The 144179-nt window shown below is 40.7% G+C and overlaps 2 protein-coding genes across 10 annotated transcripts in view; both read left to right on the plus strand.

The window, feature by feature from the left end:
- Nucleotides 1-8104: 8104 nt before the first annotated feature.
- ZNF638 (zinc finger protein 638) lies at nucleotides 8105-118447 on the plus strand (the record flags this gene model as incomplete). 3 transcript variants are annotated; one of them, XM_080712047.1, is made up of 28 exons in its annotated part: nucleotides 8105-8223; nucleotides 56836-58339; nucleotides 62819-62880; nucleotides 65307-65345; nucleotides 67173-67471; nucleotides 68802-69067; nucleotides 71415-71561; nucleotides 73259-73381; nucleotides 79441-79499; nucleotides 80433-80488; nucleotides 82883-82933; nucleotides 86821-86886; nucleotides 88060-88149; nucleotides 88401-88469; nucleotides 88728-88765; nucleotides 90803-90934; nucleotides 93315-93443; nucleotides 95774-95815; nucleotides 96652-96786; nucleotides 99004-99129; nucleotides 102024-102061; nucleotides 107013-108228; nucleotides 108852-108917; nucleotides 110592-111534; nucleotides 112780-112884; nucleotides 115849-115950; nucleotides 117418-117473; nucleotides 118382-118447. In XM_080712047.1, 28 exons carry the CDS (start codon nucleotides 8105-8107, stop codon nucleotides 118445-118447), a joined length of 6144 nt encoding a protein of 2047 aa, XP_080568173.1. The 3 variants fall into 3 exon arrangements, with proteins under 3 accessions (XP_080568173.1, XP_080568172.1, XP_080568174.1); XM_080712046.1 differs by lacking the exon at nucleotides 8105-8223 and having other exon boundaries at nucleotides 57023-58339; nucleotides 117355-117473; XM_080712048.1 differs by lacking the exons at nucleotides 8105-8223; nucleotides 112780-112884 and having other exon boundaries at nucleotides 57023-58339; nucleotides 117355-117473.
- Nucleotides 118448-133110: 14663 nt separating this feature from the next.
- DYSF (dysferlin) overlaps nucleotides 133111-144179 on the plus strand; it is a gene marked incomplete at both ends in the record, with an annotated part of 231285 nt that continues 220216 nt past the window's right edge. For all 7 annotated transcript variants that reach the window (XM_080711955.1, XM_080711953.1, XM_080711959.1 and 4 more), the window contains one exon: nucleotides 133111-133198. In XM_080711955.1, coding sequence (XP_080568081.1) covers nucleotides 133111-133198 — 88 coding nt within the window. The remainder of the gene's footprint in view (nucleotides 133199-144179) is intronic.

Here is a 144179-nt window from a genome sequence, read left to right on the forward strand (position 1 = left end):
CTGAGGCTGTCTTTGAACCTGCACAATCCTGTCTCAGCTTGCCAAATGCTGGTATTACAAGCATGCGCCACCATGCCTGGCTTTATTTCCTGGTTTTTATGGGACTTCTGTAAGATGATTTCAGATACCATGTTATACTGTGGAAAAGGGATTAGCATCTACCATTTTTACTGGTTAAATAAGAGCTCACTGAGAAATAGTTGCCAGACTCATTGCTTTCTTTTCCTTCCTTCCTTCCTTCCTTCCTTCCTTCCTTCCTTCCTTCCTTCCTTTCTCCTTCTCCTTCTCCTTCTCCTCCTCCTCTTCTTTCTTCTTTTTTTCTCTGGTACTGGGGATGGAACCCAGGGTCATTTTACCTCCAATCTACATCCTCTGCCTATTTTTTTTTATTATTTATTTTGAAATAAAGTCTCACTAAGTTGCAGAGGGCCTCACTAAGTAGTTGAGGCTGGCCATGAACCTGTGATCCTGTCTCAGTTTCCCAAGTACTGGGATTACAAGTGTGTGCCACCAAGCCTTACCCATCACTTTCTTTTTTCTACTATACATTGATGTTTTGTTTTTCTGGCTAGGATCTTGTAGAAACTGTGACTCTTAAGAACTGAGCAGAAGTAGTAATCATGCAGCCACTTAGGTAAAGGGGAGGAAGCTAGCAGTCAAGAAGTCCATAGTTTGAGCTGAGTTCAGTGACACCACCAGTAATCCCAGTATTTACTTGGGAGGCTGAGATAGGAGAATTGCAGGCTAGAGGCCAGTCTGGACAATTTAGCAGAAACTCTTAGTAACTTAGTCAGACCTTGTTTCCAAATAAAAACTAAAAAGAAAAAAAAACAAAACAAAACAACCCGGGTCTGGTGGCATAATGTCGGTACTTGGGATGCTGAGACAGGAGGATCACAGGTTCATGGCCAGCCTCAGCTACTTAGTGAGGCCCTCCACAACTTAGTGAGACCCTGTTTCCAAATAAAACATAAAATAGGTCTGGGAATGTAGCCTGGAGGTAGAAGGTCCCTGGGTTTCATTCCCAGTACCACAAAAAAAAAAAAAAAAAAAAAAAAAAAAAAAGGGCTGGGAGGTCCAGGTTCATGGACAGCCTCAGCTACTTAGTGAGGCCCTTAGCAATTCAGTGAAACCCTGTTTCAAATAAAGAATAGAAAATAGAGCTGGGAGCCGGGCGTGGTGGTGCATGCTTGTAATCCCAGTACTTTGGAGGCTAAAACAGGAGGATTACACAGGTTCGAAGCTAACCTTAGCTTCTTAGTGAGGCTCTCAGCAATTTAGTGAGACCCTGTTTCCAAATAAAATATAAAATAGGTCTGGGAATGTAGCCTGGAGGTAGAAGGCCCCTGGGTTTCACCCCCAGTACCACACACACACAAAAAGAATCTTCTGCTGGGCATGGTGGCACACACTTGTAATCCCAGCACTTGGGAGGCTGAGACCTAAGGATTACGGTTCATGGACAGCCTCAGCTACTTAGTGAGGCCCTTTGCAACTCAGTGAGACCCTGTTTTCAAAAATAAAAGAATAAGATGGGTGTGGTGTCGCACGCTTGTAATCCCTGTGCTTGGGAGGTTGAGACAGGAGGATCGCACAGGTTCAAAGCCAGCCTCAGGTACTAGTGAGGCTTTCAGCAACTTAGTGAGACCCTGTTACCAAATAAAATATAAAATAAGTCTGGGAATGTAGCCTGGAGGTAGAAGGCCTCTGGGTTTCACCTCCAGTAACAACAACAAAAAAAGAATCTTATGCTGGGCATGGTGGCACACACTTGTAACCCCAGCATTTGGGAGGCTGAGACTTAAGAATCACGGTTCATGGACAGCCTCAGCTAATTAGTGAGGCCCTTTGCAACTCAGTGTGACCCTGTTTCCAAATAAAATATAAAATAGGTCTGGAAGTATAGCCTGGAGGTAGAAAGCCCCTGGGTTTCACCCCCAGTACCACCAAAATAAAATAAAATAAAATAATAAAAGAACAAATATAGGGTTCAGGGTGTAGCTTGGAGGTAGATACCCCTTAGTAAACTCCTGAAAACATGTATTTGTAAACTTTAGTCACCTAACAGCAGTCTTATGTTTGGTTGTTTTCCTAGGCTATCCCTAGGTGTAAGCACAGTGGTTAGCTGAATGACCCCTCTACATCCTGTGTGCCCAGAGACATAAATTTAGTGGCTGGGCTGTGAGCCTAAACTTTCAGATTATCTTTCTATTTTCAGTTCAGTTAATTCAGTAAGAAAGATTACAGAAAGTTATCAATGGGGGCCCAAGTGTCCAGAAAATCCTGCACTTAAGAAAACATTTAGATACATCTCCAAGATTCTGTAAGCCAGTTGTTATTACAGTGTCCATGAGTTGTGATTTTGTTGTTGGGGTTTGTTTTGTTTTTGCAGTGCTGGGATCAAACCCAGGGCCTCCTGCATGCCTAGCAAGTGCTCTGCCACTGAGCTACATTCCCATCCCGTAAGTTGCTATTTGGAAGTTTAGTCTTCAAATGGGGAAAGTCAAGGGTGACTATTTCTGGGAGTTAAGGCATCACACAGATAATGGCTTCACGACAGTGGAGCTGTGTATTGAAAGAATCTTTTAGTTGTCAAAGAGGAATTTTGTTTTTCTGAAAACTTTGCTTCCATGCCCAGGATGTTACTGTTTATAGGCTTAGATAGGTCACTTGCTGTTGTCAAGTAGCATCTGAAATTGTTGAGCAAGATGCCCTCAGCCATAAAACTATGTTAACCTCTGGAGGACATTCATTCCTCAACCTTTGCTGACAGTACACAAGTTATCGTATAGCCTGCATGGGCTGTGAGATACAGCTCTATTTTCAGCTCACCCTCTGGCTTGCTCTATAACCTTGGGAAAATCACTCCTAGGCCCTGTGCCACAGACATGCTGTCTGTAAATTAGGGCTGGTTAGTGACCATCCTCTGGCCAAGCCAGTGAAAGGCATGAATTAGGGAGTTGGGCAGTTCAGGATGTCAAAATGCTCCTCAAACGTGCCGCTTACACATGCAGGCTTTTCAGCTCTTCTCACAGACCAGGCTTCTTGAACATTTGAGCATACATTTTGCTCTAATATCTCTTCGACATTAAAGTTTGCTCTAATAACACTCCGACACTGGAATGATTCTTCTACTTTTGGACAGCTTAAGCAATCTCCTTCCAACTACACCGCTAAGAGAGATGGGAATAAAGTTTTTTCATGTTACCCATTCCTTTCCATTACTCCTAGGTACGATCCACGGTACACTTTGAGTATCACTTTCACTGGATTTCATTGTGGTGGGCGCTTCACTAGGACCTATTCATTCTGCTTTAACCAGTGGATGGGGATCAATATTGTTAGAACAAACGGGAATTTTTTTTGGGTGTGTGGTACTGGGGATGGAACTCAGGGGCATTCTACCTCCAAGCTACACCCCCAGCCCTATATTTTTATTCTTTACTTTGAAACAGGGTCTCGCTGAGTTGCAGAGGACCTCACTAAGTAGCTGAGGCTGTTCTTGAACCACGATCCTCCTGTCTCAGCCTCCCGAATGCTGAGATTACAAGCGTGCACCACTATGCCTGGCTCAAATGGGAATGTTTTAAAAATTATAATTTTAAGCTATTCATAAACTTAAAATACCTACATCTTAATCATGTTATCTTCCTATCCTTACATAAAGTAAATGTCAGCTAAACGTCCCTTCCTTTTGCTGTCTGGATGAGTCTATCCCAAACCTTCAATTGGGTGGTCACAGTCCTTCTCAAGATTACCAATAATTTCTAGCTCAGGATTGTTGGTTTGAGTCCAGCTTTAGCAATTTAGCACAGACTCTCAGCAACTTAGTGAGACTGCATTTCAAAATAAAAAGGGCAAGCTGGGCGTGGTGGCGCATGCTTGTAATCCCCGTGCTTAGGAGGCTGAGACAGGAGGATCGCACAGGTTCGAAGCCAGCCTCAGCTACTTAGTGAGGCTCTCAGCAACTTAGTGAGACCCTGTTTCCAAATAAAGTATAAAATAGGTCTGGGAGTGTAGCCCGGAGGTAGAAAAGCCCCTGGGTTCCACCTCCTAGTACCATCAAGAAATAAAAAAATAAAAAATAAAAAGGGCTGGGAATGTAATTTAGAGGTAGTATGCCCTTAGATTTAATTCCCAGCCTCCCCCCCCACCCCCCCAAAAAAAAAAGGAGGAAGAAAGGAAGAAAGGAATAAAAACAAGCCGGGCATGGTTGCGCACGCTTGGAATTCCATTTACTTGGGAGCCTGAGACAGGAGGATCGCACAGGTTCGAAGCCAGCCTCAGGTACTGAATGAGGCTCTCAGCAACTTAGTGAGACCCTGTTTCCAAATAAAGTATAAAAAATTATAAAAACATTACTAGTGTCTCTGTGGGGTATGTGTATGGGGTAATGGGGCCTGAATTCAGAGGCATTCTACCTCTGAGCTACACCCCAGCTCCATTTTATTTTACTCTTTTATTTTTAAACAGGGTCTCACTAAGTTGCAGAGGGTCTCGGCTTGGCGTGGTGGCGCATGCCTGTAATCCTAGTGCTTGGGAGGCTGAGACAGGAGGATGGAGGCCAGCGAAGACCTTCAGCAACTTAGTGAGACCCTTAAAAAAAAAAGTTGCAGAGGGTTTCATTAAGTTGTTGAGGCTGGCTATAAACCCTGATCCTCCTGTCTCAGTCTCCCAAGTAACTGGGACTGCAAACATGTGCCACCATGCCTGCTGTTTGTTTGGAAACAGTGTCTCTTTGGCAGGTTGCTGAGAGGCTTGCTACTCTGCAGAGGCAGTTTTCAAACCTGAGCCACTCCTATTTCAGCTGCCAAGTACTGGGATTACAGGCAGGTCTGTGCGACCATGCCCAGCCTCCCTTACCCTCTTGACTTGTCTCTTCTATCGCCTCTATAGCGGTCCAACTCTTCTTAACGCTTTTTATCTCTTAGGAACAAATACAAATTTCTTTCATGTGCTCATCTGAAGCAGTTTTTCTTCTGTTTCTAGGGCTCTTGCTCTTACCCATATATATACAATTTTTTTTTCTTTTTGGTGGTACTGGGGGTGGAACCCAGAGGCTTTCTACCTCCGGGCTATACTCCCAGACCTTTTTTTTATATTTTATTTGGAAACAGGGTCTCACTAAGTAGCTGAGGCTGGCTTCGAACCCGTGCGATCCTCCTGTCTCAGCCTCCCGAGCGCCGGGATTACAAGCGTGCGCCACCACGCCCGGCTGCTCTTCCCCATATTTTAAAGTCTTATTTAATTAATTATTTATTTCGCAGTACTAGGGATGGAATTTAGGGACATTCTACCTCCGAGCTAAGCCTCCAGCCCTATTTTTTTTTTTTTTTTTTTTTTTTTTTTACGTACTGGGGATGGAACCCAGGGGCTTTTTTTTTTTTTTTCCACCGAGCTACACCCCAGCCCTATTTTTAAATAGGGTCTCACTGAGTTGCCAAAGGCCTCACTAAATAGCTGAAGCTATTCATGAACCTCAATCCTCCTCAGCCTCTGGAATGCTGCGATTACAAGTGTGTATTTTATTTTTTGTGGCACTGGGGGGTTGAACCCAGTGACATCCCACCTCTGAGCTACACCTTCAAGTCCTATTTTACTTATTTATTTTTTACTTTGAAGCAGGGTCTTGCTGAGTTAACGTGAGCTAACCTTGAACCTGCTTGATTCTCTGATCTCAGCCTCCTAAGTACTGGGATCATAGGCATGTGCCACCTCCCCTGTTTTATAGTCTCATTTTATACCCCAGATGGCTTATCAGTTTATTTCCCACTCCCCCTAGTTTTTTCCCTTGAGAAGAGTGCTGCTTCTACTTAGCATGATATTCTCAAAGTTCATTCACATTGTAGTATATCACTAATTTTTTATTATTTTATTTGTTGAATAAAACTATTAGGTGGACATATCCCTCTGCTTCATCTATTCATCAGTGGATGGTCATATGGCTTGTTATCCTTTTTTGCTTATTGGTATTTGTATATCTTCCTAGGAAAAATATCTGCTATTTATTTTTGTCCTAACATATAGTATTCATATTATGAATTATCTGTATTGTTAACTATTTAGATACAATATATACCAAAAACAACCAGGGGAGAATTTTTCTAAATCTTGGGAGTAGGCGACAGCCTTTCTAAGAAAAATTAAAAACATAAAAAGCTAAAAAACATTAAAAAATTAATTAGTGTGACTCTATGAAAATAAAAAATATTTTACTGCAGAAAATACAGCAAACAAAGCCAAAAAACCAGAGAGGGTAGAACTATACAATTTGTTTACAACAGACGAATTTATGTATGGACATATAAATATTCTACAATTTTGAGAAAAAAGACCAACTGAATAGAATAATGGGCAAAGAACATAAGAGAGTTCACAGTTCATAAAATTTAAAATTCTTGAAATTTAAAAATTAAGTTTGCCCGGCCAGGTGCGGTGACCCTCTCCCGTAATCCCAGTACTTTGGAGGTTGGGACGGGAAGATCTCAAGTTGTAGGCCAGCCCACCATAACTTAGTGAGACCCAGGGGCATTCTGCCTTTGAGCTGGCTCCCTGGCTCTATTTTATATTTTATTTTGAAAGAGGATCTCATTAAGTTGCTGATGACCTTGCTATATTGCTGAGGCTGGATTTGAAACAGGCTTTTCACCTGGCTTCCCGCGCTCCTCTCCCATTGTATAAAATTTTAACACATAGTATGCCTTTGAAAAGATATGCAAGAAATTGTTTAAGACTAGTAGCCTAAAAAGGTGTACATCCCGGTACTTTTTTCTTTGTTGTTGATACTGGGGATGGAACCCAGGGGCATTCTACATTCGAGCTACACCCCCAGCCCTATTTTTTATTCTTTATTTTGAAACAGGGTCTCACTGAGTTGCAAGGGGCCTCACTAAGTAGCTGAGGCTGCTCACAAACCACGATCCTCCCGTCTCAGCCTCCTGAATGCTGGGATTACAAGTGTGCGCCACCATTCCCTGGTCCCAGACCTTTTTTAAAAATTATTATTTTGAAACAGTGCCTCACTAAACTGCAGAAGGCATTGCTAAATTGCTGAGGCTCACTTTGAACCTGCAACCCTTCTGTCTCAGCCTCCCAAGTGCTGGAATTACAGGCATGTCCCACCACGTCTGGCTCGTTGACTATACTTTTCACTGAAATGTCTAGCCATGTCACACACTGCCTAGTTGTGTATTAGAAAAGAAGACGACGACGATGACGACTTGATGACGACTTGTGGGTTGTTCTCCACCGAGGACAAGGCCACAAGAATTCCAGGGTGACAAGCCTTTCAGTTCCGGCTGAAATCTCCCTTCTTCCCCACATCACAACAGGACCTCTGATTGTGGAATTCACTCTCTGGGCTTTCCCAGGCCGGCACACCCATCTAAAAGTAGGGCCCCCGAGCTGGGCTTGGTGGCGCACGCGTGTAATCCCAGCATTCGGGAGGCTGAGACCGGAGGACCGCGGTTCGCGGACAGCCTCAGCTACTTAGTGAGGCCCTCTGCAACTCAGTGAGACCCGGTTTCAAAATAAAGAATAAATAATAGGGCAGGGGCTGTAGCTCGGAGGTAGAATGCCCCTGGGTTCCATCCCCAGACCCGCAAATAAGTAAATAAGTAAATAAATAAATAAATAAAAAGGAATTAAAAAATAGGCCTGGGCTTGCAGCTCAGAGGTAAAATGCCTGGGGGTTCCATCCTCAGTATTGCCAAAAAAAAAAAAAAAATGTAGGCTTCCAATAGGTGCTTTGTAAACAGCGCACAAAGAAATATTTGCCTAAGAAAGGAAAGAAGCTCCAAAATCAGAAATTGATCTTTTATTTGGGAAATGTGCTACCCAATGCTTGGACGGTTCTGGGCCAGCCGGCTCTTGAACATAGCAAAGCTAGGAATGTCGCCCTGCTGAGGGCAGGCACCGGAGCCGCACTCGCCTGCACGGTCGGCCCCGCCCCGCCCCGCCCCGCCCCGGCTTCCCGCGCTCCTCTCCCATTGGCTGTCTCGGCAGTGGGCGGGCCCCGCCGCGCGGAGTCCTGCGCCCCGGGACGCTGCGGCAGCGTGCGAGGCGCGCGGGGAGCTGCGCGGGTTCTGCGCGCGCGCCGCCGGCGATGTCCCCGGACCGTGTTTCTACCGGGAATACTGCGGCCCGGCCGGCAGCCGGAGCCGCGGCGCCCAGCCCGGTGTCCGCCACCGCCGCTGCGCCGGGGGACGCGGACACGCTGAAGCGGTGAGCGCCGCCTTTGCGCCCCGGGCTCCGGGCTGCCGCTGGGCCGGCGCTAGGGGGCGGGCCAGCGGGTGCCGCGCCGGCGTCCCCAGACCCGGTCCAGTCCCCTCCCCCCGCGCCCACGGCCCCGACGCGGCCCCGCTTTAGCGTTGGCAAGTTGCGGGTGCAGAGGTGCCCGTGGGTCCACGAGCCCCGCGGTCCCGTGCCCTCGGCCTCGCGTCCCGGCAACTCTTCCTGCGAACGCGCTTGGGCTCGTGCACCGGCGCGGCCCGGGGAGACCGGGGTCCGGGGAGGCCGGGCTGAGAAGGGGCGCCGCGTGCAGGTAGCTTCGGTGGCGGTGAGAACGCCCCGGCGAGCTCCAGCTCCTCTTTAAAAGATTGCTTTCTAAAGGAACATGACATTGTAGAATTGCATAATTTGCTTGGTCTCATCCCAAAATAGTTATCTATGTCGGGGTAGTTGTTCGAATGATGCGAAATGGACTCTCTTCCCCCTACATAATAAGTTTTGAGCGTTCTGATTTGACCCTAATAGATTTCTTTCATTAAAGAAATTCTCGGAGGACAGAAAAAGAAAAGGAGCCATACGTAGTGTTTTGAGTGATCAATCCTGAAGGGTTATTTTTGTGTTTCCCCTTTGCTTAGGCGTGCTTTCACCCACAGAGACAGAGGCAGGTTCCAGATTTTGGGACTGTACGTAGCCTCCCTCCTCCGGCCCCATCCCACTTAGCTGGAGGACAAGTCGGCCACTCCTCCTGGCCGGGCTCGGACTCTGGGATGACCCGCGGCGCAGGAGAGGCTGTCCTGCGGGCTGGCTGTTTATTGCTGCCATCTGGATGTTCCGAGGGTCACCAGGGACACTCCTCACGTCGCCGCCTGCGGGGTGCGTTCTAGCAGCATCAGCTCTTTCTCTTCACCCTGGCCTGAGTCTCCTCTAGTCGTCTAGATGGGGCAGGCTGAACAGCCGGTGGAGTGATTAAGTGAATTGCTCTTAAAGATATCAGATTTGTACTGCCCTCTCCCAATCTTTGAGGATGTGAAGGGAGCCAGGAGTGGAGAGAATGACAGACATCTTGGAGAAAGGGAAAGCTCTGGTGTTATGTCATCCTTGGCATAACATTCTGGTGACATTGTTTTAGCCTGTTTTGCCCTTTCCCGGGCCCCTGGTTTGATTTGAGTAGAAAAGGCACGCCTATTTATTATCCCATAAGGATAAGAAGAAGAGATTGCTGGCTTGATAAAAAAAAAAATGCTGTAATTGAATCTGCTGCCTTCAGAGTATCAGAAAATTATAAATATTTTTAAAATGAGAGAATATTGAAGATTGTGAAATACTGTAATTATTGTTTTTACCAGAGGTTGGAAAGTACAAATGCTGCTCTGTTCTGTTTAGTAATGAGGGAAAGCTTAAGCACTTTGAATGCAGCCTTTAAAAATTGCCAGTCCTGCTAGTTTACTTGTAAAATATGAAAGCATCCCTGAGTGTGGCATTTCTATAAATCTCTTTTGCATAAGTTTAAAGTATTTAGGTGTTATTTTGCTGTCCCTAGTTGTAAGGATTCTTTTTCTGGGTGTGTGGTACTGGGGAGGATTCTTATCTTTTTAAATTTTTGAGTGTAAGCTGGTCTTGGTGGCATACATTTGTAATCTCAGCATTAAGGAGGCTGAGATGGGAGCATCGAGGTTGGTGGACAGCCTCGATTACTTAGTGAGGTCCTCTGCAACTTATTTTGTTTATTTGCGATACTGAGGATGAAACCCAGAAACATTTTACCTCTGAGCTACACCCCTAGCCCTATTTTTAATTCTTTATTTGGAAACAGGGTCTCACTGAGTTGCAAAGTAGTAGCTTAGACTGTCCTCGAACCTCTGTCCTCCTGTCTCAGCTTCCCAAATGTTGGGATTACAAGCATGCACCACCATGCTGGGCTCCTCTGGAACGTACTGAGACTCTGTTTCAAAATAAAGAATGAAAAATAAAGAAAGAAAAATAGGTGTGGAGATGTAGTTCGGAGGTAGAATGCCCCTGGGTTCCATCCCCAGTACCGCAAGAAATAAAATTTTAAGTATACCATAGGAAGGGAAGTTATAAAAAAATAGTATTTTCCTATCTGACAGCTTAAAATGGCAAGGGGAACTTAGTAATGATTTAATAGAATGATTTGAAGAATATGTTGAAGATTGCTCTTTTTTTTTTTTTTGCCGGTCTGGGGATGGAACCCAGGGGCATTTGACCTCCAAGCTACACCCCCTGCCCTATTTTTTATTTTTTATTTTGAAATAGGGTCTCACTGAGTTGCAGAGGGCCTCACTAAGTAGATGAGGCTAGCCATGAACCGCGATCCTCTGGTCTCAGCCTCCCGAATGCTGGGATTGCAAGCGTGCCACCACGCTCAGTTTGAAGATTGCTCTGAAAGAAAAAAAAAAAAAAAAAAAAAACAGGCGTGGTAATCCCAACACTTGAGAGGCTGAGACAGTAGGATCACACAGGTTCGACACCAGCCTCAGCAGTTTAGGGAGGCTCTCCACAAATCAGTGAGACCCTGTTTCCAAATATAAAATAGGTCTAGGAGTGTAGACCAGAGGTAGAGGTAGAAAGCCCCTGGGTTCCATTCCCAGCACCACAAAAAAAAAAAAAAAAAAAAAAAAAGCCGGGTGTGCTGGCGCATGCTTGTAATCCCAGCATTTGTTTGTAATCCTAGCATTCCCGAGGCTGAGACTGGAGGATGCGGTTTGCGGACAGCCTCAGCTATTTAGTGAGGCCCTTCGCAACTTAGTGAGACCCTCTTTCAAATTAAAGAATAAAAAATAGGGATGGGGCTGTAGCTCAGAGCTCAGATGCTCCCAGGTTCCATCCTCTCAGACCTGCAAAAAAAAAAAAAAAAAAAAAAAAGTTTTGTGGCCAGTCATGGTGGCGCATGCTTATTAATCTCAGTACATAGGAAATTTAGGAAGGAGCATCACAGGTTCAAGGCCAGCCTCAGCAAGACTTTAGCAAGACCTTTCTTTTTTGTTTTTAACCTCCGGGCTACACTCCCAAACCTATTTTTTTATACTTTATTTGGAAACAGGGCTTCACTAAGTTGCTGACAGCTTCACTAAGTAGCTGAGGCTGGCTTCCAACCTGTGCGATATTCCTGTCTCAGTCTCCCAAGTGCTGGGATTACAAGTTTGTGCCTTCATGCCTGACCCTAACAAGACCTTATTTCAATGTAAAAAATTAAGAAAAGGTCTGGGTACATAGGTCAGAGTAGAATGCCTAGAGTTCAATTGCCAGTAACACAAACACATATGCGCGCGCGCACACACACACACACACACACACACACACACACACAGAGTGTTGAGTTCTGTAGAATTTTATAGTATCTCATCCAAAATATTTTTTTCTCTTGTGGTACTGGGGATTGAACACAGAGGGATTCTACCTCTGAGGTATACCCCATTCCTATTTTATTTTTATTTTGAAACAGGGTCTTGCTAGGTTGATGAGAGTCTTACTGTTTGCTGAGGCTGGTCTTGAACCTGCTATTCTCCTGTTTTAGCCTTCCAAGTACTGGGATTATAGGCATGTGTTATTGTACCCAGCTCCAAAATAATCTTTAATGTCAGAATAATCACTTGAATGTAACACTGACACTTTTGTTTGCTAAATAGTAAGTTTTGAGCGCTCTCATGGTTATACACCATCTGCCATTAAAGAAATTTAGCAAAATACAGAAAAACAATAAAAAACCCACATACCTAGTGTTTTCAAGTCATCAGATTTAAAGGATTATTTTTTCCAGTTCGCTTAGGCTTCTTTTCACCCAGTTCGCTTAGGCTTCTTTTCACCCATGACTGTATGCCCAGGTTCCAAATTTGGAATGGCATCAATAGTGTTGAATATGTAATTTTTTGAGTGAAGGCCATTAAAAAAGCAAAACATTAAAAAAAAAAGTGTAAAAACTAGTGGGCATGGTGGCACATGCTTGTAATCCCAGTACTTGAGAGACAGAGACAGGAGAATGGTGGGTTCCTGGCCAGCCTCAGCTACTTAGTGAGGCACTCTGCAACTTAGAGAGACCCTGTTTCAAAAGAAAAAATAGGGGTAAGGCTGTAGCTTGGAGGTAGAATGCTCCTCCTGGGTTTAATTCCCAGTACTGAAAAAAAAACAACAACCCCCAAACCAGAAACAAACAAACAAAAAACCGCAACTTTTTAGAGGCAACTGGATGTTCTTGGCAGTTAACCAAGGCTTGGTAGAAGGCTGTTAAACCTCAGTTAGAGAGAAGGGCTTTATTTTTCTTTTCTTTTTTTTTTTTTTTTCGGGTCTGAGGATGGATTTTTGTGTGAAAAGACCACTGTTAGTTTTCCAAGGATATACATGATTTTTTTTTTGTGTGTGATACTGGGGATGGAACTCAGGGGCATCCTACCTCCGAGCTATGCCCCCGGCCCTGGGTTTTTATTCTTTATTTTGAAACAGGGTCTCACTGAGTTGCAAAGGGCCTCACTAAGTAGTAGCTGAGGCTGTCCATGAACCATGATTCTTCTGTGTCAGCTTCCCAAATGCTGGGATTACAAGTGTGAGCCACCACGCCCGATTTATACATGAATATTGGTAGAACTTATATCTCATGATAGATGTTGAGAGGAAAGAGGGGAAGATGTCCCAAATTGATGGGCTATGGATCATTTGTTTGACCCTCACAGTGCTTATTTGTGGGGTTTTTTTTTTGTGTGTGGGGGGGATTGAACCCAAGGACCTTCTACCTCAGAGCTTTACCCCCAGCCTGATTTTTCTCCTCCTCCTCCTCCTCCTCCTCCTCCTCCTCCTCCTCCTCCTCCTCCTCCTCCTCCTCCTTCTTCTTCTTCCCCTTCCCCTTCCCCTTCCCCTTCCCCTTCCCCTTCCCCTTCCCCTCCCCCCTCCCCCCCCCTCCCCCTCCCCCCCTCCCCCCCCCCCTCCTCCTCCTCCTCCTCCTCCTCCTCCTCCTCCTCCTCCTCCTTCTTCTTCTTCTTCTTCTTCTTCTTCTTCTTCTTCTTCTTCTTCTTTTGGTGGTACTGGGGGTTCCTGGAAACCCTTCTACCTCCAGGCTACACTCCCAGACCTGTTTTTGTACTTTTACTTGGAAACAGGGTCTCTTAAGCCAGTGAAGCTGGCTTTGACACCTGCGCGATCCTCCTGTCTCCACCTCCCAAGCGTTTATTCTTCATTTTTAAACAAGGTCTCACTAAGTTGCAGAGGGCCTCAGGAAATTGCTGAGGCTGGCTGCGAACCTGCCACCCTTCTGTTTTAGTCTTCCAACTACTGGGATTATAAGCATGGGCCATCCTGCCCAGCCAAGTACTGGGATTATAAATGTACGCCACTATGCCTGAATCCTCAGTGTTTTATACTTTTCTTTTTTTTTTTTTTGTGGGTCTGGGGATGGAACCTAGGGGCATTCGACCTCTGAACTACACCCCCTGATCTATTTTTATTCTTTATTTTGAAACAGGGTCTCACTAAGTTACAGAGGGCCTCAGTAAGTAGCTGAGGCTGTCCACAAACTGGGATCCGCAGGTCTCAGCCTCCCAAATGCTTGGATTACAAGCGTGCGCCACCATGCCTGGTTGTTTCATACATTTTGAAATTAGCTGCCAGTACTTTAAAATAAAGTGTGCATGTACACGCACATGCTCAAACACACACACACACACACACACACACACACACACACACACACAAATTTGCATTTCCAGTGGGAGTTCTGGGAAAGCTGAGACTGCATTAGCACAATGCTAAAATAGGCTGGACCTGGAGGCACCTACCTCCCCGCCCCCAGTGCTGGGGATGGAACTTCAGCCCTCTTACACACTATGCAACCCTTCTACCATTGAGATACGCCCCTAGCCCTCACCTGTCCCTTTTAGAGAGGATATATTGCAGCCCCCTTCCCTCACACCACCAATATGTAGGCTAAGGGTCAGTGATCATTTATCTTTTATAGTTGTGCTGTTTTTCCACTCCTGTTCTAAAAAAGGAAGGACAGGATATTTGGGGTTCATTTTTCTCTCAAATATAGGGAAGGAAAAAGGCTTTTTCATTCTTAAAAAATAAGGGTGGGGGAGGAAAGTATTTGATTGTGTATGAGATGAAGTTAAAAATATATCCATATTTTAATACTCTTACAAAGTGTATCTATGTATGAAAAGGTGTCATTTTGAAATCCCCCATACATAGTAAGCATCATACCTACTACTGTGGTCCCTTCTTATCTGGAAACATGTTCTAAGTCCCCAGTGGAGACCTAAAACTGTGTAAAGCTCCAAACTCCACATACTACCATTGAATACCACCAGTTAAGATCTGATAACCAAGATGGGTACTAATTTACTAATGGGTAGGTGGTAAATACCATGTGGATTCATTGGACAAAGGGTTATCATTGATTGTGTCCTGGGTGAGAGAGCAGGAAAGTATAAGATTTCTTTATGCTACTCAGATCAGCTTACAATTTAAAAGTTATCAATTGTTTACTTCTAGATTTTTTTTTTTTTTGTGTGTGTGTGTGTGTGTTTGTGAGTATGAAAGTGCTGGTGATTGAACCCAGGGGTATTCTATAGAGCGACATCCCCAGCCCTATTTTATTTTATTTTATTTTATTTATTTGCAGTAATGGGGATGGAACCCATGGGCATTCTACCTCTGAGCTACACCCCTGGCCCTATTTTTTATTCTTTTATTTGGAACAGGGTCTCACTGAGTTTCAAAGGGCCTCACTAAGTAGCTGAGGCTGTCTGCAAACTATGGTTCTTCTGTCTCACTCTCCCAAATGCTGGGATTACAAGTGTGTGCCACCATGCCTGGCTTCCTATTTTATTTTATTTTATTTTTATTTTTATTTTTGAAGCAGAGTCTCTGTTGTAGAGATCCTTGATAAGTTGCTGAGGCTAGCTGCAGATCTGTGATCCTCCTGTCTAGTCCTCCCACATACTGAAATTGCATGAATGTACCAACATGCCCTGTTTATTTCTGGAATTTTTCATTTAGCATTTTTGGACCATGGTTGGCTACTGGTAGCTGGAATCATGGAAAAAAAAACCATAGACAAAGGGGGAAACCATTGTAAACAGAAAAGATATAAAGGGCTTGTTTTTGAATGGAAATTAAATAAGGGAGAAAGCACTGTGATACATAGTTATTTACTGGGGGAAAAAAAGGTTCTGAGCATCAATACCTTATGTATATGGTTAATTACTAAAGCAGTGCTTTGCTTTGGAGCAGAAATTAGAGTCGGGCGTGGTGACACACTCTTGTAATCCCAGCATTCTGGAGGCTGAGACAGGAGGATGGGTTCACGCACAGCCTCAGCTACTTAGTGAGGCCCTTTGCAACTCAGTGAGACCTTGTTTCAAAAAAAGAAAAAAAAAAGGGCTGGGGAGGTAGCTCTGAGGTAGAAAGCCCCTGGGTTCCATCCCAGGTAACACACACACACACACACACACACACACACACACACCAGAAATTGTTTCACAAAGAAACATATATAAGTGAATATAATTGGAAATACCACTTAATAGCATATTGAAGATATAGCTGGAGTTTAAAAGGCAAATTGTATTACAAAATTAAGTTATGGTATTTTCAATTTAAGCTCATGGAGTCATATTTAGAAAATACCCCACAGATAGCAATATTTCTGGTATCTGAAAATTTTGAAGAATTGAAGAAGAGCCGGGCGTGATGGCACAGGCCTGAAGTCCTAGTATCTGGGAGGCTAAGACAGGAGGATTGCAGGTTCAAGGGCAGCCCCAGCAAGTAGTGAGACTCTCATCAATTAATAAGATCCAGTTTAAAAAAAAATAGGGATGGGGTATAACTCAGAGGTAGAATGCCCTTGGGTCTAATCCCCGGTACTACCAAAAAAAAAAAAAAAAAAAAAAAAAAAAGAGTTAAAGAACTTTTGGATTTATTGCCTACAAAATGGCCAGTGTTAGAGAACTCATATACGTATTTGTCAAAATTTAAAGAAAACGTGTAAAGGTTTATTAGCTTAATTTAATTTAATATTTTTTTTGTGTGTGGGGTAATGGGGATGGAATGAATCCAGGGGCCTTCTACCCCCAGGCGACCTTCCCAGCCCTATTTTATATTTTTTTGGAAACAGGGTCTCACTAAGTTGCTGAGAGCCTCACTAAGTAGCGGAGGCTGGCTTCGAACCTGCGTGATCCTCCTGTTTCAGCCTCCCAAGTACTGGGAATACAAGCGTGCGCCACCGCGCCCGGCATTATTAGCTTAATTTTAAATAGTGCTATATGGGAAATGTTGATGACAACATGCTGAAAAGAAATAGACATGAACTTAATTTGTCTAATTAAGATATTATAGGATTAAGTTTAGACCAGAAGCTTACGGCTTGTGTGGTTGACATTACAGCCTGTGTAAATATTTCTTTATAGGAGTATTCACAAGGAGTGTCGTAGTTATTATGATCCATTTTTCTCATTTCTACTTAATAATTTTTGTGTGTGTCATAACTGGGGGTTGGTGAACTCAGGGGGGTGGTTCTATCTCTGAACTACTTCCCCAGCTCTATTTTATTTTTATTTTGTAACAGGTTCACAATAAATTGCTGAGGGCCTTGCTAAGTTGCTAAAGCTGGTCTCAAACCTGCGATCCTCCTGTCTCAGCCTCCCAAATACTAGGATTGTAAGCATGCTCCTCTACACCCGACTAGTTAATAAATATTTTTGTCAATTTTTTTTAGTAAGGAATGGTCTGAATTACTTTCATATATACTGAAATTGGTTTTTAGAAATGAAAATTGTGACCTTAGTTTCATTCTCAAAATTACAGAATATAAGTGTGAATTGTAAGATAGGCTTTGATTTTATACTTTATGAAAATGAACTAGCATTTCCCAATAACAACATGTGAATGAATAGTTACAAGTGAAAGTAACAAAAAGTAAATGTAACTTCAGAGCAGCAGAATTCTTTTTTTTTCTGCCTTTGAGCTACACCCCCAGCCCTATTTTTTATTCTTTATTTTGAAACAGGGTCTCACTGAGTTGCAAAGGGACTCACTAACCAGCTGAGGCTGTTTGCAAACCCAGACCCTCCTGTTTCAGCCTCCCAAATGTTGGGATTACAAGCGTGCGCCACCACTCCTGGCAGAGCTGCAGGATTCTATAGATAGCTTTGGAGCAAACTTCCTAAGTTTGGAATCACTATGCAAAAATATCTTTGTTTGAAAAAGAAACGGTGTGTGTAAGAGTTCTTTTCTCTTTTGAAACATGAATTTAGAAGAAAATACTTATATTAGTTCACAAATTCAAAGCTGAATTCTGTATTACTCAGAATTATAACTACAGTAGTTCAGTCATACCTCGCTGCCGGGAAATAGTGTTAGGTTTTTGGTTTTATTTATTTATTTATTTATTTATTTGGTGGTACTGGGGGTGGAACCTAGAGGCTTTCTACCTCTGAGCTATGCTCCAGACCAATTTTTTATATTTTATATTTTATTTGGAAACGGTCTCACTAAATTGCTGAGAGCCTCACTCGGTAGCTGAGGCTGGTTTCAAACCTGCGCAATCCTCCTGTCTCAGCCTCCCAAGCGCGGGGATTTTAAGCGTGCGCCACCACGCCCGGCTAGGTTTTTGGTTTTAGATCAGAGGTTTTATGAGCCACAGACATTTTTGTTGGTGGTACTAGATATTGGACCCAGAGGGGGTTCTTACCTCGAAGTTGCACCCCAAGGCCTATTTCATTATCTCTCTCTCTATATTTATTTATACTGGAGATGGAAGCCAGAGGCCTTTTACCTCTGAGCTGTTACCCCAGCCCTATTTTTATTTTTTATTTGGAAACAGGATCTTGCTAAATTGCTGAGAGCTTCACTAAATTGCTGAAGCTGGCTCAGCCTCCCAAGTACTGGGATTACAGGCATGTGCCACTATGCCCGGCTTACAAGAAGAATTTTTTTTTTTTTTTGCAGCCCTGGGGATGAAACCCAGGGGCATTCTAACTTCAAGCTATACTACCAGCCCTATTTTTATTTTTTATTTTGAAACAGGGTCTCACTGAGTTGCAAAGGGCCGCAAACCGAGATCCTCCTGTCTCAAATCCCAAATGCTGGGATTACAAGAGTGCGCCATCACACTGGCTTGCAAGAAGAATTTATAATTAAGTGTTTTGTTTTTTAATTTGTATTTTTTCTGTTTCAAATGTATGATCTCTAATAAATGCTTGGCTTATGTTATATACCTTAGTCATAGTTTATTTTACAATAGGGAGACCCTGATTTATTTTATTTTATTTGCGGGTCTGGGGATGGAACCCAGGGACATTCGACCTCTGAGCTACACCCCCTGCCCTATTTTTTTATTCTTTATTTTGAAACAGGGTCTCACTAAGTTGCCCAGGGCCTCACTAAGTAGCTGAGGCTGTCTGTAAACTGTGATCCTCAGGTCTCAACCTCCCAAATGCTGGGATTACAAGTGTGCACCACCACGCCTGGCTAGAGATCCTTTTGTAAAATAAAAATAAAATAGACCTGAGGGTGTAGCTTGGGCTCAGAGGTAGAATGCCCCTGGTTTCAGTCCCCAGTACCCCCCCCCACAACTTTTTTTTTTTTTTTTTGGTGGTACTGGGAGTGGAACCCAGGGGCTTTCTACCTCTGGGCTATACTCCCAGACCTATTTTATATTTTATTTGGAATCAGAGTCTCACTAAATTGCTAAGAGCCTCACTAAGTAGCTGAGGCTGGCTTCAAACCTGCGCGATCCTCCTGTCTCAGCCTCCCAAGGGCGGGGATTACAAGCGTGCGCCACCACGCCCGGCTTACTCCCCCCACAACTTTGATAGGATCTGAGGCTCCACCCAAACTCTGCTGACAGATGCATTCTACTTAGAAATAGAGAGTTCAGGTGAGGCATCAGAGTCAGTGTTGTATTTTGTAATAATGTCTGAGTTTCTGTTGTTGCATCATTGAAATCCTGGGTTTTGAGACAGATGTCTGCAGCCTGTGAGAAGCCGCCTTGTCTCCCTCTGCCTGGCAGTGCTAACCTCACCCTGGCTCGGATGCGCTGTGGCTGTCTTCTCAATTGCTTGCGGTGTGTTGCCTTTCCTAGAATTATAGACTCGAAAGCCTTTCGTAAGGCTTCTGACCACCAAGCAAAAAATTTTTTTCTGAAGTGCTAAGACTAGCTCTATGAAACAGCAAAAGACAAGAGAAAACATTTTTCTAAATCTTTAACTTATAGATACTGAATGGTCAGTGCTAATACATATACATTTCTCCTTGCTCCCCTTGCTCTTTGGGATCAGAAAGGGGCAGTGAAAGTTCATTTCTGGCCGGGTGTGGTGGCTCACGCTTGTAATCCCCTGGCTTGGGAGGTGGAGACAGGATCCCACAGGTTTGAAGCCAGCCGTGTTGGCTTAAGAGACCCTGTTTTCAAATAAAATATAAAATAGGTCTGGGAGTGTAGCCCGGAGGTAGAAGGGTTTCATCCCCAGTACCACCAAAAAAAAAAAAAAAAAGTTAATTTCTGAATATTCTCTTCAGTGGCTCTCTAAATATTGTCCCTGGGCCAGTAGTTCCCAACTTTACTTGGCAGCTTGTGGTCTCTGGGTCAGATGTACATCATCTCCTGGGAACTTGTTGAAAATGCAAAATTGTGGGCTACATCCTAGACCTACTAGATGAAAAACTCTGTTAGGGAGTAGGTGGGTGGCATTCTTTTCTCTCTGTCTCTCTCTCTCTCTCTCTCTCTCTCTCTCTCTCTCTCTCTCTCTCTCTCTCTCGGTGTTGGAGATTGAACCCAAGAGCATTTTACCTCCAAGATACACCCCCAGCCCTGTTTTTTATTCTTTATTTAGAACTGGTCTCACTGAGCTGCAAAGGCTTCACTAAGTAGCTGCGGCTGTCAGCAAACCAGGATCCTTCTGTCTCAGCCTCCCAAATGCTGGGATTACAAGTGTGCACTACCAGCCCGGCCCCAGTCCTATTTTTTCTTTTTAATTTTTATTTTGAAACAGGGTCTTCTTACTGGTTGATGAGAATCTCACAACTTGCTGAGACTATCTTCGACTCAGATCATCTTGTCTCAGCCTCCCAAGTACTGGGATTATAGGAGTGCACCACCATACCTGACTGCATCCTATATTTTGTTTGTTTGTTTATTTAATTATTTTGGCAGTATTGAAGATTGAGCCCAGGGGCATTCTATCTCTGAGCTACACTCCTAGCCCTATAATTTTTTTTTATATATATATTTTTAAATTTTTTAAGGGTCTGGGTCGAAACCTAGTGGCATTCGACCTCTGAGTTCCACCCCCTGCCTTATTTTTTTAATTCTTTATTTTAAAATAGGGTCTCACAGCCGGGCGTGGTGGCGCACGCTTGTAATCCCCGCGTTTGGGAGGCGGAGACAGGAGGATCTTGCAGGTTCAATGAGACCGGTTCCAAATTAAAAAAAAAAAAAGTTACGGAGAGCATCACTGAGTAGCTGAGACTGTCCCTGAACAGCGATCCGATCCTAGGTCTCAGCCTCCAGAATGCTGGGATTACAAGCATGCACCACCACGCCCAGCTTATTCTTTATTTTTGAAACAGGGTCTTACTAAGTTGTGGAGGATCTCACTAAGTAGCTGAGGCTGGCCATGAACTTGCAATCCTCCCCTCTCAGCCTCCCAAGTACTGGGATTACAAGCGTGCAACAGCATGCCCGGCTGCATCCTATGGTTTAACTAATCTTCAGGTTATTCTGATGTATGCTGAAGTTTGGGAAGCAGTGGTCTATGTACTTGAATTGTACCAATGTTGGAACTGTACTCAGATGCCTATAAGAGTTCCAAATTCCTTTGGCATCTTTCTATTTTCTTCCCATTGTCTTGATCTGTGGGATAAAGTAAATACTGTGTGGTAAACTGTGGACCTTCCCCCAGCTGGCTGGGACTGTGTGATAGTTACAGTCATTTGACTGCTTGGAGTGACAATTATTGAGGTGAGGCATGAGACACAGATGCTGGAAATTGGTGTCAGGTTTTTGGTTTTAGCTCAAAGGTGTTCTGAGCTACAAGACTTTTTCTTTTATGTATGTGGTACAGGGGAATTGGAAACCTGGTGGTTCTACCCCTGAGTTACATCCCCAGTCCTTTTTGTATTTTATTTTGAAACAGGGTTTCCAATGTTACTGAGCACTGACCTTGAACATGTGATCCTCCTATATTAGCCTCCCAAGTCCTGGGATTATAGGCATGGCCCCCCACACCTGGCCTCTATATTTCTGTTTGTACTGTGCTGGGGATTGAGCCCAGGGACATTCTACCTCTGAGCTACACCTCCAGCCTGATTTTATTACTTTTATTTTGAAACAGAGTCACACTAAGTTGCTCACTAAGTTGCTGAGGCTGTCCTGCTTTTTATTTTGAAACAGGGTCTCACTGAGTTACAAAGGGCCTCATAAGAAGTAGCTGAGAGCCCAGCGTAGTGGTGCATACTTGTAATTCCAGCATTCGGGAGGCTGAGACCGGAGGATTGAGGTTCGCGGACAGCCTCAGCTACTTAGTGATGCCCTCCGCAACTTTGTGAGACCCTATTTCAAAATAAAGAATAAAAAACAAGACAGGGGGCTGGGCGTGGTGGCGCATGCTTGTAATCCCCGCACTTGGGAGGCAGAGACAGGAGGATCGCGCAGGTTCGAAGCCAGCCGTGCGCGCTGGCTTAGGAGACCCTGTTTCCAAATAAAAAAAAAAAAAATGTAAAAATAGGTCTGGGAGTGTAGCCCGGAGGTAGAAGGGCTTCCAGGAACCCCAGTACCACCAAAAAAAAAAAAAAGTAGCTGAGGCTATCCTCTAACCCTGATTCTCCTGTCTCAGCCTCTTGAATGCTGGGATTACACGCATGTACCACCATGCCTGGCTCTGTGTGTGTGTGTGTGTGTGTGTGTGTGTGTGTGTGTGTGTGTGTAATCCTGCAAAATCTTCAACTGAATTTTGTAGTTTTGACAGATGTATATATGTTCAATCTTTAGAGTTTTCTACATATAATACAATGACATCATTGTAAATAGAGATAGTTTTATCATTTTTTTTTTTTAACGCTAGGATGGAACCCAGTGGCATTCTACCTCCGAGCTACACCCTCAGTCATAATTTTGGAGGCTACCACTCCAAAATTATCTCTTAAACCCAGGCGTGGATTGCATGCTTATAATCCCAGCATTCAAGAGGCTGAGACAGGAGGATCGCGGTTCGCAGATAGTCTCAGCTACTTAATGAGGCCCTTTGCAACTCAGTGAGACCCTGTTTCAAAATAAAGATTAAAAAATAGGGCTGGGGGTGTAGCATGGAGGTAGAATGCCCCTGGGTTCCATTCCTAGTACCAAAAAAAAAAAAAAAAAAAAAAAAAACTAGCACTAAAAACATTATTTAAAATGAACTAAGCTGGGCATGGTGGCGCAGGCTTGTAATCCCCGCACTTGGGAGGCTGAGACAGGAGGATTGCACAGGTTCAAAGCCAGCCTCAGCTACTTAGTGAGGCTCTCAGCAATTTAGTGAGATAGTGAGACCCTGTTTCCAAATCAAATATAAAATGAGTCTGGGAGTATAGCCCGGAGGTAGAAAGCCTCTGGGTTCCACCCCTAGTACCACCAAAAAAAAAAAAAAAAAATCAACTAAGTGGGGTGTGGTGGTGCAAGCTGGGCCTGGTGGTGCATGCTTATAATCCCAGTACTTAGGAGGCTGAGGCTGGAGGGTTGCAGTTTGTGGACAGCCTCAGCTATCAGCTACTTAGGCCCTCCACAATTTAGTGAGACCCTGTCTCAAAATAAAGGATTAAAATAGGCTATAGGTGTAACTCAGAGGTAGAATACCCCTGGTTTCCATCCCCAGCACTGAAAAAATAAAAAACCCAGCAAAACAACAACAACTAATTCACAGCTGGGCTGGTGGCACATTTTTGTAATCCCAATACTCAATACTTGGGAGGTTGAGACAGGAGGATCGTGGTTTGTGGACAGCCTCACTACTTAGTGAGGCCCTCTGCAACTCAGTGAGACCCTGTTTGAAAATAAAGAATACAAGATAGGGCTGGAGGTGTAGCTCGGAGGTAGAAGACCCCTGGGTTCCATCCCCAGTTCTGCAAAAAACAAAAATCAACTAACATAGATAGAAAGAAGAGACATACATATTATTCTTTTTCCATTTTTTGTGCATCCTGGCATCAATAACAAGCACTGAAAAAATGAAGTAGCTAAACCCAGGAGTTGATAAAAGATAACAAAAATTGTCAAAAACAGGCAAAATTTCAGGCCTGAGATTGGGCTTTGCATTTTTCTTGGAGTTCTAAATTGTTTAATTTTTAATTTTTTTGTATCCAAGAGATTTATTGGAGGGGCCGGTGTTAAAGGGAGAGAGAGAGGGAGAGAGGGAGAGAGAGAGAGAGAGAGAAAGGAGGAGAGAAAAAGAATAAGAGCCCTAGATTGTTTTAATAGCAATACTAGGAAAGACCACAAGATGGTGACAGAAGCCTACGATTTTTTTTTTTTTTTTTTTTTTTTTTTTTGGTAAACTAGCTTTGGAGGAAATCAGCTATTCCTTGATAAAAATAAGGAAAAGAAAGTTTAAGAGTGTCTATATTAGCCGAGCATGGTGCACACGCTTGCAATCCAGCATTCGGGAGGCTTAGGCTGGAGGATTGGAGGATCTTGGTTAACAGACAGCCTTAGCTACTTAGTGAGGCCCTGTCTCAAAGAATAAAAATAGGGCACCCGCCCACACACAAAAGGCTAGGGGTTTAGCTTGGAGGTAGAATGTCCCTGGGTTCCATTCCCAGTACTGAAAGCAAAAAAAAAAAAAAAAAAAAAAAAAAAGAGAGAGAGAGAGAGAGATATTGATTATCTGGTAATGAGATTAGATTTTGTACATTCCTCTTTTGTACTGGAGATTGAATCTAGGGGCATTCTACCTTTGTGCCATATTCTCAGCCGTATTTATTTATTTATTTATTTATTTATTTATTTTTGAACAAGGTTTTGCTAAGTTGCATAGGGTCTTATCAAGTGCTAATGCTCGCCTCAAACCTGTAAGACCTCCTATCTCAGCCTCCCAAGTACTGGGATTATAGCCATGTGCTGCCATACTTGGCTGAATGATACTTCTTAGTGAAGTGTCAGAGAGAAAACATAAGATATTCGTAAGATAAAATCATAGAAATAAAACTAATACCATGTACTTACCACCCGGCTAAAGAGATAGAACATACACACTGGTACTGGGGATTCAACCCAGGGGCATTCTACCTCTGAACTACTCCCCCAAACCTATTTTTTAATTTATTTTGAAACAGAGTTTCACTAAGTTGCAGAGGGGCTAAGTAGCTGAGGCTGGCCAGAAACCTGCGATCTTCCTGTCTCAGCCTCCCAAGTGCTAGGATTACAAATGTGTGCCGCTACGGCTGGCTTAAAATTTTCGTTTTTTTTTTTTTTTTTTTTTTTTTGGTGGAACTGGGGTTCCTGGAAACCTTTCTACCTCCAGGCTACACTCCCAGACCTATTTTATATTTTTATTTGGAAACAGGGTCTCTTAAGCCAACGAGGCTGGCTTCAAACCTGCGTGATCTCCTGTCTCCTGTCTCTGCCTCCCAGGCGTGGGGATTACAAGCGTGCGCCACCACACCCGGTGTATGCACCTTTTTTTTTTGCGGGTCTGGGGATGGAACCCAGGGACTTTCGACCTCCGAGCTACACCCACTGCCCTATTTTTTAATTCTTTATTTTGAAACAGGGTCTCACTGAGTTGCAAAGGGCCTCGCTAAGGCTGCCCACAAACCGCGATCCTCCAGTCTCAGCCTCCCAAATGCTGGGATTACAAGCGTGAGCCACCATGCCTGGCTTCAAAAGCACTTTTTTGATAAAGTTTTTTTTTTTTTTTTTTTTGTGGTACTGGGATGAAACTCAGGGACATTCTACCGCTGAGTTACACCTCCAGCCCTATTTTTTATTCTTTTTTTTTTGTGTGTGTGTGTGTGGTATTGAGGACAGAATCCAAGGACATTTGTACCTCCAAGCTACGCCCCCAGCACTATTTTTTAGTCTGTTTATTTTTGAAATAGGGTCTCAAGGGCCTCGGAAATAGCTGAAGCTATCTTCCTCCAGTATCAGCCTCCTGAATGCTGGGGTTTCAAGTGTGCGCCACCACACCCGGTTTATTCTTTATTTTGAGACAAGGTGTCACTGAGTTGCAAAGGGTCTCACTAAGTAGGTGAGGCTGTCTGCGAACTGTCTCAGCCTCCCCAATGCTTGTGCCACCACTCCCAGTGATAAACAGTTTTATTAATGGTCAAGATCTTTAATAATATTTCCTTCGTTGCACTGTGTTGAGTATTGCAGAAGAAGCTCCCTCCTGAGGTGATGTATTTTCTTCTATTTTTAGTAAAGATTTAAAAACTTTGCTTTTCACTTTCATTTATTTAATCTGTTTGGAATGAATTTGGGGATATGATGTGAAATAGGAGTCTAGGAGTCTACTTTTTTTTCAAATCCATATGGAGGACTGGTTGTACCAGCACCATGCTTTGATGAGTCAATCTTTCTCTACTGATCTACAGTACCACCTTCAGGGGACTGAATCTCCCCCTCCCGTTAATATGTCAAAGCCCTAATCCCCAATGTTATGTTAGGCACCACAAATTATTGGAGATGGGAACTTCTGGAAGATAATTAGGTTTAGTTGAAGTCTTGATGGTGGCATTTATGTCCTTGAAAGACCAGAGCCCATGCTTGGCATGGTGATATGCACCTGTAATTCCAGTACTTGGGAGGCTGAGACTGGAGGATCAAGGTTCAAAGCCAGCCTCAACAGCTCAGTGAGTCTTGTGTCAACTTAGCAAAACCCTGTTTCCCAATAAAAAATAAAATAGGGCTAGGGTATAGCTCAGAGGCAGAATGCTCTGGGGTTAAAAAAAAAAAAAAAGGATCCTTTCTATCGCTGTCATGGTGCCATGGGAGGATTATTCAGCAAGAAGGTGGCGATCTATAGCCAGGTGTAGCAGTGCATGCTTGTAATCCCGGCATTCATGAGGCCGATCTCGGTTTGCAGACAGCCTTAGCTACTTAGTGAGACCCTGTTTCAAAATAAAGAATAGGGCTGAGGGGATAGCTTGGAGGGAGAATGCCCCTGGGTTCCATCCTCAGTACTGCAAAACAAAACAAAATAAAACAAAAAACAAAAACAAAAGAAAAGAAGAAAAAGAAGAAGGTGGCAATCTGTAGACCAGAAAGAGAGCCCTCTAACTTCCCAAATTCTAGAATTGTAAGTAATAACTGGCTATTGCTTTACCACCCAGTCTATGGTATATGTCATAGCAGCCCAGGATAAATATATCCCCCTTTTATAATTTTCTATAAATGCGTAGGTCTTTTTCTGAGCTCTTTTTTGTTCTGTTTGTTTTTGTCTCTTTCTGTGTAATACCAAGAAAGATTGTATTTCCATCAATATTGAATGTGAGTGCCATTTCTGTTCCTTTTTAATAGGCCTCTCTCTGTTTAGCTCCTTCCCACATTTCAACTGCTTCAGTCTTGACAGACTTGTGGCATCTCTGAGGTGGGGAGGAAGAGCTTGTTACCCCTCTTCCCCAGTCTGTATTGCAGATAATGGTTCATCATGTGGTATTTGTCTTTGTCCTACCTAGAGTGGTTGGTGGGGGGAGGCAGGACCATGGCACCTCAGGCTGCCCTAGTTCCTTTAGTCTTCCTGGATCTGGATCATTTCTCCCACGGAGTCTCCTTCTTTAATTTAGTTTGGCCCAAAATTTTACTTTTGCTGCCAAGCCAAGCTAGTGATTAGCTGACTCACTCTCCTATTTAGTCTGTAGGCACTGAAGGTATCTCTTTGCAAGACACGGTGATCTTTCCTATTGCTTTCAGATGGACTGACTTGAACTGAAGCTTAATCTTCATTGCAAGAATTAAATGTCAGAAGTGGCCAATTATATGAGTTAGGATATTCTTTGGTTACAAGTTATAGAAAATACTGATACAAACAAATACATTTATTGTCTTTCATAATACTAAGTTCAGAGGTAGGGTGAGCTTAGGACTGGTAAAGATCAACAGTGTCTCAGATTGTCACTGTAAACCCAGGTTCATTCTCTTCATTCTGCTATTCTCAAAAAAGAAGCCGGGTGTGGCGACGCACGCCTATAATCTCAGCACTTGGGAGGCTAGGACAGCAGTATCGCAGGTTTGTGGACAGCCTCAGCTACTTAGTGAGGCCCTCCACAATTTAGTTAGATCCTGTTTCAAAATGAAGAATTAAAAAACAGGACTGGGGTGTAGCTTGGAGGTAGAATGCCCCTGGGTTCAATCCTAAATACTTTAAAAAAAAAAAAAAAAAGACTGGCTTCTTTTGTTTGCAAAGTAGCTTCCAATAGCTACTGAGGACAGACATTTCCTTGGGACAGAGGCAGAGAAAAAACTATTCATTAAAATGAAGTTGTCTTTTCCCTCATTCTGATTAAGTCAACTTAACTCGTGTTCACACCTAAAATGTTTCTAAACGACTTGAAAGCTTTAGATTTGGAAGGCGCAAAGTCAGTGTTCCAAGTTAAAAGAGTTTAATTAGCTCCATTCTGGCCATAGACTCAGGCAGGTTACTTCTCAGTTAGGGGTAGAGAGATCCTTATGTTGCTCCAAATTTTAAGGTCGGTTTGTCAGGGCTCTGGTTTGCAAATGACATATACCTAACTGAAGTTGGCCTAAGCAAAATGGGAATTTATTGATGTGTGGAGCAGGAAAGGTATGGGATAGTCTGGCTTTGGGCCTGGCTGGTTGTAAAGCTTCCAGGGATGTCATCTTTTCTCTCTACCAAGTTTCTTCATTTGAAAACGTGAAGTCCACCAGAAGCCTAAGACTTGGATCTTATCAGCCTGGCAACCCCAGCAGGAAAACAGTAACTCTGGAAGAAAAATCCACAAAGAATTCTGGGGGTACAGCTAGCAATCACTTCTCCCTCTGTTATAGGCTCTATTTGTTGCAACATTATTATCATGGGATGTGTGTGTGTGTGTGTGTGTGTGTGTGTGTGTGTGTGTGTGTGTAGGATGGAACCCAGGGGCACTCCACCTCCAAGCTACATCCCCAGCCCTATTTTATTTTTTGTTTTAAAACAGGGCCTCAAGAGCCGGGCGTGGTGGTGCACGCTTGCAATCCCAGCATTTGGGAGGCAGAGACGGGAGGATTGTGGTTCGAGGACAGGCTCAGCTACTACTTAGTGAGGCCCTTCGCAACTCAGTGAGACCATTTCAAACGTAAAAAGGACTAAAAAATAGGGCTGGGGGTGTAACTTGGAGGTAGAATGCCCCTGGGTTCCATCCCCAGTATTGCAAAGCAAACAAACAAACAAAAAACAGGGCCTTACTAGGTTGTTGAGGTGGTCCTCCTTTCTCAGCTTCTCAAGTACTAGGATTATAGGCATGTGCTACCATGCCTGGCATCAACACTTTAAAAAACTTCCTTTATCATGATTTTATTTCTTTCTATATATTTATACATGAAGTCTTTGTTAACTCCAATATCTTGACCCATTCTAGACAGTTTCTGTTGCTTCTCTTTTTTCCTCTGTACAGGTTATACTTTTTTTGTTTCTTTTTACATCTTGTAATTTTTGTTGTTGAGAAGAGGACATCTTTAGCTGGGCGTGGTGGCACATGCTTTTAATACCAGCATTTGGGAGGCTGAGACAGGAGGATCTGGGTTCCCGGCCAGCCTCAGGTACTTAGTGAGGCCCTCCACAACTTAGTGAGACCCTGTTTCCAAATTAAGAATAAAAAATAGGGCTGAGGATGTTGCTTGGAGGTAGACTGCCCCTGGGTTCCATCCCTAGTGCCGCAAAAAAAAAAAAAAAAAAAAAAAGACATCTTTGCTAATATATGTAGCAACTCTGGATACTGATTCTTCCCATTTCCTGGGACTTGTTTTTGTTGTTGTATGTTTAGAGCTTGACTGAACTATTTTAGTGAAGTCTCTTTTCCTTGTAATGCACAGCCTTTGTTGTTGCCCACTTCTTTTGGAATGACTCTGATTTATGAGCAGGACTCTGGACAGTAATGGTGCCCTCTGATCTTCTCAGTTTGTCTCTTTTAGAATGGGATATATGCCCTAAAAACATGTTGGGATGAGGCCAATGGAGCCCTAGTATTTTTTTTTTTAAGAAACTTTTGTTAATTTTCCATCAACTTTATTTCCACTTTGCCTAGGAGCCTGAGGAAGGACAGCTGGAGACAACTCAATGCTTGTTCCTGCCCGTCAGTGGCCTGTGCCTGGCACCGCAGTCCTGTCGTCAGTGGCTGGCTGGGTGCTCCAGTCTTCACTAGGGAGCTGCTGAGCAGACCCAGAGGCACCTGCTCATCTGTAGACCAGCCTAAGACCTCAGGTTGAGGAGCAGTGAACCCAAGTGTTGGTGTAGTGCATTCCCACTAAAATGCCCTCTTGGTCACAGTCTTCTCATCAGCAGCCTGCTCTTCTTCTTCCTCTTCAATATCTCTATAGAAGTAGAGATTGGGCATGACTTTCAGTGGGTTTTCACAGGGAGGTGCTGTGTGTGCAGAACTTCTGGGCCAGTGTCACCGCATCATACCCACTGAGTGAGCTCCCTGCTGAGAACAGGGATGGCAGTGTCCACCCGGTGTAGAGGCCACTGTGCTCCCAGAGCAGTGGTGGGCAGCTAACATAAGATGCTTCTGTGAGAAGCTGGCAGTCAGCCCTGGGATCGTTAATCACCACAAGACATGACTCCTGGCAGGCTGTCAGGAAAGTTCCTGGAGGCAGTGACCAGCAACAGGAGTGTCTCCAGGAGAGCAGCGAACTCAGCACAGCCCACTGGCCAGGATTCCTGGAGAACAGGACACGGGCTTCAGGGTTTTCAGCGGCAACAATGGCTTGAGCTGCCAGCAGCAGCTTCTCCAGGCCTCTTTCAGGTTGATGATATAGCTGTCACGATTTTTTCTTTTGTAGATATACTGTTTCCTTAGGCGTTGGTGCCACCTAAGTGGGTTCCTGCTGCAAGGAATTTGGAGACACTTCCCCACTCATTTGCAGGACATCAAGCATTCTGAATGCTATGAAAGCTTCCCTTTCAGTTATGATGGGAATTCAGAATATCATATTGGACTTCTTTTCAGATACCTCAGAAATGTCGGGCCCTGGTATTTTTGGCCTGTTTCATTTGGGGTAGATGCTTTTGTAAGTGTGACCTGGGCAGAGGAAGGGGACCCCTAACCTCCTGCTGCTCCAGCCTGAAACTCAGTCTTTATAATCAGAGATGGGAAGCAGGAGACATGCCAGGACCTCTCCCTTGGGGGAGATAATGTGTCTCTTGGGTCTCATTTTGTAGTCCTTACTAGCTAGATGGGACCTTCCATCACACTGAGCTTGCAGGCAAGTGATGGTATGCAGTATGCAAGTGGGTTGTTCAGGTACAAGGCTCTCACTGTTGTTACCAGGATTTGGTAGATTTTCTTTCATAGTATTTCTTTATTTACTGTATACTCTTTGAACAATTTACAGAGAATTTCAGTGGTTATTTTTTAAAAGTAATTTTTACCAATTATGGTTGATTCACATAGAAATGTGTTCATGGAACTTTTTTTTTTTTTTTTTGGTACTGGGGATGGAACCCAGGGGCATTGTACCTCCAAGCTACTCCCCAGCCCTATTTTTTATTCGTTATTTTGAAACAAGGTCTCACTGAGTTGCAAAAGACCTCACTAAATAGCCGAGGCTCTCCTCAAACTGCAATCCTCCTGTCTCAGCCTCCCAAAAACTGGATTACAAGCATGCAGCACCATGCCTGGCTTCCATGGAACTCTTCATGTATCCATTCTCAAAGTGGATTCCTTCCTCTCTCCCTTCCTCCCTCTTCTTTTCTTATTTTTTGTGATATTGGAGATTGAACCCAGGGACTTGTGCATGCTAGACAAGTACTCTACCACTGAGCTACACCTTTAGACTCTTGAAATTTTTATTTTGACGTTGGACCTTGGCAAGTTGTCCAGGCTGGTCTTGAACTTGCCATCATCTTGTCTCAGCCTCCTGAGTAGCATGGATTACAGGTGTACCCCACATGCCCAGCTGGAACTCTCACTTGAATTTCTTTTGTAGCTAGTATATAGACTCTGTACCCAATACTGTCAGGTAAGGAGCTTATAAGGTGATCGTCTTCCAGGAAAAGGATTTTATTTTATATTTGAGAAAATTAATGATTAGTATTTCTTTTTTTTTTTGGTGGTACTGAGGGTGGAACCCAGAGGCTTTCTACCTCCGGGCTACACTCCCAGACCTTTTTTTCTATTTTATTTGGAAGCAGAGTTTCACTAAGTTACTGAGAGCCTCACTAAGTAGCTGAGGCTGGCTTCGAACCTGCGCAATCCTCCTGTCTCTGTCTCCCAAGCACAGGGATTACAAGCGTGCACCACTCTGCCCAGAAATTTAATGTTTTTAATGAACACATTTTTTAATTTTTCAGATAAGAATATTAGCTATGTATGCTGTATAAAAATTACCCCAAAATTTAGTGGCTTAAAACAATAATGTAGCCAGGCATGGTGGCGTACACTTGTAATACCAGTGCTTGGGAGGCTGAGACAGGAGGATCACACAGGTTCAAAGCCAGCCTCAGCTACTTAGTGAGGCTCTCAGCAACTTAGTGAGACCTTGTTCCCAAATAAAGTATAAAATAGGTCTGGGAGTATAGTATGGAGTAGAAAAGGTACTGGATTCCACCCCCAGTACCACCAAATAAAAATAAATAAATAAATATGTAAATAAGTAAATAAATAGACTAAAAAATAGGGCTGGGGGTGTAGCTTGGAGGTACAATGCCCCTGGGTTTTATTCCCAGTACGGGGAGGGGGGTAAGCCAAAACCAAAACCAAAAACAAACAAACAAAAAACCAATAATGAATTTTTTTCCTCCTCACCATTTCTGTGGGTTGGAGATTCAGGAGTAATTTAGCCAGGCAGGTCACGCCCAGTGTCTTTCATGATACTGCTTTCAGGATGTTGACTTGGGCTCAAGTCATCTGAAGACTTAGTTAGGGTTAGAGGTTCTGTATGCAAAGTGGCTCACTGAAATGGCTGGCAATTTGATGGTGGCCACTGACATAGGCTTTAGTTCTTCCCCTTATAGGCGTCTTAATAGGCTGTTTGTCCAAAGCTTGAATAATCCAAGAGAGATGGGAAGTCATGGCAGCGGCTTGCTTTTTTTATGACATAGTCTTGAAAGCCACATAATGTTACTTCTGCTACATTTTCGTCACTAAAAACAATGAACTAAGTCTATCTCGTATTCAAGGAGAAGGGAATTAGGCTCCATCTTTCCAAGCAAAATATCTTTTTTTTTTTTTTTTTTTTTTTGTGGGTCTGGGGATGGAACCCAGGGGCATTCAACCTCCGAGCTACACCCCCTGCCCTATTTTTTATTCTTTATTTTGAGACAGGATCTCACTAAGTTGTGGAGGGCCTCGCTAAGTAGCAGAGGCTGTCTGCGAACCACGATCCTCTGGTCTCAGCCTCCCGAATGCTGGGATTACAAGCGTGCGCCACCACGCCCAGCTTGCAAAATATCTTAAAGAAGTTTGTACACATGTTTAAAAACCACTAATTTAGCAAGAAGAGGTGAACTGATTTGTGGTCACTATTGTTTTAACTTTGATAAAACCCTGTAAAAGTAATTGCTTGTTTTCCTGAGTTAGTTGATGAACTTCTCTCTCTCTCTCTATTATACCTGTGTGTGCCTTATAATCTCCAAAATTTAAGGCCCAGTAAGAATCAAGTTTTCTTGATATTTATGTTTGTTTTTTTTTGCAGGACAGGAAATCATCCTTGAATTTCTTAAACTTTTCATCATGGTCTTCTGTGTATGCCAGTACTTAGATTGGAACCTAAATCTAAATCGAAAAGGGGCAGTAGTGGCCCCAAGTCCTACTTACTAGAACACTCACACCTGAGCTGATGCGGTGATGCGATGCATTATGTCATCGAGACAAAGCCCTGCTTATGTTAGCAGATCACGGGAGAAGGTCTGCAGTGACCATTCTCTTTTCTAATCCTTTGGGTGTTGAGCTGTGATGATGCTGAGAAGGCAGAAGCTGAGCTCAGGATAGAGCTGCTCACTTGTTGTCTGGCCAATCAGAAAACAGTGTGTGAAAGAAGAGGATAGGGAATCATGGGTAATTGATGGTAAGAAGACAACGAGGAATAGAACAGATTTTTTTTTTTTTCCTGTCAAGAATACTGACATTTTTAGATGGTTATGAGGATTCATGGAAGTAATTGACATAAAAGCCTGGAGTGTTACACCCAGAATTTTTCATTACCAAGTCCCTTCCCTTGTCTCATATGTGTCACCAAAATGATTCAGGTTTCTCCTCTGAGTTGGTTTTTGGTCTGTGAAATTAAAGAATGAAGTCTACAGACGATTGAAGGGTGGGTGTAGGCATATGAACATTTATTTTAAGCCCAAGGAAGATAGAAGACAGACTATTCAGCTGGGCGTGGTGGTATACGCTTGTAATCCCAGCATTTGGGAGGCTGAGACCATAGGATCACGCGGTTCACGGACAGCCTCAGCTACTACTTAGTGAAGCCTTTTGCAACTCAGTGAGATCCTGTTTCCAAATAAAGAATAAAAAATAGGGCTGGGGGTGTAGCTCGGAGGTAGAATGCCCCTGAGTTCCATCCCCAGGACCACACAAAAAAAGAAGACAGAATAGTCTTCTCTCCCTCCACATATACAAGGGGGAGAGGTCCTTAGAAGAGAGTAATTGATGAAGTTCTCGTGAGGTGAGTTTTTTTTTCCAGTACTGAGGATGGAACCCAGGGGCATTCTACTTCTAAACTATACCCCCAGACCTATTTTTAATTCTTTCTTTCTTTATTTTTTTTTTGGTGGTACTGGGGTTCCTGGAAGCCCTTCTACCTCCGGGCTATACTCCCAGACCTATTTTTACATTTTTATTTGGAAACAGGGTCTCCTAAGCCAGTGCGCGCGGCTGGCTTCAAACCTGCGTGATCCTCCCGTCTCTGCCTCCCAAGTGCGGGGATTACAAGCGTGTGCCACCACGCCCGGCTTTAATTCTTTATTTTGAAATAGGGTCTCACTGAGTTGTAAAGGGCCTTACTAAGTAGTAGCTGAGGCTGTCCTTGAATCGTGACCCTCCTGTCTCAGCCTCCCAAATGCTGGGATTACAAGCGTGCACCATCATGCCTGGTTTAGGAGGTGAGCTTTTACCCTTGTGGTTCTCCATCTGCTCTTCTGTGATTGATCAGGATTGGGTCTTGGGGAGCAGATGGAGGTAACAATGACCAGACAAAGATAATTCAGCCCCAAGAGTGACCATAGGGGAAAGGGGAGGCAGACACAAGGCACCAGAGATTAGAACGGCTTCTAACCTGCAAGACAGAGATTCAAATTAAGCCGTTATCAAAGCAGAGGCTAGAGAGATGATGCTGTGATTCCTAAGGCAGTGATTATTAAGTGGCCTATATGGCTTTTCATGATCTGGCCTCTCACTTCTCCATCTTCATCTTGTTCTTCCCCTTCCCATCACTCTTCCTCAACTGAGCTGTTCTTCTTCTAGTCCCAGGGCCTCTGCACTTGATGTCCTCTTGCTCCAAAACTCTTCTTCCAGATATCTACATGGCTTCCCTTTTCTTCCTTTATATTTCTGCTCAGATGTTGCCTAATCAGAAGAGACTTCTGGCTCCTTCATCTGGAGCATTCCCTAGTCCCTTACCCCATTTTTCCCTTGCCCATGGTATTTTAAAATTTTATATTGATCTGGGTGTGGTGGCACATGCTTGTAATCCCAGTACTTGGGAAGCTGAGACAGGAGGATTGCAGGTTCACAGCCAGACCCAGCTACTTAGTGAGGCCTTCAGCAACTCAGTGAGACCCTGTTTCAAAATAAAAAATAAAAAAATAGAGCTAAGGCTGTAGTTTGGAGGGATACCTTTTGAGAAATATGTCTTTAGGGGATCTGCTGGTTATATGCACACAACCACAGATAGTATTTACACAGACCTTGATGGTATAAGTCAATCACTGATGTGGCCTATTGATGCAACCAAGAAACATGGTCAATATGAGGCTGCTGCTGGCATTACACAGCATACTGTTGTGCAGTCCACTCATTCATTCATTCATTTATTCATTCATTCATTACTGGAGATTGAACCCAGAGGCATTCTTCTCTTGAGCCCTTTTTATTTACTTTATTTTTTGGTATTAGAGCTTGAGCCCAGGGGCATTATACTTCTGAGCTACACCATAACATTTAGCACCGTCAGATATACTACATATTTGCTTATTAATTATCTGTCTCCTTGATGGAGGCTGGGCATGCAGAAGGGCAGGCATTAGTGTTGCCTTTTGGTTTACAAGTGACTCCTCGATGTCTAGAATAGTTCCTGGCCCAGAGCAGGCCCTCAAGCAATTTTTTCCCCCCTGTATTCTTTTGTGAAATAGGTGCAGCTACTACAAGAGAAGATGAGATTTAGGAAAACCTTAGGGAAACAGAATTGACTACTCCGGAGTCCTGGAAAGAGGAGGCATGGCATGTTACGTAGAACTGCATGGAGAAACACCCAGCTCAGTCAGGAGGCAGAAGGGAAGGATGGGTCAGGGGAGAGTCTAGGCCAGGGCCTTTACTAATGTTTTGGAATAAAAGCGAGACAGGGCAGGGTGAATAGCTCAGTACTGGCTATTTTGAGTAATTTAGCAGTTCTAAACCATAGGTGTCATTCCTGGTTGCTTAGTACCTAAAGGGATGATCCAAGCAGAGGAACAGGGCCTCCTGGGGCACACAGGGAGAGGTGGAAGACAGCACTGGGTTGTTAGTTTGCACATCAAAGTCATGGTTTGCTGAGCTCTTGCTGTCTTCTAAGAACTGGCTAGCCCTAGGAGGGGCGGTTCCTCAGCTAGGTTTTTTAGGGTGTTACTCATCATGATATACAGAAAATTAATATATATATATATATATATATATATATATATATATATATATATATATATATATATATATACAATACACATTCACTAAATCAGTTAATGAATGACCAAATGGCACCTAGCCTTGAGTAAACAAGTAGACCATTAAGCCAGAAGGTCATTTAACTTCCTCTTCTCACTCACATACGGCACTGCCAGACCTGGGATTGAAACTAGGGCACTCATCCACCAGCCCTTTTTACTTTTTATTTGTTAATGCTGGGGCTTGAACCCAGGGGCATTCTACCACCAAGCTACAACCCCAGCCCTATTTTATTTTTATTTTGAAACAGGGTCTAAGGTGCTGACAGCTTCACTAAGTTGTTGAAGCTGGCTTTGAACCTATGATCCTCCTATCTCAGCCTCATAAGTACTGGGAGTACAGTCACCAGTATGGTCAGCTTACTATTAATTATTATTATTTCTTTAATTTCCTAAGCTGGCCTTGGACTTGTAATTCTCTCACCTCATCCTCCCAAGTAGCTAGGATTATAGGCATGTGCCATTCATTGTGTCTGACTCATTGAGTCTATTTTTATTTTTATTTTGGTACTGGAGATTGAACCAAGGGAACTTATTCTACCTCCTAGCTATACCCCCAGACTTATTTTATTTTTTACTTTGAAACAGGGTCTCACTACGTTGAGGAGGCTAGCCTTGAACCTGTGATCTTCCTGTCTCAGCCTCCCATAAGTATAGCCAGGAGGTAGAAAAACCCCTGGGTTCCACCCCTAGTACTACCTAAAAAAAAAAAAAAAAAAAAAAAAAAAGGAAAAAAAGGAAAAAAAGGTAAGTCTCTACCTCACATCATAAAATAATGATAGATGGATAAATATCTAAATATAAAAAAATAGATGTGGCTTACACCTGTAATTTCAATACATAGGAGGCTGAGATAGAAGGATTGCAGGTTGCTTCAGCAATTTAGGAGATCCTGTTTCCAAATAAAAAATAAAAAATAGGACTGGAAGTATAGCTTGGAGGTAAAATGCTCTGGGTTCAATGTTCAGTCCTCAGCAAAACACACACACGTGTGTGTGTATACATATATACACACATATAAAATTGTGAAGCTGTAAACAAAAGTTTAGAAAACTTTGGAGAATTTTATGTAATTTCTAGCTGTGGAAGCTTCTGGGGATAGGGTGAAGCTCCCTAGATTAACCTAAGAAGTCATAAAGAAAAATAAATTGAAAGTTGGTAATGGTAAAAGATACTCAGAAACAAAATATTATTGGAGCAAAACCAATTTTAATGTATTTGGCAAAGTATTAATATTCCTTAGTAGTAAGAATTAAAAACTACCTTCTGATAAGTGACTATCTACTCATTAGAAATATGAGAAATATAAAAAGTGGTGTGTGTGTGTGGGGGGGTTACTGGGGACGGAACCTAGGAGCCTTCTATTTCTGGGCTACACTCCCAGACCTATTTTATATTTTACTTGGGACCAGGGTCTCACTAAGTTGCTGAGAGCCTCACTAAGTAGCTGAGGCTGGCTTCAAACCTTGCAATCTTCCTGTCTCTGCCTCCCAAGTACTGGGATTACAAGTGTGCACCACCATACCTGGCTTTCAAAGGGACTGTTTTATGGTGGTGCTGGGGGTGGAATCCAGAGGCTTTCTACCTCCGGGCTATACTCCCAGACCTTTTTTTCTTATATTTTATTTGGAAACAGGGTCTCACTAAGTTGCTGAGAGCCTCACTCAGTAGCTGAGGCTGGCTTTGAACCTGTGTGATCCTCCTGTCTCAGCCTCCCAAGCGCGGGGATTACAAGCGTGCGCCACCACGCCCGGCTTCAAAAAGGACTGTTTTAAATGAAGAAATACTTGTGGTTAGCAGATATGAAATATTCCATAATTACACATATACCTTTTTTTTTTTTACCCATCAGAGTCATTCTTTAAACAAATATGTACTGATTTTTCTACTGTATGTTAAGTATCATTCTTGGTATGCAATAAAGTAAACAGACAAATATCCCTGACCTCATAAAATTCACATCCTGGTGGCAGATTATATAAAAAACAACTAATAAGAAGTAAATTATTGGTATGTTGGAATATGGTGTGCTATGAAAATAAAGACATATAAGAGGTTAGTATAAACAAAATGAAAGGAGTGTGTGTGTGTGTGTGTGTGTGTGTGTGTGTGTGTGTGTGTCTGTGTGGTATTGGGGATTGAACCAAGAACCTAAGAGCATCCTATCTCCAAGCTATACACCCTGCTCTATTTTATTGTTGTTGTTGTTGTTATTATTAATTATTTGCAGCACTGGGGATGGAACCCAGGGGCATTGTGCCTCCGAGCTACACTCCCAACCCTATTTTTTAGTCTTTTTATTTTAGAAACAGAGTCTCACTGAGTTTCGAAGGGCCTCACTAAGTAGCTGCAGTCCTCCGGTCTCAGCCTCATTAATGCTGGGGTTACAAACGTGTGCCACCACACCTGGCATATTTTTTGTTTTAAAAAGGATCTCACAAGGCTGCTGCTGAGCGTCTTGCCACATTGCTGAGGCTGTCTTTGAACCTGTGATCCTGTTTCAGCCTCTCAAGTCCTGGAATTACAGGCATGTGCCACCATGCCTGGCTATGGAAGGAATGTTAAATGATTACTTTGCCCAACTCTAGAGAAATGAATTTAAAAATCTAGATGAGATGAAAGCTCTTCAGGTCAAACTGGTTGTGGCAGAGGGAGAAATTCTTATCAAACTAAATATTATAGAATATATAGAGAGAATTGCAGAACAGCAACTTTCAGAAAAGGCACCAGAAAAAGATATTTCAAAGATGAGTTCTATCAAATCTTCAAAGAATAGAAAAATTTAATATTCAAAGCATTGCAGGGTTGAGAGAAAGATATGAGTTTATGGTGAGATGGTTATTCTCTTACATATTTAGTAGAAGTAGAAGCTCTTTGGGAAGTATTCTAACATAATGTAACATATATAATATTTCCACTATTAGGATTCTAGCCTGTAGAAATTAATGCACCAGCCAGTATTTGGGAGGCTAAGACAGGAGATCTCAGGTTTGTGACCAGCCTCAGCAACAGTGAGGCCCTTAGCAACTTATTGAGAACCTGTTTTAAAATGAAAGATAAGCCAGGCATGGTGGTGCACGCTTGTAATCCCTGTGCTTGGGAGGCGGAGACAGGATGATAGCGCAGGTTTGAAGCCAGCCCCCCTGGCTTGAGAGACCCTGTTTCAAAAAAAAAAACTATCTATCTATCTATATATATATAGATAGATATAATAGGTCTGGGAGTGTAACCTGGAGGTAGAAGGGTTTCCAGGAACCCCAGTACCACCATAAAAAAATAAAATGAGCCGGGCGTGGTGGCGCACGCTTGTAATCCCCGCGCTTGGGAGGCGGAGACAGGAGGATCGCGCAGGTTCGAAGCCAGCCGCGCGCGCTGGCCTGGGAGACCCTGTTTCCAAATAAAAATGTAAAAATAGGTCTGGGAGTGTAGCCCGGAGATAGAAGGGCTTCCAGGAACCCCAGTACCACCAAAAAATAAAATAAAATAAAATAAAATAAAATAAAATAAAATAAAATGAAAGAATAAAATTGGCCTGAGGGTGTAGTTTAGAACCTGGGTTCCATCCCCAGTACCACCAAGAAAGGAAGGAAGGAAGGAAGGAAGGAAAATTAAAGCATCATTTGGTAAGCCGGTTTGTATAGAACAATATTTATAGGGGCAAAAAGACTGGGGCAACATCAGTGTTCCACAACAGGTTGAATAATTGGTAGTACAAACTTACCATGGATATTATGAACTCTTAAGAGAGACTTTATATAGTTTACTTGGGGACATGTTAGTAAACAGAAAAGCAAGTATCAGGCTAATGCTACAGATTTGAAAAGAATGAAGAACATTTTCTGTTATATGTAAATAACAAGTTTGTGTAAATACTAAGAAATGTATGGGAGGAAATTCATCAAAGTTTAACACTGGTTATGTGAGGGTTAGGGAGAACTTGTTGCCTTTTTTGTTGTTGTTGGTTTTGCTTGTTGCCCTAAGCATATTTTTTTTTTTTTTTTTTGCCGGAGGAGGGATGGGACCCAGGGGTATTCTACCTCGGAGCTATGCCCCAGCCCTGTTTTTTATTCTTTATTTTGAAACAGGGTCTCACTGAGTTGCAAAGAGCCTGCCTCCCTAAGTAGCTGAGGCTGCTCACCAACCATGATCCTCCTGTGTCAGCCTCCTGAATGCTGGAATTACAGGCTGGAATTAAGAGCGTGTGCTCCCAGACCAGTTTTTTATTCTTTCTTTCTTTTTTTTTCTTTCTAATTTTGCAGTACTGAGGATGGAACCCAGGGGCATTCTACCTCCGAGCTACACCCCAGCCCTATTTTTATTCTTTATTTTTAAACAGATCTTATGGAGTTTCAAAGGGCCTCACTAAGTAGCTGAGTAGCTGAGGCTGTCCGCAAACCTGCGATCCTCCTGTCTCAGCCTCCCAAATGCTGGGATTGCAAGTGTGTGCCATCATGCCTGGCTTTCTTCTTTATTTTGAAATAGGGTTTCACTAAATTGCAGAGGGCCTCCTGTCTCAGCCTCCCAAGCACTGGGATTACAAGTGTGTGTCGCCACGCCCGGTTATGATTGGGCTTTTATATTGGTGTAATAAAGTCACCTTGAGAAGATAAAGCGATAAGGAAAACCATTCTTTAATTTTTCTCAACCCAAGGTTTTTTAAAAATTGGTTAAATGTGTAGCCAAGCGTGGTGGCGCACGCTTGTAATCCCCGCGTTTGGGAGGCTGAGACAGGAGGATCGCGCAGGTTTGAAGCCAGCCGCGCTGGTTTAGGAGACCCTGTTTCCAAATAAAAAGTATAAAAATAGGTCTGGGAGTGTAGCCCGGAGGTAGAAGGGCTTCCAGGAACCCCACTATCATAAAAAAAAAAATGCTTAAATGTGTATAAATTTCTACCAAACTATTGTTACTGTGAAGTGACATAAAAGGCCTTAATTCCATGTATATCGCCATATATATATATATAATTTTTGCAGTACTGGGAATGGGGATGGAAGCCAAAGCATTCTACCTCTGAGCTACACCCCAGCCTTTTTTTTTTTTTCTTTATTTTGAAACAGGTTTCACTGAGTTGCAAAGGGTTTCACTTAAGTAGCTGAGGCTGCCCATGAACCACGATCCTCCTGTCTCAGCCTCCCAAATGCTGGGATTACAAGCGTGCGCCACCACGCCGGCTTCTTGATACTTGAATGGCTGAGATACATCCCATCATTGCGCTAGGGATGAAAAAAAAAGAGGCTAAGACGAGACGATAAATACGGGCAAAAACCTTACTTCTACTAAGCTTAAGATGCTAAGCGCCAGGGGAGTATTACTTATTTTAATATTATTACTGGAGGAAAAATAATCCAGATTTCCTGGAGGTGAGACGCTACAGATCTTAGAAGGTGGGCACGGCTTTGATAGGCTCTGGACTGGCCAAGGATCGACACTGAGCTTTGACAGCAGGCCCCCGCGCAGGAGCGCCCCCTTGCGGAAGCAGGCCGCGGGGCCCTCTCCCCGCCTCGGGGGTGCGCGGCGCGCAGGCGCAGACGCGGGAGCTGCCGGGGACTCGCCGGGCCGCAGACGCGCGCATGCGTGCGGCGCTCCGGAGGCGGTAGCAGCTTCGGCGTCGCGACTGGAGGCTGAGTGCTAGACTGTGTGGGGCGCGAGTGGGATCCGGCTGTTAGTCGGTAGTCATAGGTAGGACCGCTGCCTCGCGGGGAGCAGGGGGCTGGAGGGCGGACGCCCGAAGCGTGAGGGTCCTGAGCCGCTCCGGTGGGGTCGGGGCCGACTATTGTATCGGTGTCGCAGCGGCTGCGCACAAAATGGCGGCGGCAGCCGGCGGGGCGGGGGAGGCCGGGACCCTCGGGACGCGGGCGGGCGCCGCCGGGGCAGGGCCGCGGGCGCCGGGCGGGCGCGGGGCGGCTGACAGCCGGGCCCGGCCGGCGCGGTGCTCGGGCTCCTGGACGGAGGAGCGGGCGCGCGGCCTGCGGGCGGGCGGGCGGCCTGGAGCCCCGCAGCGCCGGAGCGTCGCCCGCCGGGCCCGGCTCTCGATGGCGGCGGCGCCGGTCTCCGCCTCTCCGAGGAGCCGTGAATACCGAGCGTCAGTGGTTTTGTTTTTGTGTGAATCCTGGCTCGGGCCGGGTTCTCTGAACGAGGGCGAAACGTAGGTACCGTAAACACACTCGAATCCTTGACGTTGGACACATCTTTTGTTGTTGGAGGTAATTCCGAAGGAGGGAGACTTCGCGGCATGACACAATTTTTGATTGAGCCAGACATCGAGGGCAGCCTCAAGCTAGTTTGTTTTGTTTCCCTACCTCTAATCTTGAAATTTGTCCTTAGGCGAAATTTGGGAGCCAGGTGAAGGGGATATTCCTAATGTAAAGAAGTCCTGAAGAAAAACTTGTCACAGGATCCACAGGCTTACGTTTCAAATTCTTCGTAATCATCTTTGTAATTATGTGTATACACACACGTTTCTTCCTTTTCGTCACTTGTTGTAAAGGGTTAACTTATTTTTCAAGGATATTGTGCTTGTTTGAGAATCGCAACTTAAAATATCCTGGAAAAAGAAATTAAGGGCGTTTACACAGAAAAATAAACTTAAATGACTTAAAAATTGCCTTAAATGTTAATGAATAGACATTCTAGATGCAGTGGGCTTTTGTGGCATTCTTTTTTAGGTCTGTTTGACAGCATTTTATGTACACTTTATTTTGTGTTCCTGTATTCTGTAATATGTACTTTTAAGTAATTATGTGGAATCCAACATGTTAATACACTGAAATATGCTAGGCTATTTCTTCTTTGATCACTTGCTTGGGATCAAATAGGGGTAAAGATAAAACAGTTGGAAAAAAACCACAAAATCTCATTTTTTTTTATTAACTAGTTTTCAGAATGTATTCATGCCACACGTATCTGTTACTTTGTATAGCAGTTACATTTAAGTTTTTAAATCTCTAGTGGTGGTGAGTTGGAATGCAGAAACTAGTGTTAGATTCTCGTAAGTCATTATATGGCATATTAGAGTGTTTCTTTTTGTGGGTGCTGTTAAAGTGATCTATGGGAGCTTTGTTTTTATATAGTAGAAGAAAATAAGAGAAATAGTTTAGTGGAAAGAATTGGCTTTGGAATCAGAAGATCTAGATTCAAGTCTCTGTTTTCCTCTTACAGTATAAGAATTTTGGTGAGTTAATTTAGTCTGAACTTTTGTTTCTTTGCTTCTTGCTTGGGATTTTTTTCCCCTATTTTATAATGATAAAGTTAGACAAAGTATGGAAAACTATCCCTTGGTGGAAACTAAGTTCTTAATAAATGTTAACTGTTACTTTTATTTTAAAATTTAAAGTGCTAAAGCCAGGCATGGTGGTGCAAGCTTGTAATTCCAGTACTTGGGAGGCTGAGACAGGAGGATGTGGCATAGGTTCGAAGCCACAGCCTCAGCTACTTAGGCTCTCAGCAACTTAGTGAGACTCTTGTTTCCAAATAAAATATAAAATAGGTCTGGGAGTTTATCCGGGAGGTAGAAAGCCCCTGGGTTCCATCCCAGTACCACCACCACCAAGGGGGAAAAAAAAAGTGTTAGGCAGGGACAGAAAATTGTAGTCTGGATACTCTGTTAAAGAAGAGGCTTAATGGAATTTGGATTAAATGATACATCTTTAGAGTTGAAAGATAACTCATTACAATATTTTGTGCTTCTATAAACTGTATACATTCTTTTGTTGCATTTATCAGAATATATTGTAATAATTTACACGATTGTGTTAGTCTTTTTATCTGCCTCAGTGACTGGTATGTATTAGATGCTCAGTTGTTGAGTGAGTGAACTCAGCAAGTAGTTGCCAGAGCTTGAATTCTAAATCATGTTCTTTTCACTGCACCTTAATGTATACTGATCAAAGTTTGAGTAAATCTGTCCAAATTCTTAATGAAATGCTTTACATACTAAGATTTTGTTTTGGTATCAGAACGCAGTAACACAGTTAACTGTTTTGCAAAGAACAAGAGCTAATGAATGTTGAAATGTGTTTTAGAGATTCTTTAAATTGAAAGTATGGCTAAAGCTAATTAGGCCCCATTTGTATCCTGTTTGCTCTTTGATTGCTTCAACTTTGTTTAAATTTGTTGTTTAAAATTAAAATAGACACAAGAAAGAAGATATAAAATAAGGCTGGGGGTAAAAAAAAATTAAAATGGAAGGAAAACAGTATGTGGAAGATGTGAGTAGTAGGAAGAAAGAATGGTAAGAGAAAACCTATAGGTATAATGATGACCAGTGAGAGTCAAGAACACCAAGGGTTTGGGAATGAAAGTTCAGGGAACATAGGAGATATAGGCGAATGTATTTTCTTAGTGGTTATTTTGGATTTACACTTTGGCCTCCTGTCTTTATTTCTGTAGTTTTCATTTTGTTAACTTTAATTTGTCTATTATCTCTGTTGAGTGAAAGTTGCATATTTATTTATATATTTATTTATTTATTTATTTATTTATTTATTTATTTATTGGTACTTGGGATGGAACCCAGGGGCATTCTACCTCAGAACTACACCCCCACCAATGTGTGTGTGTGTGTGTGTGTGTGTGTGTGTGTGTGTGTGGTACTAGGGGTGGAACCCAGGGGCTTTTAACCTGTGGGCTATACTACCAGACCTATTTTATATTTTATTTGGAAACAGGGTCTCACTAAGTTGCTGAGAGCCTCACCAAGTAGCTGAGGCTGGCTTCGAACCTGTGGGATCCTCCTGTCTCAGCCTCCCAAGTGCAGGGATTAAAAGCGTGCGCCACCACGCCTGGCCCAGCCCTATTTTTTTATTTTTTATTTTGAAACAAGGTCTCACTAAGTTGCAGAAGGCCTTACTAAGTAGCTGAGGCTGTCCTTGAACCGGGATCCTCCTGTCTCAGCTTCCCAAATGCTGGGATTAAAAGTGTGTGCCACCATGCCCGGCTAAATATAAGGTCTGGGAGTATAGCCCGGAGGTAGAAAGCCTCTGGGTTCCACCCCCAGTACCACCAAAATAAAAAGTAAAAATTATTGAAAATTTTAAATACATTCAAAAGTAAAGGAAATTGTGTATTCACTATGTGCATGTCACCCAGCTTTAATAAGATAATGGTGGTGGGAGTGATTAGGGGTATAGCTCAGTGGTATAGAATTTGTTTAGAAGGCACAATGTTTGATTCTCCAAACTGCAAAAGATAAAAATAAAAATAAACAAGCCAATGGTCAATCTTATCTCATCTCTACCTTCCACCCAATTTTCCTTAATTTTTTTAAGTAGTAGAGATTGAATCCAGTGGCATTCTACCTCTGAGCTGCAGCCCTCAGCCTTTTTTATTTTGAAATAGGGTCTAAGTTGCTGAGGGCTGGCTTCAAAGCTGTGATACTCCTGTCTCAGCCTCCTAAGTACTGGGATTACAGGTGTGCGCCACCGTACCAGCCTTTGTCTAACATATTTTTGAGCACTTATTGCATGTCAGGAGTTATCATCTTAATCTTCATGACAGTCTGAATGGGTTACTGTTTTTATTTCCATTTTCAGATGATGAAACAGGCTTGGGTAAATGCTTGCTTAGGGTCACACTGTTACTAAGCAACAGAAACAATACATAGGGTCCAAATACTTAAATATTATACTTTACCACCTTTTAAAGTTGAATCAATAGTGTTAAATTTTACTAATGGGAGTAAACCAATTTTGCATGAAGTCATTCACTGGCATCCCTTTTAGCAGGGTGGATATCTTCAGATCAGCGGAAATTTCCCCAAAGATGATATTATTATGGATTGCATAATAGGTTGACTAATAGTAGGGTGGGAACATGATGTAGAAGAAGGCTAAATCCAAAAAATGTATTTTGGGCTTATGCTCTTAATTGCAAATTTTTTGCCTCTTGTTACACTTGTTTCTAGTTGTCTTCACCTAGCAGACAATTACGAAGTTACTTAGTTGAATTTTAGATCTAAAAATGTTGGGTCCTTTAACTATATTTGAATGAGATTAAGCCTTGGGTGATGGGAATGAATCCCATCTCTCCTATTCCCGAATTATTTGACAGTAAGTTACATAATTTGTGCTTGTTTATCTCTAAATATATTTCTCAAGAATAGGATGTTTTATAGTCATAGTACAATTATCAACTTTAGTAAATTTTACATTGATAAAATTCTCTTTTTTATCAATGATAAAATGATAAACCAAAATCTCTATTTTGGTTTATCATTTGACCCAAGAGTGTTAATAGCAGGTATTTTTTTTTTTCCCCCTTTAGTACAGGATCAGTCTCGCATCAAATAGTGCATTTAGTTTTCATCTCTTTAGTCTTTAATCTGGAACACTTCTATAGTTGCCTTTATCCTTTGTGAGGTTGATATTTTGAAGAATACTGTTTGCACCTTTTAATAGGATATCACTCATTTTGGATTTGTATAAGAATTCCTCTTGATTAATTAGAATTCAGGTTATGTATCTCAGGACAGAAAAATCACATATGACTCCAGGATATCAGATCTACAGGTACAAAGATGTTCATCGTTTTTTGTTTGTGGTGCTAGAGATTGAACCAGGGGCATTCTACCTCTGAGCTACCTCTCCAGCCCTATTTTGTTTTTATTTGGAAACAGGATTTTGCTAGGTTGCTGAGAGTCTCCCTAAGTTGCTGAGGCTCCTTTCTCAGCCTCCCAAGTACTGGGATTACTGATATGCCTACCACTCCTGGCCAAGCTGTTCATCTTCATGGGTGATCCTGTGTTGGTCATGTTTCTGTTAAGGTGATTATTATGAGAGACATTTTAAGACCATTCACATATCCTACTCATCAAAATTTCCTTTTGGATGTTATACTTCTCATGACTTCCTGAGTCATTCTTTACTGATAGTTTTAAAAATAACTTTCTAGCTGGGCATGGTGGTGCACACTTGTAATCCCAGCATTTGGGAGGCTGAGACAGGATGACAGCGGTTCAGGGACAGCTTCAGCTATTTAGTGAGGCCCTCCTGCAATTCAGTAAGACCCTGTTTCAAAATGAAGAATAAAAAAATAGGGCTGGGGGTGTAGCAGAGGTAGAATGCCCTGAGTACTATAAAACAAACACACACTTTGTAACTCTAGCTGTTCTCTACATTTGCTAATGGGTATGGGGCACTCAGTAAGATCCTTCCCTTTACCATTGATTCATTGTTATAGACTTATAGACTCTTGTTTTTTTTTCAGTATTTTATAATTTATTCAATCTTTCATTTCATATTTGTATGTCTTATCTTACACAGTAAGAGCCCAACATAGTTAAAACATTTAATTATTTGTTCAATCCTGTAAAAATATACCTCGAGTTGTTCCGAAATTGCTTCTTCCACATTACTACAAAACCTACAAAAATGAGTGAATATTTGTTCTAACCCCCAGTTTCACCAAAGCTTAAGGTATATAAATTGAATACTAGATTCACAGGTTACTTGGATTTGTTTTCTTTTTCCTCTTCACTGGGTTGTGAAATTCATTTGAAGTATGATCGGATTAGTTTGCTTTCAGTTTTAGGTTATTACCCTCTTTTCTATCCTTTTTGATTAAAATTTTTAAAATGTATAGATAACATGCTTCCCAAGGTCAAAACTCTATAACAAGGGCTTGGGATTTAGGTTAGTGATTTCAATGCTTGCCTGGCATATGCAAAGTCCTGGGTTTGGAACTTGGCACTGCAGAAAGCAAACAAAACATCCTATACAATGAGACATATTCAATGAAATGTTTCCATATCCCCCTTACCCTTATAAGTAACCAACTACATTGTTTTCTGTCTTATCCTTCCTGTGTTTCTTCTTGTAACCATACGCAAATATGTACATTTTTATGTCTTTTTTTTGACACAAAAGATAGTATACTATATATACTTTTTTGTACCTTGTAAAGACTAAGGTTTTTAGGATTTTACAGTATCCATTCAGATAGTTTAGGTATGTTTACTTTGAGATTTTGGAACATGCTTTAGGCCAATGGGAACATACCTTGGAAAGTGCACTTCCATGAGAGAAGCAAATAACCAAATGGGAGGGAGGGCAAGGATGCAGTTGGACCTCAAACAATTCATTGAAACTAGATATTAAATGACTTCCATGTTGTGTTTGCCTTTTGGTCCTATTTGCCTTTGTTATGGTGGCTTTATTTTGTTTCATGCTTGTGCTTTCTCAGTATGGCAGTGAAAATGGTTGTCAACAGCATTTGTCTTTAACAAACATCTACCACTTTCTCACTTCTAGTTTAAAAAGTTACCCCAGGGAAGATTTCTTTATTTCAACTCTGATCAGATGGTTTCTCTTAAACTAATCGATTATATTTATTAGGAGTGTCAGAGTAGGCATGACCACCAAGGCAGGCATCCAGGGAAGCATCATATAAAGTGAATAATCCCAGTACTTGGGAGGCTGAGACAGGAGGATTGCAGTTCAGGGACAGCCTCAGCAATTTGTGAGGTCCTTTGCAAATCAGTGAGACCCTGTTTTAAAATCAAGAATAAATAGATGTATTCATTTCGAGTCACCCCCCCATGCCATTTTGGCATGGGGCTGTATTTCTATCTTCTGTATTTCTATCTTTCTAATAAACTTCTTTAAATCTTCAAAAAAAAAAAAGAATAAATATAAGGCTGGGGAATGTAGTTCTGAGGAAGAATGCCCCTGGGTTCCATTCCCAGTGCTAAAAAAATTTTTTAAATACATTGTTGTTCTGTAGAGACCCTTTTATGTATGCAGTACACTTGCTTCTAAAAAATAAAAAGGTATAATGTGATTATACTCATCTCACCAAAAAGTTGTTTTCCTTGAAATAATAATGTTAGTAAGTTGTTGCTATATGGCACTAAATTATTGTCGGTGTCTTTTTTTTTTTTTTTTTTTTTGGTGGTACTGGGGTTCCTGGAAGCCCTTCTACCTCCGGGCTACACTCCCACGGGCTACACTCCCAGACCTATTTTTTAACTTTATGTGGAAACAGGGTCTCTTAAGCCAGCGAGGCTGGCTCCGAACCAGCGCGATCCTCCTGTCTCAGCCTTCCAAGCGCGGGGATTACAAGCGTGCGCCACCATGCCCGGCAGTGTCTGGTTTTTATGGCGATCTGTTTCTAGTATTGAGTATTAGCTGTTGCTCCTTCACTGTTCTGATTTGAAGTCATGATATTATACATCCTTTTGCATAGTAAATTTGTGATGCCTTTCATGATGCCAAGTAATGTCTATTTTTTTTTCCCTTCAAGGCACCACATTTTGGCATTTTAACATCCAACACAATTTTTATTCACACTCTTGGTACTTTCACAGTTGTGGTTTTTCTTTTGTGGGATGTGAAGTTAACAAAATTAATGGTAGGTAGTTGGGCATGGTGGCACACACTTGTAATCCAGCATTTGGGGAGCTGATACAGGAGGATCACAGTTTGCGGACAGCCTTAGCTACTTAGTGAGGCCCTGTGCAACTCAGTGAGTACCTGTTTTCAAATAAAGAATAAAAAATAGGACTGGGGTTGTAGCTTGGAGGTAGAATTCCCTGGATTCCATCCCTAGTACCACCAAAAAATAATGATAATGATGATGTTGATGATAATAATAATGGTAGGAAAGAGTTGAGTGAGTGGATCTTTGTACATAATAGGAGAGGTTAGTAGGTTGAGTGCAGTTAAACTGAGGAAAGCACAGTGTGCATATTTTTGTGATTGAATGAACAAGTAGATTTTTGTATTAACTAGTCTTGTAATTACATTTTTAAAGTACATTTGGTACACCCTTGGCCTTTTTTCCCTTTATTTTGAGGGTCTGGGGATGGAACCCAGGGGCATTCTACCTTTTGGGCTACACCCCCTGCCCTATTTTTTATTCTTTATTTTGAAACCGGGTCTTACTGAATTGCAAAGGGCCTCACTAAGTAGCTGAGGCTGTCCTCGAACTGTGATCCTCTAGTCTCAGCCTCCCAAATGCTGGGATTACAAGCGTGTGCCACCATGCCCGGCTTTTTGTTTTTAAAATAGTATCTCACTAGGTTGCTGAGAGTCTCACTACTTGCTGAGGCTCTCCTTGAACCTGTGATCTTCCTGTCCCAGCCTCCCAAGTACTGTGATTACAGGTATGTACCACCACGCCCAAATAATAACTACATACTTATGTGCCAAAGTGAATTTATTTATTTGTTTGTTTATTTACTTATTTTTGTGGTACTGGGAATTGAATCCAAGGGCATTCTATCTCTGAGCTAAACCATAGTCCTATTTTATTGTTTATTTTGAAACAGGGTTTCACTAAGTTGTAGAGGGCCTCCGTTGCTGAGACTGGCCACAAACCTGTCATTTTCCTATCTCAGCCTCTCAAGTACTGGTATTACAAGCATGCACCACCATACCCCAGCCAAAGTGAGTTTATATATTCTGAGACAGTGCTCTAACAAAGTAATAACAAATGGTAGAAAAATAATGCTAGAATGCCGGAGCCAGCCGGCAAAAGTACGGGTTCTGAAGAGAGGAGTGAGGATGAAAAGAATTTTATTCAATGAATTTTATTCATAGAATACTTTATTCTCTCATGGAAGGATCGCCAGTACACTCCCGGGTCGATATCTCTACTGACCGATCCCGGTTTTATGGCTCTCGTCCTATTTATACCGCTCCCAATCAGCCAACCATCATGACGTCATGACGTCACCGCCTACGCGCATAACCTGCGCGCATAACGTTCAGACCAATCAAGCCTTAACAGTCAAAGCAATCAATTCCACCTGAGCTTCTCTCAGACGTTGAACTTTCCATGACCCCAAACCTTATTGGCTCTGGGCAAAGGACAGTCAGAAGTGTTCTTAAAGGGGAAAGCCTTAATGGCTCCCCACACTAGAATGGCATTCTTTCCTTTGTGGTAGATTTATAGAAAACTTAAAATTCTTTTCTGCTTGCCATAGTGATTTTTCCTTCTTTATTGTTATTGTGGTAAGGGGCAAGCAAAGAACATATATTACTTTTTATAATTAGAAAAAAGCCATAAAATAAATTTACATTTTATATATCTGAGATATACCATGAAAAGAACACTGAGGAAAAATGTAGTTCTGTTGTGATCTTGTTGCTTCCTAGCTGTGTTCTAAAGCTTTACTTAATCTTTACAGTTTACACTGGGATTCCTATTGCTCTCCAGGTGGTTGTGAAATTCATATAGATAATGGGCATGAAAGTGCTTTGTAAACCATGAAGTGCTATGAAATCCAGGTATAAGATTTTATATAAGTCTTTTCATTATGAAACAAGTGGAGTGGAGTCATCATGATCTGGCTGATTAATATTTGATATTGGTTTGGGATTCTAGAAGATTTTAGGTCTTCTGTTGTAATGAAAATTATGAGCTCCTTTCCTTCTGAAAAATTATATCAAAATAATAGGCAGTTCTTGATTGTCTATGATAGTGGACATCAGAACTTCTCATGGGATCTTATTGGTGGTATCTTTTTAATCTATCAAGCCATCTCTTCATGCTTGCCTCAAGAAACTCTCTTCAATGAGTATTTTTTTCCCCCCTGTAATTGCTGTACTGGGGATGGAACCCAGGGGTGTTCTACCTCTGAGCGACACCCCCAGCCCTATTTTTATTCTTTATTTTGGAGAAGGGCCTAAGTAGCTTCAGCTGTCTGTGAACCTTGATCCTCCTATTTAGGACTCCGAATCCTGGAATAACAAGTGTGTACTACCACGCCCAGCTGAAGAGAGGTTTTAACTGCTGCTTACTAAAATAAAACAGTTTAAATGCGTTGTGACAGTTAAATATCTGTTTTTGAAATAGTAGATATAAGGATATATGTCAATTGAAAAAAAACAAAGGTTTGGGGATAGAGCCCAGTGGTAGAGCACTTGTCTAGCATGTGCTAGACCCTGGGTTTGAACTTCAGCACTAGAGCACTTGTCTAGAATGCACTAGACACTGGGTTTGATCTTCAGCACTGCATAAATAAAGAAGGAAGTAAGGAAGAAAATAGCAAGTAGCGTAAGTTTTGTGTGTGTGTGTGTGTGTGTGTGTGTGGTACTGGGGATGGAACCCAGAGGCTTTCCACCTCTGAGCTATACTCCCAGACCTTTTTTTTTTTTTTTAATTTGGAAACAGGGTCTCACTAAGTTACTAAAAGCCTCACTAAGTAGCTGAGGCTGGTTTGAACCTGTGTGATCCTCCTGTCTCAGCCTCCCAAGTGCAGGGATTACAAGTGTGCAACACCACACTTGTAATTAAGTCTAATTCTGTAAAATGATATTTGGTGTTACTCCCTTCCCTATAATATGTGTACACATAAACAAAACTAAAAGAAAATATACCAGAATATTAGTTTACTCTTAGAGATGACTTTATTTATTTATTTGGCACTGGGGATCAAACCTAGAGGCATTATACCTCCCGAGCTAAACCACCAGCCCAGTTTTATTTCTTATTTGGAAATGAGGTCGCACTAAGTTGTTGAGGCTGGCTTCGAACCTGTATTCTCCTGTCTTAACTTCCCAAGTACTGGGATTACAAGCATTGCACCACCATGCCTGCCTTATTATTTATTTTCCAAAGGAATCTTGCTGAGTTGCTCAGGCTGTCCTCAAATTCCTGGGCACAAGAGATTTTCTTCTCTTACTCTCCCAGATAGCTGGGACTATGGGTGTATAGCAGCATGACCAATTTTGGGTGATGGTTTTTTGGTAATTACTTTTCTTGGTGTGTGTGGTACCCCTGGGATTGAACCTAGGGGCATCCTACCTCTGAGCTACACTGTAGCCCTACTTTATTTTTTATTTTGAAAAAGGGTTTCACTAAGTTGTGGTGGGCCTCATTTAGTTGCTGAGGCTGGCTATGAACCTGCTGTCCTGCCTTGGCTTCCTAAGACCTGGAATTACAGGTGTGCTCCACCATGCTTGTCCGATAATTACTTTTCATTTTCTATAATGAGCATTTATTATTTATGTGCCTAGGAATTAAAAAACTTAAGGGGTTAATGCTATTTAATTGCAGTTGTTTTCAAAGAAGGTAATAATTAGGGGCTCAGAGTTTAATGATTTTATAAGTTAGCTCTGATTTTATAAGTTAGTTCACCCTCTGGGTGAACAAACCTCTATGACCAGAATTCCTGCAGTTAAATGAAAAAGACTTTATTTATTTATTTATTTATTTATTTATTTTTGTAGTCCTGGGATTGAACCCAGGAGTATTCTTCCTCCGATCCATGCCTCCAGCCCTATTTTTTATTCTTTATTTTGAAACAGGGTCTCACCAAGTTGCAGAGGGCCTATAAAGGTTGCTCAGGCTGTCCCCAAACCTGTGATCGTCCTGTCTTGGCCTCCCCAAGTACTGACAAGCATAGGCCACCACACCCAACTCATAGAAATGACTTTATAATGTCTGTTTTTATATGGTTGTTTACCAGGTGTTAATGCCAAATTTATCCTTGTCTTTTGGGTTCCTTCTTTATGCCTGGTTCATTTTTTTCTTTTTGGTCACATTGTTTTCAGGATTTATCAGTGTCATCTTCAAAAGGCAAAGGCATTATTTTTTTGTTGTGGCATAACCTAATTCTTAGAGGTAAGAACAGTCTGTAAGAGGGTATTCTCTTGTGTTTTGTGTATTAGTGTAAGGCAGTGGTAGAAATGGAAAAAAGTTGTGCAGAGTTTGAGTAGTTAGATGACAATTTCTAAGTAAAAGCAGTGGTTGTTTTTAAGGATCAAGTAAAGACAGAATTGTTCTTGAAACTAATTTTATTATGTAGAAAGTAGGCCAGAGTCATATGATTTATGATTGTTTAAAACTACCTATGGTAGGCTGGGTGTGGTGGTGCAAGCTTGTAATCCCTGCTCTTGGGAGGCTGAGACAGGAGTATCACATAGGTTCAAAGCCAGCTTCAGCTACTTAGTGAGGCTCTCAACAACTTAGTGAGACCCTGTTTCCAAATAAAATATAAAATAGGTCTGGGAGTATAGCCCGGAGGTAGAAAGCTTCTGGGTTCCACCCCCAGTACCACCAAAAAATAAATAAATAATAAAAAAAATAGGGCTGGAGGTATAGCTCAGAGGCAGAAATGCCCCTGGGTTTCATTTCCAGTACTGAGGGTATGGGGCGAACAACCTACAGTTTGTTAGCAACATTTTTCTTACAGTGAATGTAGGTATCATTGTTAAGTGAGCTTTTGTCTGCTGCTTTTATCTGGTGAATTAGAAGTATGTGTAACCTTTCTTATATTTTTTGTTTTTCAGTAGAACTTGAAAATAATATGTTAGTAGTGAAGACTTTTCATGTGATCATTCAGATAGTGTAACAAGTATTTGAGGGTCTTTGAGTAGGAGTAGGGTTTATGTACTTGAGAGATAAGTCTTAAAAATATACATTTAGCCAGGTGTGGTGGTGCAGGCTTGTAATCCACGCGCTTGGGAGGCTGAGACAAGATCGTGCAGGTTCAAAGCAAGCCTCAGCTGGCTTAAGAGATCCTGTTTCCAAATAAAATATAAAATAGGTCTGGGAGTGTAGCCCGGAGGTAGAAGGCCCCTGGGTTCCATCCCCAGTACCACCAAAAATACACACACACACACACACACACACACACACACACACACACACACATTTAGCTTCCATTGACACTAGACTGTTGGAAAAAATTAAATGCATATGAGCACAGAAACCTAAGATAGTAAAAGGTATGTATGTCAAGAGGTGCAACCAATATTTAAGAAAGGTTATTGGAAGATTCACTTGGTGTGGTGGTCAAGGAAGATTTAATGGATGAAATAAGTCTGGGAGAATTAGAAAGGAAGAGATTGGCTATTATTCTTTTTTTTTTTTTTTTTTTTTTTGGTGGCACAGGGGGTGGAACCCAGAGAGTTTCTACCTCCGGGCTATACTCCCAGATCTATTTTATATTTTTTTAGAAACAGGGTCTCACTAAGTTGCTGAGAGCCTCACTAAGTAGATGAGGCTGGCTTCGAACCTGTGCGATCCTCCTGTCTCAGCCTCCCAAGTGCGGGGATTACAAGCGTGCGCTACCACGCCCGGCATTATTCTTTATTTTGAAACAGGGTCTCAATGAGTTGGGAAGAACCTCACTAAGTAGCTGAGACTGTCCTCGAACCTTGATCCTCCTGTCTCAGCCTCCTAAATGGTGGGATTATAAGTGTGTGCCACCACACCTGGCTACTCTTTAGTTTTTTAACAAGAGCAGTTTAGTAAAAATGTCCTGTTTAAAAGATTAAATGTGTTGGTAACATGCAAAATAGTTGGGAGAGTGTTAACTAAATAAAGCCCATTTCCCAGCTATATTAGCATTTTATTAACATATTTGTAAAGAAAAAAGTATATAATAAGTGGGTGAAATAGCCTAAACCAGAAAGTGATGATCAGCAAATAGGATCCATTGTGTGGCTTTCCATTGGCAGGCATAGATCCCTTAAGACCTTACATTGCACATCTAGTATAAATATAGTTATAATATAGGCTTTAAACAAAACAAAGACTGGGAGAAAGCAAATTGTGTGTCCGCTGACCTTGGTCCTGAATGATAGATAAAATACTCTTTCTTTCAAAAGTTGGTTGGATTTGACAGTGCAGCAATCAGATGGCTGATTAACAACCCAGATTTAACTACTTCAATGCCAGGGGGACATGATTGTCTTGATACATCTCTTAGTCATTAACATGGATTATGGGACCAAATTACATTGAATGCAGATATGGGCACTGGCACAGGCACTGGTCAGTTGGTTACTTATCCTCTTTGCTTTAGTGTCTACTTAAGGCTTTACAGGGCAACATATCTCAGGGAGTTGTGAGAACTAAATGACTCAATCCATGCTAAGTGCTTAGAACATTAACTGACACAAGGACAATGCTCTATAAAGATTACCATTGTTACTAACCATATAGTGAGTCTTCTCACTATGGAGGAATTCAAGAGAAGAGCAATTAGTTTTGTTACTTATATATTATAACCAATTTCATCCTGTTGCATCTGCTTTGTTAGGCTCTGTACTGCAAGTATTGGCAACAAATTTTTACCTATAAGAAACTGTTGCTTAAATATGAACATAGTGTAGTTTAATTGTTGTGTGGAATTTATTAGATGTGAAGGCTGCTTCTATGAATGAATGAGTCTTATAGAAATGGATCTTATAAAATTTTAAAGTTACAGTTATTACTTTTGTTGCATGTATAATTACATATGTATTAAGTATGTGTATGTTTCTAAGAATTTTAATGCCTTCATCCCCCCCCATTAAAGCATGAAATAAATCCTCTGTTTTTCAAGATTATTTAAAAGACATTGTAATGATCTCTCAGTACCTAGGACAGCACCTGGTTCAACATAGTATACAGAAACACTGGCTTGAGATTTGGGGTTTGTGACCTGGATTCTGGAAAGAAAAGAAGGTTTTAGGGAAAATTAAAAATCTTTGTAAGTCCCTTTCTAAAAGCATATGCTGTGCAGAATGGTTTCATGGCTTTATTTCAAAATGTTTTACTCTGGCTGTAGAACCCACTTCATGAAGTAGTTTGAATTAAAATGATCTAATATCTGTGTTTTAACTTTCAGCTTTGTGTTATTCTTGGAAAATTTCGCACCACTTGTGAATTCCTTGAACCTGGGCATTGCAAACCCACTTCTGTTGGGCCCATCTCCTTTACACTTTGCTCAGATTAAGACTCAGTTGGCGCTTCAGCAGCTGAATGCCGTTGCCTCACATGGTTCAACACCACCTTATACTTTATTAAATCAGGCATTCTTGAAAGTAGCCATGTCGAGACCCAGGTTTAATCCTCGAGGAAACTTTCCACTTCAAAGGCCACGAGCACCTAACCCTTCTGGGATGAGGCCTCCAGGACCATTTATGAGGCCTGGATCTATGGGTCTTCCAAGATTTTACCCAGCAGGGAGAGCTCGTGGAATTCCACACAGATTTGCTGGCCATGAATCTTATCAGAACATGGGACCACAGAGAATGAGTGTTCAGGTAACTCAACACCGAACTGATCCAAGATTGACCAAAGAAAAGTTGGATTTTCATGAAGCACAACAAAAGAAGGGGAAGCCTCATGGTAGCCGATGGGATGATGAGCCTCATATAGCTGCATCAGTGGGAGTGAAACAGAGTTCTGTAACACAGGTTACAGAGCAGAATCCTAAAGTACAAAGCCGCTATACAAAAGAGAGTGCCTCAAGTATCTTAGCAAGTTTTGGATTGTCTAATGAAGATCTAGAAGAACTTAGCCGCTATCCTGATGAACAGCTAACTCCTGAAAATATGCCATTAATTTTGAGGGATATAAGAATGCGAAAAATGGGGCGCCGATTACCTAATTTACCTTCTCAGAACAGAAATAAAGAAACACTTGGTAGTGAACCAGTTTCAAGTAATGTGATTGATTATGGGCATGCAAGCAAATATGGGTACACAGAAGATCCACTTGAAGTACGCATTTATGATCCTGAAATTCCAACTGATGAGGTCAAGAATGAATTTCGATCACAGCCGAGCATTTCCACATCTGTTCCCACTCCAAATGTGATATGTAATTCTGTGTTTCCTGTTGAAGATGTGTTTCGTCAGATGGATTTCCCCAGTGAGTCCTCCAATAACCAGTCTTTTTTCTCAGTTGAGAGTGGAACCAAGATGTCAGGCTTACACATTTCAGGACAGTCAGTCCTTGAACCTGTAAAATTCGTCAACCAAACAGTTAGCCAGACAGTGAGTCAGTCTCTGATTCCTCCGTCTATGAACCAGCAACCTTTTTCATCTGAATTAATTTCAGCAGTAAGCCAGCAAGAACGGATCCCACATAAACCTGTGATTAATTCATCTAATGCACATGTTGAATCGAGAGGAAGTAAAAAGAATTACCAATCAGACAATGATGTTCCCATTCAGTCTCCCTTTGGGATTGTGAAAGCATCATGGCTACCAAAGTTTTCACATGCCGATGTCCAGAAGATGAAGAGACTCCCAACTCCTTCCATGATGAATGATTATTATGCAGCATCTCCAAGAATATTTCCACATTTGTGTTCTCTGTGTAACGTAGAATGTAGTCACTTGAAGGTGAGTGCTTTTAAAGATCACTGTATAATGATGCTCAGCGGCCAAGTTTTCTCTAAAATCTGTTAGGTATGCTGCTAACGAGGCATTAAGGAAATGACAAGTTAATTTTGATTTAATCTTCATTTCTTAGTTGTAATCTTAAGTAGCCCTGGCCTTAGTACTGAATTGTTATGCTTTCTGCATTCCTGTGACTGGGCATATCACATAGTTTATCCATTTATTCTGAACTTTTAGTTATCTTCTGCAACATAAAATTTATGCAACATAAATGTATTTATAATACCATGTCACATGAGTTATGTTATCAAAACAAGATTTTCTAGCATAAAAATATAAAAGTTTGGTAAAACCCACTTGGACCACACATCTATAAGAGACAGTGTTTTATAATCCTGCATGTACTTGTATTGGGCTAAAGACATTTAATGTTGATCTAACTCTTTTCTGATTTTTATACTGTTCAGTGATTTATTTTATTTTGTATTTCTTGAGAAGGAGCCTCCTATAACTTAATAGCAAAATTAATCACAATGTGTTAATGGGACTGGCTGTGGGCTCAGAAAATAGAGTAAAATGGTAGGAATTTGTAAAGAAAATTCTCAAAAATAAACTGAAGGTAACTTAAATGGTTAGTGTAGTTAGAAGGAAGTTATTGAAGAGTAGCATAATATAGAATGTTATGGCAGTATAATATAGAATATAGTATTTGATACTCATTGGTATATTTGAGCAGAAAATTCCAGGTTAAGTCTTATTTACTTATATGTTTGGAAACTATTGGTTCTTTGGTTTACTAATGTAATTTGTAGATTTAGGTGGGAAATAACTTAGGTGGGAATGTACTTACCATCGGAAGAAGCTTTGATTCCAGGACATAGCCTTGAATTTTAGATAATGAAATTTAGATGTTCTTAAGTAGTTTATACAAGGACACATTACAACAGAAAATTCAGAGAATCATCAGAAACTATTTTGAAAATTTAGAATTAAAAAAAAAGCACTAAGGATTAAGTAGTTTATACAGTCTTGAAGAGAAAAGTTATACATACAAGGAATTTTTTTTGGGGGGGCAGGTCTGGAGATGGAACCCAGGGGCATTTAACCTCCAAGATACACTCCCTGCCCTATTTTTTATTCTTTATTTTGAAACCGGGTCTCACTGAGTTGCAAAGGGCCTCAATCAGTAGCTGAGGCTGTCCTTGATCTGCGATCCTTTGGTCTCAACCACCCGAATGCTGGGATTACAAGCATGCGCCATCATGCCCGGTTTAGGAATTTTTTAAAAAGTAGAAATAATCAGTGGTTTGGTGATCTACTCAGCTTATTTGGGTATGCTATAAGGGAAAGATATTTATTATTTCTATCTTGCTTTTAGGCTTAGGCTAGCTAGCATTATCAGTTTACCAATACCTGTTGTGTTAATGTGATTAAAAATGCTTCCTGGCATCCAAAGACTTTTTTTTTGGGGGGGGGGGGATTGAACCCAGGGGCATATCACCTTTGAGCTGTATCCCCAGCCCAATATTTTTATTTTTAAACAAAGTCTCACTAAGTTGTGGAGGGGCTCACTAAGTAGCTGAGGCTGGCCACAAACTCGGATCCTCTTGTCTCAGCCTCCAAGTACTGGGATCACAACTGTGCACCACCACACCCCCGGCCCAAAGACTTTTATAGTTAGATAAGACTAATGGAGTGACAGTTACTAAATCTGTTTGGATTAGAATGATTTGGAAATGAAGACTTTATGGAGTAGTTTTAAGATGGCTCTCAATGATGAGTTAGGTTTTAGATATTCTCATTTAAAGCTGTATCTGAAGGGATGGAAAGATGACATTCCAGATGAGAGCAAGAGCCTTAAAGAGGCAAAAGGCCTGAGAGAAGACTACATTGCATTGTGGTAGGAGGCAATTGGGAAGTGTGATGACTGTACTAGAAATAAGTACGAAGTGCCTTGAAAAGAGTTTAGATTTAAGGGTAGGGTTCCTAACATATCAAGTTTCTTGATATGTGAAGTGTTGTTTGAAAGTGTTTTAGGGATATCTGACTAAAGTGTGCAGATGAATGAGAATGAGAAGAAATGGAGTGGACCCCCTAATTGGAGGCTTTCTTATTCAAATGTAAGATGGTAGATGCCTGGGTTAATAAGAAAAATATAAGAGGAAATTAAATCACTTAGTGATTGTTAGAGCGTATAGAGATTCCCATTAAAAACCCACAAACCTTTCAACAACACAACAGAATGTGGCTCATCTAAGTAATGAATTCTGCTACTGAGTGGACAAGTGATAGTTTATTTTTTTAATTTTTTATTTTTTTGTGGTACTGGGGATTGAACTCAGGCACATTCTTATCTCTGAACTATACTCCCAGCTTTATTTTTTATTTTGAAACAGGGCCTCACTAAGTACTTGAGGTTAGCTCTGGTCCTCCTGTCCCAGCTTCTCAAGTACTGCGATTACAAGCATCTACCGCCAACCTGGCTAAGTGATAGCTTATGAATATGGATTTAAATGGTACAAATCACCTCTCATAAATCTGGAGTATTTGCTGCCTCTTAAGTGATGTAGCCAATAAATGTAGATCACCAATTGCAAGCTTTCTCCTACTAAGTAAATATTTTCTTCCCGCTTTTGACTCTCTTAAACTATAGCTTGAAGATTAGTACTTTGAGAATGCAGCAATAGAATGTGAAGTGTGTTTCCTTTTTAAACCAGGGGTTCAGGCTTTAGAGGGGCTCTCCTTGGTTTTAGAAGATATGTCTTTCTGGCTAAAATGGTTTGGGTTATAACCACTGGCCAATGTAAGAACTTTATAAGGTAGTTGGAGAGAAAAGAGCATGTATTAATAAGGGATAAGTATTTTCAGTTTTATTCCTATCCTGCCCAATTCTACAGTCCTTGCAGCATCTTCTGCATAGTAGGTAATTATCACCTTTTCTTTGGAGAGGCAGTGCTACTTTCAAACCATTATCCAGCGTGGGTACTGTTACTACTATGGAGTCTAGGAATTGGGGTGGTGAGGTATAAAGCAAAGTTACGTCAGTAAGTAAAGAAGTCAGTTGGAAGCCTTAATGTGTATGTGTGTGTTGAAATGAAGAAAGTATACCTTACATAAAAGGCATTTATCACTGTTAGCTGGTAATCGTTATAAAAAAATGTATTCCAGTATTATGTCATTTTTCCTTACCAGAAAAAATAAAAAAACTGGGAAATTGAATATCGGGGTTAAATCGTTGGATTTATAATGATGACATCATATTCAAATAAAACACTTTTATAATCCAAATAAATCATGCCCAACTCCCTGCCTGCCATTGTGTCTGTTTGATGTAAACAGTGTCCAGTTCATCAAAGACATGGATTTAGTACTACTACTTAGAGACTCTTGACTACAAATCTCTTAGCTTTCTATTTGTATCACTGAGGAGAATATGCAAACATTTATTTTTTTGCAGCTCACAAGCCTTTTGGCTTAATGAAGTAGTTAAGAGTTTGTTATAACTCGTTTCTAATATATCAAATAGCATGTACTTTAGATAGTTCTTTTTAAGGCAGAATCCAGAAGTAGTGTCAACTATAGTTTTAACTATGGAAATTTATAGTTTGTCTTTGAGGAATGACCTAGACTATTTTTGAGGTGGAAACAATTTTTTTCTCAAAAGAAGTTTTAAATTACGGAACTGTTTAGAAAGTTTTTATTTTTGTTTTTGCCTTTCAACAAAACATGGAGTTATATACACGTTGCTTTTAACTAATTGTTTCACTGTGAACACTGTATCTTTAAAAATGTATTGTTTTTGTTTTTAAATCAGCTGTGTCTTCTAGGAGTTATTTATGGCTGTCAATTGTAATTTTAAGGCTTTTTTAAAATAATGTTATAAGAGAGCATTTTAATTGTAAAGCTCAACATAGGGGATATTGTTTCTTTTAAGTCTTCAAAATAAATTAGATTTGATCAGCAGTAGTTTTTCATATTTTTACTAATCTTAAAATTTCCCAAATAGTGAGTGCCTTGCTTGGGATGGTACTGGCCTATGAGGTAGTATTTTTTGATTGTTGATGTCAGCATGAATTTTAGATGTGTAAGTCATGGAGATAGTATATTTCGAAGCTAAGATTTCATAGTACCATTTTATAGAATTTTGGCTGTTCTCTGGAGTGTTATTTGTATATTTAAGATAAATTATTTTCTACTCTGCTTTTATTTTCTACTAGTTTATATACATATTTAAAATAAATGTCCGTGGGTATGATATTTTTATAAAAACTTTTTTAATGCTAAATCATTTAAAAATGGAATCAGCAAGGCATGAAATTAAGTTTATTTGTTTGGAGGCCTTAGGTTTTGTTTGGGAATTTTTTATTAAGTAGCTAAATGCTATTTATATTTCTTTAAAAAAAATCCTTCATTTTAAAAAGCCTACTTCATTAGTAATTTGAGGAATATTCTAATTTCAGTACTTTTCTCCTTTTACAATAGGATTGGATTCAGCATCAAAACACATCTACCCATATTGAGAGCTGTCGACAGTTACGTCAACAGTAAGAAAAAATTTTTTTAATAGGTGGTGAATTTACATAAGAGTTAATGTTCAGGCCTGACCATTAAGTACTTTTAGTGTAGCCAGGCATGGTGCCACAAGCTTGTAATACCAGTACGTGGGAGACTGAGATAGGAGAATCATTCAAAGATATCTTCAGCAAGGAGTGAGATTCTCATCAACCTAGTGAGACCCTGTTTCAAAATAAAAATGAGACTAGGGGTGTTGCTTGGAAGAAGACTGGTCCTGGGCTCAACCCCCATTATCTAAATAAATAAATAAATACTTTTGGTGTAGTCCTTTGTAGAAAAGCACTTTCCAAGGTATTGTTTGTTAGTACTAATTTTAGAGTATATTTTATATTTTTCCAAAAGGAGAGAATGATTATTTCATTGTCTTAATGATTTAATAGGATCATTTCTTCTGGATTTTAAAATTCTAAGTAAGCCGGGCGTGGTGGTGCATGCTTGTAATACCTGCGCTTGGGAGGTGGAGACAGGAGGATCGCGCAGGTTCGAAGCCAGCTGCGCTGGCTTAAGAGACCCTGTTTCCAAATAAAAAATATAAAATAGGTCTGGGAGTGTAGCCCGAAGTAGAATGGCTTCCAGGAACCCCAGTACCACCCAAAAAAAAAAAAAAAAAATTCTAAGTAGGTAGTTTTTTTGTTTATTTGTTTGTTTGCGGGTCTGGGGAATGGAACCCAGAGGCATTTGACCTCTGAGCTACACCCCCTGCCCTATTTTTTATTCTTTATTTTGAAAGAAGGTTTCACTAAGTTGCAGAGGGCCTCACTAAGTAGCTGAGGCTGTGATCCTCCAGTCTCAGCCTCCTGAATTCTAGGATTATAAGTGTGCGCCACCACGCCTGGCTAGTAGGTAGTTTATATATATATATATCTCATTGGTTATTTGTTCTCTTAGCTGACCGGCCTTCTTTAAGTAGTTTATTATTTCACAGCAGATAAAATTTCTATTATCTTTTGCCTTTCAAAGGTTAGATGACAGCTGAATGTGGTGGCACTTGCTTATAATCCCAGTACTTGGGAGACGAGACTGAGACTGTAGTATTGCAGGTTCATGTTCAGCCTCAGCAACTTAGGCCCTCCACAATTTAGTGTCACCCTGATTCAAAATAAAAGAATAAAATAGGGCTGGGTATGTACCTCAGAAATAGAATGCTGCTGGACTCAAACTCTACTACCACCCCCCTCACACACATGTTTAGATAACTTAAGTACTAATCTGAACCGTTATTTAACTTAAATATACCAGTATTTAATTTTTATTCTAAAATCTTTCTTCCAGCTCAGTAATAAAGCAAAAGATAAAAATTGGTTTAGTTCTTTTTAAGTTGCTGAGGCTGTACTCAAACCTGCAACTTCCTTTCTCCTTCTGTAAGACAAAGCATCTGTGAAGATTTCTCCTATTAACCATTGAAGTGGAAAGTATGATTGTAACAGTAATCCCTTGCAATAATAATAAAATTTTCTCTCAGCATCATTAAAGAGTTCCTAGTCACCAAACTGGTAGTAATGTGTCCTTGGGCAAATGTATTTTGAAGTTATTGTTTTGAACTCTTTCACTCACAGGTGATAAATCCAGTTCAAAATAATTTTTAAAATAAGGAAATTTATTAGCTTATTTAACTGGGAAGCTTCAAGGGTGGTGGTTGTTTCAGGAACAGCTGAATTGGATACTCAAACAGAAATCACTGTCAGAAATATTTTTATTCCTTGGCTGTTCTCTTCTGCATTGGCCTCATGAGAGCTCGGACACAACAAAACGGCCCCATATAGTGATTTTCATAGCTGGTATTTCCAGAAGCTGTTTTTTGTTTTTATTTTAAATCATTTCTTTTCCCATAACTTCTGCAGAAGTTCATAGTTCAATTTTTTTGTTGGTGGCTACTGCTGGTATTTAGAATGGGATAAACCCTACCTGAATCATACAGACTTATATATTGTGCTTCTGTGCCTCTTAATAATTTTTTGTATGTTCTGCCCAGCCTATTTTACTTAAATTTTGAAGCTTTTAAAATATGGGGGAACTGGCATGGTGGCGCATCCCTGTAATCCCTGTATAGGGGAGGCTGAGATAGAATTTTAAGTTTGAGGCCAGCCTCAGCAACCTAGTGAGACCCTGTTTAAAAAAAAAAAAAAATAGGGCTGGGGGTTTGACTCAGAGGTAGAACATTCCTGGGTTCAGTTCCCAGTACCACAAAAATAAAGTATGAGGAATATGTTTCCCATATGTGCCTATAAGCATAATACTTGGATTATTTATTAAAAAGTATTTTATTTTTAAGAAAATTTTTATATTTCAATATATTGTTAAATCACTAGATTTCCTCATATATTGCAGATAAAAATTAACTGAGTCTTATAGTCTTATTTTAACTGTTCATTACTATTATTTATTTTCAAAATAGATATCCTGATTGGAATCCTGAGATCCTTCCATCAAGAAGGTAATATTTTTAATAAGATTATTAAAACTAGATTTTTTTTAAAGAATAAACATTTTTTTGTGTGTGTGGTGCTGAGGATTGAACCCTAGGATTGAACCTCTGAGCTATAGCCTCAGCTCTATTTAATTTTTAATTAGGACACAAGGTGTCACTAAATTGCTGAGAGCCTTGCTAATTTGCTGAGGCTGACTACAAACCTGGGGTCCTCCTGTCTAGGCCTTCCAAATATTGGGATTCTAGGCATGAACCACCACACTTGGCTAAAGAATAGATTTTTTTATTTGGCAGTACTGGGGATGGAACCCAGGGGCATTCTGTCTTCCAGCTGTACCCCCAGCCCTATTTTTTATTCTTTATTTTGAAATAGGGTCTCACTGAGTTTTTTTTTTTTTTTTTTTTTTTTTTTTTTGGTGGTACTGGGGTTCTTGGAAGCCCTTTTACCTCCAGGCTACACTCCCAGACCTATTTTTTTTATTTCTATTTGGAAACAGGGTCTCCTAAGCCAGTGCGGCTGGTTTCGAACCTGCGGGATCCTCTTGTCTCAGCCTCCCAAGCGCAGGGATTACAAGCGCGTTGCCACCACGCCCGGCTACTGAGTTGTAAAGGGCCTAACTAAGTACCTGAGGGCTGTCCTCGAACCATCATTCTCCTGTCTCAGCCTCTCAAATGCTGGGATTATAAGCATGCTCTACCACACTTGGCTTAAAGAATAGGTTTTAAAAGATTAAATGTGCATCTTTATCTGGAGCCAGGTATGGTGACGCAAGTTTATAATCCCAGTTCTTGGGGCCACCAAGACAGGAGGATCATAGTTTCAAGACTATCCTCAACAACATAAGCAAGACTCTTAGCAACTCTCAACAGATTTTTAGATGGTTTGAAAATAAAAAGGTCTGAGGTAGCTGGATGTGGTGGCACTTGCTGTAATCCTGGCACTTGAGAGGCTGAAACCGGAGGATCACAAGTTCTTGGCCAGCCTCAGCTACTTAGGCCCTCCACGATTTAGTGAGACCTTGTTTCAAAATAAAGAATAAAAAAATAGGGCTTGGGGTGTAGCTTGGAGGTAGAATAACCCTGGGTTTCACCCCCAGCACTACATAGAAGAAAAGAAAAGAAAAAGGTCTTAGGGTGTAGCCCAGAAGTAGAATGCCCCTGGGTTCAGTCCCTGGTGTGCCCCCCCCCCAGTTATTCTTTTAAGTTTTGTCCTACTTCCACTCACTATTTTTACTTTTAAACAGCAGGAAAATGCAAAAACCTCTATGACTCTTTCCTTACTTATTAATGTGATACAGTCTCTTTCTGAACTTCTTTTTTTAGTTTTTAATGAAAATATTTTTTTACGACTTTATTATTATTTTATGTTGGAGAATCTTCGTAAATGCCTTGAAGTCTAGGGGTGATCTTATTAAACTCTGAATTCCCTGAGTGCTTACTCAATTTATATGTATATAGAAAGTAATAAAATAATCTTTCAAGGAATAATTGTTGAAAAAATATTTGTATATGTAAATCATTTTGTAAACTCTTTATGTAACTTAATATTTGGAAAACATAGTTGGTATCTGGAAAAACCTAGGACATTGACTATATTTACTCTTTAATGAACAAAAAATAAAAGATTCCAAACAGGTGGAATGCTTGCTGATCATGTGTTCTGATTGTTTTTTTCATAAGGCTGAATTCTATTATAACAATTTTTTTTAAAGTAAATACCCGTTATCAGGATTTGGTATTGGTAATAGTCTTTTTAAGAATGTGCTTCTGTCTGTTAATATAATTTAAATTCAAGTTGAATTTTTCAATCTTGTTTCCCCCCTTGCTTTGTAGAAATGAGGGCAGTAGAAAAGAAAATGAAACTCTCAGAAGACGTTCTCATTCTCCCAGTCCTAGGCATTCTAGGAGATCAAGTTCAAGTCACAGGTTCCATCGATCTCGAAGTCCAGTACACTACACATATAGACCTAGAAGTCGAAGTCCAAGAATTTGCCATCGTTTCATTTCTAGATACAGATCAAGATCCAGATCTCGTTCACCATTTCGAATTAGAAATCCATTTAGAGGCAGTCCAAAATGCTATCGATCAGTTAGCCCTGAAAGGACACCAAGGAGATCAGCGAAATCATCAGGTACAGTAATAAGAACATCAGTGAGTGAGTGTGTGTGTGTGTGTGTGTGCGTGCGCGTGTGCGCGCACATGCGCGCGCGCACGCTGGGAACGGAACCCAGAGGCTTTCTACCTCTGGGCTATAATGCTAGACCTATTTTATATTTTATCTGGAAACAGGTTCTCACTAGGTTGCTGAGAGCCTCAATAAGTAGCTGAGGCTGACTTCGACCCTGTGCGATCCTTCTGTCTCAGCCTCCCAAGTACAGGGATTACAAGTGTGTGCCACCGTGACCGGCTGTAAATCTGTTATTTTGACTAAATTTTTTTAGTTTCTTTTCATTGGATTTTCTTTTTTATTAATTATAAATTTGTTTCATGAAATTAAACACATCTCAGAGTACATTGTTCTAGTAACTTTGGGAACAATTGTGAGTGAGTCTTTTGACCAACATCAGATTTAAAAATAGTATGTGAAAGTGTAATTTGTCTTAATAATTGATTATAAATGTCTACACATTAATCAAAAGTTTAGAAATTTGTATTTTTAACCTCTGTCTCAGTATTGGTTTTAATGACCTTAAGTAGTATTTAGCTCTCTCTGTTTCTGGGTGTTTTCTCTCTCTCTCTCTCTCTCTCTCTCTCTCTCTCTCTCTCTCACACACACACACACACACACACACACACAGTACAATGAAAGAGACAATTGTTAATGTGTAGGAAGTACTTTGAGAAGGTGTTTTACAATGTGGTTCAAGGCACGGAGAGATACACAAAATCTTCTCAGAGTTCTATAAGGTTTTGTCTTTTTCAGTTACATATCTGTGAGATTGGATTTTCTTTATACCATCAACTAAAACAATGTATCCAGCATATTGGATGCAGAAGCAGATACAAGAATTTAAGCATTTTCTTTTAAGCCCAATTTAAAAATGTTTGGAGCAATCTATAAACTACTCAACCAGTTTTTTGTTTTATGAAGGGAATTTTTCATAAAAATGTTATTTTATGTTAACATAGGATTTATTATTAAACGAAGTAGTAAACAGTTCTAGAGTTTTATTTTGAATTTTAATATGGTAAATGTGTCATGATAATGTGTAGGGATCCTGCAATTAAAAATTTTAGGATCGCCGGTATAAGAGAAACTCACTGAATAAAAAAACTTCATTTAAAAGCTTTTTGCATGAACTGAAGACTGATAACTTTTTTTTTTTTTTTTTTTTTTTTAGCGTATATGCTCCCTTTTGGGCTTGAAAAGGGCTCTGTATGAATATTGCTAATCTTTTTTGCATAATGTTACGAAATGGTTAAGTTCTCAGTTGAAGTTGTATTTATATTCTTTTTATTAGATAGAAAAAAAGCACCAGATGATGTGGTACAACGGTCTGGACATGGGGCAGAACTTAGTAAACAGAAACATCTTGAAGCCTTTGATGAAGGACACTCACCAGCACAAAAGCCTAAAATTGTCAGTGGGTCAAAGCCATCAGTTAAATCTACAAAGAGTGATGCAAATTTAGGAGGACATTCTACTCGTAAAGCAAAGAATCCTGAGGATGACAACTTAGCAGAAAGTAAGCAGGTGATGGATAAAGCTGTTTCTCTCCAGAAGAAGGTCAGTAATTCTTGTTTATTACTGTAAGTGTACATATATTTGTTATGGCAAATAAAAGAGTTGTCTGAATTTTCTTATTCTATGTTATCAGTAAATTGAAACTTATGACTTGTGAAATTGTATCTCAGGAATGCCAGAGATTTGACATGTGTCAAAAAATTGTGTTAATTTGGCAGTTTTTGACTAGTTTACATGCAGATTGTTGTAATGAGCTTTGCTATTTGATTGGGGAGGTGATTATAAGCAGTAACATTAACAAGATTTTATAATTTTTGTTAGTAAGCTATAAGTTTCTTAAGCATTGGTAATTTTCAGTCTGTCTTATACTTTCTGTGATATAGTTCCAAAGTTAAATATTCTGTTGCAGCTGGGCGTGGTGGCACACACTTGTAATCCCCGCGCTTGGGAGGCGGAGATAGGAGGATCGCGCAGGTTCGAAGCCAGCCGCGCTGGCTTAAGAGACCCTGTTTCCAAATAAAAATACAAAAAAGGTCTGGGAGTATAGCCAGAAGTAGAAGGGTTTCCAGGAATCCCAGTACCACCCCCTCCTTCCCCCCAAAATTCTGTTGTAATAATGTAGAATGTTTTCTTTTCTGGTACTGATTTATTGATATGTTTTTGCTATAACCTGTTGGTTAAAATAGTGAATTACTATTTTCTTGTGTATTTTATTAAATTACTACTAATATGCCAAACACATCCTAAGATGTTAGAATCCTAACAGAATAACTCTTTATTAGGACTGATTATCAAATGTTTAGTGTATTGTAATACTAAGAAGTCTTCAAGTATTTAGTACATTGTTCTCAAAATTATCTAAATAAGACTTTCTTCCCTTTTATATTTTATTTTGAAACAGGGTCGCACTAGGTTGATGAACGTCTTGCTACTTGCTGAGGCTGTTTTTGAACTTGTGATCCTCCTATCTCAGCCTCCCAAGTGCTAGGATTACAAGCATGCACCACCATGCCTGGCCATTGAAGACAAAGTTCTTTTTTATATAAAATTTCTTATAAAAAGTATATAAAGCTCTTCATGAAGCATGGTGGCACATGCTTATAATCCTAGTATTTGGGAGAGTGAGACAGGAGGATTGCAAATTCACCGCCAGCCTCAGCTACTTAGTGAGGCTCTCTGCCACTCAGTGAGACCTTGTTTCAAAATAAAGGATAAAAAATAGAGCTGAGAGTATAGCTCAGAGGTAGAATGCCCCTGGGTTCAATCCTCAGTATCACAAAACAAATTTTTTGTAGGCTGAGACATTAGGATCACAGATTCAAAGCCACCCTCAGCAATATAGTGAGGTTCTAGCAACTTAGCAAGACACTGTTTCCAAATAAAAAACAAAATAGGGCGAGGGTTGTAGCTCAGAGATAGAAAAACTCTGGGATCAATCCCTAGTACCAAAAAATAAAAATAAAAAATTTAGTTTATTTTTAACATAGGTAGCATTTAGTGCCAGAGTATATTCAAATTGTATATATTACATATGAATCTTTAAAAATATTATATTTAAGCCGGGCGTGGTGGCACATGTTTGTAATCCCAGCATTCGGGAGGCTGAGACCGGAGGATTGCGGTTCGCGGGCAGCCTCAGCTACTTAGTGAGGCCCTCTGCAACTCAGTGAGACCCTGTTTCAAAATAAAGAATAAAAAATAGGACAGGGGACGTAGCTCGGAGGTCTAATGCCCCTGGGTTCCATCCCCAGACCCGCAAAAAAAAAAAAAAATTATATTTATATATAATTTCCTATTATTAGAACACAGGGTGAACAACTGGGAATTCAGCTTTACTACATGGTGGGCACAGAAAAATACTCCTATTGGCCTTGGACCATTTCATAAGTCACGTTTTCTACAAGATGCTTACAAACAGAAGAGTACCTATACACTCATTATGACTATTTGGTTAAATACATAAATCATAGTTGGGCATGGTGGTGCATGCTTGTAGTCCCGGCATTTGGGAGGCTAAGGAGAATCGCGGTTCGCAGACTGCCTCAGCTACTTAGTGAAGCCCTTTGCAATTCAGTGAGACCCTGTTTCAAAATAAAGAATAAAAAATAGGGCTGATGGTGTAGTTCGGAGAGAGAATACCCCTGGGTTCTAACCCCAGGAACACACACACACACTCTCTATATATACATATATATAATATACATCATATTTCTTATCACTTCACTTAAAAATTTTAAAAAACTTAAATATATGATAAAGAATTGTTAAATATTTAGAAAAGATCCATTAAAGGACTGGGATTCATAGGATAAAAATTATATGGGGAATTATTCTGTACTTTGTGGCTTATTTGATGTATTTAAAATTTTTTCTTTCACTCCAAAAATAGCTTCGGAAAGAGCCGACTTTGAATAATGGTTCAGTTCTTCTTGTATCTGAATTACCAGAGGATGGCTACACTGAAGAAGATATTAGGAAAGTATTTCAGCCATTTGGAAAAGTTGATGATGTCCTGATTGTTCCATATAGAAAGGAGGTGAGCCACTTGGTTTATTCTAAAAATTCACACAAAGTTGTTTTAGTGATTCTCTAAACTTGTTGGGTCTCTTGGCTATATATATTACATTTGTTTATTGAGAGTTAATGTAAATGTTTGGATGCAAACAAACAAGATTCTAAGGGATTGGTACACTTGTAAAGGGCCAGATAACAAATACTTTAGGGTTTGTGGGCTAAGTATAGTATCACAACTAATCTGCCATTGTGGTATAATAAGAAGCCATAGATAATGTATAAATGAGTGAGCATTGTTTTGTTCCAAAAAACTATTCACAAAAATAGATGGCGTGTTATAGTGTATACTAGTAGGGTTGTACTAAAATGAATTATCTCTTTTGTATAGTAAGTATTGTCTGCATGTGGATTGTATTCCTGTAGCTCATATGACAAGAATTTATAATTCTGAACAATGCTAAAATAAGCAGAACACAGAAATTGTGAGTTAAGACAAGAACATATTGGGTGTGTCATTTTAACTACAAAAACCCTAAAAATGTCAGATCTACTGACAGTATCTTTGATGGAATTCTGGGATAGAAAAAGGGCATTAGAGAAAAGCTAAGGATATGTGAGTAAAGATGAATTTTGGTTAATAACAATGTGTTAATGTTGATTTATTAATTGTGACAAATATACTCTGCCAGTATAAGATATTCATAATAGGAGAAGCTGGATGTAGGGTATATAGGAATTTTCTATTCATTTTTTTTCTGTAAATTAAAAGCCATTCTACAAATAAAAGGTTTTTTGTTACTGTTAAAAAAGTTAGACTTAATGCTGTGTATGGTGTAGATACTTGTAATCCCAGTACTTGGGAAACTGAGAGAGGAAGATCTCAGATTTGTGGTTGGCCCCAGAAATTTAGTGAGGCCATCCACAAATTAGTGAGGCCCTGTTTCAAAATTAAAAATAGCTGGGCATGGTGGCACATACCTGTAATCCCAAACTTGGGAGGCTGAGACAGAAGGATTGTAGGTTCAGAGCCAGCCTTGGCAATGTCAGCAACCTAGTGAGACCCTGATTCCAAGTAAAGAAATACAATTGGTCTGGAAGTATAGCTTGGAGGTAGAAAGTCTTTGGATTCTATCCTCAGTACAACAAATAATAATAAAAAAAAGGCCATGGGTTCATTTCCCAGTAAACACATAAACACCCACACACCCTTAATTTTGGCTTCCCTCCTTTTGTTCATTTAGCCCTGCCTTCCTGTTTTCTTTTGTTCCATGGACCTGCTGTGAACACCTGTGTCCTGATAATGGAACAGAAATTCTCTAAGGTTAAATCTCCATTTCATGTATGAAAGATCAAATTATACTTTAGCAAAACAAAAAAACAACTGGGTCTTAAGATAATTTTAGTTTTAGTTTCCAGAGGTAAGTATTAAGTTCATTTTAAAATTAAAAAAAAATAATTTTTTTTTGTGGTACTGGGAATCGAATCCAAAGGCATTCCACCTTCAAGCTATACCCTCAGCCTGATTAATTTTTTATTTGGAAACAGAGTCTCGGTAGGTTGATAATAGTCTCACTGCTTGCTGACACTGTCCTCAAACCTATGATCCTCCTGTCTCAGCCTCCCAAGTACCAAGATTACAGGCGTGTGCTATCATTCCTGGTGTAAAATGCTTTTAAAGGCAAAGGCAAATTGTTGAAAAAGAAAAAAATTTCATTTTAGGTCTACTTGGAAATGGAATGTAAAGAAGCAGTTAATGCAGTTATGAAGTACATTGAAACAGTGCCTCTTCTGATAAAAGGAAAAAATGTGAAAATATGTGTTCCAGGAAAGAAAAAAGCACAGGTAAGGTAAATTTAGACACTAGATGGTTCATTGTTTTTGATTATTTTAACTTTTTTGTTTAAATGTAAATATGACACACATTCAGAAAACACATAAAACATTAATATTAGGCCAATAGATTATATGTGTATAAATTCAGATGCATTGAAATTAAAAGCTTCTTTATATACATATATAGCACTATGTTTTTGTGTGTGTGTGTATGTGTGTGTGTGTGTGTGTGTGTGTGTGTGTGTGTGTGTGTGTGTGTGTTCTGGGGGTGAAACCCAGAGGCTTTCTACTTCCGGGCTATACTCCCAGACCCATTTTATATTTTATTTGGAAACAGGGTCCCACTAAGTTGCCAAGAGCCTCACTAAGTAGCTGAAGCTGGCTTCGAACCTGCGTGATCCTCCTGTCTCAGCCTCCCAAGCGCGGGGATTACAAGTGTGCGCCACCACGTCCGGCTTTACATATATAGCACTATGAATAGGTTTTTTTCTTCTTTTTTTCTTTTTTGCCATACTAGGGATGGAACCCAGAGGCATTCTACCTCTGATGTACATCCCCAGCCCTATTTTTTATTCTTTATTTTGAAACAGGGTCTCACTGAGTTGCAAAGGGCCTCACTAAGTAGCTGAGACTGTCTGTGAACCGTGTTTTTCCTCCTGTCTCAGCCTCCCAAATGCTGGGATTACAAGTGTGAGCCACCATGCCCAGCTTCTTCGAGTAGTTTTTTTCTTTTTCTTTTTCTTTTTTTTTTTTTTTTTTGTGGTCTTGGGGATGGAACCCAGAGGCCCCTACTTCCATGCTACACCCCCAACCTATTTTATATTTTATTTTGAAACAGATCTCACTAAGTTGCTGAGAGCCTCACTAAGTAGCTGAGGCTGATTTCAAACCTGTGTGATCCTCCAGTCTCAGCCTCCCAAGTAATGGGATTACAAGCATGTGCCACCACGTTCAACTACTTAAAATTTTTTAACATGTTGCTTTGTGTATGTATGCTCTTTTAATGTATGCTCTTTTTTGCTATAGAATGCTTGCTTATTTAGAGGTTTTATAGCAAATATTTCTTAATCATAATAGTCTAACATATTAATGCATGTGGATTTTTCTCAGTTTTTAAAAAATTCTTTGTGGTATTACTTTATAATATACAGTTATTTTAGTTCCTTCATATGTATTTAGATTATTTTGGGTTTTTAAATTACCATAAATAAGACTTTAATCAACTCTTTATATTCTTTCATAGGCAGTTCTTTTGGATTTAGGACTTAACTATGGTACTAGGGATTGAACCCAGGGGCATCCTACCTCTGAGACCTGGTCCTCCCCCCAACCCCCTGCAGCCTATTTATTTGTTTGTTTGTTTGTTTGTTTTTATTGTGGTACTGGGGATGGAACTCATGGGCATTCTACCTCCAAGATAAACCCCCAGCCTTATTTTTTTATTCTTTAAAGGGGTTCCTTTTTTTGTCTTTTTGGAACTGGGGATCCAACCCAGTGTGCCGCACCTGCAAACAGGTGCTTTGCCACTGAACTGCATCCCAGTTCCCTATTTTTTATTTTTTATTTTGAAACAGGATCTCACTGAGTTGAAAAGGACCTCTCTAAGTAGCTGAGGTTGACCGTGAATCACGATCCTCCAGTGTCAAACTCACAAATGCTGGGATTACTAGTGTGCGCCACCACGCCCGATTTATTTATTTATGCATTTATTAATGTATGTATGTATGTATGTATGTATTTATTTTGTGGTGCTGGGGATGGAACCCAGGAGCATTCTACCTCTGAGCTACACCCCTGGTTTGTTTGTTTGTTTGTTTACTGCAGTACTTGGGATGGAACCCATGGGCATTCTACCACTGAGCTACATCCCCAGCCCTAATTTTCATTCTTTACTTTAAAACAGGGCCTCACTAAGAGGCTTTCTGTGAACTGTGGTCCTCCTGTCTCAGCTTCCCACATGCTGGGATTACGAGCATGTGCCACCACGCCCAGCAGGATTTATGTTGTAAAACTATCAACATCTGCTGAGCATGGTGGCACATGCTTATATTCCCGAGAACTTGGGAGGCTGAGACAGGAGAATTGTCGGTTTGAAGCCAGCCTCAGGAACTAAAGGGGGCCCTGTTTTAAAATAAAGAATAAAGTACGACTGGACCTGGGCGTGGTGGTGCAGGCTTGTAATCCCCGCGCTTGGGAGGCGGAGACAGGAGGATCTCGCAGGTTCGGAGCCAGCTGCGCTGGCTTAAGAGACCCTGTTTCCAAATAAAAAATATAAAATAGGTCTGGGAGTATAGTGCAGAGGTAGAATGGCTTCCAGGAACCCCAGTACCAAAAAAAAAAAAAAAAAGAAAGAAAGAAAGAAAGAAAGGAAAAGGAAAGGAAAGGAAAGGAAAGGAAAGGAAAGGAAAAAGAAAAAAGTACGACTGGGAGTGTAGCTCACAGGTAGAATTCCCCTTCTGTCAGTTTCGAGTACGACACTCACAAAAAAATTAACATCTTAATTCTTTTAGTTTAAAAAAAAATCTCATATGTAAAAACCATGGTATCTAGTTTTAATTTGCATTTTAATGATAATAAATTTTAGTGTTTTTAAATAATTACAATTTTTTTGTTTTATTTTTCTTTTTTCTTTTTTTGGTGGTACTGGGGTTCCTGGAAATACTTCTACCCCCGGGCTACACTCCCAGACACCCATTTTTTTTATATTATAATTTGGAAACAGGGTCTCTTAAGTCAGCGAGGCTGGCTTTGAACCTGCACAATCCTCCTGTCTCCGCCTCCCAAGCGGGGATTACAAGTGTGCGCCACCATGCCTGGCTTGTTATTGGTTTTGGTGAGTTGTCTATATCTTCTCATTTTTTCACTGTATATTTGTCATTAAAAATTTTATTTGAATCTGTCGTAGTGACTGGCCTATTTGGGGGGCTGAGACAGGATCACAGTTCGGGGACAGCCTTATCTACTTAGTGAGGACCTTTGCAACTCAGTTTCAAAATAAAGAGTGGAAAATAGGGCTGGGTGTGTACCTCAGAGGTAGGATGCCCCCCCTGGGTTCTATCCTCAGTACTGGGGCAGGGAGGGGATTTCATTTGAGGTTGTGTGTGGTGGTGCAGACTTAAAATCCCAGTAGTAGGGAGGCTTAGATAGGGAGGCTCACAGATTCATAGCCAGGCTCAGCAACCTGTGAGAGCCTCTGCAATTTAGTGAGAACTTGTTTCAAAATAAAGAGTAAAATAGGGATGGGGGTATAGCTCAGAAGTAGAATACCCCTGGGTTCATTTCAGCTGGGTGTGGTGACACATGTCTATAATTCTAGTACTTGGGAGTCTTGAGACAGAAGAAGAATCAAAGATTCAAGACCAGTCTCAGTAACTTAGTGAGATCCTATTAAGAAAAAGAAAAAGAAAAAAGAAATAAGGGACTGAGAGTATGGCTCAGTGATAGAATGTCCCTGGGTTCAATCCCCAGTACCACCAGAAAAAAATATATATATATCTATTACCCTAGATAATAAATTTGTATTACAGATGAAAAGTATTTTAGTGTTTTGCTTGTATATACATTTGTATATACAATTAAATATGATGAGAGTCTCACAACTTGCTGAGGCTGTCCTCAAACTTGTGATCTTCTTATCTCAGGGATTACAGGTATGTGCCATAAAGTCCTGCTTCATTATATTTTAAATCTGTTATTTGTGGAATAATGTGTGGCTAGGATTAATATTACTTTAAAAATGGGTAACCAATTAGCCCAGTACCATTTATGCTTAATCTGTCCTTCCTTATTGACTTGAAAAGCTACAGTTATGTGTATAAATTGCCTTAGATACATAGATCTGCTTTGGATTATTCTGTTGCACTGATCTAATAATTTTTATGGTTTTACTGTGTAGCTTAATTATTTTATTTAAATCTGTCGTAGTGACTGGCCTATTTGGGGGGCTGAGACAGGAGGATCACAGATCATACTTTATGATATTTTCTTGTCTTTCTAGTAGAGTTCTTTTAAAAAATAATGGGGGACTACTGAGAATTGAACTCAGGTACTCTGCTACTGAGTAATATCCCTGTCTCTATTTTTTTTTCTTTTCTATTTTTTTATTTTGAGATAGAGTCTCATTAAGTTGCTGAGGCTGGCCTTAAATTTGTGATCCTTCTGCATAGCTGGGGTTATCGGCATATGCCATCACACCTGATACAGAGTTCTTTTTCTTATTTATTTAAAATCATTTTCGTTTAATCTTGAACATTTACCTATTAGGTTGGTTTTGTATTTTGTTTTTGTAGCGCTGAAGATTAAATCCAGGGGCATTCTACCTCTGAGCTACACTCTTGTCTGATTTTATTTCTTCTTTTTAAACAGGGTCTCATCAAGTTGCAGAGGGTTTCACTAAGTAACTGACGCTGGCCATGAACCTGCAAATCTCCAGTCTCAGCCTTCCAAGTACTGGGATTATGAGTGTATGTCACTATGCCCAGCTTTAATCCTATTAGTTTTAGAATCAGGGTTCTTTGAAAAATCTTAAGGAGACGTAATTGATACTATAATGAATTCATATTGATGTTTTCTTTGGTGGTACTGGGGTTCCTGGAAGCCCTTCTACCTCCAGGCTACACTCCCAGACCTATTTTTATATTTTTATTTGGAAACAGGGTCTCTTAAACCAGCGAGTCTGGCTTCACACCTGCGCGATCTTCCTGTCTCTGCCTCCCAAGCGTGGTGATTACAAGCACATGTGCCACCACACCCGGCTTAATTCATATTGATTTTGTAATACTGAGTCTATTCAGAAACATGGCTTATCTCTATTATTTAGATTTAATTTCATGTCCTCTAGTAAATTTCATAATTTTTTCCATAAAGTTTTTGTACATTTGGATGGATTAGGTTTGTTTTTTAAAATAATATATTTGTATAAAATATTTATATTGCTATTAGAGAAAGGATCTTATCTCATTTTTTTCTGATTAGTTTCTGCTAAGGTAGCTCATTCTAGTTTATGGCTGCTTATATGCATGCCATCCATTTATTCCTACTATACTGGTTGGATAATAAAGTATATGGCAACATTAGTTATTACCAGTTTTATCATTTAGGGTTTTGTTCAGTTTATTTATTTGTGTGGTGCTGAGGATGGAACCCAGAGGCCTTTTGCCTTCGGACTACACTCCCAGACCTATTTACTCTTTTTATTTAGAAACAGGGTGTTACTTGGTTGCTGAGAGCCTCACTAAGTAGCTGAGGCTGCCTTCGAACCTGTGCAGTCCTCCTGTCACCGCCTCCCAAGTACTAGTTTTACAAGCATGCGCCACTATACCTGGCTTGTTCAGTTTTAACTAACAGAAAGTTTACCATTGGTTTATTAAAAAAGAGTTATGCTGCTGGGCATAGCTTTGAAAGATAATAAGAAAATATATATGAGTAATAAAAGAATATAAAATTATGATGTATAATCACAAGTTGCCAGGTGTGGTGGCACATGCCTGTAATCCCAGTACTTGGGAAGTTGAGATAAGAGGACCATAGGTTCAAGGACATTCCCAGCAAGTAGTGAGACTCTTTTCTTAGCGAGACCCCATCTCAGAATAGCAATAAAATAGGGCTGGGGGTATAACTCAGAGGTACAATGCCCCTAGCTTCATTCCTCAGTATCACACGCACACACAAAGTAAATAAATAAATAAACTGGATGTGGTGACACACGCTTGTAATCCCAGTACTTGGGAGGCTGAGATAGGAGGATTGCAGGTTTGCGGTCAGCCTCAGCTACTTAGTAAGACACTCTGCAACTTAGTGAGAACCTGTTTCAAAATAAAAAATAGGGCTGGAGGTATAGCTTGGCGATAGAATACCCCTGGGTTCCATCCCCAGTATCATACACACACACACACACACACACACACACACACACACACACACACAGAAAAGGGGCAGTAAGCTTTTATGCTTCAGAGTAGAGGAAGATTTTAATTGTTTCTGCTGAATTCCTTATGCTTCTTTTCTATATTGCTTTCAATAATTGGAAGAAAGTTAAATATTTTGTTCAAAATATTTTTCCTTCACAGAACAAAGAAATGAAGAAGAAGCCTTCCGAGTCAAAAAAATTATCTGCATCTACTTTAAAGTACGTGATTCCATCTTACCTATGTGAGAATTAATGTGCATATGAATTAAAGAAATTTCAATTTTAAAAACTGCATATTTATTGTGGTATTAAGGATTCAATCCAGGGGCCTTATACCTCTGTGATATACCTCCAACATATTTTTTTATTTTTGAAGTAGGGTATTGCTAAGTTGCTGAGGCTGGTCTCAAACATGTGATTCTCCTGTCTCAGCTTCCCAAGTACGGGGATGCACCGTGCCACCACATCCTAAAACTATGTTTTAGATCACCAATAATAATAGCTTAATAAGCTTTTTTTAAAAAATACTTTTATTGGTGCATTGTAATCATACATCACATTGGAATACAAGACTTGAGAGGATATACAAACACACATCATCCAATTAGCCCTCATCCAATCCCCATCCCATTCCCTCCCCCTCCCTTGATCCCATGCTTGATTGGTGATTATCTTTGATACATTTGTTTACGTACCTCCTGTACCTCCTTAGTTTTTTTTTTTTTTTTTTTTTTTTTGGTGGTGGTACTGGGGTTCCTGGAAGCCCTTCTACCTCCGGGCTACACTCCCAGACCTATTTTTACATTTTTATTTGGAAACAGGGTCTCCTAAGCCAGTGCGCGCGGCTGGCTTCGAACCTGCGCGATCCTCCTGTCTCTGCCTCCCAAGTGCGGGGATTACAAGCGTGTGCCACCACGCCCGGCTGTACCTCCTTAGTTTTAAAGAGGTTCCATTCTCCCCATCCCATCCCCTCTCATTGGTCACCTTAATTGCTTCTCAATAGGGCCCTTTCTACAACCTGACCTCCTATTACCTTTTTCTTCCTAGTTTTTGCTAATTTGGGGAAGCATCTGGTTTTTATTTTCTGTGATACTTGGATTTTAGAGAAGTTCGAATTTATAAGTTGGTACTATTTTTTTTTCTTTTAAATAGAAAAGATGCAGATACTTCTTCAAAAACCGTTGAAAGTGTTACTTCAGTTTCTACTGGTAAGTGGTTAACTTTTAATACTCCTTCAAATGAATAGATATTGTCATTTTACTAGAAAGTTCTTATATAGTGATGGTAGGAAGACATTATTATGCTTTAATGGGAGAGACTCAAATTGCATTCTTTAATTGTATTGATCAAGTGGCTAATGTTTAATTCTCTAATTATAGAATCTCTAGTAAATAAAAGGACTTTATGAAATAATATACATAAAATGCCTACTATAGTTCTTTAGTTAATAGCTGTGTTTTACATATCTAGGTTAGTTTTATAATACCATCCTTCATCACTTCCCAATAAACACACAGTTCAAAACATAAAGGTAGGGTAAGATTGCAGAGTATCTGTACCCATTTGATTTGAAAGTTAGCTGAGAGCCAAAAAATAAGCAAAAAAAGACTAAAGGGAACTAAATGTTACTACATTCATGTGCTAAAACTGCTTCTTTTTACTTGGGGAAATACTTGAGGTCTGTATTATGAATGCAGCTAAATGAATTTTGCATGCAGTTTTATACATACAGTTTTACTACTTGACACTAGTAGGAATAAACAGCTTAATAGCAAAGGACAAAATAGAAAAACTAAAATCAGACATAAAACATATTTAGACAGTTAAATTTTTGTTAAATGACTGGAAATTGGATTGTATAAAGGGTCTTTTTTTCCCCCAAATAATGTATAATTGGATAGAATATGAAGTCATGGAAATTAGTAGAGGTACTACAGATGACTTCTGGAAAGCAGTAACTTTGACTAAGATTTTAAATTATGTGGTATTTGTGAACAGATAGTTTATGGAAATAGAAGGTTATATTATGTGGGGAGATGGCATAACAAATTAAAGAATGACTCTATAGAAGAACTTTATAAGTCATTCTCGGGATTTAAACAAAATTTTAGCTTATTAAATATAATTTCCCGAAGTGTTTTGTGTAAAAGACTAATTTTTGGAAGATGTTTTGGGTCAGTAAAGTTTAGGATACATACTGTACTTTTTTTGTTTTGTTTTTTTAAAATAGCCAGGCATAGTGGCACTTGCCTGTGAGCCCAATACTAGGGAGGTTGAGATAGCAACTTAGCAAGACCTTTAAAAACTGAATAAATATTTCAGAATAAATAAAAAGGCCTGGGGATGTAGCTCACAGGTAGGATCTCTCTGGATTCCATCCCTAATACCACCCCCCCCCTGCACGCACACAAAATTATTATTTGTGGTATAATTTTCTTAATATGTAAAGAGATCTAATAAGTGAGAAAAACATCAACAATGTGGAATATAAATTGGCAAATAGCGTGAAGAGATTTTAAGAGAAAATCTAAAGTAGAAATGACTTTTAAGTAAGTTTGAACTGATATGATTTATAATTAAACAAAAAATAAATCATTTCTGTGTCAGTCTTATATTGGAAATATCGATAACTTCTGTTATTTAGGCTTATGACCTGGTGTTTTGTATTTGAGTGGAAATGGAAAAGCCCAACTCTCACATGCTATTAATTATTACAGCCTAAGATGTGCCTTTTTTTGTTTTGTTTTGTTTTGCAGTATGTACTGGGGATGGAACCCCGAGGCATTCTACCTCTGAGCTACACCCCCAGCCCTATTTTTTATTCTTTATTTTGAAATTGGGTCTCACTTAGTTGCAAAGGGCCTCACTAAATTAGATGAGGCTGTCTGTGAACCCCATCCTCCTGTCCCAGTATCCAAATGCTGGAATTACAAGTGTGCGGCACCATATCTGGCTTTGTGTGTGTGTGTGTGTGTGTGTGTGTGTGTGTGTGTGTTGGCACTGAGGATTGAACCCAGGGCATTCTACCTCTGAGCTACACCCCAGCCTTTTTTTTTTTTTTTTTAAACATCTCAATAGGTAATAAGAGTCTCACTACTTGCTGAGGCTCTCCTCGAACCTGCAATCCTCTTCTCTTAGTCTTCCAAATACTGAATTTACAACCATATACCATGGTTGTAAACCATGTCCGGTTAATATGTGCTTTTTTTTTTTTGGTGGTACTGGTGGTGGAACCCAGGGGATTTTCTACCTCTAGGCTATACTGTTTTATACTTTATTTGGAAAAAGGTCTCACTAAGTTGCTGAGAGCCTCACTATATAGCTGAGGCTGGCTTCAGACCTGTGTGGTCCTCCTGTCTCAGCCTTCCAAGTGCTGGGATTACAAACGTGCACCACCATGCCCAGCTCAATATGTGCCTTTTGACACATCAAGTTCATGTCTAAGATTTTGCCCCAGTACTTAAAATTCCCTGGGTCTACAAAGATAACTATAGTAGTGTTTCTTATAGTAGTCTATAAAATTATCCTCAGGTTATTACTTATCTAAATTTTAATTATATTATTTGTAATGTATTGTTTAAATGATTTTCTTGTTCTTTTAGCCAAAACTGGACAAACCAAGACATCTGCAGCCAAAGTAAACAAATCTGCAGGTATGGAGTTTTATTTGTTTTTTGTGTGGGGGTGAAGGGGAACAGATGGTTGAAGCAAGGGTCTTCCACATGCTAGGCAATCACTATAGCACTGAGCCCCAGATATGTTTTAAGATTAGGAATTTAGACATGAGATAATTTTAATAATATGTAGCAATAGATGATGAAGCAGTATTGCGTATATCCAGCAGTTTTGAAAAATGAAATTTGTAGATAATGATTTTCATTTACAGTAATTTTAAAAGTAAGATAATTTACCAGGAGACCATTTTTTTCGATGAGCATCACAGATATTTCCCTCCTCTTTCATTGTGGTTGTCTTTGTTTTTCACTAATGTTGTCCACATAACAAATAGGATTTCTGAAGTTTTTATTAGCTATAGTAGATTTTAAAGTAATAAAGCTGCATTTACTTAACAGACACTTAAAATAGTCGGTTGTAATCTCAGTACTTGAGAGGCTGAGACAGCAGGGGCACAGGTTCATAGCCAGTGTCATCAACTTAGTGAAACCCTGTATATCTTACTGAGAACCTGTTTCAAAATGGAGAAGTAAAATAGGGCTGAGCATGTGGCTCAGAGATAGAATGCCCCTTGGGTTCAATCCCTAGTAACACACACACACACACACACACACACACACACACACACACACAGAAATTATAGTACGTGTATGGGTGTCACTGTTGGAGAATTAATTCTCTTACCAAAATGGAAGTCGTAAAGTGAATTCACTTGTGATAAAAACAGGATTAGTAAAAGAAATACCCAGTTGGGATATTGAAGCTTAGTTTACTATAGGGTATTGCCTTTTTAGGTGACAGTCTGTAAGGATTGGTACCGTAGTTCCCCTTGTATCTACAGGGATATCTTCCAAAATGCATAGTAGGTACCCGAAACTGCTGATAGTAGCAAACCCTATATATATAGTTTCTCTTTTATACACATAATTTCTTATATATACACACACATAATTGGAATAAGAATTATTTTGTATATTAGGCACAATAACAAATTAACAACAATGGTGATAAAATAATAAAAAGCTACATGAATATAGTCTTGTAGAATACCTTTCACCTTTTCACTTAAAAGGAACTTTAAGTCAAGCGTGGTGACACATGCTTGTAATCCCAGTACTTGGGAGGCTGAGATGAGAGGATCGCGCAGATTCAAAGCCAGCCTTGGCTACTTAGTAAGGCTTTCAGCAACTTAGTGAGACCCTGTTTCCAAAACAGAAATATACAAATAGGTCTGGGAGTGTAGCCTGGAGGTAAGAAGCCCCTGGATTCCATCCCCAGCACCCCCACCCCCCAAAAAAAAGGGACTTCATAGTTTCTCTTTGGTATATACAAATTGTCAGCACCACTATTCTTGTACTTTTGGCCATAATAAAATAAGGGTTACTTTAACATAAGCACTAATACCTCAGAAGTCATGTAGTAACAGAGGTACATGCAGCATTGATAAGCCAAAGGATTATTCTATATCTCAGGATGAAGATTCTGTGTCCAGGATAAAGCAGGACAACTAGAGATTGCACAATGCTACTCTGAATGGCATATAAATTAAAGCATATGAATTATTTATTTAGGGAACTTTAATATTTCCAGCTGATAGTTAACTGAAATTATGGAAAGCAGAATTGCAGTTAAGGGGAGGACTCTTGGTATGTTCGTGTGAACAAAGATATGGGCTGTCTGAATATAAAGGGTAGGTTCGTAGGCTATTTCTATTGACTTTTATGGATGTTAGGTATTCTCTTTTTGTATGACTTAATTTTTAAAAATTTTTAATTAGTGCATTATATTCATACATCATATTGGGGTAAAAAAACTTGTGTGTACATACATGTACACATCACTGATTTAACCCCTACCCAATACCCACCCCATCCTTCCTTCCCTTGCTTAGCTTAGTGGTTGACTTCGATATGTTTGTATGACAATTTTTTTAAAGTATGATTTTATTCTCACAATGTTACAGTTAGGTAGTTGTGACAATCATTGACCATCCTTTTGTATATGGGGAAATATTCACAGAAATCAGTTAATGCACTATATTTTCTTAATTTAACTTGGAATTCAACTTAGATCTACTGGTTTCTGATTCTAGGCTTTTTCTTTATACTTTTTTGCTAGTTGTTATGAATCTAATTTTCATAGCTAAGTTTCTCAGAGCTAAGGTTTTGGCTCTGTAGATCTTTACTTCAGTTTTGATTATCATAGCCTATAAATAGCATCATCACAGAAAGTATCAGTAATAGATTTGTAGATAAAAAGAATGGTTAGAACTATTTAAGTAGTCTTATATAGCTAGGACACACTAGACCTGACTCAAAGCAATTTTTATGTGACCTTTAGATGTTCTTGAACGCTTTTCAGTCAGCTAGAAGCCAAGGAAGTATAGATTGAGAGGCTCTATGTTAAATTGTTTTGGAACCCTTAAAAGCATGAGATTGGGAGATCGGGAGGCTAAGACAGAAGGATTGTAGGTTTGAGGCCAGTCCAGCAATTTAACAAGATCCTGTTTCAGAAAAACAAAAAATAAGCCAGGTGTGGTGGTGTGGGCTTGTAATCTCAGTACTTGGGAGGCTGAGACAGGAGTACAGGTTCATGGCCAGCCTCAGCGACTTGTGAAGCTCTCCACAACTTAGTGAGACCTGTTTCAAAATAAAGAATAAAAATTAGGTCTGGGGGCTTAGACAGGAGGATCATAGGTTCGTGGCCAACCTCAGCTACTTAATTAGGCCCTCCGCAACTTAGTGAGACTGTTTCAAAAGAATTAGCCGGGTGTGGTGGCGCACGCTTGTAATCCCAGTGGTTGGGAGTCTGAGACAGGAGGATTGCATAGGTTCGAAGCCAGCCTCAGCTACTTAGTGAGGCTCTCAGCAACTTAGTGAGACTTGTTTCCAAATAAAGTATAAAATAGATCTGGGAGTATAGCCCAGAGGTAGAAAGCCCCTGGGTTCCACCCCCAGTATCACCCCCCCCCCAAAAAAAAAGGAATTAAAGAGGGTTGGGGATGTACCTTGGAGGTAGAATGCCCTTGGGTTCAATCTCTGGTACTACATAAATAAGTAAATAAATAGGACTTCGGGTATAGCTCAAAGGTAGAATGCTCTTGTGTTTAATCTCCATTATCATATATACACACGCAAAAAGCATGGGATTTGGAATTGTTTTATGTCTTTAGAATTAGTAATTTAAACTAAGTGTGGTGGCACACTCTTTTAATACCAGTAGTTGGGAGGCTGTGGCAGGAATATTCCAAGTATGAAGCCAGCCTCAGCAGTTTAACAAGACCTTCTTCAATTTAGTGAGACCTGTTTCAAAATAAAAAAATAAAATAGGACAGGGGGTATATTTAAAGTGGAATGCCCCTGGGTTCAGTAGTCAGTAACACACACACACACACACACACACACACACACACACACACACACTCAGTTGTCAGTAACACACACACACACTCAGTTGTCAGTAACACACACACACACACACCCTAGTAATTCAAGCCCTGCATAGTGCTATGTGTCTATAATCCAGTAATTTGGGAGGTTGGAATAGGAGGATTACAGATTTGAAGCCATCGTGCTATAGCAAGTAATTTAGCTTCTAGTTGGTCCGTATTCAGAGATTCATTTAATTTACCCAAATACTATTTTCCATTACCCCAGTAAGGATGTTAAATTCTTATATCAGTGATTCCTACACACATACTGGACAAATTACCATGATTGCTTAACTTTGAAAATGACCTATGTTCTCAAAGATGATATAGCAATTTATGTTTTGAATATACTATAATCTGTTGTTCTTTCTGTTTCTCTGAAGTTTTTTTTGTAGATTTTTGATACCTATTTTGACTGTAGCTTTTGTGATTTAGGGAAATCTGCGGGTTCTGTAAAATCTGTGGTAATGGTAGCTGCTAAAGGTAAAGCTACCAAAACAGGTAAGACTACTGGGGAAGAGAGGTATTATTAAGTGCATTTCTAATTCTGTGTTGAAGAATATAAGCATATCAAAAACAAGTTTTAAAGCCATACAGTAATTTTTAATATCTAAAAATTTCTTGAAGAGTTTTGTAGATACCTACTTGATTTTTTTTTTTTAAGTCATACTGGGGATTGAATTGAACCCAGGGGTATCCTACCCCTGAGCTACACCCCAGCCCTATTTTACTTTTTAATTAACTAATTAATTAATGCTTTTTTTTATTTTGTGGTATTGGGGGTGGAACCTAGGGGCTTTTCTACCTCTGGGCTATACTCCCAGACCTAGTTTATATTTTATTTGGAAACAGAGTCTCACTAAGTTGCTGAGAGCCTCACTCAGTAGTTGAGGCTGGCTTCAAACCTGTGCAATTCTCCTGTCTCAGCCTCCCAACCGCTGGAATTACAAGCATGCACCATCACACCAGGCTCTATTTTTTTTATTTTGAAACAGGATCTAAGTTGAAGAGTGCCTTACTAAATTGCTCAGGTTGGTCTTGAACCTGTTATCCTCCTGTCTCAGCCTCTCAAGCACTGGGATTATAAACGTTCACCACCATGCCCGGCCTCTTTGATGTTTAAAGCCTGACCCATATAGGGCTTTGACATTTTCTAACTTCCATTTTGGAAAATATGATATATAGCTTTATTATATATATGTGTACACACAAACCATATAACTGTACATTTTGACAACTGTATAATCACAGGCTACTTACTTATTTCCCTATAAATTGTGTAATTTTTTATTTTGTCTTCCCATAGCTTGTACAATTTCTCGGATGTTTGTTACTTCATTCTGTAAAGTATTAGTGCATTTTTTCTGTAAATGCACTATTTAAAGTAAATGTAGCACATCAAAACTAGCATGATTTTAGTAATTTCTGTTTTTGCCGCATGAGGATTAAATTTGTGACTCATTTAAGGACATCAACAAGAATTTGTCACTACTTTAAGTTTGCTTTTAATAGTACTAGTAAATAGATATTGAAAATAAATAGAAATAGTGAATAAATGGAAAGAATTGATTTTATAATAAAGTTGAATGACTTAATTACTACTGCAATATTATGAAATAATATTCTAAGATTGAGTAGACCCTTGGAATAATGGTTCATTTCTACTTTTAAAAGCAAAATCTACTGGAAAGAAGTCTTTAGAAGCCAAAAAGGCTGGGAATATAAAAAACAAAGACTCCAATAAACCTGTAACAACAGTACCAGGTAATCTGGAAGTGCTTTCATTCAGTATTTTGTTTTCTGTAAATGTTCTTGGTGTACATTCAAGGAGTATTTTGAAATTTTCCTTAAAAATTCTCAAAGGAATGGTTTTTCAGAGAATTATGTGTGGTAAGTTTGATTTGTCAGGTCAGCATAAGGAGACCTGAAATGACAAAGTAATTTTAATGTTTAGATTTATTAGTTTAATTATATTAATATTTCAGTAGACAACTAAAATAAATTATTTCATGCAGGAAATTCTGAAACAAAGACCAGTGTAGAAGCCAAAGCCACTGACAACAGTGCTAAAGAAACTATTTCAGGTAGGCCAATAAAAATTTTATTTTGTTCTCTTAAAGAAGAATTAAAATTCTAAGAAAAAAGATACTGAGATTTCTAACACCGTGTGTGTGTGGGGGGGGGGTGAATAATATCAGGGTATGAGCCAAATTAAGAATGATTGCATCTTCTAGTACATTTTCATACAGCTGTTATTTAATTCATTGTGGAATAAAGTGGAATCTTAAAAAATATATTTGTATGAATTTAAAAATAAATAATTAATATTATTTGGTTTTTAGCTGTTTTGGAGACCACAGAAAATGAACCAGTTAGCAAGGTCAGTTTTTATATTTTGTTTGTTTCCTTAAAATTTAAGGATTTTTAGCAAAACATTTTTCTTATAAAACCTAATAGTTGGCTTGTTGAAAAACGTTTTCATTTGTGATTCCTTAAGTATAGTTTTAGTTAAAAAACCTTGAGTTATAGAGTAAGTTGTAAAAGTTTAGGGACAGATTATCAATAAATATACATACATTTGAAAATTACTCTTCTTGAGTACAAGGTGTTAAGCCAAAATGGGTATTGGAGTAGATAACAGATCAAATTAGAATCCATAGAATTTTATATATTTGTTTATTTTTTGTGGTACTGGGGGTTGAACCCAGGGGCATTCTACCTCTGAGCTACACTCCCAGCCCTATTTTATTTTTATTTTGAAACAAGGTCTCACTAGGTTGATGAGTCTCACTACTCGCTGAAGCTGCCTGCCAACTCTGATCCTCCTATTTCGGCCTCCCAAGTACTGGTATTCTATTTTTCCCAAGCAACAAATGGGAGATAGAGTAATATTTAGAGTACACTAGGGTGTTGGCATATTTATTTTTGGAGGGGCAAGTGTAGTTTTCAGTTTTATTGGAAGGGCATAAAGTTCACTTTATTGGTTTTTTTCTGGTTATAGATGTTGTTATGAGTATGTTAAAATTGTAATTTAGATTTTATAGATTGAGGTTTTTTAGATCACTTTGCTGCAAAACATAAATTTATTGTATGATCTTTTTTTTTTTTTTTTTTTTTTTTTTTTTTTTTTTTTACGGGTCTGGGGATGAAACCCAGTGGCATTAGACCTCCGAGCTACAACCCCTGCCCTATTTTTTTTTTCTTTATTTTGAAATAGAGTCTCACTAAATTTATGGAGGGCCTCACTAAGTGATGCTGTTCACGAACCGTAATCCTCTGGTCTCAGCCTCCGGAATGCTGTGATTACAAGTGTGTGCCATCATGCCCAGCTTCTGATCCATCCATCAAGAAATTAAGTAGTTTTGTCCTACTTACTTTATTTTAGGAAGAATATTTGCAAGCAGCAGTACAGGACAAGTAGTAGTCCCATAAAACACTTTAGAAGGAACCATTTATGTGCATACCTGATTGGCCCACCAATTGAAATCACTCACAATTTGTTGATGAAAATTATGTCTTTTGTGCTGGGCATGGTGGTACATGCCTGTAATCCTAGTACTTGGAAGGCTAGGACAGGAAGGTCACACAGAGGTTTGAGACCAGTCTCAACAACTCATTGAAACTCTCAGCATCCTGGCAAGACCCTGTTTCAAAACAAAAAATGAAAAAGGGTTGGGAGTGCAAGGTGGTGGTAGAATGCCCTGGGACTTAATCCCCAGTACCCTCCCTCAAACAAACAAACAAACAAACAAATAGGCAGACAGACAGATAAATGCACACACATTTTTTAACAAAAGAAAATAAAATATTGCCAAGTTTACCATGGCACATCTTTAGGAATTTTATAACATCCACTAAACTGGTTTGATGAGAGAGTTATTTTGGAGAATAAGTCTCCCTGAGAGAAGGGATAGTAGAAAAGATAGTATTTACTTGAAATATGCATAGGGTTGTGGGGTAAAGGGTCCTAAGGAGGTAAGATAACCTTTCTTATAATGCCTTTAGTGTGGTTATCTTACTTTGGAAGATAGATACATGCTGATTTGGAGATTGATGATGTAAGCATCACAGGGTGTAGGGATGGCAGCAGTACATGAAAGCAAGGAGTTGTAGTCAGGGACAGGTGAGCTTGGGTTTAAAATAGTGGGTGAAAGAGAAACCTACCTGGACCAGATGACAGACAGTATAACGACATTTACTCTGTGTGTATGAAGAATGTAAATTTGCAAATCTGGGTGGAGACTTGTTTGAATGTGAAGTTTAGATCAGCCTCCTGAATTGATCAGGTTTTCCTCTGCACTAAATGTAATTTAAGTACTAATGTAAGATATGTGAATCATACAATGTGAAGCATATGTTTATGTATATAAAACAGGCAAACAAAATTTCATATCAGTATTTTAAATTTGTTTTGAAGGAAACAGAGGAAATGTGTGTGGTACTTATTTCTAACTTGCCTAATAAAGGATATTCTGTAGAGGAAATTTATAACTTGGCAAAACCATTCGGTGGTTTAAAGGATGTTTTGATTTTATCATCTCACCAGAAGGTAAGAATTGTGACTATTCATATTTCTTGAAATTACATTTTGAAAAATACTAAATTCACAATACTGGAAAGGATTTACAAGCAGCATGTCAAGGTAATTAAACTTTTATGATAAGAGACTTTAAATGTAAAACATTTATTTTAGTATTATTCTAATCAGGCATAGTTTCTTTTTTTTTATATTTTGGTGGTACTGAGGGTGGAACCCAGAGGCATTCTATCTCTGGGCTATACTCCCAGACCTATTTTATATTTTATTTAGAAACAGGGTCTCACTAAGTTGCTGAGAGCCTCACTAAGTAGCTGAGGCTGGCTTTGAACCTGTGCGATCCTCCTGTCTCAGCCTCCCAGGCGCAGGGATTACAAGCGTGCGCCACCACGCCCGGCTAGGCATAGTTTCAATGGTAAAGGTAAATGGCTTGCTAATTTGTCAAATTTTTGCTCAGAATTTTAGTTCACTAGAAAATGTTTTGTATCTTTAATATTTTTAATAAAAGATTTTAAAAATGATTTATAAATTGCGCTTTTACTAGTATATATTATTTCTCCTGTTTCGCTAGTGAAAATTGAGCTGGGTATTCACCACTTTCAGACTCAAACTAATGATGTCAACAATACTTAGAACAATTAGGTTTATCTATGTTTTATGTTTTCAGTAATTACTGTTTTATAATTGTAAAATAATGGTAAGATTTACTGTTAATAATAAATAACTTACAAGGTAATTTATAGGGATAAGATTTCAGAAAGATTTTAAATATAAGGAAATGACACCAATAGAGTGGTAAAAAAGAGTGTTCTTATAATAGGAGTTGGAGATCACTGGAGACGTTGAAGATAAGAATTAGACATGTTTACTGACATTCAGAACCAGTGTACTTGAGGAAGTAGGAGTGAGTTGTATGTAGTTTCACGTTATTTCAAAAGTAGGTTATTTGAATGTTTGTACAACACTAAATATATTAAAAAACATGCATTAGCTGGGCATGGTGGCACACGCTTGTAATCCCAGTACTTGGGAGGCTGAGACAAGAGGATTTCAGATTTGCGGCCAGCCTCAGTTACTTATTGAGGCCTTATGCAGCTTAGTGATAGCCTGTTTCAAAATAAAGAATAAAAAAGGGGGGGGGGGTCTGGGGGTATAGCTTAGAGGTAGAATGCCCCTGGGTTTCATGCCTAGTACCCCCCCGAAAAGAATGCATTATATACGTGTGTGTGTGTGTTTGTGTGGTGTGCGGGGGATTGAACTTGGAGCCTTGTGCATACTAAGCAAGTGCTCTACCACTGAGCCACATCCTCAGCCCCACTGTGTACTTTTAGATGGGTGAACTTTGTATATGATATGTATTAGTAAAGTTGTTTTTTAAAAATATATTATTTGTAATGTTTAAAGACAGATAAGAATAAAAGGGAATGTGTTTTAAAATAATAGGGTTCTTAGCCGGGAGTGGTGGCACATGCTTGTAATCCTAGCATATGGAAGGCTGAGACAGGAGGATTGCAGTTCATGGCCAGCTTCAGCTACTTAGTCCTTTGCAACTCGGTGATCTTGTTTCAAAATAAAGAATAAAAAATAGGGCTGGGGGTGTGGCTCAGAGGTAGAATGCCTCTGGGTCCCATCCCCAATACCTCCCCCAAAAAACACATATATTTAATATGTGTATTGGGTTTCTTATGTGACAATACATTGAAATAGGGGAAATTTGGAGTGTACAGAAACAATTGAAATTGAAATCTTTTTATTATATACCAAAGTATATGTATAAATAGACAGACACAAATAATCTAGATTTTTTTTTTTTCTTTTTCTTGTGGTACTGAGGGTGGAACCCAGGGGCTTTTCCACTTCCAGGCCTTTTTTTTTTTTTTTTTTTTTTTTTTATTCTTTATTTTGAAACAGGATCTTACTAAGTTGTGGAGGGGCTCATTAAGTAACTGAGACTGTCTGTGAATCGCCTTCCTCCGGTCCCAGCCTCCTGGGATTAGAAGCATGCGCCACCACACTCCTGCTAGTGAGGCCCTGTTTTAAAATAAAAAATAAAATGGGGCTAATGAGTAAAATGTCCCTGGGTTTACCCTTTACCCCCCCAAAAAAAAAATTATGTTTAAAACATGCTCAATACTACTGACTGCTACTGTACAAAGGATACAGTAAATAAGATTTTTATTAGCATATTCCTGTAATCCTAGTACTTGGGAGGCTGATGCAGGAGTGTTACAGAACACTCCTGGGTTCAGTCCCCAGTACCAAAATGACATTTTTTGTATTAAAATGAAGGGTTGCTAAATTTTTAAAAAATGACTTTTTTTTAAGTTGTATAAGTCATTTGACTCTAAAATAAGACATTTATTTTTTCGTTCTTATATTTTCATTTTAAAAGGCATATGTGGAAATAAACAGAAAATCTGCAGATTCTATGGTAAAATTCTATACTTGCTTCCCGATATCCATGGATGGAAATCAACTCTCCTTAAGTATGGCTCCTGAAAACATGAATATGAAAGATGAGGTAAGTCATAGACTTATAACATCATTTTTATTAGGTGTCTTTAACTTTATTAGATTTGTTATAGTTTGTTATTTTACCTAGTGTTCTTTGAGTCATCTATTTTTTTCCAAAACACTGAAAACTTCTTCCTGTCCTTTAATAATCACTTAGTCTGTTGTTTGAAAGTTATTTTCATATTGAGGGAATTTATACCTTATGTATGTTGGGTTTGGAAAATATTGAAAATGATTTGAAAATAGGTCTCTCCTCCCTACTCTTATCATACTAGGACTCAAATAGGAATCCTGGAGGTCATCTTTAATTTCTTTCTCTCATTTTTCATAGTCCTTTAGTTGGTCTTGTCTTTTTTTGTTTGTTTTTGTGTTTGTGGTGCTGAGAATGGAACTCAGGGGCATTCTACCTCTGAGCTACACCTGCAGCCTGACACTTTTATTTTGAATCAGGGTCTCACTAATTTGTGGAGGGCCTCACTAAGTAGCTTAGACTGGCCTAAACTATGATCCTTCTGGCTCAGCCTCCCAAGTACTGGGATTACAAGTGTGTACTGTCACACCTGGCAATCTTGTTTGTTTTTTCTTTTCTTTTCTTTTCTTTTTTCTTTTTCTTTTTTTTTTTTTTTTTTTTTTTTTGCGGTACTATGAATAGAACCAAGGGGCATTCTACCTCCAAGTGATAACCCCAGCCTTATTTTTTACTCTTTAGTTTGAAACAGGGTCTCACTGAGTTGCAGAGGGCATCACTAAGTAGCTGAAGCTGTTCACGAACCGTGATCCTCCTGGAGCTCAGCCTCCCAAATGCTGGATTACAAGTGTGCGCCACCACACCTGGCTTTCTTGTCTGTTTTTAATTGTGAATTTTTTTCTTTTTTTTCATTTTACCTACCATTACCTCATCTCTTAAAATCTTCTGGCCCACCAAACTAATATTTCTTTGACCATCTATTTTCAGTTCTGTTCCCCTCAAGTCCTTCTTCATAAAGCCATGTGACTGACATAAAGTTTAAATCGATTCAAATTCAGCTTCATCTGATATAATAACCCTTCAGTGTCTCTGTGTATCCTGGGATGAGACATTTGGATCTCTTAAGGAAAGTGGAAATGCATTTAATTTGAGACACTTTTTATTAAAAGTCACTCTTAATTTGATAAAATTGTTAGTAATTTTTTTGGGGGGTGGTATTGGAGGTGGAACCCAGGGGCTTTTCTACCTCCGGGCTATACTCCCAGACCTATTTTCTATTTTTTTTGGAAACAGGGTCTCACTAAGTTGCTGAGAGCCTCACTAAGTAGCTGAGGCTGGCTTTGAACCTGTGCGATCCTCCTGTCTCAGCCTCCCAAGCGCAGGGATTACAAGTGTGCGCCACCACACCCGACCTGTTGCGATTATTTGATATATTTCAGTAGTGTTAATAAGATCCATAGTCTCACAAGATAAAGTTTAAGCTCCTTTCCTGTACACAAAGCCTTCCATTATCCTTTGCCAACTTTGACATTCGTGTGTGTGTGTGGGGGTGTACTGGGGTTTCTGGAAACCCTTCTACCTCTGGGCTACACTCCCAGATCTTATTTATTTATTTATTTATTTGGAAACAGGGTCTCTTAAGCCAGTGGAGGCTGGCTTCGAACCTGCGAGATCCTCCTATCTCCCCCTTCCAGTGCGGTATGCACCACCACGCCCGGCTTTGACATTCTTTTCTCATGCTACATTGGCTTTTTTGTTGGTGGTGTTATTGTTGTTGTTGTTGTTGTTTTTGGGGGGTGGTACTGGGGATGGAACCCAGGGGCATTCTATCTCTGGCTACACCCTCAGCCCTATTTTTTTTTTTTTTTTTTTTTTTTTGAAACAGGATCTCACTGTGTTGCAAAGGGCCTAAGTAGCTGAAGCTATCCTAGAACTGCTGTCCTCTTATCACAGCCTCTCAAATGCTGGGATTATAAGTGGGCATCACCATGCCAGGCTACTACTATGCTATTTTTATTTCCCAACATCTCTGTTTTTTTCTCATCCCTTGCATTGCTTAGCTAACTTTTCTTTCATTACTTGAATTATCTTTTTTTTTGTTTCTATTCTCTTGTTTTTGAATTTGAGTTTTCTACCTAATTGGTATTGCCTTATTAATCTTTAATTTAGGGAATAAGAAAAATCAAGTTGTATAGGTAGGTGTAGAGTAACAATGTTTTCAAAATGATGAAGACATTTTTTGGAAGGAATTGAAACTTTGTTGGCTTTTTAAAAATAAAGCATAGTGAATATTTGTATAGAGCATTATAAATCTTGACTAAGTAAATGAATGAAAAAGAGCCTTATACCTTATCTTTCTGGCTTTTTAGGAAGCCTTATTTACAGCCTTGATTAAAGAAAATGACCCAGAGGTGAGTTTTGCATTTACATGCTTTTGTTTACTTGTTTAATAGAAACATCAATTATTTTACTAATTTGTTTTTTAGGAATTAAACAAAACCTTAAGTAGTAATTTTAAGACATTACGATGATGGAAATGTCATATGGGTAATTTTCTTGGTCAAAAATAAGAACTAAAAGGATATCATAACCTGGGTTGTGCACGCTTGTAATCCCAGCATTTGGGAGACTGAGACACGCTGGTCTCGGTTCACAGCCAGCCTCAGCTACTTAGTGAGTCCCTTTGCAACTCATTGAGTCCCTGTTTCAAAAATAAAGGATAAAATATAGGGCAGCGGTTATAGCTCAGAGGTAGAATGCCCCTGGGTTCCACCCCCAGTACTGCAAAAAATCAAAAAGGATATCAAAATCCTTGATGTGAAAAAAATTTACACCCACTGAACTGCATAATTTATGCAAAATAGGTCAGTGTTATATTTGAGGGGAATATTTTGGATAAACATGTTCATAATAAAAATATTATACCTACTATTTTGATATGTTTGGTTTCCCAAATCTAAAATGGAAACTGTTCTATTGGCCTGGGGATGTAGCTAAGTGGTAGAGTGCTTGCCTTTGTATATACAAAACCTTGGGTTCTATTCCCTCTCTCTGAATTCTATCCCTAGCACCAGAAAAGTAAAAAGTAAAAAAAAGGGATGGGACTCTCTTTATCTACATTGTATCTTTTCATTTTCTTACCCTTGGGAGAAGAAATCATCTGGCTTCTGTAATACTAACTTAGTATTAATCTGTGTTTCACAGTTTGATGCTGCAACTTTTTTTTTATGCTCTCTTAAAAAAATAGGCAAATATAGATAAAATTTACAACCGATTTGTACATCTTGATAATTTACCAGAAGATGGACTTCAGTGTGTGCTTTGTGTTGGACATCAGTTTGGCAAAGTGGATCACTATGTATTCATGAATAATAAAAACAAGGTAACAAGTTTTTGCTTAATTTAGGTGTTTTGTAGAGAATATATAACTTCATTTATAAGGAAAGAAGTTAAATTCATAATTTAGCTTAAAACTAAGAACGAAAATTAATCATCTATTTACATTTTATGCCTCTTGTATCTGTTTCAGTCTTATCTCCTTAAAACTAGATTTGGATCAGCAATATATTACTTAGGCAGGATTTCATATTATTTACTTTGTATAAAATACTTAATTGGAGAAGGTATTCCCAGTACTTAGGAGGCTGAGACAGGAGGATTACAGGTTCACAGCTACCCTCAGCTACTTAATGAGGCCCTCCTTAATGTAGTGAGATCCTGTTTCAAAATAATGAAAAATAGAGTTGAGGATGTAGCTCAGAGTAGAATACCTCTAGGTTCAATCTCCAGTATTGCTTTGACCTTTGCAGCATTTAGGATTGTCATCTCTTGTTTATTTACTTTGAAATAAGGACTAACTTGAAAGAAAAAAAATCATTTTTGTTGTTGGTTTGGTGCTGGGGATCAAACCCAGGGCCGTTCTATCTCCAAATTATAACCCTAGCCCCTTTTTTTTTTTTTTTTGGTGGTACTGGGGTTCCTGGAAGCCCTTCTACCTCCGGGCTACACTCCCAGACCTATTTTTGCATTTTTATTTGGAAACAGGGTCTCCTAAGCCAGCACGCGGGGCTAGCTTCGAACCTGCGCGATCCTCCTGTCTCCGCCTCCCAAGCGCGGGGATTACAAGCGTGCACCACCACGCCCGGCTAACCCTAGCCCTTTTTCTAAATTATTTTTTTGAAACAGAGTCTCACTAAATTGCTGAGGGCCTAGCTAGTTGTTGAGGCTATTCTGTGGTCCTTGTGTCTCTGCCAAGTATTGGGATTACAGGCATGTGTCCTGCCACATCCAGTTTACCTTTTTTTTTTTTTTTTTTTTTTTTTGGTACCAGCAGTTGAAACCAGGGGCATTTTACCTCTGAGCCACATTTCCAGCCTTTTTATATTTTGGTGTGATACTGGGGATGAAACCCAGGGGCATTCTACCTCCAACCTATGCTCCTGGCCCTATTTATTATTTATGTTGAAACAAGGTCTCACTAAGTTGCAGAAGGCCTCACTAAGTAGCTGAGGCTGTCCTAAAACCCGGATCCTCCTGTTTGAGCCTCCCAGGTACTAGGATTATGGGCATGTGCCATCACGCCCGGCTTCCTGTTTTTTATTTTTGTTTTGAAACCAGGTCTCACTACGTAGGCTATCCTTCATCCTGCCATCTTCCTGTCTCAGCCTCCCAAGTATTGGGATTACATACACCACCACACCTAGCTATGCACAAATTCTTTAAAACTTTAAGAGAAACAAGTATTGTGAATTATACAAATTTTGCCATTTGCAAAACATTTACCAACTTAAAGTATCAGTTCATTGGTATTAATCACATTCATGTTATGCAATTATCATCACTTCATTTCCAGAAAATTTCCATCATCTTAAACTGAAGCTAACTGTTCATAATAATAATTCCCAATGCCTCCTCCCCCTTGTCCATCAACCACCATTCTATTTTTTGTGTCCTGTCCTTTCTCATTTTCTCCCTCCCTTACTCTTTCTTTTTCTAGTACTGGGGATAGAACACAGGGCCTCATGTGTGCTAGGGAAGTGCTTGATCTACTTAACTATTTCTGTCAAGATGAATACTCTGGGTACTATGTGGAATTGTATTTGATTTTTTGTAACTCACTTTAATCCATGTTATAGCATGTGTCAGAATTCCTTTCCCTTTTTTGTAGTACTGGAGATACAACTACAGTGTTCTACCTTAAAGCTGCACTCCCAGTCTTGTTTTATTTTTTATTTTGAAACAGTCTCACCAAGTTTCTGAGGGCCTTGTTAAATTCCTGAGGCTGGCCTTCAACCTGTAATCCTCCTGTCTCAGCCTCCTAAGTACTGGGATTATAGGTGTGCCATGACTCCTGACTTTCCTTCCCTTTTAAGGGTGAACAAAATTCTATTGTGGGCATATACCGTATTTTTTAAATTCACTCATTGATTGATGGACAGTTTGTCATTTCTGCCTTTTAACTGTTAGAAATAATGAACATAGTTGTACAAATATTTGACTCCCTATTTTCGGTACCTGCTAATGAGTAGAATTGTTGCTTACAGTAATTCTACTATTAATTGTTTTAGGAGCTTTTCATACTTTTTTATCTTCTCCAAAGGCAATTCTTCAGTTGGAAAGTCCTGAAGCCGCCCAGTCAATGTACAGCTTTCTGAAACAGAATCCACAGAACATAGGTGACCATGTATTGACCTGCACATTGTCTTCAAAAAGGGGCTTATCAGAGGTATCTTTTCTTTTTGCTATCAGCTTTTGTTCTTTTTGTTCTTTTAGAAAATGAAAAAGGCATAATGGCCATTCACCCAAAGCTTAGAAGATATACTTTAAATATAATTTCATGAATTGTTCTTTGGTAGCAGTTAAACTGGTTCTGAATTTGGTTATATTTTTTAAATTTTATTTCACAATTATTTGTAGTTTGCATGGTTTTCAGATCGGTTTTAAATTTGTCTAAATGAAAATAAACCATGATTTTGAAAAAGGTAGTATATACATCTTGACATTTTTGACATATTGATAGAGTGACTCCCTATATCTATCAGAATTGTCTGTAGGATATTTAGGATGTTTGTTACTTACTCTTCGGAAGAAGATGTATGTATGTTTATTTGTTTTATATTAATTAGAAATTTTGTTCTTGGTATAAGAAGTCAGATTTTATAGGTTTGGGGTTACATAGTGTACTCATAGGAAAGCTATGAATAGTTTACTTTCTAAAGAATTAAATTCAAGCTCAAATGTTTACTGTTTCTAAGGGTTTCAATGTATGCCAATTGAAGGAGGTAAATAATAGGACCTAATATTTGGTATCTAAAAATATTAGAGGGCCTAATATTTGGAATCTAAAGTTTTTTGCTAATTTTCACAAAATCTTGCACTAGCTAAGTAGCAAAAACTTCCACCATCTAAACGCAGATTTAAAAAGTACCTGTGAGCCAGGTGTGGTGGTGCACGCTTGTAATCCCAGCATTTGGGAGGCAGACAGAAAGATTGCAGTTTGCGGGCATCCTCAGCTACTTAGTAAGGCCCTTTGCAACTCAGTGAGACTGGTTCAAAATAAAGAATAATAATAAAAATAATAATAAAGGATCTCAGAGGTAGAATGTCCCTGGGTTCTACCCCCAGTACCACAAAAATGAATAGATAGGTATTAAAAAGTACCTGTAAGTAAATGTACTATTATATTTATATAGTTCAGTGGTGAAAAGTGCTATGAAGGCAAATAAACCAAAATAAAAAGAGAGTGATGGGAGTGTGCCCGTTGGTCAGCTGTAACAACTCTGGAAAAGTTACTTGAGAGCAAGCTCTACAAATACATCAAGGAAAAGAGGTTTTTAGAAGAGGGACAACAGTCTTTAGGGACATATTTAGTGATTCAGGAATTTATAAGAAGGATTAATATGCCTAATCCTACTAGCAAGGTTGTTTCTTGGTTTGGGATTCATTTCATACATCCTTCTTATTGCACTCAGTGATTGACTGTTTTAAATCTAAAGATTTTTAAATCTAAAGATTTTTTTTTTTTTTTCTGTATTAGGGATGGAGCCCAGAGGCATTCTACCACTGAGTGACACCCCCAGCCCTATTTTTTATTTTTTATTTTGAAACAGGGTCTTACTGAGTTGCAAATGGCCTCACTAAGTAGCTGAGGCTGACCGTGAACCTGCAATCCTCCTGTCTTAGTCTCCTAAGATTAGAAGCGTGAGCCACCACGCTCACCTTTTCTGTTTTTAATTTTTTGTTTTTCTCCTCTACTGCTTTTGTAGATGCTATATCTTACTGAGCTTTCCTGAGGATTAAACCCTAGTAGCATTCGATCTCTGAACTATACTCCCAGCCATTTTTTATTTTGAAACAAGGTCTCACTAAGTTGCTGGGGCTGGCCTTGAATCTGTCATCCTCCTGTCAGCCTCCCAAGTACTGGGATTACAGGCTTGTGCCACCAGGCTTAACTCTAAGGATATTTTTTAGAATTGTTTTTTAAACTCTTCAGTTGTCTGAAATATTTTTCTTAATCAGTTTTTTATGTTTGTCTTGGTTACTCTGGTGCATTTGGTTTTGTTTTAGTTACTTAGGAATTAGGAAGCAATTCAATGGTATAAGCATCTGTTAAAGAGATTTCCGTTGCTATCATGTCGAATTTCTCCTCTCTAACATTCCTCTTTACTGTTGGGGAGTCTGTGTAAATACTTTTTGTGGATGGGGCTTATCAACTGTCATCTTTAATGTCTACTGTACCAGGAGTATTTAGACCTGATTTATCTCACAGACCCCAGTAAAACATGCATTCTAGCACCTGTACTAGGAATCCTCTCTGGACCCATTATTCAATTTTTTTTTATTTTTTTATTTTTATTTTTATTGGTGCATTATATTCATACAACTTATTGGGGTAAAAAACTTGTGTGTATAAACATGTACTCATCGCTGATTTAACCCCTACCCAAATACCACCCCATTCCCTCCCCGTCCCTCCCTTCCTTGCTTGGCTTAGTGATTGACTTTCAATTTTTTTGAAGTCTTATTCTTTCTAAGAAAGTTTCAACCTTGAGACCACATGATTCCAAGTCTCTTTACAAATAAAAATCTTTTAAAATAATTCCACAAGGAAGATGTTGATATTTCAGATTTGTTGACTTTATTCTAAACAACAGATAATATTTCTAGGCTTTTAAAGTTAATTTATGTCAACATTAAGGAAACTTATAGGTGACCTATAACTTGTTATAGGTTTTTATATGTGTACTATACAGAAGATGATGGGACATAGTGGATTAAGGCATATCCTGTTTTTAGATTATATCGTAATTGAAAACATTGAATTTTAGACCGGGCGTGGTGGCGCACGCTTGTAATCCCAGCGCTTGGGAGGCTGAGACAGGAGGATTGCACAGGTTCGAAGCCAGCCTCAGGTACTTAGTGAGGCTCTCTGCAACTTAGTAAGACCTTGTTTCCAAATAAAGTATAAAATAGGTCTGGAAGTATAGCCCAGAGGTAGAAAAGCCCCTGGGTTCTACCCCCAGTACCACCAGGAAAAAAAAAAAAATGATTGAATTTTGACAGATTAAGTATTTGACATCTCTTAGAATGGCTTCTAATAAAATGTGAATTGTGTTACAGGCTCAGACTGAGAAAGACCCAGAACTAGGAAAAGAAAGGTATGTTACTTTGTTTGCTAACTACTTAATTACTGACTTTTATTTTCAGTTACAGCAATTATTTTTGTGTAGCCAAAAGTTCCTATCTTGTTTATTTTGTGTCTATATGAACTTGTTTTGACTTTTTGTGGTGGAGTTCTGTTTGATCTAAGTTTTTGTTGTCTTTGTATTTCATCACAGAAAAACTGGATGTATAAATACAGTTTGAATTAAATATACAAATATTATTTCTTTATGAAATATTTTGCAGAGACCCTTAAACAATTCAAGTCCACAATCAGAATTACATTCTTTGTGTTAGATATTTCAAAGTAATTAAGCACAATAGTAAAAGTTCAAAGTTTTAAACTTTCAGTGTAAATTTAGATATATTTGCATTGTACAGCTGGCATGGGGAAAAGGAATATTTGTCTAAAACCAAAAAATAAAACATTCTGCTTTGAAGTTTTAGCAACTGTAAGATTGATTTTCAGTTTCTACAAACTAGTGATTCACAAATTTAATTTGACCACATAAATACCCTCTTTTAGTAACATTCTCATTCTGATGGAGACCTTCCTTTTTACCACCCTTATCCCACAAATTAATAACTCGCTTTTTACTGTGAATAATTTACTTAGAATTTTCTTTTCTTCCTTGTATACTAGTTGATTACCAGTATTTTGTTAGTTTGTGTTATAAGAGCATGTAAGCTTGAAATAGCAGTATGAAAGTATTTAGATATAGAAAGTGCTATTTTCTTGGTCCACCAATTTTGATGCCTAAAAAACAGATTTTCTTGTGGGTTTTTCTTTTCAATCGTTTTTATAAAATTATACCGTTTTAAATAACGAAGATAATTATCAATCTATTTAAATATGCTGGTAATTTTTAAGCAATAGGTTTTCTGTATGTTTTAGCACATTAAGTTGTACATCATCAAATCAGTAATATTCACGTGCTTTAAAAAATAACACCAACAACATTTTCTTTCTTTTTTTTTTCCCCCTTGTTTTTGGTGGTGCTGGGGTTCCTGGAAACCCTTCTACCCCTATTTTTTATATTTTTATTTGGAAACAGGTCTCTTAAGCCAGCAAGGCTCGCTTACAAGCATGTGCCACCACACCCGGCCACCAACAACATTTTCTGTGAAAGCCCACAGTGCCATACATTATAGAAAGGCCTATAATTTGGCCACAGTGACTCTGACTATGAATAGAATCACCCCAAAATTCATTTTATGTAATTCATTTGACAAAGTTTATTTGAGGGCTGCAAGAACAGTAGTAGTAGTAGTAGTACAGTAAGGGTAGTGGTCGTGGTGGTGGTGGTGGTGGTGGTGGAGGAAGTAGTTGGTCATTGTCTTTTTTTATTATTTACACTTACCTTTTTAGATCAAACATATTAATAAATGGACAGATAGTTGTCCGGTCTCATAAAAATAATTTTAAAAATTCTAGAGTAGAACTGGGCATGGTAGCACATGCTTGTAATCCCAGCACTTGGTGCTGAGATAGGAGAATGACAGGTTTGAAGCCATACTCAACAAGTTACTGATGCTCTCAGCAACCTAGTGAGACCCTGTTTCCAGATAAATAAGTATTTATTTATATTTGGGAGTGTAGCTCAGAGGTAGAATGCCCCTGGGTTCAATCCCCAGTATCATAAAAACAACAATAAAAAACTAAATTAAAAGACTTCTAGATTCTCATTTTGTCATCATCTTTTTCTGACCTAAACATTAAGGGGAAAGATGTAGGGTGTGGCCAAAATATTTAGTGTTGTTTTAGAGTGAAATGATTCTAAGAAGCGCTGTTTTGTTAATATCTGTGGTTGCCAGTTCACCCTGAATGTGACCCTCTTGTTTATAATTCATGTAAATTATGTAAATAGGTTTTCTGTGTAGGGGAAATCTCATATTCATGGTTTAATAACAAACCACATTATGCCCTGTACACATCTCTCCCATACAGTGTTTATTATAAGATTATGGCTCTAGACAAGAATGCTAGGTGAAATTCCTCTAATTAAACTGGCAAGTACTCAGTGGGCTTCCGAAATAAACACCAAATCTTCATTATTACGAAATATTAAAGTTCATAGGATGTTTGTCTGTCGGTGTTAACCTTTGTTTTCATACTAAGCCTTTATTGTGTGCCTTTTCTGAATTTTGGGATGGGGAATAGGAAATTAGATGTTTGTATTCTGAATTTCCTGGAATCCTTTTTCGTGCCATTTCCCAGAATATATGGCTATGTTTTTCTTTTTTTTTTTTTTTAAAGACTGATGTGTTATTATCACTTATTTGACATGTCAAACTAACTTTCCAAGTTAAATTGATCAGTCTTGAGGTGTTCCCTCATATTAGCTAAAAAACAGATACTCTCAGTAAATGATTTCAATGAAGAAAGTACTATAATTTTTAAAGATTGGCAAATATGAAATTAAGCCATTTTTTCCAAATACCTCTGTATTCTTTGTAAAGTGTAACTGCATAGTGATTCATTCTGTATAAAACTTTTTATTGACAAATTTTAAATGTGTTACTCTTTCTATGTGTTTGAGCCCAAAATCAAATTCCACTGTTATCCTTCTAGTCCCATAAATAAATGTTTTTATATAGCCATGATTTGTAAAGCCTTTGAAGGTGGTTCAGTAATGCAGCAGGAGTTTGAATTTATTCTTCGTTATTAGAAATGAATCCTATTATTTCAAACCTAAAGCTTTTATTTTGAGAAATAATGATCCACGTAACTGCTGTAACTATGAGTGTCACACTTTCTTTGTTATGTTTGTGCTTGGCCACAGATTATATTTTGACTAGTCCTACGAACTTGGAACACTTACAAGTAGTCATTTGTACTTGTAATATAAAAAATGTGAGTTACTTCAAATAAAAGCCTTTTCAGCCGGGCATGGTGGTGCACACTTGTAATCCTAGCGCTTGGGAGGCTGAGACAGGAGGATCACACAGGGTCAAAGCAGCCTCAGCTACTTAGGCTTTTAGTAACTTAGACCCTGTTTCCAAATAAATTATAAAATAGGTCTGAGAGTATAGCCCGGAGGTAGAAAGCCCCTGGATTCCACCCTTCAGAACCATTTTTTTAAAAAAAGCCTTTTCAGCATACAAAGGATATCTTGCACAGTGAATATAACGCATGTATATTGATTATAGTTAGTGGCCAGCTTAAATATCTAAAACTTGATACCTTTGCAAGTTCTGAATAATAGGTGTTTATCTGATTTGGTAGGAAAGTGATCTGCTTCTCAAGCTTAAAGTTAACATCCTTGGAGGAGAACCAGTTTATTGATTTAAATGATTATGTGGTAGTGCCTTTTTCAATTAATGTCATGGGCACACATCATCTTTCATTGTTAACAAAGAGAATATGGCTCTTCTTTGAGAAGCATGTGTCAGATCAATCTTCTTTAATGTGTTAATTTTATATGATCATTTTCTGATGTATTCCTGCAGCTTAATGCCTCTAGTGTGAATATATTTGTTAAACTTCTAATTTGTGTTGTAGCCTGTTGGACATTGTATCCAAAAGCTAAGATGCTTCTTATTCAAAGATAGCATCCCTGATCTATAGGATATTCGTATCAAATACTTTATTCTGTTTCTGCCTCAGTAAAAATAGTGGAATCATAAAATCACACACTTTTAATTTTGGATTTGGGAAGACCACAATGAGATAACATTTGTTATGTATACTTAGTTATATATTTTTCTTTAATACTTGAGGTTTATGTTCTTAATAACTAGAAAGACTTCCCATAATGTACCCAAAGCCAAATGTCTTATAATTAGACTGCTCATGTCAAGGTGATTCTTTTCACCTCTAACTTTAAATCGCGAACAGAACTATTTAAAGAATACTTCCAAAGACAAATTTTTCTAGTATTATCATTAATAAGTACAGTTCTTGGGAAATTAAAAGCAGATCTGTCTCACTCTGTTTAAAAAAAAAAAGGTGATATGATTATAAGAGTGAAGTGTTATTTTCCCCGTACCAATTTCCATATATGTTCTTTTTAGGTAAGGTTCGCTTATGAAATTTTAAATTTAAATTCATGGATTACTAGTTTTATTATAGTGAAATATTATTTCAGCTACCATTGTTGGGAGGATAATGACCTTTCATACTAATTTGAGGTATCTCCAAATCACATTTGGTCTTTGAATGTTGGGTACAAACTTTGACACAGAAAGAAATGCCTTGGTTATAACTCACATTAGTAAAAGAAACAGACATAGCTTTAGTAGTTAAAGATAAATCTTTGCCAGGCATGGTGGCACACCCTTGTAATCCCCGCGCTTGGGAGGCGGAGACAGGAGGATTGCGCAGGTTCGAAGCCAGCCGCGCTGGCTTAAGAGACCCTGTTTCCAAATAAAAAGTATAAAATAGGTTTGGGAGGGTAGCCTGGAGGTAGAAGGGCTTCCAGGAATCCCAGTACCACCAAAAAAAAAAAAATTATATATATATATATATATATATATATATATATGAGATAAATCTTTAACTTGAGTTAAAGATAAATCTTCAAGTTTATGCCTATAATCCCAGGGATTGAGTAGGTTGACGTAGGAGAATTACACGGTCAAGGCCAAATTGGCAATTTAGTGAGACCTTAATCTCAAAATACAAAGTAAATATAGTCTGGGCATGTGGCTCAGTGGAGAGCATCCCTGGGTTCAGTTCCCAGGTAGCCTTTTCTCCCCCCTGCCAAAAAAAGAGAGGAAGATGAAAGATGTCTTAAATTTTTATATTATCTACATATTTACGTCTAAACATCTTGACCACTTCAGTGCTGATTGGCTGGGCTTTCCAATGCTTATTACAGTAACGAATTGGGAAGTCTTTACAATTGGCATCAACAGGATTACTTATACTGGTTGAATTCTCATCATAGTTTGATTTTTGTTTGTTTTTGTTTGTGTTCTTTTTTGTTTGTTTTTAAATACTTTTAGCCCTGACTTGAAAAACAGTCCAGTTGATGAAAGTGAGGTGCAGACAGCAGCTGATAGTCCCTCTGTTAAACCTAGTGAGGTGGAAGAAGGAACCACTCACAGTATTCATAAAGAAACAACCATACAGCAGGAAGAGCTTTGTGAAGAAGAACCTGCAAAAGCAGCATGTGAATCCGACTTTGCTATTGAAGCATTGGAAATGGAAACCCAAGGAGAGGAGGTCAACATAGAACTTCCTCTTGTAGCATCCACTCCAGCTAATACTGAATTATTTACTGAAAATATAGAGGAGTCTGCTTTAAACCAGCAGGTGTATACCAATGACTTTGAGAAGGAAGAGGCAGAAATTATTAACCCTGAGACAGAATTACCAATATCTGACTATGCATTTATAGAAGAAAAGAATATCAAGGGAATTCTAGAAGAATCTCCATCTGAAGCAGGTTTCTTTTCTGAAATCACACAGTCTGTTGTAGAAACTGTACCTGAAGTGGACAAACATGAAACTGTTTCAGAAATAGTGCCATCTTCTTGTGTTATGACCATAGTATCAGGAATTTGCACTGGGGATGAGAAGACAGTGAATAAAAAGAGTGTTTCTGAAAAAAATAACATGGATAAAAAGGAGGAAAATGAATTAAATATCAAGGAAACAAGAATGGATCTACAAATAGGAGCAGAGAAGGCTGAAAAGAATGAAGCTGGGATAGTCGCAGAAAAACTAGAAAAGATTATGGCAGCAATGAAAGACAAGCCTACAGAAAATGTTGTAATTAAGGGATACCCAAATAAAGGACTGGGTCAGATCGGTAAGCCTGATGAAACTGGTAAAACTAGTGTGCTGGCTGTATCAAATGTACCTAGCAGTAAATCAGGCATCAAGGCTCCTATGGTCTCTACTCCTAAGGCGAAAACAGTTTCAAAAGCTGAAAATCAGAAAGGCTTTCTCAAATCTGTGCTCAGAGATCAAGTAACTGCCGAAAAGAAACTTTCAGCCAAGGAATTTGGTCTACTTAAAAGTGCCAGAGCAAGCTTGGCAGAAAGCAGCAGTAGGTTCAAACCCACTCAGAGTGGTATTACCAGAGGAGGCAGTGGAAGGATCTCAGCCCTGCAAAGCAAGGATTCTAAACTAGATCACAAGGACATAACAAAACTGTCTCAGGAAACAGAGACTAGAACTTGCATCATCATGAAACGGGATGACAGCAACAATAAGGTGAGGAGAATAAGAAGAATGGCTCGGTGTATCTTTGACGTGCTTAGCTGTGCTGCTGTAGCTATGGAGTAGGAGATGCAGTCTTTTGTACTTTCATCTCCTTACTCTACTCCCGAAGCTCCCATTTCCTTTTCTTAAACAATTCCTTCAATTTAAGCCAATATGTAGAGTATCAAACTCAAAGTTCATAATTTACTAAGTTTAAAAGCATTACTTGGTCAAAAATATAACTGTGGTTTAAAGACAAAATTTGGTCATAAATATAACTGGTTTAAAGGAAAAGTCTGTAGGGATTGTCCTAAGGTGATTAGCCTTCTCCTGGATAGGAAACCTGTTACCTTTCTTAAATTCAAACTTCCATTATGGGGTCGCTTGATTGCCCAGCTCAGGCATTGTAGATGTAGGAAAGAAAAGATCTGTAAAGCTGAATTTAGCGACAACTTTCAGAGACTGTGCCTATACTATTACATGACTGTTGACTTAGTTTTTTGTATTTATTAACTATTTGCATTGTTTTGTATAATTGGATATTTGCTGTTTAAGTTCCCCTCACTCCTTTTATAGAACATTTTATAGTTGATTGTAAATTCTGTTTTTCTGTATTTTTTTACTTAATATTTCAGGCTTTGGCTGGGCAAAACACTAGGAATTCTAAAAGCATCACTGGTAGAAGTTCCAAATCTAAAGAGGTAAAAAATAACACTAACCCTTCATTTCTGTCCTTTCATAGCAGAATTTATGTCTTATAACTTGTGTCTGCCATAAAATAGTTAATGAAAGTTTTTAGAGAATGAGAGCTACAAAGTAAGGGATAGGAATGGGATGAAATATTTTACTTTTAACCCTGCCATCAATTCACTTTTTATCTTGAAATTTATTATATGCACTAGTAACTGTTATGTGTGTGTGTTACTGGGTATTGAACCCAGGAACATTCTACTTCTGAACACACCCCAGCCCTATTGTTTTATTCTTTATTTTGAAATAGGGTCTCACTAAGTTGTGGAAGGCCTCACTGAGTAGCTGAGACTGGCCTTGAACCTCCAGTCTTCCTGTCTCAGCCTCCTAAGTACTGGGATTACAAACATGCATCACTGTGCCTGGCTACCTACAAATTGATTTTTGATGTATACTAAATGTAGGAGGCCTGCTGGAAATTCATTTCTTTTCTGTAGGAACCATTTTTCCAATTATAAATTTTTTCTAAATATAATCATACTAGGTAGTAATTATTAGTAATAACTGTTTGCATGTAACATTCTCAAGTATAAAATTTATATCTTAGTATCATACAAATTAAATATGTATATAAATATTTTTGTGTTTGTGTGTGCTACTGGGGATGGTACCCTTCTACCTCCCGGCTACACTTCCAAACCTACTTTATATTTTTATTTGGAAACAGGGTCTCTCAAGCCAACAAGGCTGGCTTCAAACCTGCGCGATCCTCCTGTCTCTGCCTCCCAAGTGCGGGAATTACAGGCATGCACCACCACGCCCGGCTTAAATATATATATATTTTAAATAAACGAATCAGTGAAGCAATCTTAGAAGTCCAGTATGTCCCAGAGCATATTAGATATTTAACATATAGAACAGTAAATTCTTTTATATTTATTTTTTAACAGATGCATCTTTTTTCTTTTCTTTTTCTTTTATTCTGATTTTACTGGGGATTGAACTCAGGTGCTGCATCCTACCTCTCAGCCTTTTTTTTTTTTTTTCAGGACTGGAGATAGAATCCAGGGGCATTCTGCCTTTGAGCTATACCCCCAGCCCTATTTTTTATTCTTTATTTGGAAACAGGATCTCACTGAGTTGCAAAGGGCCTCACTAAGTAGTAGCTGAGGCTGTCCTTGAACCACAGTCCTACTGTCTCAGCCTCCCAAATAGCTGGGATTACAAGTGTGTACCACCATGCCTGACTTTTTGTTTTTTATTTTGAAACATGGTTTCACTAAGTTGCTGAGGTTGGCTACAAACCTGTGATCCTCCTGTCTCAGCCTACCAAATACTAGGATTACAAGAGTATACCACCATACCTGGCTTAACAGATCCTTTAAATTTAATATTTTTTGCTATTGTATCTCAAAACTCATTATTTAGGCAGTAGTTATAATCTTACTGAAATTATATACAAGTGAAATTAGATATTGTTAGAATTGTCTTTGGCATTTATTTTGTGAATTATAGCTAATTTATTTGTGGGACTTGTTAAAGAATAACTCTAATTTTATTTTAGCCATTAGGAAACTGCAGTGAAATGCTCACAAATGACCTGCATGCACATTTATTGTGACTGTTTGCAACCTATGCATGATTAGTAGTTGTTCACAACACCGTGACTTTTAACTTCCCAACAGGAACCATTATTTCCATTTAATTTGGATGAATTTGTTACTGTGGATGAGGTTATAGAAGAAGTGAATCCTCAAGGCAAGCAGAATACACTAAAGGGGAAAAGGAAAGAAGCTCTCAGAAATTTTCCCTCCTCTGAACTTAACTTGAAGAAGAGAAGGGGGAAAACCTCTACCCCTCGTGGTGCTGAGGGAGAATTATCTTTTGTGACATTGGATGAAATTGGGGAAGAGGAAGATGCAGCTGCACAGGCTCTAGTCACTGTGGATGAAGTAATTGATGAAGAAGAACTAAATATGGAAGAGGTGGTAAAAAATTCAAACTCACTTCTTACATTAGATGAGTTAATTGACCAAGATGATTGCATTTCTCACGGTGAACCAAAAGATGTTACTGTTCTGTCAGTGGCTGAAGAACAAGATCTTCTCAAACAGGAACGCTTGGTAACTGTTGATGAAATTGGAGAAGTAGAAGAGCTGCCTTTAAGTGACTCGGCAGACATTACTTTTGCCACGTTAAGTGCTAAAGGAGATGATGGAAATACTGTAAGGGATTCTATTGGGTTCATTTCTTCTCAGATGCCTGAAGACCCTTCCACTTTAGTTACTGTAGATGAAATTCAAGATGATAGCAGCGATTTGCATTTAGTGACTTTGGATGAAGTAACTGAAGAGGATAGAGATTCTCTGTCTGATTTTAACAGTCTTAAAGAAGAGCTTAATTTTGTTACTGTTGATGAAGTTGGAGAAGAAGAGGATGGAGATAATGATTTAAAAGTTGAGTTAGCACACTGTAAAAATGACCACCCTACAGACAGAAGAGGGGATAGAAAGGAGAGAGCTGTGGACACAAAGAAAACAAAACTTGAAGCCTTGACTCAAGTGGATCCAGTCACTGAGAATGTTACGGAAGAAGAGGTGAAAACCATGATTGAAAGACATTTAGCAGGTAGATTCTTGGAAGTGGCACTTTTCCCATTTTATGAAATGACTTTTTAAAATTAATTTTAAGATATGTGTGGTAGCATTACCAATAATTCTACCTTGTATTTATATTATATAAGCCAACAAATAGACATTTATAGCCTGTAATGTTTTCCACAGAAATGTGTACACATGAGCCAGGTGTAGTGGCACACGCTTATAATCCCAGCATTTGGCAGGCTGAGACAGGAGGATCCAGGTTCACAGACAGCCTCAGCTACTTTGCAACTCTGAGACCCTGTTTCAAAATAAAGAATGTAAAATTAGGGCTGGGAATATTACTCAGAGGTAGAATGACTCTGGGTTTCATCCCCAGTACCGCAAAATGAAAGAAGGAAAGAAAGAAATGTGTACACATTTCAAAAATTTCTCTTAGTTACAGAGCAGAGCTTACTCCCAATGTATACCTCAAGAAAGGATAACAACCAGAAAACAAAATAGAGTAACCAAATTAGAATTGGAATGAAAATGGAATATTTATATTTTGGGGAAAGCACAACTTTAAATGATTAAAACCATGTTCACACCTCACGGGCTCCCAGCTTTTGCTTAATTTTAGGGTTTAGATTAATTCATAAATGGACTATTTTATGTTAAAGTGATAGTTTGATTATATGGAATAATAGAGCAGCTTACTTGTAGGACTTGAATGAGATTAAAATTTTCACTTGGAAAATTTGAGAAGACTTAATCCAACTAAATAAAAGACTAGAAAGTCCCACAGGTTTGTGAAAACAAATTAGAAAAATATATATAATCAACTTGAGTAAAGAAGATAGAAGAGTTGTTTGGAATATGATAAATGGAAACCTAAGAGAATGTTTTTACTAAATTTGATAGAAGCCGGCCGTGGTGGCACTTGCTTGTAATTCCAGCATTTGGGAGGCTGAGACCCAGAGGGTCAGGGTTGCAGACATCCTCAGCTACTTAGTGAGGCCCTCCACAACTTAGTGAGACCCTGTTTCAAAATAAAGAATTAAAAATAGGGCAGTGAGTATAGCTCGGAGGTTGAATGCTCCTGGGTTCCACCCCTAGACCTGCAAAAAAAAAAAAAAAAAAAAAAAAAAAAAACTGTGTTTTATATTAGAAATAAGTTTTCTTTCCAAATTCGAATATTGTTTGGAAAATACAATTGTTGAAATTGTTATTTAATATAAATAAATTTAAGTACTGTTACTAGAGCAATAAATTTAGACTTTCTGTTTTAAAGCTAAAACTCCAGTGAAGAGAATTCGAATTGGTAAAGCACCATCTGCAGAAAAGGCTGTTGCAACAGAACCAGCAAAAGGTGAAGAAACTTTCCAAATTAGTGAAGGTAGGCCTGTCAGGGTAGGGAAGGAGTTGCATGGCATGAGATGGTAGAAGTTTCAAGATTACCATCGATGAAGAAAAGCAGTGAAATAGAGTAGGAATAGAGAAAGGCAGAATTAAAATTAGCAGATCTGGATTAAGATTTTTATATTTGTCATTTAGAGAGAAATAGAGAATTGGTATTAGAGTGAAACATATTTGTGGAAATGATCCACAGAAGATTATTTTGATCATGTAGCATCAGGTAGAAATCATTTATTGACTAGTTATTTGTGATGCTTCCAAGAAGCCAGCCATTAAACAAAATATATGAATAACATCAATAAAATTTTAAGTTAAAATAAGGAGTAGTGTTCAATGAGAGGGAAGACCTCAGTCACTCCACAAGTATTTGACATTGTATCTTTTATATTAGATACTTTCTGTGTTAAAATGCTGAAAAGGGTAGAAAAAAAGACAAGCACAGAATTCCTGAGTATTGATTTGGAGAGGTAAAGCAAAAAATTAAGTATATGTGTGACTTAAACAGCACTATTAAGAGTACCTATTTTACCATCTCTTTGCAGCATCCTTGTTGCTTTCTTTTTCTATTTTCTCTAAGAAAAAATTGTCAACCATGATTCAGTTCAAGTTCTCTGAATCTCTTCTCATCTGGTCTTCCAGTGTTTTTCCACAGTTCATTAGAGGGTTTCCTAACTCTAGAAATCTGGATCTTTATTTTCCTGCTTCTGCATCAACTAGTTCTTTCCTCACTGAAAATGATGGCTAACCAAACCTTCATCTCTATTTACTAGAACAAATAAAAAACCTGACCAGACTGCCAACTCTGATTTTACCTTCTTAGCTTCTTACACATAAAATGTGGCCAAGACTTTCTCATTCAACAAACACAAAATAAATAAATCTCCTTAACCTTGGAATTCCTTTAGCTCCATAGCAAAGTATCTAGAAAGAACCACCCAATTTTATACTTTTGTTTCTCACTGAACTGGCTATACTCTAGCTTCTTTCTCTAACTTACTAAAGTTGATGCTCATGAACCCACGTTGAGTTTTGGTTAAGTTTGATTTTAAACTGTTTTCCTCCTAATTTTGTCTGAATTTTCTGCATGGTTTATTACTATTGATCAGTTTCTTAAAACTCCCATGATGAAGTGTGTAGTCTTCCTTCCTTGTCTATTTTCTATAACCAGTCTTTAATACCAAGCTATATATAGTCAATCGTTTAATAATATGATTTGTATTTACTAACATGATTTCATGGTTTTTTGTCGTTTTTTTTGGGGGGGGGGTACTGAGGATGGAACCTAGGTGCCTTCTACCTCCAGACTACACCCCCAGACCTATTTTATATTTTTATTTGGGAACAGGGTCTCACTAAGTTGTTGAGAGCCTCACTGCTGAGGCTGGCTCTGAACCTGCAATCCTCCTGTCTCATCCTCCCCAAGTACTGGGATTACAAGTGTGCTGTTGCCATGCCTGGAATAGGAGTTCGTTTTTTGTCCAAGATTTCTGTTATGATAGGGCAACTTCAACATCAGCTTGCTTGGAACTGTCTCAACTCAACTGAGTAATATAGAAGGGATGGTTTAGTTACTCTTATATAAAAGTATATTCCATTAATGGATAGCATGTTTTATAGGGGGACCTAGCTTAGGAAAAAAATTCCACACGATTTTTAAACTTACATGGTTTGCTTTAATCTCTTTTAGTTAAAATATATATTTTTACAGTATATATTGTAATATGTAACATTAAGATACATGTGTATTTATTGAGGTAAATGTGTCTTTGAAGTAGAAGGAGCAAATGTTTTGGGGGAAGTTTATTACCTTGGTGAGGAAGAAGTAAATGATTGTAGAAGATTGGAGGCAGGGAGACTATCTTTTTTTTATAGACTTTAGGACTTTATGACCAGTAAAATGTAATAAATAAGGGCATGTCAAAGTTTTTCAGCCAGACCCTCAGGTTTGGAAAGAGAAGCCCAGATGTGTAGAAGGAGCAGTGAAACTGAAGTAACATGTCCTAGTTCTAGACTCTGTCATTCACTAGTATGCAGTCTTGCTCAAGTCAAGTTATTATCTCTTTTGACTTTGCTTTCTCTGACTGTGAAGAAATAAGGAAGATAAAAATAGGAATTCCTTGTCTAGCTCACATGAGATAGAAACTAAATGAACAACATTTATGCAAAAGGGATTTTGCAAATACTATCAAACATTCAACTACTCTGGATAACCTCAATTGGCTTGGAACTAGTTTCCATTTTTGTTTACCCTAAGATTATATTTTACAGAGACTTCTAGCATTGTTACTTGTTAAGCGCTTTGCTAAACGTCATTTTGTGATTTCACTTGCGATTCAGATCAGAAGTATTCTTTTCTTGTGTCCTTCCCCCTATCTTCACTTAGCACCTCATCCTAGACCTTACATACACAAGATAATTCTTCCTAGTAACTGCACAACTTCACTTCTTTCCTTCATTTTAAATTCTTTCTGGAACTGTATGTATAGAATTTTCTGTTACCTTTAGCCCAGTACCTCTTAATCTATTTAATAAATTAAAAAGATTTACTTGCTGGGCATGGTGGCGCACGCTTGTAATCCCTGTGCTTGGGAGGCTGAAACAGGAGGATCGCACACATTCGAAGCCAGCCTCAGCTACTTAGTGAGGCTCTCAGCAACTTAGTGAGACCCTGTTTCCAAATAAAATATAAAATGGGTCTGGGAGTATAGCCCGGAAGTAGAAAGCCTCTGGGTTCCACCCCAAGTACCACCAAAAAAAAAAAAGATTTACTCATTTATTTCTTACATGAATGAACCTTGGAGAGTAGTGTGTGAAGAATAGTCAGGTGTTTCTTTAAGTATTAAGTTTGTCTTTGATGGTAAGGATTATCTGACATTAACTTTACAGAGTTTAAATGTATTTTTTATACTTTCCCTTTTTTTCCTTCTTCATCGAATGACTTTAGTTGATGAAGAATCTGGATTAAAGGATTCAGAACCAGATAGAAAACGAAAGAAGATTGAGGACACTTCTTTAGGCAGTTCATTGGCACCTGATGTCCCTGAAGGTACATTTTTCTTTATCCCTATGAAAATTTTGCATCATAATTTTTTAGCTGTTTAGATAATTATTGAATAACCTTGCTTGGGGGGGGGTGCGGCTGGCTTCGAACCTATGCGATCCTCCTGTTTCTGCCTCCCAAGCGCGGGGATTACAAGCGTGCGCCACCACGCCTGGCGAAACCTATGATTTCTGATAACAGCTTATCCAGGCTGTTTTTAACCTGGCAAGGATATTTTTATTGTACTCTTTAAAGTTTGAGCTACATCTCCTCTATTATTTCTGATGCTCTCTCTGCTGCTGTGGTGAGAATTAAGTTATACTTGGACCCAGGCAGAAACTTCAGTTAAAACAGAACATGCTGAACAGCTCGGCTAGCAAACTTTTCTCATCGCTATTCAAGGTGAACCGAAGGGGATTTTATTTGTTTAGCCAGTATACTGTACAAGCAGACAGTTGTTGTGTCTGCCTCTTGTTTATTTATTTATTTATTTGTTTATTTATTTATTTGGTGGTACTAGGGGTGGAACCCAGGAACTTTCTACCTCCAGGCTATACTCAGACCTATTTTGTACTTTTTATGGAAATGGGTCTCACTGAGTTGCTGAGAGCTTCACTAAGTAGCCAAGGCTGGCAGTTCTCCTGTCTCCGCCTCCCAAGCACTGAGATTACAAGCATACACCGCCACGCCCGGCTTCTTTCTTTTGTTTTAACTGGATATTATTAAGATGTTTATTTTAGCCGGGCATGGTGGCGCACGCTTATAACCCCAGCATTCGGGAAACTGGGATCGCGGTTTGTAGACAGCCTCAGCTACTACTTACTGAGGCCCTCTGCAACTTAGTGAGACTCTCTTTCAAAGTAAAGAATAAAAAAAATAGGGCAGGGGTTGTAGCTTGGAGGCCGAATGTCCCTGGGTTCCATCCCCAGACCCGCAAAAAAAAAAAAAAAAAAGAAAGAAAGAAAGAAAAAAAAAAAAGATGTTTATTTTAAACTCTGAGGTTCTGATCCAGTGTCTTGCTATTCTGAGGGATAATTGAGCATTTTTTTCTTATCTGAAGATTCTCTATGGGAATCTATTCAACTTGCAGTATGCCAGTGCAGTGGTATTCTGGTATTCTCTAGAGGGTCTAGAATATTATAGAATTAGTTAAAAGATAAGAGTGTGTGTTCTGCAAATAAAGCTATTGCTCTTGATCCCTAAGTAGATAGCAGTATATACTCTGCTTACATGTAAGTCTATACTGTGCTTAAGAAGTTTTTCATGTTTGAACAAATTGACAACTTTTCACGCTGTGTGCATGTATATCACTATCTCTGTGAACTACATAATGGTGTAAGACTACAGTGTACCAATAAAAGTAAAAAAATTTAATTTTATTCCTTTCTCTTCTCTCTCTCTGCCTTCTAGATTTAGACTTTCTTGTACCGAAGGCTGGGTTCTTCTGTCCAATTTGTTCCCTCTTCTACTCAGGTGAAAAAGCAATGACAAATCACTGCAAGAGTACACGCCATAAGCAGAATACAGAGGTAATTTATTATTCTTCTAAGAATCTTCATGTCTTGTAATTGAACTAGTTAAGTAAATGTAAAATGAACTTTTCCCCCCTTTGTGAGAACTTCTGAATGTTTATGCCAGTTTAGTCTCAAGCCCCAAATCCTGTTTTCTCCTTCACTGTACCTTGCCAGTAATTTCTAGCTCTTATTTCTTTTCCTTGAACAATAGTATTTGCCAGAACAGATTCTATAGATCTGTAGTCTCATATAACACTCGATTAAAGTGTGAGAAACTACATATTCTGATCCCCTGTTACAGTCATGTACATGTTAGCATACTGAATTGTATAACCAGAATGAATTCTGCTTAAGCTTATATAACCAAATTCCCTAAACTGATTTCATCACAAGCCATTTTTTGTTTTTTCAGTCATACATATCTTTTTTGGGGGGGGTACTGGGGATGGAACCCAGGGGCATTCTACCTCCGAGTAACACCCTCAGCCCTATTTTTTATTCTTTATTTTGAAAAGGGCCTCACTAAATAGCTGAGGCTGTCTGCAAACCGGGATCCTCCTGTCTCAGCATCCCAAATGCTGGGGATTATAAGTGTACACCACCACACCTGGCTCTGGCTTCAGTCAAATACAGATCTTTAGGAAGTGCTACATTAGAGAACCATCATTTGCCACAGTTGAAGCATTGGTTCTGATTCTTCCTGAATGTTTGAAGTTGTTTTATGTATCTGCTCTAAATTTGCAGCACAGGCACTCATCTTAACATTTATTGGGCTGAATGTTAATATATGGTGCTATATTAGTAATCTTTATTTTGTATGATTAGGCTCTTTTAAATTGTAAATACAATTAAATGCACTACAGAAGTTCACAAACAGAAACGACATCTAATATATCTTTCATATTGCAAATTGCTTTTAACAGAAGTTCATGGCCAAGCAAAGAAAGGAAAAGGAGCAGAATGAGGCTGAAGAAAGAAGCTCTAGGTGACTGGAGGAAAGATGAAAGATTTCATTAGAAATTTGTTTAGGGTCCAGTTGATTTGTGTATTTTTGTTATTACTTAATTTGTAATTTTTGTTTCAGAGGCAAATATGTTGTACAAATTTCTGATTGCCCTGATGTAGAGAGATTGATGGGGAAAGTATGATGGGTTTGATTTTTATATCAAGTCATCAGGCATGGAGAAATATCTTTTTGAAGTGTTAAAATAAATGTTCCTACTGTATATTTAAAATACCATGTTGTGTTTGTGACTTTATTAAAGCCTAGCTTGCCTCTGATTACAGACAAGTTCTTTTCTACCACTTTTGTGATTTGGAATGTTTGAGAATTCTTCCTGTATTACTGGAAGTCATAGCATAACAAGAGTTTTACTTTGTTTTATTCATCCATGTTTACAGGTTAAAGATTTCTTAAAATTCCCCATGTTTTTTCTGGATAAAATTAGATTGTATCATTTTTGACCCAGGTAGTTTTTTGAGTAAAATATTACTTATTTTTTAGATGTGTTTAGGAGACCTTTTTTTGTGTGTGTGGTATTGGGGTGGAACCCAGGGACATTCTACCTCTGAGCTGCACCTGCAGCCCTATTTTGTATTCTTTTATTTTGAAACAGCGTCTCACTGAGTTGCAAAGAGCCTCACTAAGTAGCTGAGGCTGTCTGCAAACCTAGATTTTCTTATCTCAGCCTCCTAAATGCTGGGATTACAAGCGTGCACCACCATGCCTTGCTTCAGAAGATATTTTTATGCTTCTGTTAACACCTACTGTTTCTGCCAAGAGCCATTTAAAGTAGCATCTTTGAGTCATTTTCATTAGCTTAAATTTACAGAAAAGCCTTCACTGCCTATCAACTATCAAAGAGGGTTTTTTAAACCCATTATAAGAATTTGTAAGCCAGGCATGGTAGTGCACGCTTGTAATTCCAGTACTTGAGATGCTGAGACAGGAGGATTGCAAAGGTTCTAAGCCAGCCTCAGCTACTTAGTGAGCTCTCAGCAACTTAGATCCTGTTTCAAAATAAAATATAAAATGGGTTGGGGGTGTATCCCGGAGATAGTAGTCCCTTGGGTTCCATTCCTAGAGCCACATTTAATTAATTAATTAATTAATTAATACATGAATTTCTAGAGGTATAAGAAAATAACTTGTTGGGTATGGTGGCGCACGCTTGTAATCCCAGCATTCAGGAGGCTGAGACAGGTGGATCATGGTTCGTGGACAGCCTTAGCTACTTAGGCCTTTGTAACTCAGTGAGACCCTGTTTCAAAATAAAGAATAAAATAGGGCTGGGTTGCAGCTCAGACGTAGAATGCCCCTAGGTTCTATCCCAGTACCACAGAATAATAATAATTATTATTATTACTTAATGAGGCAGGCATGGTAGCACATGGCCTGTAATCCCAGTATTTAGGAGGCTGAGTCAGAAGGATTTAAGGTCAGCTTTAGCAACTTAGCAAGATCCTTTGCAACTTACTGAGACCCTCTTTCAAAATAAAAAGTAAAAAGGTCTGAGGGGTATAATCTGGGGTTACAAGCCTATGCCACCATGCCTGGTTCCTTTAAAATTTAAGACAGGATCTTTTCACTAAGTTGCCATGGCTGGCCTCAGACTTCCGATCCTCATGTTTCACTCAGCCTCCACAGCCGCAGGGATGTACCGCAGTGCCCGGCAAGAGCTGCTGCAGGTTTCTGGTCTTCGCTCTTGTTGGCTGTGAGGAAACTCCTGTGCTGTGATGAGATTGAGCAATCTAAGAAAGTTGTTTGCTGTTAATGTTTCCCTCCATGAAGCCTGTCTATTATTACCTAGCACATTGTTATCTTGGAAAAACTAAGGAATCAACAGGAAGACAATTCAGTTAGTAGGCATATATCTGAAACATGGCCTGACTAGAAAAAGAAAAAAAAAAAAAAAGGAAAATGTTAAAGGATAAAAGGATGCGGATATAACTCAGTGGTAGAGTAGTACCTCTAGGGTTTTTTGTTTTTTGTGGTACTGAGGATGGAACCCAGGGGCATTCTACCCCCAGCCCTGTTTTTTATTCTTTATTTTGAAACAGGGTCTCACCAAGTTGCAAGGGGCCTCACTAAATAGCAGAGACTGTCTGTGAACCAGGATCCTCCTGTCTGGGCCTCCGGAATGCTGGGATTACAAGCGTGCACCACCATGCCCGGCTTGAGTACTTCTAGGTTTAAGCCACAACAATGGAAAAACAAAACAAAAACAAAACTATCAGCAGTTTGTTTGCTGCCTGCCAAACTTAGTGCATACTTAGTTTAGACTTGGCCATGGCCTGGGCAACATTACAAAATACTACAAGCCACAGAGGAGGAAATGGAGTGGGGAGAAGGATGGCTATGAGTGCCTGGAATCTGTTGGAATTACATCCATACAAGTGCATGAAGTAATAGGAGGGGAAGTGCTGTTAAAATGCTGGAGAATGAGGTGCTGTGCAAGCTGAAGCACCATGGGATGAACAAGAATCTTTTTTCCTGGGTCTGCTTTTATCATTTTTGCAACCAGCGAAGTTACAAGCTTCTTTACTCTTTCTGGATGCACATTGAGTTTAATTCTAAGGAACTAGGTGTAAAACTCTTATTTCCTTCTAATTAATTATCTAGAAAGCAGGCATGGTGGTGCACACTTGTAATCCCAGTACTCGGGAGGCTGAGACAGGAGGATCCAGGTTTGTGGCCAGCCTCAGCTGCTTAGGAACCTCCTGCAACTTAGACCCTGTTTCAAAATAGAAAATAAAAAAAATCGGGCTGGGGGTGTAGCTCAGAGGTGAAATGCCCTTGGATTTAATCCCCAGGACCACCCCCCCCCAAAAAAAAAGCAGTTTTATTCTTTGGGAATTGTTACTCTAAATTCAAATAAATAGAACTGCAAAAGCATAAAAGTAGTGTGGTTTGTGCTATGTCCTAGTGACTGATGTTTACAATGGTAAATTATGTTCCTGTCTGGTGCCTTTTGCACTTAATACTGGTAATTTTTATCATGGGATCCCAAGTACAAAAAGGTTTTGTGAGGTTTTTAAAAAAGTAAGCACAAGTGGGACGTGGTGGCGCATGCTTGTAATCCCTACGCTTGGGAGGCGGAGACCGGAGGATTGCGCAGGTTCGCCTCACTGGCTTAAGAGACCCTGTTTCCAAATTAAAAAATTAAAAAGGTCTGGGAGTGTAGCCCGGAGGTAGAAGGGTTTCCAGGAACCCCAAAAAAGAAAAAAAAAAAGTAAGCACACATTCTTTGCATATACTTTTCCATTTATTCTCCATGTTTTCAGAAAACTGAAATATTTTCTTTCTGTAGTCATACCACATGTGGAATGCATGTTCATAACAGTTTCTGCTTATTAGCGAGTTGAGGGATATAACTTGAATTGCTACCTTCTTTATAGATTTCTATCATTTCACCATTTATATACCTAAGCAGAAGTACATGGCTTTCAACTTGACCTCTGCTTTTAGATTTTATTACCCTTCCTGCTATAGAATGCTATGGAAACTTGCCTCTCTAAAACTATTCCTTTGTGTGTTTTTTTATTATGGGGAGTCAATTTTCTAAAACGGAAAGTTTTTATTTTAGTATTATTTGATTGTGGAAAATATGAAACAGTTTTAAAATCCTGAATGGACTGGGCATGGTGGCGCACGCTTGTAATCCCCGCGCTTGGGAGGCAGAGACAGGAGGATCGCGCAGGTTCAAAGCCAGCCACATGCGCTGGCTTAAGAGACCCTGTTTCCAAATAAAAAGGTACAAAAATAGGTCTGGGAGTGTAGCCCAGAAGTAGAAGGGTTTCCAGGAACCCCAGTACCACCAAAAAAAAAAAAAAAGAAAAATACTGAATAGGATAATTTATCCAATATCCTCTTAAACAAATTACCTAGTTTGAATCATTATCAACTCAAGACCAATGATTATTTTAGTATTATTTGGTTGTGGAAAATAACAAACATAATAAAAATACAGAACAATGCTGGGCGTGGTATCACACATTTGTAATCCCTGTGCTTAGGCGGCGGAGACAGGAGGATTGTGCAGGTTCAAAGCCAGCCTCGCTAGCATAAGAGACCCTGTTTCCAAATAAAAACTATAAAAATAGGTCTGGGAGTGTAGCCTGGAGGTAGAAGGGTTCCATCCCCCGCACCACCAAAAATAAATGAATAAGTAAATAGATAAATAAAATGTAAATAAAAATACAGATGACGATTTTTTTTAAAAATATGGAATTAATGAATTTGTTAGTCATCCTTGAACGGGACATGCCAATCTTCTCTGTACCGTTCCAATTTTAGTATATGTGCTGCTGAAGTGAGCACAGAAGAGAATATTTTATCCAATATATGCTTATACACTAATTACCTAGTTGCAGCCATTATCAACTAAAGGCTGATAATTACAGTCAATTCCATAAGCAACTATTATTATTATTATTATTATTATTATCATTATTATTATTATTATTATTATTAGTGGTGGTACTGGGGTTCCTGGAAGCCCTTCTACCTCCGGGCTACACTCCCAGACCTATTTTTACATTTTTATTTGGAAACAGGGTCTCCTAAGCCAGCGCGTGCGGCTGGCTTCGATCCTGCGCGATCCTCCTGTCTCTGCCTCCCAAGCGCAGGGATTACAAGCGTGCGCCACCACGCCCAGCTGCAACTCTTATTATTTTAAAGTAGATCTCAAAACGGCATGGTGGTGCACTCCTGTTAATTCTAGTAACTCAAAAGGTAGAATGCAGCCAGGCGTGGTGGTACACGCTTGCAATCCAGTACTTGAGAGGCTGAGACAGGAGGAACGCACAGGTGCCAGCCTCAGCTACTTAGTGAGACTCTTGGCTACTTAGACCCTGTTTCCAAATAAAATGGAAAATAGATCTGGGAGTGTAGCCCAGAGGTAGAAGCCCCCTGGGTTCCATCCCCAGTATACACACACACACACACACACACACACACACACACACAAAGGTAGAATGCCCCTAAGTTCAGCCTCTAGTACAAAAAAATAAAAAAGTAGATCTCAGTATGTTAGGTTTTTTTTGGTGGTTTTCTTTTTTTTTTTTTTTTTTTTTTGGTGGTACTGGAGGTGGAACCCAGAGGCTTTTTACCTCCGGGGTATACTCCCAGACCTATTTTATATTTTATTGGAAACAGGGTTTCACTAAGTTGCTGAGCGCCTCACTAAGTAGCTGAGGCTGGTTTCGAACCTGTGTGATCCTGTTTCAGCCTCCCAAGCGCGGAATTACAAGCATTCGCCACCACGCCCGGCCGCAGCATGTTGACTCAATGTTTTATCGTATATTTCTAAAAAGTAAGGATTCTTCGTTCTTTTTAATGAGATTACAAACCTGTGCCACCACACCTGGCTTTTTTTTGTGGGGGGGATGGTACTGGGGATGGAACCCAGGGGCATTTTACCTTCGAGCTACGCCTTCAGCCCTATTTTTAGTCTTTTTATTTTTGAAACAGGGTCTCACTGAGTTGCGAAGGGCCTCGCTAAGTAGCTAAGGCTGTCTGTAAACCCCTGTCCTCTTGTCTCCAACTCCCAAATGCTAGGAATACAAGCTTGTGCCACCACGCCCGGCTTTATTTTTATTTTTTGAAACAAGGCTTTTCTGGGTTGATGAGAGTCTCACTACTTGCTGAGCCTGGCCTCAAAGCTTTGATTCTCCTGTCTTGGCCTCCCAAGTACTGGGATTACAGGTGTGCACCACCACACCTAGTTTTACAATATTTTGTTCTCAAAACAATCATTATTGTTTTTATCTGGGTGGCACACATCTGTAGTCCCAGTACTTGAGAGGCTGAGACAGAAAGATCACAGGTTGGAGGACAGCCTCAGCAAGTAGTGAGACTCATCAACAAGACCCTGTTTCAAAATAAACAGGGATGGGGGTCTAGCCCGGAGCTAGAATGCCCCTGGGTTCCGTCGCTAGTACCAAAGAAAACAAAATACATCATCATATTAGTTATTCCAAGTCAGATTAGGACTTAATGGTTTTCACTTATCTCTTCTATTTATTTTTATTTTTTTGCAGGTCTGGGGATGGAACCCAGGGGCATCGACCTCCAAGCTACATCCCCTGCCCTATTTTTTTTTTTCTTTAATTTGAAACAGGGTCTCACTAAGTTGCAGAGGGCCTCACTGAGTAGCTGAAGCTGTCCGCAAACCGAGGTCCTCTGTCTCAGCTTCCAGAATGCTGGGATTAGAAGCGTGAGCCACCACGCCCGGCATTACCTTTTCTATTTTACGTCTAGATCCTCTTTACCTTATGTCAAGAATTCTTGAGCCGGGCATGGTGGTGCGCTTATAATCTAGGCATGCTTATTATCCTGGCATTCAGGAGGCTGAGACCTTGAGGATCACGGTTTGCAGACATCCTCAGCTACTTAGTGAGGCCCTCTGCAACCTAGTGAGACCCTGTTTCAAAATAAAGAATAAAAAATAGGGCAGGGGGGTGTACCTCAGAGGTCGAATGCCCCTGGGTTCAATCCCTAGACCTGCAAAAACAAAACTTAAAAAAAAAAACTTGCTGGGTGTGGTGGTTCAGGATTTGTAATCCTAGTACTTGGGAGGCTGAGATAGTACTTAATGAGACCCTGTTTCAAAATAAAGAATAAAAATAGGGCTGAGGGTATATTTTGGAGGTAGAACATCCCTGGATTCAATGCCTATTACTGGGGTTGGGGAGAGACTCAGGGATATTAGAATGATAAAATTAAACTGTCATTAAATTGTTTAGCTTTATTTCACTTTATAGTCACAGAATAGTACCAAGATTGCCACACTGTGATCACGGGAAACAGTTTAAAAGGCTTATTTTTACTTTTGTTCCTGTTTTATCCTTACGGTATGTATATTTTGTTTGAATTATGGGGCTTTTACTTTTTTTATTCACTTGGACTAGTTCTTTTAGCAGTTTTGCTACCATCTGGAGTCACATCAAAGTGCATTTGTGTAGGATTTGGGACATTTCATTTTTAAATTTTGCAGTATAGGCAGGCATGGTGGTGTACACCTGTAGTCTCAATGCTTGGGAGGCTGAGAAGGGAGCATCACAGATTCAAGCCAGCCTCAGAAACTCACAGACAAATGAGACCTTGTTTGTTTGTTTGTTTGTTTGTTTTTGGTGGTACTGGGGGTGAAACCCAGAGGCCTTCTACCTCCGGGCTATGCTCCCAGACCTATTTTCTATTTTATTTGGAAACAGGGTCTCACTAAGTTGCTGAGAGCCTCACTCAGTAGCTGAGGCTGGCTTTGAACCCGTGCGATCCTCCTGTCTCAGCCTCCCAAGCACGGGGATTACAAGCGTGCGCCACCACGCCCGGCTAGAATGAGACCTTGTTTTAAAACTAATTTTAAAAAGCATTCAGGATTCAGTCCCTAATATTAAAAAGCAATACCATATGGAGTTGCTTCCAAAATATTACTTAGGTATAAATATGGTACCCAAACATATTTGGGAAGATGTTTTAATGAAAATTTTGATAGTGCTGATGAAAGAAATTACAGACCTAAATAAATGGAGTGATGTGCTGTGTTCTTGGGTTGAAAGATTTAGCTCTTATCAAAGTTCTAAGATTTTCTATAAGGCTAGTGTAATTCCTATCAAGATTGTTTAGGCAAAGTTACTTTGAAGTTTATATGGAAAGGGAAAAGGCTCAAGAATAAGTGAAACAATTTTGAAAAAGAACAAACTGGAAGGAATCATTTCTCAGTGTTAAGGTTTACTATATAGATACTGTAATCAAGAGCATATTCTACCAGCAGAAGGAAAGACATACTTTGATGGTCCATTCTGTTCAGGCCCTCGGCAGACCGATGCCCCAAAATGAAGGCCTCTCGCCTCGTGCCCTCCTGGCTCACCCCACACTTTCCACCACGGCAAGCCATAGAAACTAGAATCCTTCTTTCCCAGGGTGGTTCATAAAAACCGGAACAGAAGCCGGGCTTGGTGGAGCACACTTGTGATCCCAGTACTTGGGAGGCTGAGACAGAAGGATCACAGTTTGCCCACAGCCTCTGCTACTTAAGGAGGCCCTCTGCAACTTAGTGAGACCTTGTTTCAAAATAATGAAACATAGGGCTGAGGGTGTAGCTCAGAGGTAGAATGCTCCACAAAACAAAACAAAGCAAAAAACACTTTCTCTCAAAGCCAACCATGAAACCTAAAAATATCACTTAAAATCTCCCCTTTATGGTCTCAGAGCTGACCATAAAGAAATTCTCTGGCTGGGCAATTGGTGCATACCTGTAGTCCCCGTGACTGGGTATCTGAAGCAGGATCATCACAAGTCTGAGGCAACTTAGTGAGACCCTGACTCAAAAAACAAAAGGTTGATTCTGTAGCGCAGTGGTAGAGGTCCCTGAGTTCATTCCCAGGACTGCCCAAACCAAAAAACCAGCCGTGCTGGGCGTGGTGGTGCACGCTTGTGACCCCAGCATTTGGGAGGCTGAGACAGGATGATTGAGCAGGTTCAAAGTCAGCCTCAGCTACTTAGGCCCTTTGCAACTCAGTGAGACCCTGTTTCAAAATAAAGAATAAGTCGGGCGTGGTGGCGGACACTTGTAATCCCCGTGCTTGGGAGGCGGAGACAGGAGGATCACGCAGGTTCGAAGGCGGCTGCGCTGGCTTAAGAGACCCTGTTTCCAAATTTAAAAAGTATAAAAATAGGTCTGGGAGTGTAGCCCGGATAAAGAAGAAAGAAAGAAAGAAAGAAGAAAGGAAGGAAGAAAAAGGAAGGAAAGAAGAAAGAACAGAGGTAGAATACCCAGAAAGAAAGAAAAAGAAAGAAAGAAAGAAAGAAAGGAAGAAAGAAAGGAAGAAAGAAAGAAAGAAAAGCAGCACAGAGGTAGAATGCCCCTGGGTTCCATCCCCAGTACTGCAAAAAAGAAACCCAAAAAACTAGCCTCCCTGATCAAATCACTGATTATGAAACCCTCATTTTAGAAAGGCTCCTGTCTTATAAGTAGAAGGGAATGCTGTTCAGAGAAGTCAGGAAGATGCTGAACCTGAATCGGCCTTGCTGGGTGTCCTCGTGCACTTGTCGTTCCATCACGCCCTTTCTCTCCTGTCACAGTTCTGCGTGGTCGTCATGCTTTGTTGACCCTAAGCATAAAAATGAATTAGTTCACCCTGGATCTTGGGACTTCATTCTGAAGGCTCCTGTGTCACATAAAACTGCTTCAAATGTGCTGGTGGCATTACATCTGTAACCCCAGCTTCTCAGGAGGCTGAGGCAAGAGGATCCCAAGTTTGAGGCCATCCAGGGCAACTTGGTGAGACCTTGTCTCAAAATTTAAATGTGTTTGTGTTGAGGTGTGTATGTGGTGGTGGGGCTAGGGATATATCTCAGTTGTAGAGTGCTTGCCTAGTATACAAGAAGTCCTGGGTTCCATCCCCAGTAATTCTAATAAAATGAGTTTCTTATGCTTTTCTCTTGTTAACCTGTCTTGGTGTAGGAGTGTTAGCCATGGCCTGTAATGATGGACAAGAGGAGGAGGACCACTTCCTCCTCTGCCCTTAGGGCTGTGGTCTAGGAGGTCACCATGCCACTGTTCATATGTGGCAGCCCTGATGGTTTTTCCTTCGTGCGGTTACAAGACTTCAACCCATAAAATAGTTCCTGACACATACCCTAGATTTCACCTCATCCTCTGGGGAGTGTTCTGGGCTATGTCAATACTTAACTCAGCTGGGCATGGTGGTGCACACTTGTAATCCCAGCATTCGGGAGGCTGAGACTGGAGGATCACGGTTCACAGATAGCCTCAGCTACTTAGTGAGGCCCTCTGCAACTTAGTGCAACCAGGTTTCAAAATAAAGAATAGTTCGAAGCTGGCTTAGGAGACCTTGTTTCCAAATAAAAATATAAAAAGTAGGTCTGAGCCGGGCATGGTGGTGCACACTTGTAATCCCCACGCTTGGGAGGCAGAGACAGGAGGATCACGCAGGTTCGAAGCCAGCTGCGCATGCTGGCTTAGGAGACCCTGTTTCCAAATAAAAATGTAAAAATAGGTCTGGGAGTGTAGCCCAGAGGAGGAGGAGGAGGAGGAGGAGGAGGAGGAGGAGAAGGAGAAGAAGAGGAAGGAGGAGGAGAAAAATAGGGCAGGGGGTGTAGCTCGGAGGTAGAAGAAGAAGAAGAAGGAGGAGGAGGAGAAGAAGAAGAAGAAGGAGAAGGAGAAGAAGAATAGGGCAGGGGGGGTAGCTCGGAGGTTGAATGCCCCTGGGTTCCATCCCCAGACCCGCAAAAAAAAAAAAAAAAAAAAGACAACTCTGCTCTCCTGGTCTGGAGCCAGTCCTAATTCCAAAGAAGAGGAGTCAGTAGGCAGAAATATAGGACATCACTGTGATTACATCGACTATCAGCGCCAAAGTCCCTTGGCAGCAAAAAAAACACAACTGTGCTTCAAGTTACTGTAAGCAAAATAGGTAGGGACTCGGCACGAAGATACTGGGTGCGCCAGCCAGCTTCCTGCCTGCTGTCTACAGCAACCACGCCTAGGCATTTGGAGCAGGAACGATCTTGGAGGGGAGGCTCACAGATGGAAACCTCCACGTGGGACGTGGACATCAGACAGCAGGAGCCACACTCTGGTCATTTAGTGTGAACCTTCGCACAAAGGCTGGTCACTTGCTGTCACTGGAGCTGCCACATCTGACTTCCTGAAGCTCCTCACGGACTTCAGTTCCTAGGGCAGCATCCAACTGGCCGAGCCTGGGCCACCCCGCACAGAGACAGCGGAGGGAGGCCCTGGCCCGAAGCTTCCAGGAGTGAGACAAGCTCTTACATCCCCCAAATCATTCGTGGGAGGGTGGGGAAGGGGAAACTGGAAGCTGGGAGCCAAAAATAGCAAATAACCACCCACCAGGGCCATTTTAACACTCGTGGGCAGAGAGACTGAGGAGTGGGACTTGGGAACAACCAGAGGCCTCTCTCTTGTTCCCCCGCTTCATTCCCTACACATGACTTCTCTTCCTTTGTTGAACTTTCCCCACATCTCTGCATGTGGCCCCTTCTGAGCTTCCTGTTCTTACTCATGTCAGCTCCAGCCCCGCACAGGCTGGCATTTCTTCTTGGTCCCAATTCCAAATCCTTGGGAGAGATGATCTGATAAAGCTTGAGTTATCTCAGAGAAAGTGGTTCTTTTAAGTAGATAAGATCTCAAACATGTCCTACGCATTGAGGAATAAAGTTTGGATACATACATCCTGGGGGTTTATTTCTGCACAGATGAAGCTGTTCAAGAAAAGTCTGAGGACATCCTGCCGTATAAGTATAGACGTTCAACCCCATTCTTTTAATCCAGTTCTTTTCAAGTCACTTTGGTCACACCGTAGTCGCAAGCTGCTAGGTGCTTTTTAGATTCGATTTTAGCTTTGCCATGTGCAGGTTCATGTTACGTTATGCCTCTGGATAGAGCCAAACTGTACTTCTTTAAAAATAGACCATGATTTGGGCTTTCCACCCCATCAACAGGGCCTCTTGCCCTTCTTCCCAATGCAATTAAACTTTACTCCCCACTCAGTATCCTTCTCTAAAACTTAAATGACAACTGTCCTCCACATACAAAACTCGTGTCAGCCAATGGATGAATGCATCAGTTAAACCAATCAGTGTATCCAAGCCAAATTCATTTTATTCAGCCACACAAAAGGGCTAAGTCCTGTAGTGAGAGACTTGATTGCTTCACCTGCTCTGCAAAATATCCCTCCTCTTTCCAGCTTTGCCTTAAACTCACTCATCCCCATTTTCACAGCCTTGGTAGAAGTCCCCATCGTCTCACCTTGATTTTCTGCTATAGCTTCTAACTCCACCTCCACGCTGGGCCCCTGTGCGGCTTCCCACAGGCCCTGCCTGTCTACTCCAGTGTACCTACTCCTTCCCAACACCCCTGTAATCCATATCCCCGTCACTGGTCCTCCCTACTACCCCAGGGCCTTGACAGAGAGCACTCCCTTAACTTCTTCCGGGAGCACTCTCTTCCTCTGTCTCCACCTCAGTCTTGTCCAAAGAACTTCTAATTGGCCTTCAGATCCCATCTCCAAAGCTTTCACTCTCCAGAGATCACATGAGGGGTCCCTGCTGTCTGTCCTCACGCTCCCCAAATTCCTGCTCTTACATGCACTTACAGCTTTGCACTGCTGTATGATTGACTTAATCATTGAATAGCCAGCAGTTTCCCCATCCTTGAGTCCAGGGCCTGCATAGATTTCCTAGGGTGGTCGTAATGGGATGGCACTGGCTGGTGGCTTAAATAACAGAAATTCATTTCTCATTGTTCTGGCAGCGAGAAGGCCAAGATCAAGCTGTCTGTGAGCAGGTGCGGTTTCTTCTAAGGCCTCTGTCCTTGACCTGCAGGTGACTGCCTTCTTGCCTGTCCTTGGGCAGCTTCGTCTGCTGTGCCCCGGGTTCATCTCTGCAAGTACACGTTTCCTCAGATCAGAGCCTACTCTACTGGCCTCATTTTAACTTAATCAGAGGACCTAATCTCCAAGTAGAGCCACATTCCAAGTACTGGGGATTGCTCTCACTATATACGTTTTATTTCATAATAAAATAATAGCATTAGCATTGTTATTATTTCGCTGAGGTTTGAACCCAGGAGCATTATACCTCCAAGCTATACCCCCAATCCTTTTTTTTTTTTAAACCCATGAGCATTCTACCTCTGAGCTACACCCTTAACCCTATTTTATTTTTTATTTTGAAACAGGGTCTCACTAAGTCGCCTCACTAGGTTGCTGAGGCTGGCCGCGAACCTGCAATCCTCTTGTCTCAGTCTCCCAAGTACTGGCATTACAAGTATGTACCCCCATGCCCAGCTCAATATATAATTCTAGAGGGGGCAAAATTTAGTCATAACCGGGGCGTGCCATTTCTGCCCTCCTGGATCCCCATCACTCAGGACAGCGGTTGGCTTTGCAGAGGACTTGATATGTACCCATTAAGGGAGTGACTGAGTTTCAAGCCCCCTTTGACTCTTTCCACCACCATCTATTGTGTCAAAGTTTAAAAAAAAAAAAAAGGAAGAGGCACTGAAAGCTACAGAAGGATTATAAATAACCATGGAAAATATTTATAATCCTGATCCTGAAATCACGGACCTTTGGGAGAGTGTCCCTCCCTACTAGGACCTCCAGCCGAGGCTGCGATCGTCTGTCAGTAGCCTTTCCTGGCTTGGGTGTGTCTGCTGCCCCATGAGCCGCTCAGGAAGAGGTTTTGCTGACAGCTGCGCACCCATCCAACTGGCCCTCTTTAGAAAGTGAGTCACAGGTTGCGGGGAGTATGGACCTTCATAGCTCCCGGAAAGCAGTTTAGTAATAAGTACTAGGACCTAAAAAAAAGTCGTATCTTGTAACCTTATAATTCCAAGGCTAGGAATCCAATCTGAGGAGCTGGCTGAAGAGAGTTCAAGATGGGTTTATATCACAGTTTCCGTTATTTAAATATTTCTCGAGCCAGGTGAGGCACATGCCTATAATCCTAGTACTTGGGAGGATGAGACAGGAGGATCCCCAGTTTGAGGCCAAGGTGTCATAATTTAGTGAGACTCTGTTTCAAAATAGAAAGGGCTGGTGTTGTAGCTCAGGGTGGAGCACACCTGGGTTTAATCCCCAATGCTGAAATAAATTAAAAATAAAAAATCTTGCTATTAGAATCTGGGAAGAGCCTAAATGTGTAACAATAGCGGAAAGCTTTACAATTCTAGTATATTTATATAAGAGCAGTTATGTAGCAATTAAGAAGGTTATGAAAATTTGTAGTGATTCAGGAAAATATTGCATACAAACGTGGGACACCAAAGGGGGAAAAGTGGGACACAGATTGCATATATAAATAAAAAATTGTAATTTTCATGCATATATACATTCAGAGGGGAATCTGGATTGGTTAATATTCAAATGTTAATTATTTATTTTTCTTTGTGTTGCTAGGGATTGAACCCAGGGGCATTCTACCTTCGAGCTACACCCCCAGCCCTATTTTATTTTGTTTATTTTAAGAAAGGGTCCCGCTAAATTGCCCAGGCTGGTCTCTTAACTTGCAATCTTCCTGCCTCTCTAGGAGCTGGGGCAGGCAAAGTTTTCAAGGCAGCTGTGCTGTCCGCCAATTAAATTTTAAGTTATTAGGGAAAGAGCCGGCCCAGCGCCTGCTCCCGGCCCTTCCTGGGGATCTCTGGTCCTCACCAGGGCGGGCGGCGCCTCTGGACTTATGGGATCCCTGCGGAGGAAGCAGGTGACCGGCTTGGCGCGGGGCTCCGCCAGGGTGTAAGGTCAAGAGAGGGGAGAGGGGCCGAACGTTTGTCCGGTCGGGGAGGGCGATCGGGCTGGACCTCTCCGGGCCGAGCCCCGCGCCAGCCCCGGGCCACCTTGGCCGCGCCCAGGCCGCTGCCCCGCCGGCGAGTGCAAAGTGCCGTGTCATTGGAAAGCCGGCCGCGCGTTGAATTTCAGCTGGAGGAGCCGAGCAGGCTGCGGGGGTGGAGGGTGAACAGAAGCCCCTGTTCTCGCGGAGGGCGTGGGGCGCAGGGGCGGGACCGAGCCGAGCCCCTGGAGCCGCCCGCTCCCTTAAAGAGCAGCTGCTCCGAGCGGAGCGCAGGTCCTGGCCCTGCCCTGGCCCGGGCGCACGGGGCTCCCCGCACCAGGCATGTTGAGGGTCTTCTTGCTCTACGCCGAGAACGTCCGCACCCCGGACGCCGACATCAGCGATGCCTACTGCTCCGCTGTGTTCGCAGGTAGGAGAGCCCGGAGCTCCCGCCGGGGTCCGGGTGGGGCTGGGGAGGGGACGCCTGTGCTCCCCACCCTGGAGAGGCGCTGGTGGAGTGTCGCAAAGACCCGCTCCTGCGAGAGAAGGGGGGCTGAGCAGCGAATTTCACCTGAGCCTCAGTTGGCAGCGAGATGGGCTGGGAAGATGGGACCCGCCTTTTCTCCTCTCGCCTCTTCTGTATCGCTTAAAGATAAATGTGGTGGCTAAGCGCTGTACTGCGAGGCGCCTCATCTCCTCGGAAGGCCTGATCCCAGGCCTATTAATAAACCGTCCCGTTGCGCCCCAGCCTGGGCCTGGCTGCTGTCCTGGCCCTTGTTCACTGACAGAGGCTGGGCTGGCAGGCTGGCGGCCACGGGGCGCAGTCACGCCCACCCCTCACCACTCTGGAAGTCCTCCCCTTGCCCGGGCACTGGGCACTGGAGGGGGGAAATTTAGCACCTGGGCGCAGCTGTCACCAGCAACAACCCGAGGCACTTTCTCTGTCCTCCCCATCTTTGCCTGACTGGGGCGTGTCTGGGTGGTATCTGATCTCTGTTATCCAATAGGGGCCCCTGAGCAGGGCAGCCCATTCTCCTATCAGATCAAGACTTCCCACAGAAGGGTCTTCAAGGGGTTGTGCCTAGAGTTTCCCTCCAGGAAGTGAGAGCTAGGCTCTGCTTCTCAGAACACCCTCAGGGCTGGACCAGGGCTGGGATCTACACATCAGGGGGTTTTGGGCTTGGAGCCATAGAAAGGAAGAAGCTTGAGCCTGTCTCCTTCCCACCCACCCTGTGGGCTCCCCTCTCAACCTCCATTACCTCCATTCCCCTTCTCCCCAGGGGTCTGACTTGCAATCTTATCCCAGGTCCCCCCAAATCATAGCATCGGTGGGCCCCTCCAGGACAGACATCCCCTTTCAGTCCCACTAGCGCGGAGGCACACCTATTTCTAGATGCACGTTGCACATACACTCTCGGACACTTTGCACCCTGGAGCTCGTGGGACATGCCATGCTCGCAGGAGTGGAGGCTCTCAGAACCAGGCCCACATCCATCCCAGCACAGGCAGCCAGCGGTCTCAGGCACGCCCACTCCTGGGCGTGGGGTTCCAGGCATCTGTCCTTGCTGGAGGGCAGGGAAAGCAGTGTGCACCAGGGGGAGGAGGAGGTCCTCCAGTGTGCTGTTTTCCTTACATGCTGCTTTGACTTGTTTGCAACTGGTTTCGCATAGTGGCCTCAGGAAATGAACTTTATCAAGGTGTTTCCAGGAGGGAGAACACCGGCATCCGTGGGGGTGGGGGATTCATATTTCCTTTGCATCCTCAGCTCTAGGCAGGCCAGGCCAGTGATCTAGTTTAACCGCCTGGCTGAGGCAGGGGCAGGGCTCTGGGCTCCTTGTCACACAACCTCAGGGGGCGCCAACCATACTCTAAACATCCCTCTGGCTAAGGAATGAGAGGCTCCTGCTGCAGGGAAGGAAGACAGGTACCCTATGGGTAAGCAGATGCTTCCTGCTCCAGCACGTCTTCCGCATTCGCAGTCCCCTAGGTGGAGGCCCCCCAGGCTTCGTGAATGGCGCCTTCCACATCTGTGCACTGCACAGTGCCTGCTCATCCACGTCCATTCAGCCTGAACTAAACTGTCCTCCACCTTCCCTGACCACACCCCCTCCCTACATCCAATACAGCAGCCTCCTACCTCTTCCCTCGTCCCCAGGCTAGACTCTGAACTCCAGCAGGAGAAAGAATGAATCATGTACAGGAAGCACTTTCTAACCCTAGAAGTGTTTCTCCCCCCTGGAGTACTGCTGCTGCGGCTTCTCTCCGGCCCTTATTTCAACCCCAAGGGCCTGAGGAGCAGCTTTCTGGTCTTTCACCACATATGTACACATCCCTGGCTGAGTGCCTGTCCCTGCCCCACCTGCCTGATGGAAGTCCTTGTCTTGCCCTCCCTGCCTCCCTTGGCTCCCCTTCCTGGAGCCCAGAGCTCACTGTAGAAAAATGAATTCTATGAAATGCTGTCTGTAGCCATGATGATCCCCAGGGCCCCCGAGGGAGACTGGCTGGATCAGAGTCACCACTAGGCAGTGGGAAGCAGTCCTGCCCTCCCCCAGCCCCTGGGCACGCTCCACCTCCTGCACTAGCCAAGCTCCTAACCCTTGTCCAAATTTGGCCTCCCTGCGGCACTCAGGCCTGCTCGCCCTCCTCCTGGCCAGCGCCAGGCTGGTGAATGATTACACAGAAGGCTGAGTCTGGGACACGCAGATGAAGACAAAACACCTTTCTGAAGACCGGCCTCACCAGCTGGCTTGAATCTGGCTTCCTGTACTCTAGGTGTCTGTCTCCCAAAGCTTCTTCTTTGGCTACATGACTGTAACACCCCGTGATGGCCCCTCACAGCCCCTCTGTGCAAACATAAATCCATTTCATGCTCACAGGAGCTCTATGAGGCCAGAGGACACGGATATTATTGCTTTTTACCCGTGTTCATTTGGCCCAGAGAAGTACAGGGGCTTGGCCAAGGTCACACGGTGGCCAAGGAGCACCCTGGCGTCTGCGCCCTTTGCTGTGCTCTGCATCCTTGGCTCATGAGTGAGGAGTGCTTTGGAATGCATACCATGCGCAGCCCACACCGGAGTGCCAGCACCGGGAGGCCCACGTGCTCTGGGTCCCCAACAAGGGACTGAGTCAAAGCAGGGGGAGCCCAGGGCTGAGGGGAGCGCAGTGTGAGACAGATGACAGCTGATTTTTAAAATATGTCTTCATCACGACTCGAGGGAGTGGACTTTCATTAAGCACCAGCAACATGCCATTTTCAGACACTGTGTCTTTAAAAGCCCACAACAATCCCCTGAAAGAGACACACATGCTTGTTATGTGCTGGATACTTCCGAATAGAGCTTTTTATTTTTTGTGGTACTGGGGATGGAACCCACAGGCATTCTACCTCTGAGCTACACCCTCAACCCTATTTTTTATTCTTTATTTTGAAACAGGGTCTCACTGAGTTGCAAAGGGCCTCACTAAGTAGCTGAGGCTGTCCTCAAACCATGATCCTCCTGTCTCAGCCTTCCAAATGCTGGGATTACAAGTGTGTGCACCACCACGTCCGGCTCTAAATAGAGCATTTAACATGAGTTACGTCACTGTCCAGTTATTGTATATATTCACATTAACCTTCTTGAATCCTCCTAGCAACTATATCTGGTGGCAACTGTTATCATCCCACTTTATTTTTTAATATTTATTTATTTATTTATTTATTTATTTATTTATTTATTTTTGTGGTACTGGGGGTGGAACCCAGAGGCTTTCTACCTCTGGTCTATACTCCCAGCCCTATTTTATGTTTTATTTTGAAACAGGGTCTAAGTTGCTGAGAGCCTCACTAAGTAGCTGAGGCTGGCTTCGAACCTGTGTGATCCTCCTGTCTCAGCTTCCCAAGCGCGGGGATTACAAGCGTGCGCCACCAAGCCCAGCAATTTATTTATTTATTTTTTGTGGTACTGGGGTTCCTGGAAACCCTTCTACCTCCGGGCTACACTCCCAGACCTACTACATATATATATATATATATATATATATATATATATATTTTTTTTTTTTTTTTTTTTTTTTAACTTGGAAACAGAGTCTCTTATGCCAGCACGGCTGGCTTCGAACCTGTGGGATCCTCCTGTCTCCGCCTCCCAAGTGCAGGGATTACAAGCGTGCGCCACCACGCCCTGGCTATCATCCCACTTTAGAGATAAGAAGACAGAGTCATCAAAAGGTCCAGTAAGGCGCCTGTGGCTCCCCACGGGGAAGCGGCCGAGCTGGGGTCCAAGACAAAGCACTGTGGCTGACTCCAAGAGGCCTCCCGTCTTTCATTGTATTCCTCTACCTGTTTCTGAGCCCAGGTTAAGAGGTGGAGGGCCAGGAGGTGAAGCGGTGTGGCTGAGACCGCGAAGGCTGGTCTCCACCGTGTGTGTTATCCTTCCTGCCACGCGCTCACCCAGGCACAGCACTCCTCAGCCCCTGCCGCTGTGGCCTTGAGGATGCTTTCTCCTCTTAGAGGGCCTCTGTGTCTTAGTGTACCAGTCAGACACCAGTTTGCCCCGCTGCTTCCCCCAGAGCCCACAGGCCTGCGGACAGCCTCTGGTGGGCATGGCAGGCTCTCTGGGGCCTCCTGGAGGTAGGCAGTGGGACTGCGGGCCTGGAGCTTAGGGTCCAGTAGGAAGTGAGAGTTGGGAGGAGGAGGCTCAAGATACACCATCACTTGACACCTTGGTCACCACCAAGGCATGAGGACAAGGACCAGAGACGGAAAGATGGTACCTGAGAGTCTCAGCTTTGGGCCCTGTCTGCTTGGGATCTTGAGCCTGGCGTTCCAGCTTGGTCACGTTCAAGCTGTGAGTCTTTGGCGGATCATTTAACCACTCTGTTCTCAGATTCCCCTGCAAAGTACTGATAATAATAGCACCTGCCAGATGAGAGGCCAGCCTCAGCAACTTAGCCAGGCCCTGTTTCAAAATAAAAAACAAAAAGGGTATAGCTCAGAAGTAGAATACCCCTGGGTTTAACCCCAGCACCAATAAATAAATAAATAAATAAAGTCATTGTCAACATGATTTACATTATGATGTGAGACTATAATGCACCAATATCAGCATAATAAAATAATAAATAAAAAAATAAAATAGCATCTGTTTTGGAAGGATGATTCTGAAATGTTACTCCAGATAAAGCACGTGTGTATGTGTGTATGTGTGTGTGTGTGTGTGTGTGTGTGTGTGTTACTGAGGATTGGACCCAGGGGCATCCAACCTCTGAGCTAGCCCTTTTTTATTTTTTATTTTGAATCAAGTTCTCCCTAAGTTGCTGAGGGCCTCACCTAGTTACTGAGGCTGGCCTTGAACCAGCAATCATCCTGTCTCAGCCTCCCAAGTACGGGGATTACAGACATGGGCCATCATGCCTGGCTCCACATAAAACACTTGCACTCAATGCATGTTAACTAAATTATTATATGTAATCATACATATTTTATAATGATCATCACAATTCTGCATGTATTGACCACAGTGCTGTGACATCATTGCATACATCCAAGAAGCCTTTCGAGATATCTTTTGCCTGGTCAGTCTATCATCAGCTCTGTTTGTCCACCAGGACCCTGACCCTGTGTCTTCTTTCAGCAGTCCCTCTGAGCCGAAGGCTTTGTCCACCTGCCTGGTGGCTGGTCATGGCCCTCACAATGGTGCCATGCCTTTCTCGGGACAAATACTCCTTTGATCACTTCTCCAAAGCCCATGGATCCTCGGTCCCTCTCAAGCCAAACTCACTGTCTCACTACCTGCACGCTCACCTCTTTCCACTGCTGTTCAGTGGCAGGAGATGCTGGCAGGGAGGGTGCTGACACCTAGCACACCCTGGTGCCCGTGCTGGAGGTGCCAGAGTTTTGTTTGATCTTCCCGACACAGCGTATAGTGAAGGGTCATTCTTTTTGCCTTCACAGAAGCCTAAACAGACCCCCAAATTTCCATCACATGCCTTGGATCACACTGCGAGGAAAAAGCGGCCTACACTGGAAGCCCCGGAGCACTTGTGCTGTGACCGGGTCTTCCCTGGCAGTCACATAATCAGGGCTGGGGCTGGAGTCTGAAATGCATGTGAGCTGGCGTGGTGGCACACACCTGTAATCCCAGTAGTTGGGAGGCTGGAACAGGAGGAGCACAGGTTCAAGACCAGCCTCTGCAACCACTGAGGCTCTCAATAGGTCTTGAATCAGCAAGACCCTCTTTCAAAACAAAAAATAAAAAGAACGGGAGGTAGGATGTTCCTGGGTTTAATCTCCAGCAACACACACACACACACACACACACACACACACACACACACACACACTGCGTGTGTATTTTACACTCTCAGTGGATACACAGGTATCTGTCAATCTCAACTGGTTGGATTGGGATATCTGTGGTACTGAGGTCCTTAAATGAATGTAAGGGGCGAGGGAAGAAGGATGTATTGGGCCAGCCGTACTTCTGGAAGACGTTGACATCAGTAAATATCAACATACGTAGACATCAGTCAATGTCCCCCGAAGGAATCCTATAAACTCACCTGCCCAACGTTCCTTCTAAGGCTAATGGCACTAAGCAGAAAGTTCAGGTTATTTTTCCTCAAGGACACCAAGTGTTTAGGCTTCAGGAGAAAGCAAAGTCCCCCACAACACTGGTAGGAAGTGGCCAGAGAGGATGAGCTGGACCAGCTCCAACCTTCCTCAATGGTCAGGGAGTCAGGGCCACAAATAGGTGACAGAGAGGAGAGGGTCACAACTCAGGTGCCTCTGGGAGCCTGGAAGGTGGGGGGATTGAGATTAGGCCAGAAGGGAAACAGAATATGCCTGTTGGATGGGTGTGAGCAAGTGTGCCCCCACCCATCCCCAACCACCTGTGGGCGGGTGCCAGACAATCAGGCAGAGATTTAGAAGTCCACTTGCTGGCTTCTTTAACTTTTCTTTTCTTTTCTTTTCTTTCTTTTCTTTTTTTTTTGGTGGTACTAGGAGGTGGAACCCAGGGGCTTTCTACCTCTGGGCTATACCCACCCCTATTTTATAATTTATTTGGAAACAGGGTCTCACTAAGTTGCTGAGAGCCTCACTAAGTAGCTGAGGCTGGCTTTGAACCTGCGCGATCCTCCTGTCTCAGCCTCCCAAGCTCAGGGATTACAAGCGTGCACCACCATGCCCGGCTTCTTTAACTTTTCAAAGAGAGCTGTCCATACATTGAGATTTGTAAGGAAAATCTCCTAACACTTAGAGCAGGATTTCATTTGAAAACATTGTATTGGTCCAAGACAACACACCTGTAGGCTGGTGTCCCTCGGGGCAGTGACAGTCTCTGATGCGCAGTGTTAGGTCCGTGTTCTCTCCTCTGGGCTTATCAGGCATCATGTAGCAGTGACTACAGCCAGGGTTAAAGCAGAGCCTTGATCTTCCCTCTTGTCTTGTCAGCCCGGAAACACTGCAGTAAACAGGGACTTGCTATAGAAACTCAGCTCCAAAACAGACCCATTCCTGCCAGGCTGTGGTCCTATGCCGGCTCTGTCAGTCAATTTCCAGTGCGGCTGGCACTGTCTGGGATGCTCACGCACTGCCCTTGCCTACTTTCTTAGCTGGGATGCAGACATGGCTGGTTTGTTGGTTTCTTTTGTTTTTTGGTACTGGGGATTGAACTCTAGGGCATTCCACTTCTGAGCTGCACCTCCAGCCTTTTTTTACTTTTTGCTTGAAAACAGTTTCACTAGGTTGCTGAGTCTCACTATCTTGCTGAGGCTATCCTTGAACCTGTGATCCTCCTGTCTCAGCCTCTCAAGTACTGGGATTACAGGTGTGTGCCACCATGCCCGGCTTCAAGCCTGGCTGTAATAAAGCACTAGCTAATGGCTGTATAAATGTGATAGTCTCCTTCACTCATTTAGTCATTGAGATACAGGCCTTTCTGGCTGGTTAGATTCTGACCTGACAGGACGCCCAGGATCCAAGATCATAGCCTTCTTGCTCTGCTACCCCAGGGGTCCCTTTGATGGGGTGGTCTGGGATGGCTCACCACCACCATTCATATTGCAGCCAGAAGGAAAAGGAGCTGGGGAGGGATTCCTTTTCTTTTCAGGACTCATCCAGGCAGTTGCATAGCACACATCTCTCCTGCTCATATCCCACGGGTCATTATTTGGTTTCATGGCCATATCTAGTTGAAAGAGAAGCTAGGAAATGTTCTATTTAGGTGGCCTTACACCTGGTAAAACACTGTAGAAAATGTCAATGGACAAGGGAAGAGCAGACAGGGCAGGGACAAGCTGAGGTCTCAGGCAGCTATCCCTTAGAGCACTGTTAGTAATACAAATCTCCTTGGGCTGGGTGTGGTGGCACACACTTGTAATCCCAGCATTTGGGAGGCTGAGACGGAGGATCGAGGATCGTGGTTCAAGGACAGCTTTAGCCACTTAGTAAGGGCCTTTGCAACTCAGTGAGACCCTGTTTCAAAATAAAGAATAAAAAATAAGGCTAGGGGTATAGCTCAGAGGTAGAATGCTCCTAGGTCCCATCCCCAGTACCACACACACATGCACAAAAAGTCCACTTGGGACTCCGGCTTGAGCTCTGCAAGATAATAGCTCTCTGCTGGGGAGAATTCCTGGGCAGTGGCCAGTGGACAGGTTGGGAAGTTGGAGGTTGGGATGGAAAGAGGCTCCCAGATGTGCCCAGGGCTCAGGTCACCAGCTGTTGCTTTGCTAGTTCACAGAAGAGGTGTGGAGCCCCTGTCCCCTGGACACCAGCCAAGGGTTTGTTGACATCTCTTGGTGTATTCCTCTAGAAATATTAGATATCCCTCTACAGATTTCCTCTGCGAGGATCATGGGTATAGGTGGGGTGGGGAACTTTCAGAAATCCATGCAGCAATTAAAATAAAAGATAATACCTAAAATTCCCTCTAGAGGGTGGTACTGTCCTCTGAGAAGCCCTGGCTCAGCCCAGTCTTAGTGTGGAGTCTGTTCCAGGAATCAAGTGTAATACTCACTACACCAACTCCAGGCCAGTCTTGAACTACACCCCGGCAATACCTGGACACTAAGCATTGGTCTCTGCCTCATTCACTGACTTCTGGGTCTAACTAGACTTTAAATAACTAATTACCCAAATAGGTGTTCTCTACAATTGTGATGAGTGCTAAGAAGGAAAAGCCCTGGTTCTTTGCCAGAGGGGCCCAGCCTAGACCAGGAGGGCAGGGGCTTCTTCCTGGGTGGGGGTAATATTTGAACTGAGGTCCCATGGATGGAAGAATGTGGCCTGTGAAGAGAGCGAGGAAGGCAGCTGCTGACAGAGGGGATGGCTGGCCCCAGAACTAGAAAGGGACTCCTCAGCCCACCCTAGAAACAGATTCCCTGGAGCTGGGGCTGGGGGGACAAGGGGCTGATTGGCCTTACCCCTGGATGGGGACACATAAAGCCCTAGGGTTTATGCCTAGTGCACAGGAGGCCTCAGAGAAGTGTTCGCTAGAGCGGCGAGCCTATCACGTTTGTTTTGAGAGTGCCTGGCTATAGTGTGGATAATGGACCTGATATTGCCGGGGTAACTGTGAGGTGGCCTGTCAGGGGCCAAAGAGGATTGGGGAGGCCTGCTGGGGTCATTAGGAGGCTGTGGGCACTGAGGTGGTCCACAGTCATGGGGTTCAGGAAGAGTGACTTAGGCTGCAAGTAACTGATATTTTTGGCTCTAATAGACTTAAATGATAAATTGCCTTAAAGTAATCAGCTTACTTACCTGGTGCATCAGAGGCAGGATGAGCTCTGGGTATAGACATGGTACAGGTCCACAGTGTCACCTTGGACCCAGGCAAGCTCCTTTTTTACTCTCCGGTGTGCTGTCCACAGAGTCTGTGACATCTTAGGCCTGGTTGGCAATTGTATTTACATGCTTGCTTCCTTACTTAAATGAAGCAGACCATTCACGGCCTATCCCTTCCGACGAACAATTTAGGATCATGTGTACCCAGGGCTAGACCAATATGGCAGGAGGTGGGTTCAGATAGAGCAGGATCTGCCTGGCCTGCAGCTGGGACCCTGAGCAGCCAGGTTCTGCTAGGAGGGAGGAAGGGGGCTGAATAAAGTTTCCACTACATCTTGAGGATAAGTGAGGGGTAGAGAAAGGAGGAGGAGAATGTGGTCCAACCAGCTAGAGAATGTTCTGGAGAGGGGACAGCTCCAGACTGTCCTTCTGGTCCCTCCCTCACCAAGTCTCATCAGGGGAATTGCTGGCTCCTTTATTGGCTGTTTGTTTGTTTTGTTTTGGTACTGGAGTTAAACCCAGGGGCATTCTACCTCCAAGCTACAGCCCCAGACCTTTTTATGTTCTGAAACAGGATCTCACTTGGTTGCTGAGAGTCTTATTAAGCTTCTAGGCTGGTCTCAAGCCTGCGATCCTCCTGTTTCAGCCTCCCAAGTACTGGGATCACAGGTGTGCAGCACCGCACCTGGCTTATTTTTTATTTTTGGAACAGGGTCTTGTAATTGCTGAGGGCCTTGCTAAATTGCTGAGGCTAGCCTGAAACCTGCGATCTTCCTGTCTCAGCCTCCCAAGTACTGGGATTTCAGGCATACATCCCCATACACTGTGGCTTTCTGCTTTTTGAGGGAACTTTCTGAGATGCTTTTAGATGTAGCTGTTGCCATCTTGTCTCTGTCCCCTGACAGTGAGTATCCTGAGGGCAGGGATGTGACTTATGGCCAGGAATGAGCATAGTCCAGCAAGTCAGATGTGGCTGGTGATGCATGTGGGATTCATTTATTCTCTCATTCAACCATTTAGAAATATTTATGGGGAACCTGCTTCATGCCAGGCATTGCTCCAGGTGCCAAGGACTCAGCAATGAGCAAGACAGACAAAAACATCCCTGAGCTCTTGGAGCAGATGTTCTACTGAAAAAGACAGAAATGGAATAAGACAATACACTGCCTAGGAATTTCTGCTAAAAAAAAAATCATCAAAGGGAAAAAGAAAGAAGAGGGTGAAGATTTTAACTGAATGGTGACAGCAGGTTGACTGAAAGGGAAAGGGGTGAGGATGATGGCCAGAGGGAGCAGCTAACAGACTCTGAGGACGCTGGCCGATAGGTCTGCGGGACAGCCAGGAGGCGAGGGTGTTGAGGATGGGCGGGTCCTGGGGAGAGAGGCAGGAGAGAAAGAGTGAGGCCCGGAGGGCTTCAGAGGCCAGTCACCCTTGGGTTTTATTCTGAGAGAGCCATCGAAGGTCTTTGAGTGAAGGTGGTGGGGGTACGGCCAGCGGCAGAAGATGCTTAGGGAACTTCCTGCAATGATGCAGATTAGCAGTGACAACGGCTTCAACCAGGGTCCTTAGGAGGAAGATGGAGAGAAGTGGTGAGATTTGGGGATTTGGGAGAATATATACACACACACACACATATATGAGT

The sequence above is a fragment of the Muscardinus avellanarius genome, assembly GCF_963383645.1.
Source record: "Muscardinus avellanarius genome assembly, chromosome: 15".
NCBI classification, from domain to species: domain Eukaryota; kingdom Metazoa; phylum Chordata; class Mammalia; order Rodentia; family Gliridae; genus Muscardinus; species Muscardinus avellanarius.